The following is a 144,179-nucleotide window of genomic DNA, read 5'->3' as shown; positions in this document are numbered from 1 at the left end:
CAACATGACAAAGGATCTTTATTTTGCCTTTGTCCCTTACAGGCTGCCATATTAGCCATATTGATTTCCCCCCACTGTCAAACTCAACTGTCTCACAGTGTTGTCTTTTTAGCCTCTAATGCTTTTGTTTATCCTCAAACGCAACAGAGGCACATGTGAAACCGACAAAAAGTAGATGAAACAATACCCAAACCGAGCAGAGAGGACTGTAAGAGAGAGACGCTGGAAAAGTTGAAAGCAGAGTTGGTCAATTAAAACAGACTCCTCCGGCTTTGAGCCTTTGGTCAACTATAAGCTCATACGCTGTTTTCTTAAGTCATCTGCTGCCAGTGAAATCCTGTTTACTGTGTAACAACCAGCGTGGATGTCAACCGCGGCGTATACGGCATACACCTGAGATCACAGACCTGCTGCTTTATGGCAAGACAAACACCCACATTACACACTCGCACACACCGCAGTACACAGGAAACACACCACAACAGCACAGATATAAGCATATAAGGGGGGAAGAAAGTGTGTGTGTGCCTCTGTGTGTGAGTGGTTACTTGACTGCTCCTGTATAATTATCAGGGAAGTCTCCTGATGTGGAACCTTTGCTGTTCTCACAATGAACCCATTTACCGCTGCAAACCATCAAACACCTGCCAAACACACACACGCACACACACACACACAGGCTGATGGTTTACATATACCAGCATGCACACACACACACTAACATGAGGCCTAGAGAAACGTATATACACACACACACTCGCACACAAACCATTTCAAACGAATGCAGGGAAATAAACAGAGACGAGAGCACACAACCCCTTCACCCCTCTGGGAATTTTACTATTCCGCACTTCTCTGCTTCTCTCATCCCTCTCTCTCTCTCTCTCTCTCTCACACACACACACACACATACACACACTCACTCTCTCTCTCTCTCTTCGTCTCTTCCTCTGCTCCTTTGTCTCCCTGATTATGCAGTCGATCCCAGGGTGCGCTACTCACTGAGATCATCCACCTGTCAATCTGAAGCACACACACACACACACACACTCTTTTTTTTTGCACACACCATTCCACCAGTGATATTGATACAGAGGAAATATTAATGACTTCACTCACCTGCAATACACTGTTGTATCTTACACTTCCAAACCAGGCCATGCAATTCATCAAGACACAGTTCTGGAAACTTCCACTCAAAAAAAAAAAAGAAGGTGAAATAACACTGAATGCTTTGTCCCTGAACACACACACACACATATGCACACAGGCATGTCGGAAAGCGTTACATCAAGTGGTAAAAATTCAAGATGGCGTGTAATTTTAGAACATCTTTAACACGTGTCATGCTGTTTTCTCAGCGCTTTGGCATATGTATGTCTTTTTATTAGAATTCTGGATGGTGCAATCACAGGTTGTTGTGGCAGGTACATAATTTAAGTGTAAAAGTCATTACATGTAAGGAAAACACTGAGGCAGGGAGGATGGATAGGGACAAGGATGAACATAAGCTATGAATATATCATGGAAATATCTTCTTGGTCAAAGCTTTTGAATGCATATTGGATATCATATGCATATTTAAATACTATATTGTATTTTGCAGCATGTCTACACTTAACCTATAGAATCTTATTGTAAGAGTAAGTAGCTACATCCTGTGCATCCTCACACCAGGAGTATCAGTCAATATCTAACAAATAATGTAAGCAAAACAGCGGCGTCTGTTCACACATTGTTGGTACTGAATTTTAAAGCATATTTGAACCAGTATAGGGTTTTGATAGATGATACTGAGTCTAAAAGATTACAGTGAAGGATAAGGCTACTATTCTTGATATTGTCAACACATCTCACTAAAAGACCAAAACCAGCAAGCCTCAATTCTTCTTGTGTCTTCTGTCTGTGCCTTTAAGCCCAATGGTTCCTTCTGAAAATGTAGCTCTTTAAAAAGGGGTCATGAATAGATAATTGAAGTTCTTAAAAAGGCAAAATAGTGCCCTAAAGTACACGTTGCATTTAAAATGGCAACATTTTGCAGCAAAATCAACTAATTCCAATGGAATTCCTGCAATCAGTGGGTTTGTTTGCAAATCCATTCAAATTTTTGGAGTCAAGTTCAACTTTGGTGAACTTTAACACAGAAATTTGCATTGTTGACAGTGCTTTTTTGACAGTGCTGACCTTTGAGCAAAAGGGGAGCTGAAAAGTCAGAAATAGAGGAAACTATTGTAGCTTATTACTGTGTTGCATCATCCACATTTATTTAACCTTCTCTGTCAGCAAATACACTGCTCGGCGATAGGGGCATAGTTTGCAGACAGTTGTGAGACAAAGGTCAATGGTGCAAACATGTCTTTTAAATATATTCCTACAATAACTCTTTATTGAATTAAATGATGTTACACCCTGGGAACAAAATGCCTGGGGGAGTAAACGGCTCAGCACAAGACATTAGAAAATAGCTGGGACAGATATTGTGACTGACAACTGCTAACATGTTCCCTGCTGGTCAGTGTGCTATCAGATAGCTTGCCAGCTACAGAAGGTCACCAACCAACCCAAGAGTGGTACCTATCATCTTCAACAAGCCCCAAACAAATACTAGGCAAAGATAAACTTTTATTGTGCTACTTAAAACTGGGCAATGTAGTTTTCAACTGAAGTTAAGCAGTGCATTTGTTGGTGACTTTTTTCTGCCATAAATTTTGTGCTCTGTGGCACCATGATAGTGGATTTGGAATTGACTACAATGTCTATATGTTTATGGTAATGAACCCAGTAAAACAGTGTGGTTCACTGATGTGCTTTTAATAGTTTTTGGACAACAATGGACCTCAGAAAAATACCAAAATAATATATCAGACTCTGGCTACACAGACAATACTTGTTAGTAGGATCAATGCATTATTGGTGTTGGTCTTTTCATGGGATTTGTTGAGAATATCACCATACTTATCCTTTAAATCGATAGATAGTCAGTATTTTCTCCAAAAGAAGCTTCTGAAGCAGCATTTAGACCATCAGGAGGCACAAAACTCATCTAATGAAGCTGCTGACAGCTCCTTAACCCAAACTGAGTATTTAATATAAAGGCTCCTCTTATACCACCACACTGGAATGAGAAAGCATAACTGTCCTTCATCTTCCTCACCAGGTAGCCTGTCTTTGTGTCAGTAACACAACACTAGATAGATAGATAGATAGATAATGATCTTGTCTCCATAGCTCATTTTATTTCTCAGCCTCACTCCATCACTCTCTCTGAGATCCTGGGCCTTAGCCTCGTGTGCTCTGATGGTAGAGGTTACCATGGCAACGGAGTGGTCTTGTGGCCCTGGATGTACGCACGCACACACACACACACACACACACTCTCTCTCTCTCTTCCTCTCTCCCTCGATCTCCCTCGATCTCTTCATGCATACATATTCGGAGCTACAGGTGCCCCCAAAAGTATCATCCTTCCTGATTTTGATTGACACACTCGAGGGGCGGCGGATCACAATTAGTGATGCGGCTAATTTCCCACAATGCCCTGCAGCCACTGGGCACCCACTGCGCCCACAGCCAGCTCATCAATATTCATGAGCCATCTGATGAATATGTAAATGGTAAAGCGGCAGTGTCCAGGTGAACAACAGCAGCCCACCAATCAGAGCCCGCGGTACACACTCGACATCCAGGGGTGGGAGATGTGGCAGGAAATGGCATAAAAGGGAAGTCAGTAATTTTAAAGATAACTAATTAATAAAAGCTTGATCATAAACACTGATCTAAATTAAGACTAACCTCAACACCACAGATTAAACCAAATCCTAGGCTTAATTTAGTGGATTTTAAACCAAAAGTCTGCTTTAATCTGTTAACCCTCATATCAGCCTCCCTTTTTTGTAATTCTAATTCTTCATTTAACTCTAATATCTACTTCAAAGAGGATAATTCCAACCTTACATTTAACCCTAATATTATCCTCATACATCATAACAAAACCTGAATAGACATAAATCCATGGATTATACATTTAACTTGAACCTTAATCCTAATCTCAGTTTTATGGATTATATACCCAATTTAACTTTAATCCCATGGATTATAAAATGTATCGTAACACTACTTCTAATCTTGAGGTGCAGATCTAATTTAATCTTAATCTCTACCTCAACCATAATCACAATCTCATGAAAAATAATCCTCATTCAAACCTCATGGTTCATAAACCGTATTTTAACGTTAAACCTACAGTAGTTTTAACCTTGTTATGAACCATATGTATATATCTATGATACTAATTTCAATATAATAAACCAACAAAACCCAAAATAAAACATTATTGACTTCATTCTGTCACTAAGCAGGATATGTTAATAGCATATATGATGAGATTTGGTGAACAGATCAGCCTTAATCCAAGACACAAGTGATGAGATTTTGTAGATGATCTTGATCTGGGATTTTAATTTTGTTGTTTAGCTAAAACAATGAGATAGTGAGTTGATTTAAAGTCCTCAGGGGGTTGTTTGCAGTCACAATGTCAAAGTCACTCTAATGAACCAAGGTGACAAGAATGACATCTGTGGGTGTAATATGTTTTTTTTTTTATTTTAGCTTCTAGTTTGTTAAAACCAACCTCTCCTTAATTGTTGGAGGTTTAGCTCAAACATATTTAAGTATAATATAGAAGTAATATAATAATATAATAAGTAAATCTATCCTACTAACCCTGCTACACTGTGTGTCTTGTTATTACAGTATTATTTGAAAGTCTTCTCTTGTGTTTTGAGTGGTTCAAACATATAGTCACACACACACAAACACACACATATGAAGCCACAATGGGAGCTGCTTTGCCGCAGATGTGGGAGAAAAACCAAAGCGGACAGATCAGAGCAGAGATATAATCAACCCTGAGTTCTGAGGAAAAAGCATTTCGCTCCTTCCTTCCAGTCCTCCTTTACCTCCTCTCATCTCCATACTATCTTTCACCACCACCACCACCACCACCCCCTCTTCCAACCGCCCCTGTGTGGAGCTCAGAGCGGCGGCTGGTGATGCTGGAACAAACAGACCCAGTTCAGGGTTTGAATAGACAAACCGGTAGCTGACATCGCTCAGGACCCACAGCACACAAACTCCGAGATGGGGCTCACGTCGAGGCAGTGCTCCGGTGCAGAGTTCAGCTAAACCAGAAGGTTTACTGCTAGGTGTGTGCATGTGTGTGAGTGTGTATGAGTGTGTGTGTGTGTGTAGGTGTTATTGAGAAGCATGGCTTTCCCCAGAGAGATCCTCCATTAATTGTGAAGTGAAGGAGCCTGAGGGCGACACCAGGGACCTCCATTAAACACAGACAGGCAACTGACAACCTCTCTCTCTCTCCCTCTCTCCCCACTTTCTTTTCCTCTCACCTCTCATCCCCTCCCTCATTTATCCTCTAAAATTCAAATTCACATTCAAATTTAAACAAGGTTCATTGCCATGAAAGGAGCAGCCTAATGTTGGCAAAGCAATAACAACACACAAAAGAAAATAGTTTTGTTGATTCTGGGAGGCTGCAAACAAGGAATGCATCACCTAAATGTAGCATGCATGCATAAAAGATCAGATTTTTGCAAATTTCAAGCAGGAATTACCCTTGTTAAACAGCTTTTGTTGTGCAGGAATCTAATTCTGTTTTTGTCTGATTCCATTGGTTGAGGTCGACTCAGGTTTTTAATTTCCTCCGCCACACACACACAAACACCTCAGACTTCTCAACTCGAGATGCTCTGCCCCAATTATACTTTTAAAACATCTGACTGTTCTTTAACTGGTTTTTTATTGCTCATATTTGGCTCGTTCCACACTGCGGCTGATAAGCCTCAGTGGATATAAACTTTGGCACCTCAGAAGCAAGTTGAAACTTACTAATGGTGTTGCTTCTGTCCTTGGAGCCTGCCCATACTATGGGTGCTTTTTGTAGCCAGGCTGTAAGTCCCTTATGAACTTATTTCCAGAGCAGGGTAATTATTGCAGGTACAACGCCTCAGGATGAGTACCTGATTCCCGACAGGATCTGTCTGGACTCTGAATAAGCGCATTTTGAGATCTTCTCCAAAGTGCCAGTCAGCAACTAGATCTCCTCCACCACAGGAAGCTCTGTTTTCTTGTCCCCTGGCGAATCTCCAGCTTCTAAAAGTGCGATCCCTTCTCTGAATATAGAAATACTTTAAAAATGGTCCCCAATTATCTGTCATTGTTCTCATTTGTATCCTCTTTCAGCTCTTTTTCACCCCTCAGCGATGTGTGTGCATGCGTGTGTGTGTGTGTGTGTGTGTGTGTGTGAGAGAGAGAGAGAGAGGGAGAGAGAGAGCGAGCAGTAAGGGTCACCGGCCACTAGAGGGAGCACCAGTAGTGTGAAAAAGTCTCACATATGTCAGTCCTCACTCACCCCCACCAACTTTGACCATCACACACACACACACACACACACACACACACACACACACACACACACACACACACACAGTATATGGACATACTGCTGTAGGCAAATACCAATGAACCTAATGGAGTCCACCTTAACTCTGATTATCAATGACTTTGCAGGGTGAAGCACTGATGTGCATTTTATGCGCGTGCACAAATACACCCAAGCACATGCACTCACTCGCACACACACATATACACATACGCTATAGCAGATGTTAAGGATTAGTGTGTGTGTATGGGTGTGTGTGTGCGTAGCCTCAGGCACTGTTCAACAATGCATTATTCCTGAGTGCACCAGTTAAGAGGGGCACTCCGTCTCCATGGCAACCACCCCGGCTCTGATGTAAACATGGGGGTAGTTGAACGTCAGCCCCAATAAAGTGGAAGATTTGCCCCCCAGATTACAGACAATAAAAGACAAAGATAAGATGCCGAAGTGTTACAAATGTCACAGTATCTTTTAAAAGAAGTGTGAGGATCCGCTGTGTGAGGGCAGTCTGGGTAAAATGAAGGTCAAGTGGATAGTTTTTTTTTGTTTTTTTTTTTAAAGATATTGCTGTATTGATCACACCATGAATAAATCCTTCTCCTCATTTTCATCTAAACCCAGCTCGGCTCAAATGATGGACACAGACTCCTCAGAATGAAGCTGGGAGCAATTTTGGTGATATGAAGGTCAAATAAACTGCTTCTGACAGATAAACACATCCCTTCTTCCTTTATTCCTAGCCTGGTTCACTGAGAAGTTTCTTCATAGCATTCTGAAAATCTTGGATGTAAAAACCCCCAACAAAGCCACTTACTTCCTTGTTTAACATCTTAGGGAACCCTGCTTTGTTACACAATACAGATGGCTGCCAACTTTTGCCAGCCTGCAGAGAGAATGGTGGATTTCTGGAGAGATTAGTATAATCACTGAAGTCCCACTGGGGCTAAATATAGGTCGACCAGAAGCGGAGAATCTAAGCTAAGTGAGGGGTAGGTGCTGGTGGCCACCGGCAACATTTTGAGGCAACGTTGCAGGGCAACTGTGACCAGCAGTGTGTTTTTCATTAAACTTCAGTTCCTCAGAGCCCACTACTCAGCAGTAATCATAGTATTTATTGACCTGTTACATACACAAACAAAAAAGTCCCTTCATTAGCAGGTTTAACACAATGTGATGGATGAAAGCCATAATTTGTAACACTCAGTCAAAGCATCAGTTGAGTTACTTCTCAGAGATTTAGAAGATGAATGTGCCGTCTTGAAGTATAAAACCATCTTCTTGTAGAAGAAGACTGGCATGAATTCTCTTTTTTTTTATTATATTGTGCTATCTGTTCATGTTAGCCTACACTGACTTGTACATTCATATGGTATATCATGATATAATATTTGTTTATTGCATGATTTGTATTGAATGGTATAATTTTGTGTCATACAATTTTGTCACACCATCCTATAGCAATATATTGAATCATATAGTTTTTGGGGCTCATGACCCCCAAAGATGGTAACAAGAGACGAGTAGATGTTATTTCATTTAATGGGTTGGAAGCAGAAAAAAATGTAGAGACCCACTGATGTTTGACACTGTTAAGTATCTTTCCATATTACGCCATAATATAGAGTGTTATATTGAACAACACAATTCTCTATCATACTGTGTTGTATTGTATTGTATCATAGTTTATCATACAGTACAAGGTCATAAACAGTGTTGGGAGGTTATGTCTTAAGTATTACTGTTCTGTTTTACTGAAATAGGAGACTTTAACTTGCCCTTTGGTGCGTGTGACTGTGAACGACCGACTGTTCGTGGTAGCTCTGTGATAGTGAACACAACCTCTTGTCCAATGTGTGCTGGGAGAGACTCCACAAGCAGAGTAGGAGATGATTCAGTTATTATGTTACTTCTACTAATGATGCAAATTTAAAAAACAGGTCTGACACATTCTCATGGCCAAAAAAACATTTTTCAAATGACAAAAGCAGTTTATATTTATTAATCCAACTAACACTCATTCACTGCGTTACTGATAACCTGATCTGTTTGTAGATACAATAAAAGTATGTAGAAAGTAATGTAACTTATTATTGCTCAACTTGAGCAATTAGCAAGAAAATGTAACTATTTTTAAATTTAGGAATAAGTAAAGAATAAATGATTACATTTTACACTGATGTCAGGGCAGTTTCAGCTAAATGAAGCTGTGTCTACTAGTAAACTCTTCATCACAGTTTTCATGTCTATGCTGATTTTCATGTGACAGATTGCCACTGAGGCATGAAGAAGTAGAATTATATTTTATATTTTAAGAAAAGAGAAGATTATAGAAAGGTCTGAAGAGAATTTGGGCCTCAGAAACATGTTTTTTTCCTTTGATAATTATCTTGTGACCTCAGATTGCACTTTCCATCCATGCTGAGACCCTTAGTCTTTAAAGCTGTGTCTGCACAGGGTGGAATTTGAAAAAAAAAAAAAAAAAATCCAGCAGTAATCTGGATTACTTTCCACAATATATTTGCAGTATCATGGAAAAACTATTTTCTTTCATTTCACCCTGTCATCAACAGTTTATGATGCAAGTTTCTGCAGTTCCCCGGGAAACAAACAGACGAGTGTAAAGTCAAACCAGCCAAAGCCAGCATGTCATGTCCACCACCTCATCCAGGCAGAGGCATTATTGTCTGGAAGCCACACAAGCAGAAAAGTAGGGGCGACGGGGGTTATAATGTGTGTTTATAACTGTGTGTGTGGATCCTAAACTCTCTCTCCATTGGAATGGGTTCTAGTGTGTGTGTGTGTGTGTGTGTGTGTGTCTGACAGCTCAGATGAGGACTGGCTGCAGGCAGCTGCTTTGCTCGAGGCCACATTCAGTTCCGTCGCGCTGCATTAGTCCCCAACCAACCTGTCACCCCTAGCAAGAGAGTGATAGCACGCAGCACACACACACACACACATACACACACACCACTAAACACATTTACACACATTCAGCACCGGTTTCCCATGTGTTCACGAGCACAAAGCGGCACATAACACACTGACATATGCAAGCGCAACGCAAAGATTATGCTCACTTTGTCTGGTGTTGTTCGTACACGTCGGCATGGCGGCGGCTTCCTGTCCGTGCTAATATGAAGCTGTTTATCAGTTTGGGCGGAGAAAGCGTTAATCAGTGTGACTTTCAACTTAGTTGAAGTGCACTACATGTATGTGTGTGCGTATTTGTGTGTGCGCGCGGTCCGTCAGTGCTGATATGCAAGTGAGGGGGACTAACCGGAGTTGAGTGGAGTCTTTTGTAGCGCAGGCAAGGCCCTCAGGCACAGCCCCAGACCTAGCCCCCCCCCCCCACCACCACCACCACCACCACCACCAACACCACCCACACACACATAGACAAGCACACACACACACACCACATGCATATGCCCTCGGCCGTCGTGCTGTAGATGTGATGTGACAACTACAGTGGGGCAGACTTTCCCACCATCGCCCTGCCTTTTCCACGGGATGTGACCGCGGATGGTGTGTATGTGAGTGTGTGTGAGTGTGTGTGTGTGTGCAGCGGTGGTGGTATGGTGGGGTTAGTTGAGAGGTGTCATAATGAGGCTTGGTTTGGTGGGACAGATGTTGGGATTCGGAGGGCATTGGTTGAGACAAGGAAGTGATATTAGTACTAGAATCTCTCTCTCTCTCTCTGTCTTTCAGCCTGTCTGCTTTCTTGTGTTTTTCTGTCTCTATCACTGTCTTCTCTCTCTCTCTCTCTCTCTCTCTCTCTCTCTCTCTCTCTCTCTCTCTTTCTGGTATGATTTCCTGTGCCCGGAGCCACTGACAGAGGCAATTCTTCTCCACTCTGCTGCAATGGTGCATCTCTGATTAACTTTTAATGACTTCACTATAACAGCCAGACACACACATGGAGGCCAGCGCTGGCTGGAGATGCAGTGTAGCGATGAAATGAATCAACCAAGAAGTTTGCAGCACTTTGGCTCAGATGGGCTAATCGCCTGTAATGGAAGCGATACTTCGGAGCAATCAGATAGGATGGAGAGATACAGCCTGGTGAAATGCAGGAGAACTTTTTTTTTTTTTCCTAGTGGAGGGCAAAATTGCTCAAGGAGTTGCCTCAGTGTAAATACTGTGATCATATCTAATCTCTGATAGATTTTAAACCTTCGTTTTATTGCTCATTTCCAATAAAGTTGATTTAAATTTATGTTACATTTTAGCAGAGCTGTAGGCTTGAGACTTGAGTCAGACATAAAGAGGCACAACATCAATTTTACATCTCAAAGTCAATTTACTAGTCACAGCGAGTACTACACAGCCTGTGGAAACAGTTATATGGCTTCTGTGGCTCTGAGGGAGCTTTGTCAAGTCTGAGATAATTACTCAAGGGAGACTTTACTTTGACTTGTCCCAAATGACTCGAGACTAACTTGGATTTGTCTCAAATGACGTCAGACTTGACTTGAGACCTATCGTGAAAGCCTCATCACTCATCCTTAGGGAGTCTTGACTTATTACGTATTTACTTTGACTTGGTACATGACTTGAGACTTATCTCAAATGACTTGAGGCTGGAATTGAAATTGATCTTATAACTTGAGATTAGATTTGGACTTACCTCAAATGAATCAAGACTTTACCACGAATCATGGACATGACACACTCACAACTTGACTTGGACATGTCTTGAATTACTTGAGACTTATTCTGACAGACTCAAGACTTGACTTGGACCCATTCTTAGGGAGCCTTGACTTGATATTAATTTTGACAGACTTGGGACTTGTCTCAAATGAATCAATACTTTACTGTGGACTTGACATACTTAAAACATAACTTGGACTTGTCTTGAAAAACCTGAGACTTAAGACTTACTTTGACTGACTTGGGACTTGACTTGGACGAGTCCTTAGGGACTCAACACTTGACTTGAGATGTACTTGACTTGGACTTGTCTTGAATTACTTGGGATTTGACTTGAAAATTTTCTCAAGCACCTCAAGATTTTACTTGAACTTGTCTTGAAAGACTTGAGAGTTGACTTGAAACTTGATAGATTTGAGACCTTACGGTACTTGGACTTGCCTCGAAAGACTCAGCATTGATGCATTCAGGCACCCTTACTAAATTATCTAAATGTACAAGTGGACAAAGCTTTAATTACAAGCAATCAAACAGTTTACACACTTTTCCTGCAACTATAGCACAGTCATGTGAGAAAAAGGCAGAGACAGAAAGGAGAGCAGATTGAGAGAGTGGGAGGAAATGTCAAGAGCAAGCAGAGTGAGAAGTAAAAATCAGTCAGTGGGAAAAGGAAGCACTACAGTACATCACCACAAAACCTGCCAAGTGCTTCAGCACAGTAACAAATGGATGTTGAAGACACCACTGGTGGTGCCAAGAGTGACCCACTTCCTGCCCACTAGTTTAGAGACACTTTTCTCACTCTTACAGTTAACCAAACGTTTTAAGTCATATAAGTGTTTTATTTATACTTGTATCATTTGTGCATTTTGGAATAAAACAGCCTGATATATTTTGTGGTTGGAGATCCTTTTTCCTTCAGGAAATCGTACATTTCTAGCGATGTACTTCAAAAATGAATCTTGGTTTTGCACATTACTGTAACACATGTAGTCACTAAGTCATTTTGATGTAATAGAATGATGCCGATTTTAAAAAAGGTCAAAAAGAAAAAGATTACTGTATGTTTCTTTTAGCTTGTTCCTGGTGATTGTGGTGATTGTGGATGGTGGCAGGACAGACATGTAGGTCAGAAATGGTTCAAACTCTATTAACATTATGGCCTCCACCTCTCAAGGAATTAACATCATATTTCCATATTTCCATATCACATCTTTTTTTTTTTTTTGCAGTTTATGTCTTTTTTATTTTCTACTCCAATACACTGTACGCACAGGTATTAAACACTACTATACTATATATACTACTGCTATATATATATATATATTATATATATATATATGTATATTTATATGTGCACTCAGCAAAAGCCGGGACACTTAGCAGCCAAACATTTCTCCGCCCTCTATTTCGGTGTTTAGCGTCTTCAGGTTAGGCTAACCCATTGTTGCTAACTTTGGGGCTAACCCTGTTCACTTTTCCAGCAGTTGGGGAAACAACAGACGTGACTTCTCTTGGTCTTGACAAGCTGCAGCATTTATTAACTGACACACTGTACTCTGTACTGTACATTTACTGCCAGATTGACAACTTCCGGCTAACCTTTTCCTCTTCTCCGCTTTTCTGCTGCTCATTCTCTCATTCAACCAGTCACTCAACCGCTACGCATACATATTACACACTGTCCTATTCCTTAAAAAAAGATACACAACCAAGAGCACACAGAGGTTGATTCATGTTTCAGAACAGCACTGCACGAAGGCTCCCAAATGCTATTGATTTCCGAATGAATGGATATTTGGTGTTATTTTTGGCATTAAAAAATATTTTTTTGGCCTGTTGGGGGTTCTCTTTGGTCTGGCAACCCGCCAGGCCTGTACAATTATAGGGGAAACACTGTGAGTGACACATTTTGTTTTTTATGAGTTTTAGAAATCATGATCAAAAGTAAACTTTGTTCAAAATAAAAACACTAAATCTGTCTTATCAATCATTGAATAATGCCATCTACTTTGTCTCTACTCTGTTCTGCTCATACTACGTCAAGTGTCCACATGCATTCAAAGAAACCACATCTGCGTTTTCTCCTTGAGGCGGAACATAAAAATAACATAACCATAAACCCCACATAAAAGAATAAAACAATACAATAAAACCAGTACAACAACATTGCATGGACTGCCATTAAGATAAAAATGTCCTTATGAAGTCTGGTGTTTCTGTCCTCTTTCCCTGCGTATACCTGCTGAATAGGCATTGTTGTCAGGGTATTGATGAGTTCAGCCATTTTGTTTTTTCTCCAGGCAGAACTCTCTCTTTCATGTTTCTGATCAGAACGAAGGAAAACAGTTATGAATTAAACATGCGAGCGTAATACCTCTGCCAAATCCATACCTTACTGCACAACTGTGTGTGTGTGTGTAAACTGATAGTTTCCAACAATGCTTTTTGAAGTCCATTTTTATGATTCTCCTCTCTGCCTCATCTGGATCCTCTTTATGCTGCTCTGTCGACTTTAATAACTTAAGTCTTATTTTCTGTAACTCACCAACTGCTAACACTAACAGGTTGTGTAAATATAAGAGGCTTGTTTCATGTAACAGGTTGTTTTTAATACTGTCTCTTGAAAACATACCAGGCATTTTTGGAACCACAATTTCAGAAATATTGATTAAAATAAATATAGATCATAATGGATTTCATGATGGTTTCATGCTCTGCTGTCCAACTCAACAATTTTGATGAACGCTCTTCTGATGGATGTTCATTTTTAACCTTTGGGAACAGTATGAGTAACAAAATAATTACTGTGATGCTGTCATGAACCACTTTGGTTGGTAGTTCTTTAAATAGTGGGATTATTTTCACAGTTCAGGTGTTCAATAGTAATATGCAGGAGGTCATTAAACAAGGCTAAAAGTCTACAGCCATGCTTGCGGCTCTGTGAAACAGTACTGAAGCACAGCAGTGCTTTGAGCTAAATGCTAAGATCAGAATGCTAATATGCTCACAATGACAATGCTGCAAGCTGATGGTTAGCAGATAATGTTCACCATGTTCATTATCTCGAGGTCCATTTATACTGTATTATATTGTGCTGCCTGAAATGAAAGTTGACAGTTGTGAGAAAAGTAAGGTGAAGTCTTTGGTCATCAATCTAAAACGATGCTCCTACATCGTACTGTGAGACTCGTCCACCAACGACTAATTTGGAGCTTAGATAGATAGAACTGTATTAAGCAGGAGGTCATTGTTTGCGCACCAAGTGACATCTTGGGCCACCTCAATGCAGTACTGGGTTTCATCATTGTTGGAGATGAGGCCTACAGTGGTTGTCATCTGCATATTTGATTGATTTCACAGAACCATCCATGGATGTAGAGTGGGTGGTGTACAGTGAGAAGAGCCAGGGGGAGAGAACAGAGGTTATTAACCTTCACCCTCTGTGGCCTGTCCAACAGGAAGCTCCGAATCCAGTAGCATATGGCTGGGTCAGTGTTCACGTCCAAGAGTATAGAGTTTAAATGGGTTGATAGAATTAAAGGCAGAACTGAAGTCTATGAACAGGATGTGTGAGTAGGTGTTTGGTGATTCCAGGTGTTGTAGGGCGTAGTGGGTGCATCCTTGGTAAGCAAATTGATACGGATCCATCAGTAGGGAGGTGCAGGATTTCAAGTAAGACAGAATGATGTGCTCAAACGCTTTCATGGCCGCAGATGTTTGTTTGAAACACTGAGGGACTGTACATTGGCTTAGAGAGGTGTTAAATATGTTGGAAAACACTGGGGCCAATTGAGCTGCACAGAGGCTCAGCAGAGCAGGACTGATCCTGTCTGGCCCTGCTGCTTTCCTAATGTTCATCTTCTTGAACGTAGCTCTTACCTCATCCTTCTGGATGCAGAAGGGTGGCATCTGAGTGGGAGTAGGGGGGATGGCTGGTGGAATAGGATTGTCAAACCTTGCCTAAAACTCATTTAAGGTTAGGGTCATTATCTGGAGGGGAGCAGGAGTGTTTTTTGTAATCTGTCATGTCCTTAAGACTTTTCTATATTGATCTGGTGTGACTGGATGAGAACTGTTGCTTAGTTGGACTTCACTTTTCTTATTGCAGCACACAACTTATATTTGGCTGCTATGTATTGATCCCTGTCTCCATTTTTGTATGCACAGCTCTTTCGTTGTGTAGGAGGTGTAATTCTTTGGAGAACCAGGGTTTTTTATTACCATAGAATGTCATTGTTTTGATAGGGTTGTACATTTTCTTGCAGAACTTCATATGATGTCACTGTGTCAGTGAGTTCATTGAGGGAGTCTCAAACTACGCTAAATATATTCCAATCAGTGCATTTGAAGCACCCCCGTAGTGTTTCAATGGCATCCATGGACCAGGACCTGATAGATTTGGATGTTTTCTTGATAGTTTTATGCTTTTGTCTGTGTTTCAGTATGAGGAGTAACACAGCGTGATCAGATTTCCCCAGCGGAGTCCTCGGGAATGAGGGTAAGCATCCAGAATCGAGATGTAAAAGTGATACAATGTTTTGTTTTCTCTGCTACGGCAAGTAACTTGTTGCTTGTAGTTGGGAAGTTGGAGGGACAGGTTCATATGGTTAAAATGAACACAATGACAGATGTGTCAGGGTTGGAGTTTTTAACAGAGGAGATATGTTATAGAGTTTGCTAATGGCTGTATTAGTGTTCGCTTGTGGTGGAACATAAACGCTAACTAATACAACTGAAGCAAATTCTCTTGAGAGGTTATATGGTCTGCATTTCAAACTGATGAATTCAAGATCAGGAGAGCATTAGTGATGAAGGATGTCGAGTTGTTACACTAGCACTGATTGACCATAAGACAAATAGCCCCACCTTTTGATCTGTGGGATAGTTTGACTGACCTGTTGGCTCAGAAGATAGTGAAGCTGGGGGGATTACCGACTGATCAGGAACCAACTGATCCAGCCATGTCTCGGTACAACAGAAGGCTGAGCTATCTGAGCTGTGTGGCCTCTGTCAGTTTGTATTAAAAGCAAAATCCATTTTATTTCTGATGGATTGCACGTTGGATAAAATCAGTGCCGGTAGTGGGGGCTGTCTCCTGAACCTGGAGAGCACCCCAGTTCTTCTGTCTCCCTGTGCGAGGTGTGGAGATCCAATGTCATTTACATCCAATATATCCTCTGCAATGTTGACAGATAGTCCCAATTGCCAAATGTGGCGACCAAAGACAGCCTGAGGTAAAATTCTGATGGTGTCAGAAATTTAAAACCAAATTCTTGCAATGTGACTGCTGCTATGACCCACGTCTACAGACAAACCAATCAGAATACATGAAATGACACAGAACACACTGGTCGGCATGACATTTTGTGAGTGCGACTTTTGAATAAAGTTTACATGAACAATTAAGGTCTGTAACAAATTTCATGACAATCCATCTTGTATTTTTGAGACATTTTGCTCAAAACCACGAATGTGAACCTCATGGTGGTGCTAAAATTAAAATCCAGGGATCACTAAAGTCAGTGGCATTCATTATCTTGGAACCATGAATGTCTGTCCAAAATTTCATGGTAATCTATCAAATAGTTGTTGAGATATTTCAGTCTTCAGATAGAAGCTGTGAACAAATACAGGTGTCATCACATTATTCATTTACTGTCGTATTTACAATTTTCAACATTGCCACACAACACATGAACACATCATGGCTTTCCATCAATTTTTAAAAGGATGGTATATTCAATAGGTCTCTATAGTGCGAAGTGACATATTGCACACACTGCTTTTCTTTGACCAGTCAAATAAGTCAATCCTTCCTCTTTCTGTTTCACATCTCCGATAATGAGAATGATCATCTGTCACTTCCACACACATATTCTGACTCATCCAAGGCCACCCTTCCCACTGGTTATGCTGAGTTTGTGTGTGTCCTTGTGTGTGAGAGGTTACACTGATATTGCAGGTTAGTGAAAACCTGCAGTGAAACAAGCTTCACCCTGCTGCTAAGCCATCACATTTTATTAGTCTGGCTTCTTAATGGACAGGTTTATTGTCACATGATGGTTTGACAGCTGCCTCAGAGGATATTTTCCTCATTCTTTGTAGAAAATTTGAATGCTGAAAGGGTTTGAACATGAAAAAATCCCCAGAGATATTCAAAACTAGAAAACTTTTGAACATTTTTTGGCTTGAATGCTAAAACAGTGCTGTAAAATAAGATAATTTGGTAGTTGTAGAAAGAAGAGAGAAAAACACCAGCCTTTCAAAGCACATATGATACATAACTTCGTTTCTGTGTATGTGTTTTGTCCATAATGTCCATGTGTTTCTAGGTGTGTGTGTGTGTGTGTATGGTTGAGTGCTATGCTGTGTTGCATCTCCCCGTTGTGGAGATGGAAGGCGACATGGCGGGCTGCTCTCTGTCAGAGGAAGGCGAGTGTTAATATTTAACTGAGGGAGGCTCTATTTAGAGCCTGCCGCCTCTCCTTCTCCCTGGTGGACAGCACAACGCCGATCCCGACCGGCGCCGTTATGGAGGAAAGCTGTAGGAGGCAGCCGCACGTCACTAAGTCTCCCTGACAGAATCAGTTTGCAGATGAGCTTTAAAACGCGTCGCACTGTTTTCCATGCCTGCATGTTTGTGTATGTGTGTGTGTGTGTGTGTGTGTGTGTGTGTCTCTGCCTCCTGACAATCTCTAATTTAAGAGTTTCTCTCCTCAGAGAGACTTGCATGGCATCCCAGCATGCTTTGCACCTGAACTCGCAGGCCCGTCGCAGGGCATTCAGGTACAGCAGTGCTCCCCGAAAGTGCAAAGCCCACGGATTGAAACATTTATTCATCACAACAACAGTTGTTGCTTTAACCGGAGTTGACCTCAAGTTTCTTATCTGTGTTTCAGCACTTTTCTTCAACATCTGGACTGTTTAGGGATTACCTGTCTGTGAAGCAGTTTCTCCTTAAAGTTTCCATTGGTGAAGTTCAAGGCTTTTTTTTTCCTTTTTTGCCAGTTGATCCATGAATATTACTGCCCAGTTGTTCTTCATACAGACCTGTGAAGGCCGCTGTGAAGATTTCCAGGATTCAGACCGCAGACACACTTATGTGCACTCTTTCTTTTTATGCATTTGTAGGGGGGTTTTATAAGAGCTATGATCAATACGGTGGCCCAAAAGGACAAAGCACACAAAAGAGTGAAAGCACAAACTTTAAGGGGGACATGTTGCAAATCAAGAAATGCTACAAAACTGAAATGTGTTTTTCTAAATGTTTGTGCTCTCACTTTTGTACGTGTTTTGGTGTTTATAGCATTTCTGGATTTGGAGTGAGGTTCCCTTAATGTTTGTGCTTTCACTTGTTCTTAGGGGCCACCGTAGATCAGTATGGTTGATATGCAATTACAAAAGTTCTTGTTGAGTTTTGCATGGCACAAATTTCTGCAGGTTTATTAACAATTAAAGAAAGGTTGTGATGAGAAACAGAAATTTAAATTCATTCTACAGAATTGACAGCAGATAAAAGCTAAGAAAGAACATATCCAGAGGAATGTACTCCGGACTCTTTGAACACATTGGACCGGCTCCTGCATATCCAAACTCCTCACGCTCTCCCTACAGGTGAGCCCCAGCATGCTGCAAAGGAAACTCGTGTCTGTGATCTTAACCTTTTGGTATCTAATCTACAGCATAGTTTGTCTTCACAGCAATGGTCTAGTTACAGTTCTTTAGTGTCCAATGTCATTCCATCTCTTTTTAATTTCCTAAGCCATTAATTAAAAGACTCATACTGCATATACTTTAGGGTTTAATACACTTTTCTAAGATCAGCATTGTATTTTCATGAGTAGCAGATGTCAGAATACTTTTTCTCAGTTGTAACTGATCCCCAATATTTGACTTCTTCTCTGAGCTGGCTGTTCTTAGGACAAATCCCTCTAAATCCCCTAAAAATGTATTAATGAATTACCCCTTTTGTAGTTCTCCTTCACTTGCAGAATGTACCGAGAAGGCAGTCCCAGTCTGATTGTGTAAGTAGCTGCATCTTAAGTGAGTCAGACTCTGATTTCAGCCAAAATTAAACAGATGTAGCGAAATCTGGCCCCGAGTGTTCAGGTCAGCAAATGTAAGAGTTTTCATTAACTTCAAGTTGAATCTTTATTGTGTTGGAGCAATCAGACATGCAGCAAAAATATGATTTAAATGGAAATGCTACAGACTTTCCCGTTAGTTATTACTGATTAGATAAATATTCACTCACTGTGCATTGGCTAATGGTTTTAATGTGTCATTGCTGCTGGATAGAAACATGTAATCTCTAAAAAAAAAAAAAGTAAACAGCCTTACTTTTTATTCAATAACATTTTTAGATTTGTGTAATATAAGAGAAAATCATATAAACCTGTAATTTAAGAATGACACCAGATTTGGTGTTAAGGATCACGACAAGACCAACATGTTTTACAGTTAAAACTCCACTTTTTGCTTTACTCTCTTCTAGATGATTTCTCTTATTGTTTTGCTAGTTTTCCAAGTTTTTAAAATGGTTGGAGAAAACATAAATTTCAGTGCCTCTGCTGGTCTGTTTAACCCTTACATACTAATATAATATAATAAAAGCCCTTAAACTGGTCAATTTCATGCTCATCTCTTACTGTCACTTATCATTTTAACATCTTGTCACTTATCAATGTGTGGTAATGGTAAATACAGAAGCCAGGAAAACAGTGGATTAATCCTTTAAGTCTCAGATCAATCTTTCTGCAGGAATGTTTCCAAACTATGGAATGCTGGGAAGTTGAGGGTGGGTAGGAAGTGCCCTCTCTTGACCTTTAACCTCCAGGGTGAGACCTTTTGTCACTTTTTGTTACAAACCTTTTGTGCTCAACAAAGGCCTCTTCTCAGCTTGAGGAGTCTCCAGCTTCCGTGTCTGCTGACACCTCCCTCCCCTGCTTCCCTCTTTTTGTGTTCAGAGTACTTGTGTGAGTATGGATGTAAAGTGCGAGTGAGTGTGTTCACATTTTGTATCTTGAAGTGTCCTTGAGCAAATGTCTTTAGAGACCTTACCTCCCCATTTTACAGTAAATTCTCAAATAAAGGCTCTAATATGTGCTGGTATAAAATAATAGCCAAACAACGACCTAATGATCGAACAAATGAAAACCTGGAGAAGATGCAGGTATGAAATGTATTGTACTAGAATGCCTTGCAGAGATTACTAAGCATTAATTCCATCATTACAACAACACAGTCATTCTCATTGTCCTGTTGCTCTCAGTTTCTCTTTTTATCAGAAACACTGAGATCAGTCACAGTCAGTCGTAATTTATTTCTCCATGTAAAACTACTGTTAATGAAACACAACACTTCCTGCAGATGTTATACAATAAAAACAGGGACACATTTATTTCGTCTGATTGAACTGATTTAAGGCTTGTAATGTGAAACAGTTGAAGGAAGTGTTAAACAGCAAACTAACAGAGCAGAAAATAGAAAGTCTACTCTTTAAAATATGTTTTCAAAATCCTGGTGGACGAGTGATTTGAGACCCTGACCATGTGATCGCTGCATTTCATCCTTCTTCTCCTTCCTTCCTGTCATATCTCTACTGTTGCCATCTAAAAACAAGAGCAAAAACACCTGAAAAAAATACAAAAAACACAATATATGATCAAAAAATATCATTTAAAATATAGAAAATGGGAAATTAGAAATGAAGGCTTGCTTCCACTCTGTTTTTCTCTTCAGTTGAGATAAATAAGGTACCTGCTGGTATTTGTGAATTGATGGTGTAACCCTGTATCAAGTCTTATAGTAGATGTATATTTTGGTATTTGTGTAGTCACTTATCCTAAAATCTCCATACATTCTTAAATGTCTCCTCTCGCCTCTGTTAATGCAACTTCTACATGAGCTCCACTAATATTTATCACGTTCTAATGTCAGTCTGACCAGTGAAGACATACCACAGTCTACTGGTTACAGAGGCAGCAGCTACCAGAGATCCGAATAATAAATTAAGAATAAACCTTGCTGAACTTCTGTAATATTAAAGGCTAACTCCGGCAAATTTAATTAGCAGATACAAATAAAGCATTTCAAATGTGTGTATGCATGAGAGTGTGTGTGTGCGTGATCTGATGGGATCAATAGTCGTTTGGGAGGCCCAGTTGGCAGCTGCTGAGAGCAGGAAACAGGTGCAGACATGGCTGCTTGATGTACAAGGCGACTGAAATGAGATGAAACCACTTGACCCCCAGAAGAACCAATTAATTACACAAAATCTCCTGCAACAGTGAAACTCCTAACAGCTCGACTGTGGCAGATCAGCGAGGAATGCCCGGAGACCCGTGCCCACCCCACCCCCCCCACACCCCTCAAAACGTTTCCACATATCTGTTAGAGTAAAGAGAAAGCTGATAAAGTTCACTGAGGAACCAAAAGAGTTGAAATGTTTGCTGCCTGGCAATTAGAGGCATTTTCCAATGAGGCATGAAATGTTGCACAAACAGAGTGAGAGAGAGAAGAACCAGAGGTAGAGAGAGATAAACAGCGAATGTGTGTGTGAGAGAGGGAGCCGCAGATTGACAGTTACTGGGAGGATTTTCAACAGGCCTCTTCCTGAGAGTATTGTGAGCAGCAGCTGAGATGTTAGGCATGCTAATGCTACTGCTAATTATGCAACCATGTGAAACTGGCCAGAAACACACGAACACACAAACACACACAGCAGCAGCACCTCAGAGACACACACACACACACACACTGGCTGAACTAAATACAACAGAGAAATTTCCATTTTTACATCATTACCATCTAAAACTCATTACTGCTGTGTATAAAAGTACAATGACAAATATATTACCTCTGACAATGCAATGACAATGTTTTGTCATGGACAAACCAAGGAACAAGTTAGTAGCTTCTGGCACACACCCAATAGCGCCACCATGTGGTAGTTTTTAAAGCACTTATCTGAACTTCTTAACTGTGAGGTGCCGAAATTCTTTTTGTTGTTGTTGTTGTTGTTGATGCTGTTTTTGGATTCTTTCATCCCTTTCAGACCAACTCCATCGTCAGACAAGATGTTGTACTGATTTTGTTGGCAATGTTTTTAAAGTTCTGACTTTCTACAATATCTGTTCATAGCAAAAATAGTGCGATTAAAGTTAGAGGAGGTTGTGATTATGATATAAACTATAGTTAAGGTTTGGCTGCCAATTTGCTATATTTTCCTTATTGTCAACAAATCTGTTGTGCAGAGCCAAAGCGACAATGAACTGATCCTACTTACAAGTGTGTGTAGCCAAAGCCTGATATATCTTATTCTTCTATGCCGTAGACCTCTGTTGTTTTCCAAAAACTATTAAAAACACATCAGTGAGCCACACTGTTGCACTGGCTGACATGTTCCTTCACCCTGAAGATTACTGTCATGTTAGTTTGCTGAGAAAGACTAAACAAAGACTAAACAGTGATCACATTTTCAGTCTCCAGAGAGTAGTCCTGTGTAAGGCGGACGCTACTGCACCATTCCATTTACAGAGTTTTGCTACCTTGTTGTGCTACATATCACAACCTCCTAACTTTGTACTACATTGGAAATTTCTCAAAGAACTTCACTACAAAGTTACATAAAATGCTCACTTCATGCATTGGTGTGTTTTGCAACAACTTTTATGTAATTCCAAACAAATTTACATGACAGATTCAGATTACTCAGTGGGTCATGAGTCTGACTCACTTTGTTTCACTTGTACAGTTTATCCTTCTTCAAAGCTTTTAAATTCCCACACAGAATTTTAGTATTCTCAAATCATCTGCATGATTGTATAACTCGTATTTTTGATGGAATGCTTTAGCATCATTTGGTATAAATGATCTTTAAATACTTTTTTCTCCTTAATATAATTACATTTTAGGGGAAATAATAGTTATTCTGGAATGAAACACAAATAAATGATGTTATATAACCTGAAATATAAGCTTCAGTTCCAGCCTTAAAAACTGTTTAAACCCTCAAGTGTGTCATTCAGCTGTAGGTGCGTTCAGCAGAGAGGAGGGGGTGGAGGAGGATGTTTGAGGTGTATAGGTATCAGGTGGCCTTCTCTTCTGAAGCACGAGACTCAAATTTTGAACGCTGCCCTAATTGAGTGCCCCTCCCTCGGCCGGCGTGGTCCTATGTCCCCCCTCTCGGGGCCCGGGGGGCCGGTGTGGCTGTCTGGGGGGGCCTGACCCCAAAACCCTGCCTGAGGCAGTGACTGCCACCAGCCTGAACCCTCCCTAACCCCCCCAACTATCTCTCTCCCCTCTCCGGCTTTCTTTCTCTGATGCTTTGCTCCTCTCTGTGCAATTGGCTCTGAGCTACAGACTTCTTTTGTCTGTCCTCATTAGAATACTGATCCTGTACACACACACACACACACACACACACACACACACACACACACTCATACACACAATCATTTTTCACTAATTGCAGTATCATTAGTCTTTCCATTGCTAGCCAGATGGTAAACAAAGGAATCTGAAAATTAAAAAGAGAAAATGGGAATCATTTCACACATCCACTTATTCAAAATCAACTCACTGATGTGTTTTAATAGTTCTTTGACAACAATGAAGCTTTATGGCACAGAGGAATGAGCTTTATAAGGCCATGGCTACACAGACTAAACATGTTAGTCCAATCAGTTTTGGTCTTTTCATGGAATCTGTTGACAGTAAGATAAATATACCAAACTTATCCTTTAACATCTCTCAGCACATTTATAACTCTACATGTGTGGATGCAAGTCTTGAGAAAGTACAGAGTCATGATGACAGCAGTGCAGTGATATACTGTAGAAGAAAAAAAAATCATAACTTCAAGCATGTGTCTTTGTAACCAAAGTAATTCATTCTAGACTACAACAAACTGAAACAGTTCAGATTTTGAACAGAACACAAAAACAGATTTAAACAGATTTGGTCTTCACTAGCACACAGGAAGTGATGCATTTTAAGTTCCTGGCATATTTTGAATTAATGGACAAAAAACTGTGCAGTTCCCATGAGTACTGACAGCCACCATGACCGAACAAACTCGTTAAAAACAGAAAATCCAGTAGAAGAGACATTAATATTGTGATTTTGAATCTGCTTCCTTTGATTGCCAGTGTTTCTTATTACAGCCTTTTGTTTTTCTTTGTTTGTTATTATCACACATTCTGCTTCTGAACTGTTCTTAAATTCTTGTCCTCCCTCTCTCTGTTTTTGTGTCTCCCTGCTGTAGGGAATCCAGGTGGAAACTGGTGCTTGTAAAGAGAGAATAAGTAATATAGACACGTCCATTCTCTAACTGCAGCAGCACTAGCTTTGTTGAGTTCCCTCTATATTCCCCCCCCCACTATCCAGATTACTGTAATGTCTATCTCTCTGTATGGTCAGGACTCCTCAGGTCCAGACATGAGACTCACACCAGCAGAAGGTTGGCTCATGCGTCCTCACCTCATCTCGCCCCATGACTCAAGCATTCATTCAACATAGAAAATGGTGTATATGCATTCATAAACACACAAAGATGTTTGACAAACAAAATCTGCATACTTTTCTCGTTCAATTGTCTGTCTGGTAATCTGGATCTATTGATTTTTTTCAGAAAAAGGAAATAAATAAAAAATACAAATATTGAATGTACTTTTACTGAAAATTTTAAATCTGAGGACATTTAAGGAAACTTGGTGTCAGCATTTTGGATACAGTGAAGAAAATAGGATAATATGGTTAAATAATTTAGCTTATTTTATTGGAAATGTATCTTTATTTGGTCATGATAGTGGAGATACAGACAGGAAATGCAGGGACAGGGGAGAGGTCATGTTAAAGAGGTCATATTATGCCCCTTTGTTTAATATTGTCATTTTAATGGTCTATTTACAAACATTTGCATGGTTTTATGGTCAAAAGGCACCTAGTTACAGCTGTGCAAGCCATGGATGCAGCCCCTCTTTCTTAGTCAGCCTGAAACGGGCTGTATTGTGTATCTCTTCTGATTGGCTGACTGTTTTCTGAGTGACACACGTCCAGGCCAATGACAGGTAACGGGTTTTAGCGCACAGGGAGCAGTAGAGAGGAGAGAAACTAGTGCGACCGTACGATAAATGACAGCAAAACGCATTAGAGACTCTCACAATGAGCTGAAATGAAATGAGTGCACATAAATTAGGTAAATAACATAAATGTCTTGTTTCTTTCAGAATTTGTGGGCTGCCCTTCCAAGGCAATGGTAGGGGACCCGCTAAGCGTATAGTTGTGACATCAAAACCTTACAGAAGTCCAAATGGCTCGTTTAAAGGCACAGTTTCTGAATATGAGCTGTGTGCATTTCTCTGTGGACCAAACATTCTGATACTTTCACCGTATTTATATAGCACCTAGACCTGCTTTATAATCAAAAGAGAAATGGAAATGTCCCCTTTAATGTTGGTTTGAGAAACTTTATGAAAAATGTGTCCAGACACAAAGAATATGAGCCTGCCTGCACAATAACAATTTGATGAGAAAATTGATGAGAATTGTTGGAAAAGTTATATTTCATACAAAGTGTGTTTTTGTTTAAGAGTAAACTGAACTAATACTCAATATATGACTTATCAACAAACAGCAGATCTGTAGGATGTTGTTTTATGTCTCTGAAACAAGCATGTTGTTCAAGCTTTGTTGGCTGTGACAGGTGCTTTATATACAAAAGATATTTCATACACATTCATGTATGCACAGGCCTTAGCAACACAGGGAAAAACATAATCAATAATGATGCAATCAGAGATTATTGTGGCCCACCAGTTAAATATCTGAAATCAGTAGTTATGGGTACAGACAGCGTTGCCTCTTTCAGACACAAGCAGAGAGAAATCACAGTTAACACTGTGCAAACAAGCCGGTCCCTTCAAATCGCTCTCCTCCACCCACTAGCAGCTGTCCATCATTTTGATTGGCAACTCAGAGGAGGGCTCTGATGGGCAGATGAGAGCAAGAAGCCGATCTCTGCCTCAGAGGCAACAGCGGCAGTCCTATGTTCTCCTGCCCACCTCCAACCACCTCCTCCTGCTCTCCTGCCCGCCTCCTGCAGGCCCTCCCCCCTCCTCAGCCTGCAGCCAATAAAAAGTAGACATTGTCTCATGGAGGAAATGTGTTGTTTACAGGAACCAGAGTGGTCTCTCTGTCTGTCAGGCTATTGTTAAAACATCAAGGAAAGACAAGAAAGCACGACATACATAAACTTGTCACCAAGAGCAACTGCTGCATTTAAGAGCATCTCTCCGACATCTGTAGAGCTCTGAGAAACTTCACTAAACATTCTTGCACAGAGAGACTTCATGCTGCTGGTGCACCTCCTTCTCTAGGCCGGCTTATACCTGTAGATTCTTGTTTTTCACCTGCATCATACTCTCCAGAGGTGACCTCAATCTGCAGGACCACCCTCATCTCTCTTTTTATGGACCCTCACCTCGCTCTTCAGGCCCACCACGGTCTCCAGGACCACCTCAGGCTTCCTTTTATGGCCCCATATTTCACTCTACAGCACACCACAGCTTGCTCCCCAGGTTGACCTTGTTCTCCAGGCCCACCTCGTTCTCCAGGCTCCCCGCGACCACTTGGTTTTCTAGCCGCCTCTGCAGGCCCTCACTCCACAGGCCTTCACTAGTCTCCAGGCTCCTCATGCCCACAGCTAGAGTCTCTTTGATGTTGCCCTCCTGGCAGACAACACAGGGGCTGGTGGACAGATTGGTGTGTGTGTGTGTGTGTGTGAGAGTAAAGTGCACACATACACGCACAAACACAGCAAAGAAATAAAAAAAATCACACGTGCACAGCAGCTATAAGATGATGGAGCTTCATTGGTGTGTATGTAAGTGCGTGTGTGTAAACCATACTGGAATACGTTCTTTTCTTGTTCACACACACAAACACAAAAAAGGCAAACATGAAAAGGACTGCGTGATGAGCGGCTGACAGCTGCTCGACTGGCTCAGCTTGGTCTGGCCACAGTGGGCGGGGCCTCGAGTGAAGATTGACACATGTCACCACCAATAAGACTCCAACCCCTCAACTGTCAAACTGCAGCAAACTGGCTGGCAGCCTCTGGGACGATTGGAACAACAAAAAAGTGAAACATAATCAAAAGGTTTTGAGAAGAACAATTACAAACAGAACAGATTTGACACAGACATGTTTGAGAACTATTTACAAAATGAAAGATAAAAATAGTGAAGAACATTTAAGTAAAATAAAGAAATGTTTTCACCAAAGGCTGATTTATTTCTCATAGTACTGTAAGTATACTGTATGCTTGATTTTGCAGCAGTTTTTCTCAAAAATTATGATACAGTTGCAATGTTTTATGTGCTCTTTTTGTGGTAAAATTGCGAGGACTGGGAAAAATTTCAATCAAAGGAAAATAATGTGATTTTTTAAAAACTACTACCAATGACGAATATTAAAAAAAAGCATACTGCATATAACAGAAACAACTATATTTCAGTGCTCATTTTAAATTTATTTTATGAACTTGAGAACCATGAGCTCAAAGTTATATATAAAAAAAAATACTGTACTTGAGTTCCATTTATATCATTGCTGAATATGCACTGCAATGACGTAATTTACCACAACATGAAATGCAGCAATTGGTCCATATCACAAGCTGGTTTGTTGGTTTGGCCATTTCATTCAGAAAAGTGGCAGTAATTTAGTAAAATTGCAAGATATCTTGAATTTGTGTTAATTATTGCGATCGCAAAATCACAATTTCCTGGAGGGACTTTACAGTCCATTGATGTCATGTGACCTATAGATTACCATAGATGCCAAATACACAAATCAACGTTATCATGTTTTTTGCAAATACTTTTTACAAAATAAAGAAGTTTACAAGATAAATATGAAATACCATAAATAGACTGTAAACAAGTAGACTGTAAAAAATATGGATGTAGTCACCATGATGTATTGTTTGTGGACTGCTGTTTTGAAGCTTTGAGTTAAGCTATTTGACATCGCCATCTTGGATTTGACCTTTGCAATCTTAGATTTTTGGAGCCAGAAGTGACCCTATTTGGATGAGAGGGTGGAGCTGACCCTTGTGCTAGCTGCTAGCTAGCTGTGATATTGCTAATGCTAATGCTAATTTTCACTAGTGAAAAACAGGTCTAAAACCATTCAATCAAAATGTACTTACTGGAAAAACTGAACATCCGACTCCTTAGAGGGTCTTTTATTACAACCAAACACTGAACAAGACTTTTTTAGGTGACCAAAATGTTACAATTAACTTTCATGAGCTGAAAACACACTGTGAAATAGCGGTAGCTACGCCTATGCTCTGTGACTCTGGGGATATGCTATAGTTACATTAATTACATTAGTAATCAATGTTGTCGCCGTAGTAGCGACTTGTCAATCACAAGGTAGCCATGCCCTAAAGCATATACAGCTTTATCGTCTATTTTACTTTTAATGAGAAAGTGTTTACTTTCTCAAAGACTTCAATACAATTGGACTTCTTTTTGCAGCCATTGGAGTCACCCCCTGCTGGCCGTTAGTAAGAATGCAGGTTTAAGTCACCTCTGCATTGGCTTCACTTTTCAGACCAAGTTGCTGAATAAGGAAGTGACGTCCTAACTGAAGACCTGTCTTGATGACAGGATTGACAGATTACATTTTCATTTTCATTTTAACCCCAAAAGAGCGTGGTGACATGTAAATGTAAATGTAATAGACTGGGGGCACTGTTTTGCTTATTGCATTTGAATATTGTCCACTGTATAGCAGGTTCAGTCTCTGAAAATGAAATGTCAAATGCTGTTTTCATTGTAATTTTCAGATTGTTAGAAAATTGCATTTTCATTTTAATTGTGACTTAAATAATTCTTGCACAACTGGAAAATTGGGCTCAATTGTTTATATTGTATTTCAATTTTCAAATTCTATTTAACATTTGAATATTGTCACCTGTACAGCTGGTTAAGTCTTTGAAAATGAAACGTCAATGCTGTTTTCATTTTCATTTTCACTTGTTAGAAAATTGCATTTTAACATTAATTGTGACTTAAAATCTTAAAAATTATTTTATTTTAACTTTCAAATTTGAATTAATATTTGAATATTGTCCACTGTACAGTGGGGTACGACTTTGAAAATTAAACGTCAAACAGCTTTTCCATTTTCATTTTAATATTGTCATACAATGCTCATGTGAGTGTGTGAAAATGAAAATGCAAATTGGATTATTGCATTTTCATTTTATTTTTTACTCAAATAACACATACACATATGGAAAATGTTAATGCTATTGTGGAATTACACTTTCATTTTCAAGTTTACATTATCATTTTAATTAAGTCTCCTGTGGGCTTCCGTACACTTAGGTTGAGCTAAGATAATTAATATGACCGCTCTGTCTTTTGGGGTTCAGCAGCCAAACTTCTAACAATAAAAAACACTGAAGAACACTCCCTGAAAATGCTCTCTTGTGCCTGCCATGTGCTTGCTAGGTTTATGACAATTTAATGTTCGCAAAAATTAAACATAGTTGCTAATTGGGTAACCAGATGCACGAATGTAATTCTATTCTCTCAGTATGATGTTACTGACCTTTTGGTTTGATTCCACAAAGGAGGATGAACGTGACTTCTGTCCCTCCATTACTGCCTTTAGATCTTATAGTGGCCTACTTTTGTTCTTGGTTTTGACTCCAAAAGGCATCAAAATTTACAGTATTCTACTGTATTTAGAAAGAACGGTACCTTCTGTCAGAATTTCTCTGTATTTTTACAGCAGTTTATTACAGTATACAGACACCAAACCACACATTGAGGTGACTAGTCAACAAGATGCACCTGGTGCAGTTGACAAAACTCGGAAAAGGAAAAAGTGGAATTTCACAATGTGAGCATGAGGAAAATAATGACAAAATAAACAAAAGACTTCCAAAAGGTTACTCTATGATGTGAAAACTTTCCACCTAAATAGATTCAGAAATGGCAATTTATTAAATCTTTTTGTTATCTAAGTTTGTTGGTGGTTTCAGTGAACTTCTTTCTCCAGTGAAATATTTCAGGAAATTCAGAATTTGGGAGTTAATCTTATTTCTCACCTAAGGTGCCCACATAATTTAGCCTGTGTGGACAGGGCTAATGGTCTCTAACCTGCCAAAGAACCTGTTAAAACTTTGTAAAAGAATCCTGCAGTGGTGGGATGACTCTAAGCTAATCTTCTGTAGTTCAATGGGAAAATTAGCATTGCAAATGATCACCGATGAACTGACCATTATCAGTGGAAAACCATGATTGCATTGGGGTTGCTGGCCTCATCCCCTCACTGCGGGGTGAACTTGGGGCTCTGCTGCACACGCATTGACACTCAGTGGTGAAACTTAATGTGCTCTCTATATGAATTAAAGCCAGAAGTCAGAACAATTAAGTGTCAGTTTTCTTCCACTGTCTTGTGAGAGACACATCAGCTCTTAAAAGAAACATTTTGCTCCAGTTATTGCTCTTCAAGGGGATCACGCTTTTTATAGAACTATAGGAATTCACTTACTTCTCCCTCAAGGGGTACTACTTAAATGTCATTTTTGTCAAGCAGATTATGACAAACTTTAGACTTCTTATTCAATATCGCATGTCACAGCCCATCAACCTTGATGTTGAGAGCAACATTAGACACTCTATAATGATCAAATGTTGTTTTGATTTGAAATGAGACAACAATGAGGCACCGTCAGAAGAGGATTCACTCACTATAGCTTGCGGTTGTAGCTGGATGTACGGCCTATGGCTGGCAGGCTGCTGCTAGCGCTCTGCCAGGCAGATGAGAGCCGGGTTAATGTTGGGATTTGTTCCCTAAAGCTCCAACACAGAGGAAATACTGATCAGCTCTGCCGTCAGCCTCAAGACCTGCTAATCGCTAATCAGCACTTACACAGCCTCTGTCTGACTCATACACACATACACACGCACACACATACAGGGTTGAGTAGTGACACAAATCACATCATGGCATTTTGTGTGTGTTTGTGTGCAAAGCTAAAATATATGTCTGGAACTTTTTAATTTTTCACTTTGTCTGCTCTGCACTTTTGTGTCTTGAATACAGAAACTAAGAGCAATTGAAATACACTTTTTCAATCACTTTACTCCAATCTCAATCTTATTATCCAGTTGTTTATCAGGAGAACCAAATTCTCAGGTAAATCTGGAGTCTTTTTTTTTACCCAGCTTAAACACAATAACCAGAAGCAACAGCATCCCAAACTATTTCAAAGCTGGAACTTGTTACCAACACACATCAAAAACAGCTACACAAGAAGTTTCACATTGCAAGTGGAATATAATATAGGCAACATGGTCAAGGGCGGAGGTTTTTTTTTTTGTTTGTTTGTTTTGTTTTTTTCTTTTTTTTGTTTTTTGCTTTTCTTTTTTTTTACTATTATCCACGTTTTAATTTTGAACTTATGCAGTGTTGCAAATTCTAAAATGCTCATGTCATATCTTTCTATCAGCTGCACTGGAGCAAATAACAGGTTTTCCTGAAAGTACACAGCTGTGCCAGAGATAAAAGTAAGCAAAAGAATTATGGAATTTGTCTTCATTCAACAAATGCACTATATATTCATCAGTACTAATTGAATATTTTTACATATTGCAACATTTCAATTACCACATTAGTTTTACCATATAATGTATATTTACTTTTACATGTAGTTTACACAAAACTAGATAACATGTGACTAACAACTAACTTATACAGATAGATCATTTTAAATTGAAGGTGCTGATACAATAGATATGTGGACTATTATTCAGTTTCTTTACATGTAACAATTTGGAAATCTTTAAGCTTAGAAACCTCCATAACTGCCACAGTTTCCTCCCTGAAAACAAAGAACATTTTTGAGTAAATAAATACACCTATTCATTCATACTTGAATTTGATTAAATATCTTGAGTGACATTTTTAGGATGAGGCAGCCCACAGTGTCATTGATCAACTTGCATGCTGACTGGAATGTATCTGATTTGTAATAAAAAGGACAACATGCAGCCTCAGTATTAGTTGGTCCACCTGGTAACTCCCTGTCATTAATTCAACATCTCAATCACATCCAATATCCACAGCTGATTTCACTCTCCAGCACTCCTCTCAAAACCACTATGATCAAAATCCCACCTCAGCCATTTTAACCTCCTCCACCATGCGCAGGTACTTCCTGTCTGTCCCACCCCCACCACCCCCTCCTCCACCCGCAGATTGGACCAGTCATAGGAGTAATATATTGTTCTGGGCTGGGCTGGCCTCTCCACAGGAACATTGGATTCTGTTTGAAGTCGTGATCCGGCATGGCCGACTCACCTGCAAGATCAATACGCCGGGTTCAAAGCTGCCGGCTTCACAGAGAACACACTCTTATTAATTTATAGAAACTTCTAGAAACTTTGTCTGAAGGGAAAAACCTCCAACTCTGTGTGGTGGAGAGACAGGGGGAATTATTAATATACCTGGAGAGAGAAAGAGAGACAGGGAGAAAGAGAGAGGAGAGAGACCGACCAACCATCTTCCAACACGTTATATGAATATTTAAATGAGTTACTGTTTGATGTGGATTGATCATACAAAAAGTGTGTGTGTGAGTGTGTCGGGAGGAGACAGATGGATAAGGAAGATGGTTAAAAGACTCATTAGATCAAGAACACGTGTGTGTGTGTGTGAGTGTGTCTGCATGTGTGTTTAACTCATTAAGGCAGTCTATTTGAGTTTTCCTTTGTTGTCAGATTTGATGATTTGGGGGAAATTTCCAGCCTTGGATTCAAAGCATTCCTGTTCGGCACTCCAAGCCCGCGGCATCAGGAATGAAACACTCGGCATTTATATTTAATGATATCAATTTATCAACAGGAACAATCTCAGGATGTTGGCTCAGATTTGATTCCATGTTCCCCTGTTTTACCTGAGGGACACATGCACACGTTTTCTCATTGCTGTGCCATTTCCACACGCCTCTGTTTCTCTCACATCTGCGCGCTGATAATAACCAACAACTTCCTGACAGTGCAGTTCAGTCTGTGTCTCACTTCCTTACACTTACTGCACAAACACTGAGACGGTGGTGCTGAGAGTACAGTGAGGTTTCGGGAGGAGTTTTTACATTTTGTAAGAAGATGTGAAACAAATCAAGCAGGTTCAAAAAGTGATGACTGGACTCCTACATGAAGGCGTCTCTCATGAAAGGAAAAGCAGTAGGCCTAATGACCTGCGATGGAATAACAGGCGTGTACAGCTTTATTTTGCAGAATGGAGTCTTAAAACAGGCATCAACTTGTGTGGAAAACAATTGATCATTGATTATAGAGGCAGTTGGATGCCCAACTTTTTATTTTGGTAGTTTCACCTTTATTGGACAGCTGATCATATAAAGACAGAATGAAAAAAGGGGAGAAAGAGGAGAGTATGACATGCAACAAGGTTTCCCAGCTGGAATCAAACCAGGGTCACTGCAGTTACATATGATACACATCTTAACCGCTCAGCCACCAGGACACACCAAGTCTCACCACTCACCTTTTAAAATGATCAAAACTCTAAAAACATCAATACTTTGCTTTGTGCATTTGTGTTCTGTGATTCTTAAATTTTACAATAGAAATGACATGACAGTAACAAAGCTGTAGTCGTAGCAAAATCAGCAAACAATGTTGGTAGAAATAGTGGTAGAATCGGTATCAATACTGTAGTGGGGTCGAATTTGATCAAAACTGAAAGCATTATTAAATTTGATTATCAAATCTTAATCCTTCCGCATCTCTGATCAAATCTATTTAGGTTTTGCTTTCAACAATTTCCTCTTTAACTTTTATTTAACCATGTCAGTTTGGAAACCTCATTTCCAAGCTAGACCTGGCCAAGACAGCAGCATCAAATACTGCCAGCAAACCAACACAAAATCTTTTCACAACCTAAAATGAGCCTAAAGAAAGCTTAGAACAGATACAATTAACAAAGCAGTCATTTGCTACAGAATTTGATAGAATCAGAGTGAGGTACAAATGTACCTTTTTGTTTTTTAAAGCAATCCGTAAACAGGAAGTTTACCTTTATCAAATGTATTCTCCTGTTTCTAACAGCTATCAGACCAGATCATCTACAGAAGATGGATAGTGGCGAAAAAAAGTTCCAGGAAAAAAAGATTCCATATTTTGGAAAATACCACAGTATCGCATCATCTTCTGTTGGTGTAAAATGGTTCAGTATGTTCATTTATTGTATACAAACTGCAAAAACTCTTTAAAAGGCTTTATAAATAACAACTTTTCAAATAAAAAATGTATAATCTAAAAATCTTTCTTTAGTCCATATTTTTAACACACCCTATTGCTACTAAAAAAATGATACACGTTTATCAGATTCATTGACACTTGCAACCTGAATCAAACCAGATCCAGAAGAAACCACCTGTCAGAACCTGAACACAGTTAGACATTGAATTCAAATATTATAGTGAGAATAAAACATAAACCTTGTTATCTCAAATATTTCACTCTTACATCAAGACTGAATGAAGTTTCTGAAGGCATCAAGCAGTATAGTTTTGAGACTCTGAAGCTGTTTTGAACTGATGTTAGAACATTTGTCCACTACTTTAAACTATTCTGTGTGAAAATGTTTGCTGGATCCTGCGACGACTGATCTGATTCTCTTGATTCAGGTTCCTAAAGGTGAATTAAAATTCCTGATCTGGAGAACCTCAAAGTCAAAGCATGCCATATTAATCACTGAGTGTCTGGACCTTCCTCCTCCTCTTCATCGTCCTCGTCTTTCTGCTTTAATGTGTTAGTCGAGAACTTCTAGAAATTGTGTGTGTGAGTGTGTGTGTGTGTGTGTGTAAAAGCTCCTCCATCGTCGAAACCAACCCAATTCAACTGGAGTGGCTTAAAATGTGTATGTGAAAGGGAGACGTTGAAGAGGTAGATATTGCATGGCTGTATGTGTTTGTGTGTGTGTGTGTGTGTGTGTGTGTTTGGACAGAAAGTCCAGTGTGCAGGCCGTTGCAGTGAACTCTGGGGAAGGCAGAGAGAATCATAAGTCAGTCTATAGAGAGCGAGGGCTTTCCCTTTCAACTAGAGCTCCCCTGGACTCTGCACACAAAAACACACACACAAACACAGACATGTACGTACATCCATGCACAGACAAGCAAAAACACACACATACTGAAAGAGGCACAAAAACACACACACACTCACACAAGGGACACGAAGACGTGGAAGCCCACATACACACACAGACAACACGGGATATCGCTACACATGGTTACACACACACACATACACACACACATAGAAGCATGTACTTATACGCTCCTACTCACACACTCTCTCTCTCTTTTTGTGTCTCTCAGTAGTTCCTCAGTGTTTCATCTGACAGCTTATTCCCAGTGTGGCTCCACTCTGTATTCACCCCCGGTCCCCTCAGCACAGACACCCTGTGAACACACACTCCCAGGTGGAGAAGGAGAGGCGGGGGGGAAAGGTGACCTCGGTCCACACACACACACACACACACACACTTAAAATGTCTTACATGTCTGCCATGACGACAAGCTGTCTCCATGATGCATGAGAGTGAAACAGACAAGTACAGTAAGAAAAATAAAAATTGCATCCAGCATCGAGTAAATGAATGATTGTGTCTTTTTTCTCTTGAAAAACCTTTTACATAACTGCTATGATATGATATAGATGATTTGAGTTTCATCTCAAAGATTTTGGCAGCCTTGAAAGTGTGAGGAAAAAACAACTAAAAAGGAGAGTTAAAATAAAAATAGAAATACATGAAAATTGTACTTCCTCCGAATATGTTGTAACTGTCCCTATAAAACTTCTAAACAAAATGTGAAAACAACTGTATTTAAAGCCATTTTTCGTGGGTTTATCTTTGTTTTATGACCTTTATGGTAAGGTGCATGCAGGTTGTTATAGTTTCAGTGCAGTCCTTATTCAAAAAATAACACAAAGTCAAAACCAAGCAGCAACTATCACGGCTTGGGGCTGAAGTCAGTGTGGAAGTACCTTAAAGTGTGATGCTGACAGCCGCTCGATGCTCCAACTGACTCCCGTTCAAAAAGCATCAACTTCTGTCTAGAATTACTAACTCAATCCTTTTTTTCAACGAGTTATTATAGTATCAGTCGCTAAATTCAGGCCCTCTAATAAGTGTGCTGGTGGTCATTTTGGAAACTATTGCTCTGTTGATAAGATTTGAAGACTTATAGTAGCTTTGGTGTCTGCTGTGTGGGTGTTGATTGACAGCTGTGATTGACAGTCCGCTCACCTGCTGCTCTCCCCGGCTCCGGGACTCGCACTGAGTCAGACTATTGTCGCAATATTTCCGTAATATTATTTTTACAATACCTGCCCTGTTAGTAAAATTTAGCTGAAGTAGCTAACATTAGCCCAAGTGTGCACCACTCGATGTTATCCGTAAGCTAGCATTCACTTCGGTCCAAAGTAGTGAGGCGTGTCTCCAGAGCGTGAAAGGCAACACCCAGCAATCCTTATTTGTAAGGTCCTGGCTCCAAACGGAAAAGATGGTGCTGATTATAAGCTGCAACTCTGGGATTCAAACTGGCTCCAATGCAAACCGATGAGTGACGTCACATCTCACTACGTCCATCTTCATATACAGTCTATGATCAGAACATAGGGATAGGCCTCTAAAAGCAAAAACTCACATACATATCATATTTCAATTGTGCTGTTTTTAAGTGCAAATAATCCTTAGTTTCTTATTCCTTGAGAGGTGAACCAAACCTTTCTATGAATAACAACTTTTGGAGGAAACCCAAAGAATCCAAAAGTGTCCTAAAGCTTCTAGAGAAGAACTTTGTTTTGTTCTTGCAAACCAGTTCGTCCTTGCACTTGGGTCCATGGGCTGAATTTGTTTTGTTTTTTTTCTGCGAGAGCTATCAGAACTTTGCCCTTATGCATTTTGTAGGAGTATCTACTTTTAGAAATTAAATCTTGCACTCGTTGAAGTCTGGGGCATCACCCTAGGGAAATAAGTAAATCACATTCAATCAGTCTCATAATCAAGAATTACTTTTCTCTGATACACTGACCTCTGTCTTCTGCTTCCAAAGAATACAATAGACCACTTCTTGCTGATAAATGAGGACATTTATTTATAGCTAAATGTCTAAAGAATCCATGATGAAGAAAATAAATAAAGGAATAAAAGATCTTAAATGGTGAGATAAACCTTAACTCACTGGGCAACAGTGAAGAACAGTGGAGTATGTGACTCAGAGGTATCGCTGGGCCGGTAGTCCGGTCTGTTGATTCCTTGTGATCTTGTGGCTGAATGTCAAATAAAATTAATCTGGCTATATTAACTTCTTTAGTTAGGATTGAATAATTCGGTTGGCTGGATGAAAAAAAAAAGAAAATACTATAAAAACCATAAAGCTTAGATGAACAAAAATATAAAACGAGAAAAGGAAACAATTCTTCAGTTGATACTGAGGTACACTGAGGCTTGTTTAAAAAGTTCAATTGTGCGCATGCTTTGGGAGCGAAACAGAAGGAAGATAAAGGAGATGTTTAAAAATGGAGAGAAAATAAAAACAGTGTTTCCTGAGCTCAGGTTGGAGGACCAGTCTGAAGGGGAAGTCCCGTCAGGCGCTTTTATCAACTAGCCAAAACAGGCAGAGTTTTAGACATTGAGAAGATGTTTTGCAACCTCTAATCTATATTAATTCTTTAATATCCCAACAGACAACATGGTTTGAAACTAACATAGCAGCTTTTCCTTCTGTGCCTAAGATGGCAGATCATCATTTCTGAATCAATCCAATTGTTTTATGTGCAAAAAGTCACATAATTCAACACACTACGGTCAAATAATCATGATTTTGAACATAACATTGAATGGTGATTATATAAGACATTCAGAAACACATGGCTAACAGTAGCTCTTGTTTTTTGTGACTGACCAGCATGTTAAGATGATGCACAGAGGTAGACAGTAAATTGATTACACAATAAAAAGAAAAAGAAAAAATGCAGTCTTACACACATGATATTTGCATACTTCGTTGTTACAGCCATTTCTGTCCTCAGTCCATACAATCTCTTTGATCTTTTGATCTGTCTGCACCAGCAGGGGTCCAGCCTTGTGCTGCATTTGTGTGTGTAAGTGCGTGTTTGTGTGTGATCTCCAACTAAAATAACCACAGGAGTCATTTAGTGTCTTTTGCATCCTGTTGTTAATTTCGTTTTCTCGCCGGCCCATCCGTCTTTTCTGAGAGACAGAGTTTGGTCTGGCCAGTGTCCCTTGTCACCGCCACTGGACGAGATGAGAGATGAAAGAGACAGTTCTGCAGACCCAAAAGTCTGGAAAACACTCACCTCCCTCTTAAGGGAATTCAAAGAGGGGTTGTCCAGTGGAATTCAAAAACAAGCAAGGCTGTCCTCCCTACAATTTTGAGAACCATCCTGCAGTTTATGTAAGTTTGGAGTGTATAAACTGACCTGAGTGCTACTGAGCAAAGTCACATTTCTTGTCTTTCTTTTTATGGATGGATGATGAGTCATCGTACTGCGCTCCAGCAACTGAAAGTTTTAAGAGATTGATGCATCTGTTGGCTGTGTTGGCATCATAATGTATGTGGGAGACATCATGTTAACATGAGTAGTTTGGGTCTCTACTTTTAAAAAGATATTTTTTAAAGTTAATTGTGTGTGGAGGTGGAGTCCTAAATGAAAAAAGCTGCTCTTTGTATTTGAGTAAAAATATGAGCATTTCTCCCGGATTTTTTGTCTTCTTAGAGTAGGAAACCATCTGAAGCAGCATTCAGGCGAATAAAACTCTTCACTGTGACTCAGCTGGAAAGACTGGCACCTGTTGATGACACATGAGAGTCATCCCGGTCATTTTACATCAGTTTTTGGTGCGACACGTGGTAATTTTAACGTCTCTTGAGCCCAGGCTGATGCAGTGGCCTTCTTGTCGCTTTTCTGTGTCATTGGAAATGTAACAGTCCTCTTACACATGGCTGGTTCATCTGAAAATATAAAAGCTCATACACATTACTCAGGCTTTGGTTAATAAATTCCCCAAATTATGGCAACCATTCCTGGACTATTATAAATACTACAGGAAATCTAACTAAATGTCTGTAACTGATAACCACAATCTTGTAGAATGTGTGTTTCTGTGTGTTGGCCAGTCCCCCAAGGGATGGGGTGGGTGGGATACAGGAACTTGGAGATTTGAAATTAGATGTAAATGTTTGAAAAACCCAAAAAAAAAAAAACCCAAAACATTTCAATAACTAGAAGAGTGCACTCAGTAGAGTGCAGATCTCTGCCAGGTGTGTGTGGGGGCAGGTATAGTAGTGTAATGGCATTATAACCGAGCATCCTACTAGGGTCACCTAACTGTATAAACTTAAAAAAACAGGATAAGTCCAAACTTCTCAATGTAAACATTATTATTTATTTAGGACATTTTATTGTAACATACCACACAAAATAAAACCCCTCCCTGCCTCCCTCTCCCCTCCCAAACAAAGAGGAGTTGAATCTCACTCAGTTGTCCCCTCTGGCTCCCTTACAGTCAAGAAGGCAGTGAAGCTAACAAAAACGGGGATTTATTCATCTCGTATCATGCCTAACTTTAGTGGATCATAAAATATCAGGTATGGAATTAATCTGCAGATGCTCCAGTTCAAGATGAGACCAAATATTTCTATGGATGTCAGTTTTTGAACCACGACGAAGGCCAAAATGTGGCCTGCAACAGAGCTGCCTAGCCTCTTAAGACTAGCCGATTGCCGGAAATCCTTTTAGCTGCAGTTGTTGATCACTTGCAGCCCCTACTGGCCAGTTAAGAGGAGTCAGCAGTCAATTGCGGTGTAAATCACATTATAAAATAGGTTTTTCAACAATTGTGAATCACGGCAACCATGAGAGGTCCTGAAGCATACAGTCGTAAATATGCATAAAAATATTAAGTTGATGTGTCCAATATGTATGTATGCAAGATTCGCTGCAACAGATACATGAACACACACACACGACCAAACATGTGATCTCCTCCAGGATTACACCTGGTGGAGATGATAATATATGAAACGATATGTAATAAATCTTTATTATTACTGCAGATGAATAGGCTAGTTGGCTAGCTTGGTTAACCCCAGAAGAAGATCCCTATGCTGTTAGCTACTGTAGCTAATTCAGAGAGCTACTTTCTGTGTTTACATTCAGTTAGACAAAGAGAAAAGCCTTTCAAATGATTTATGTGAAATAGTTTTTTGTTTTGGAAAGCTTTAGGTAGCTTGTGCTGCTTGTACCAACTTTTTTGCTGGAGCCTCAGTTTCCTGAATCTCCAGAGCGGCGATGGAGAGTGCAAAGTTAGTGTGACCCATGCAGACCGGCCACAATTATGAGAGTAAGAGGAGGCTGAAAATTGCTTTAATTTCCCTTTAAACTCATTCATCATATCTAGAATACCTATTGCTTCAGAGAGAGACAACACTGATCTGATCTACAGTATCAGTCTGTTAGTACAGCAACAAAAATGAACTTTTCTCATGTTTTGGTGGAAATAAAACCATTCAATGCTGAGAGCATTCAACTGAAATAATTCCATACCAAGCCAATCCTTAACTTTCTCATTCCTCCTCCTTCCTCTCTCTCTCTCTCTCTCTCTCGCTCTCTCTCTCTCTCTTTCTCTCTCTCTCCATGTCTTCCTCTCTCTCTCTCTCCTGGAGGTTTCCCCTGCAGCACTTTGGAAAGAAATCCAGCGTCAGGCAAACCGCCTGCATCCCTTGAGAGTGGGTGACATTCACAACCTGTGTGTGTGTGTGTGTGTGTGTGTGTGTGTGTGTGTGTGTGTGTGTGTGTGCATATACAGTATATGTGTACACACACACACATATGACTATGTGTATGTGTGCATGAATGTGTGTGTTTGAGAGATTGAGAGAGCTGTGGCTAGCCCTAAACCATCAGCCTAGCGGCACTACAGTAATAACCACAGGAATCAGTCACTACCACAGGCAATGAGTGTGTGTGTGTGTGTGTGTATAATGTAGTGTGTGTGTTTGCATGTGTGTTCATGAGTGTATTGATCTACTTGTGTGTGTGCATTTGTATCCTCTCTTCCTGTATTTTGTATAATTTCCACCATTGTGCAAAAGAATGCTTGTGTTTCCGTACATGCAAAAATGTGTGTGTGTCTGCGTGTGTGTGTGTGTCTGCGCGCGCGCGCGTGTGTGTGTGTGTGTGTGTGTGTGTGTGTTTGTGTGTGTCTGTATGATTTATAGGCCTGTAGTCCAATCACGGCTCAGTTCTTGAACCCTACATCTGTCAATCCAACCTCGACAGTGATTGGTCGAAAGGTCTAAAGCCATCGGACAAGGCAAGGTCACCACGGATGGATGGATGGATGGATAGATAGATAGATAGATAGATAGATAGATAGATAGATAGAGTACATCTGCATACAAGATAATTTGCTTCTAACTATATGCAGAGAATGTGAATTATATCATTTTCAAAAAAGAGGAATGATAAAATGAACCTGCTCTCTATTTCTCCCTCTCTTTATAATGCTCCCTCTCTCTCTCTCTCTCTCTCTCTCTCTCTCTCTCTCTCTCTCTCTCTCTCTCTCTCTCTCTCTCTCTCGTTGCTGCAGGGTTGATTGGAGGTTTTGTCACGCCTGCTTTGACAGGCCGGGCAGAGCTCAGGTCCCAACGGTTTGGCAATTATCCTCTAACCCAGCAGCCTACTACTGCACAAATGCACACGTACACACACACACACATACATGGCCTGCATGTCAATACGTCAGAGATGGGGAGACAGGCTGTCTGTGTTTTCCATCTCCTTCTCTTTCACCCTCTCCACATCTGTCTCTCTCGCTCCTTCTCTCTCTTGCCATCTTGCTCGCTCTCTCTCTCTCTCTCTCTCATTAGCCGGATGCGTTCTTAGAGGGGAGGAAGGTGTGAAACTCTTAACATTCCACTCTAATATACAGTCCATCTTAAGCCATCCAGGGCCTGAACTCACACACACATGCACACACACTTATACACACACACACACACCGTAATCCTGGGAGATCAGAAGGGCTCCTCTTCCTCTTGCTAAGTAGCGTTGGACCCGTCTGCAGACTCGCTGACAGTCTCTCCAGCTTAGCAAATGTACAGCAGCTTGTCAAGCACAGGAAGTAGCTTAGGCTCTGGAATTAACTTAAACATGTGCTTTAGAAACATGGAGGAAGCTACAGCGTCCAGCTTCATGCTAAAGCTGCAATGAAACGTATAACTTTATTTCAAATGGTAACGAATCAATAAGATACTCTGCACATGGCTGGTCTTTGTCTGTCTGTGATCCTACAGCTCTGTCCCACTTCCTTGCAACACAGTAGTAATACAGTATGAGTATGTGCTATTGTATGTATTAATGTTGGTTATGATGTATTGTTTATGTAATGATTTGTACAAATAGGATGTCAAGTGCATGCATGGGACATTGCTGCCCATTTTAAATTTGAAAACAACCCAATTAAAGTCAAAAAAATCCCAGCTGGACCTATAATCCCTATTATAATAAAATCTAGAAAATCAAATCTGCACTGTGTCAGATTTAGCTGAAAAATGTAAGGTTTAATTGTTGAGATCTGGGAACGCAGCACCAAAGAAGTCTTGTTGTGTACAACTTGTCCTCTATCATCTGTGTGCTCATGCTTCTTCCCCAATCATTACACTATATTACATTCATTTGGAAGACCTACAATAAATGCATCCAATGCACATAGGAGCAAAACGTGTTCAGTAGTACAGTGTAAGTGCTTAGAGATTTTGTTTTTTTTTTTAAAGAAGTGAGACATAAGTAAGAGCAGTAGTAGCAAGAGTTGTTCAGTTGTTATCTGAAATGTAGGATTTTTAGCCCCTAGCAGAAGATGGGTAGAGGCTCTGCTGTCTGTCTGTCTGTCTGTCCCAGTCAGACATGATTGTAGGGAGGTTGCAGTGTTCCCAGATTTCAGCAGTTGATTAAGTGATTGCAAAGTTATCATAACTGATGGATATGAAAGCCAAAACTATGAAAATAAGACCCAAGTTGTCATAAAGCAGATATTTACTTTAATCATTGGCAAGTTCAGCTAACAAGATGTTCTAGTAGTAAATACTATACATTTACACCACACTTAAAAATTTAGCAATTTTATAATGCATGCTGGCATTTTTAGTAAACCAGAGTGAACACACCATATAGTCAAAAACAGAATCAATATATGCAATTGGGATTGATGCTGAGACAATTAGTCATTTTATCAACAAAAAATAAACTGATAAATTCAAGTAATTTTTTCCAAAAATAAATAATTTCTCCAAAAGTCTCCACCTTCTCCTGTGTGCTGGTTTGCAGGTTTTCTTAGTCTCATATCATCATGAACTGAATTCTTGGAGGTTTTAAAACTGCTTAACAGACAAAATAAACATTTTGAAGACAGCATCTTGGGATGTCTGGTATGATTGGACAATTAATAAAAAAAAAAAAGAATCAAGAATGAAACACACCACTGACCACACTCACGGAAAAAATGATGCACTCCAAAACATTTCCACTGCGCTGATGTGTTGGTTGTGGCAGTGTATTGTAGAGGCTAGCAGCCCAAACAGCAGAAAGCTGTAATAAATGAAACAAAGGGCTGAGCAGCAGTACAGAGTTGACTTCAGGTCACATGTTCGGTACTTGCCAGTTTGCTGGGCTTTCCATGTAGCGAGCTAGCGGTGCTGGATTATCCCACAGAGTTCATCAGACAGCTCATCAAGATGAGTGACAAGTGTAGTGGTGGTGACTGAGGGGATGAATTTACAGCAGGGACAGCAGGTGAATGTTATTAGCTAGCTGGGGGGGATAGAGCAGCAGCAGGGGTGTACTGAAAGGCCAGGACTGACATACTGCAGACAGGAATGTATAGTGGAGAGTAAACTCGATGCCAGTTAATTCTTTGGAGACACAGTTTTATTTTACAGAACAGTTCACCAACTGTTTTGAAGGTAATTCATTCACTAGATTCTGAGAGATTGTTCTCTCTTTCCTGTGGTTTTATACTGACTTGTGTCTGTTTACAAATTTGGAAGGTTTATCCAACCCAATCGCCAGAACAAAACGTTGGCATTGAACGTCTCTGAAACGTTTAATATCTATGTTTCAACACGTTTAATACGTTGCATATTAACATTTCAACAATGTGTATCATAGCAACATTTCTACAAATCGCAGCATATTAGCATTTCTATCCTTGAATAATGATGTTTTATGGTGTGACAACGCTGGGATTAAGGTCTAGTTAGGTTTAGGCACAAAGACCACTTGGTTAGGGTTAGGGAAAGATCATGGTTTGGGTTAAAATAAATAAAAAATAAAATAATAGGAAAGTCAGCTCATATACACTAAAAACACCTGGTTTTCTCGCCAGAAAAACGGCTGCAAATGTCCCACCTGCTTTTGTCGATTGAAATGGGAAGCGGGCATTGGTTTTGAGGTGGTCTTGAACCGTGCTCTCTGCTGATTTCCAACTCTCTGTGCCAAGAAACTTACTAACCATCCACCAACCCCTCCTCCTCCGAATAGGAAAGTCAGCTCATATAGATCGCATGTGACCTACGTCACTTTAGAAATGTTGAGATGATATGTTTTGTTGAAATGTTACTATGCTATGTATTACACGTGTTGAAATGTAGATATTCAACGTTTCTGTGGTTTGCAGAAACGTACAATGCCAACGTTTTACTCTGGCGACCAGGCTGGTTTATCTCAGTCTCCTAGTCAAACATCAAGACAGCATGGACTGAAACTGTAGACATTTTCAAACCTGTGGTTAGTTTTCTGTGGTCGGAATCAGTGGGTGAGTTGGTAAGCTTGTTGCATTTTCCCGTTAGTTCACTTTCTTTACACACACAAAATGCATCACTAAAGGTTATATGATGACATTCACTCAGCTCATTGCTTAGTTATGTTAGAAGTTGGGTCAGATTGAGGTGGTATTAAGTTCCCACCACAAACAAACTGCTCCAGAGGTGTTTTGGTCTACACCCGAGTATGATTATGTTCAGATCTGTCCAAATGAACTGCACCAACAGGGAAAACAAACTAGGAGCAGGCTTGAAAATGCCCTAAAGACATTTCAACACTTGTCCACAAGGCCTTTTCATTTCTGAAAAAATGTTTTTTTACCATGATTTCACATTAGAGTTGTTGACAGTCGATACAGTTATACGACTAAGGAAGCCTTTTTGGATTTGGTGGTAAAAAGTCTTCAAGTCAGCTTCAGTCCAGTGGATTCATCCTTTCTGTCTTGACTTTTTGACAGTTTAATTTAGCAGAGTGGAAATATTTGTCTCATGTCTAGAGTTTAATATAAAATGTAAATATAAAATAATCTTGTTTTATAAAACTATAAAAACATCTCACAACCCAAAAGGAAAACAGACCTAGTTTCAACTGCTATAATTTAAGTTTTGTTTTGAAATAATGCTACATTATTAGTACATTATTGAAACATGAGGAAATAATCCATGTTATGTCATGTGAGCAATAATTTTGCATCATATCAAGAAACCCCTGAATTCTACAATTGTTTTCACAGCCAGTTCTGAATAGGTTACATCAGTGGTTCCCAAACTGGGGGCTGTGACCCCTAAAGGTGTCACAAGATAAATCTGAGGGGTCACAAGATGATTAATGGGATAGGAGAGAATCAGAAACATATTCTTCCACACGAAATAATGTTTTTTTTTCAGACTTCTTTCTAATAACTTATTTTTTCTTCTGAAATAATGGAATTCACATCAGTTTGTGTACATTTCCATGACTGGACTCCTGGACACACTCACCTTTTAACTTCTTTAATCAAGTTGTTCATGTTCCTTTCCTTTTCCTGTTTTACAGCTTGGCACCATCGCCGCTTCTTGCTCAGCGCCCTGGGCGGTGTAATCGTCAAATCCATCAACACACTTGCCTCACATCAGATCAGCACGGCGCTCTTTGAAGGAGATGGACGCTGTAGCTTTATCAAACAGACAAAGCAGTGATCTTCCCTTCCGGCGTAAAACAACTACATACACCTTACACTGTAAGGTGTGTGCAGATGTTTTACATCTCCCTAGTTGTTTTGCTGTAAGGCTTACAGCAACAAACGTCTGTGTGTGTGTGTGTGTGTTAGTGTGAGTGTGTGTGGGTATGGAAGCAGAACAAGTAGATGGGTGTAATTTCATAGGTGTGTGTGCTTGTGTGTGTGTTCGTGTGTGTGTGTGTGTAGGCGGACCTTGCCTCAAGCTAAAGTCATTGAACAGTTAAGGAGTTCCTGCTACACTTCAGGCTAAAGCTGAAATGCAACCGTCTGACCACGCGTGAAATTACTACCCTTTCATGAGTGCAAAGCGCACACACACACATACCGACACACACACACACACACACACACACACAAAATTATACCTGGACCTTCCCACATGTATACTGTATGTACAGTATCTGCACACCTGTAATAGACAAGCAAACAAACACACACACACGTGATAAGAGAGTGTGCAGAAAGCATGTCATGGCTGTTAGTGGCAACATGGCATGGTGACATGGAAGTGTCTTAGAAGTGCTAATAGCCCTGCCATCCTCTCTCTCTCTCTCTCTCTCTCTGTGTGTGTGTGTGTGTGTGAGGGTGTGTGTTTGGTTTCAAGTCATTTTTGAACTGTACTGACGGAATATCTTTATTTATAGTACAATGCACTTTTCAAAACAACACTTACAAGATGCCTCATAACAAGCAAATAACAAAAAAACTACATCCGACTGAATGTATGGCACTGATACATTTTTGCACAATAGTTCTTTATTTTATATTTTTAGTATCTTCTTGTTATCTTTGCACAGTAGGAAATATTTCATAGCCATTGTCTTGTATAATGTGTATGTGACAAATCAAAAAAACGTATATCTATTTTCTTATCTAACAAAAACGCAAATTGAGATAATAAGGAACAAACATTAAAAAACAACTTAGAGAAGAACCTTAAGTCATGCAAAATGCATTAGAATAAACAAATAGCTACAGTATTTACAGCTGGTGCACAAAGTCAACTATGGGAATCACTGGAGGATTATTGGGATTGATTTACACCTGATTTGTCCAGTTGAAGGGAAATCTCTGAAGATCAATGCGTTACTTTAATGAGCTCTGTTACACTTTCTATCCATTTACAGAAATGTGTTGTTACAGTTATTATTAGTTATGAAGAGTTAAAGGAATATTGTTTTTTTATAACTTTTTTTGGTTGTGATAACATTGTTCTAAGTAATTTATATCTCAAATATAAAACTCAAGTTGTGATAAACCACAGATTTACTTTAACTATGTGATAATAACTGGTGTCATGCAGGAAATAAGAGGACCTGAAGTCACATACTGCACATACAGTATACACACATACTGCAGTTAAACCCTCCACACCCACACAGGTGTCCTCATTTATTCTGGCTGATGAGATTTCAGCTTCAGCTCAGGTTAATTATGTGAGATCACCAAATTACATGTTCCAATGTAATCAATACGGCCTATAGTACTGTGAAAATGTTCTTAGTGAGATTTTAAGATGGACATTAACCTTTAAGCTAAAAGAAATCCAAATAAACATAACATAACAATAATAAAGGTGTAATGGTCCCACACAAACAAGAACCAACTGTACAAACTCACACAGTGCTGAGAAGTCATCAGGAAGGGGTTAGTAAATATGCATAAGTGAAAACACCTGTGTACAGTAAGTGTAAGTCTACCACAAGTATGTAAACAATAAGGGCTAATGGGCCGTCCATGTTATGTAAGGTTTACAACTGCTGCACAAAAGTGAAAATCTTCAAAATGGGTTCAGATTTCAAACATTTTCTGTCTTAGGTTATGAAGTTCTTTGAAGGTTATGAAGTAAACTCTCTCTAAAGTAAACAAAAGCAGCTTGGTTTGACAGCACCAAGAATTCATCTCTTCAAGTCTTCAGAAAGTTGTTTGTGGTTGATTCATGTCACAGCAGTTCTATAGATATCTCTTCTTTCATGGTTAATTTACTTGTGTATAGTGAATATACTTGCAAAACAAACCTCCAGTCGCTTAATGACTATAGGTTTCCCATTAGTTCAGCTGCTAACTGATTTTAAACATTCAATAACACTCAGTCTGTCAATTGACACTAAAAACATTTCAGCTTACTTAGACTGAAAACTCGATACAGATTCCACTCATGGTTTCTATACACAACCTGTTTATCTATCTGTCAATCAATCTATCAACCTGTGCTAGGCATCTCTCTCTCTCTCTTTCTCTCTCTCTCTTACACACACACACATACACACAAACACACGCAGCCCTGTGTTGGTTCAGTAGGGTAATATGGTCTCAAGCCTTGCACCAGGCGGTGTGTCACAGTGCATTATCCCAATTTCAGATCACAGAGAGCATCATTTAGACACACACATACAGTACATTCTGCTTACACACACACACACACACACACTGAGCCATCACAGCAGTCGTCAGTTAGATTTGGTTCTTTTAAAGCGGAGCAGAAGTGTGGTAATGTCACAGCCTTGGGCGACAGACTACTAGCACCCTGACACCCATATTACTCCTTCCTTCTCCTCCTCCTCCTCCTCCTCCTCCTCCCCTACAGCTCACCCCACCCTCCTCTCTCCAGCCCGCCCGCCCACCACCAACACCACCTTCCACTTCCTCGCGGTGAACGCACTGAAACACACACACACATGCAGACTGTCACGGCATATCTAGCTCTAAAACTCCTTCTAGGTCTCTGTGTTTTTAATATCTCCATCTCAAATCAAGTGTGCTGTTTCTAGAGGAGCTCTGTGCTCTGCAGCTCAGAGAGAGAGAGAGAGAGAGAGAGAGAGGCTAAGATAGGTGCATTTAACATTTTATTGAGATTTTTTTTCTACCAGTTTTGAGAGATTATCATCTACACTTGAGCTGTTTTCATGTCTTTAGTGCGCAGAATCATAGCAGATGCCCTTATATTTGCTCGCTGTGTCTTTTTACATTGTATGATTGATTACTTTGGGTTCATTAGGTCAATAGTAATTCATCTTGATGTACAAAAATTGTCCAAAAAGTGACTCTATGTTAAGTTACAGTAGCATAAGGTTTTGTTTTTTTTTACACTGCATGTCTGTCACAAGGTTGTGTTTTAACTATGAGCACTCTCTACAAAAAGCTGTGTAATGTAACCACAAATTGGTTCCCTGGTGTCACACTGCAGCCGAGTCCTTTACAGTCAAGTTGAGTCAATTTATTTATGCAATTTAAATGTTGACCAAAGTGCTTCACAAAGAAATTACAGTTAGATAAAAACACAGACGTAATAATGAGGATCATGGGGAAAATTAATAAAATTGTAGAATAAAATAAAGCCAGGTAAAAACAAAAACTACAACTAAATGATTTATTCTGATTTGTCATTTCACTCACTTCCTCTCTATTGACCTTCATCTTTAACTTCAGTTTCTTCCACTGGATGTTGACAGTCAGATATTAAATCAGCCAGACTACTCATAAGATTACAGCAACAGTAAAAAAAATATATTTCTACAATCATATTGTGTCATTATTTCTCTGCAACTGTGGTAGAATTTCAATTTTTTGTCATTTTTTTTGGCCATCATTTCTATTTGTAATGATAACATTGTCCTTGCCAGGTTAATTGCTGAGATCTTTTACTGAGTCTGACAGAGAAAAAAAACACAAGCAGTCAAATGATCATAAAGATTTTTTGAGAAACTCCAGGTTTTTAGCCAAAAATTATTTAGAAGAGAAAATGAAGGCGAACAGTAAAATTATTACCCAAACTCTTTGTTGTAAACGTCTATCACAGCTTACCAACAGACTTCCTGGTACTTGTAGTTTATTTCCTGGTGCGATGAGGGATTATTACCAACATTTCATGTCAGTTTTAACCTCCAAATAAAGTGGTTAAGATAATCTGGCTATTTGATCAGGCTGCTCATGTTTCTTGCACGTTCTAACCTTATTCTAGAAATATTGTTATGTCCCAGATCCCATAAATTAGTCTGATGAGCATTATGTTATCATAACTGATGGAAATGGTGAGCAAAACTGTGGAAATAGATTGTTATTAACTGGAATTATCGGTTCAGATGCACTGAGTAAAAATAGCAGTTGTGGTAAGACTTGCTCACCAGCTGATGGACTGTGAATCACTGCTTCAACTACAGAGTTTTTCACCGAAAGTGGGGCTTAATCTGTGGTCAATGATGCAACGTTAGCATAACAGGAAGTGTATGTTAGCAGTAATGTTAGTTTTAAAGCTTATGTTGAGCTCCAATATCAGCCAAATATGTGGCACTAAGCTGCTTTTCACTTGTCTCCTTACCTCTGCCTCCACAAATGAGGCAATTTGGGAAATGTGATTTTAGCGCTCTGACACCGGTCAGAGCAAAACAGGAACTCTTGTGTCTCTGAACTGTGTTTACAAATCTGTGGATATGACATATCGACTGAGAGATTTATTCAGTTCAAACAACCTTGGCACTTCCAGTGGATTTTCCTCGGGTCCCTGGTCTGTCTAGTCATCGGTCACACTCCAGCTCAAGGACGGTGTGGGAAAACATTTGGGAGGAAAAGAAAAGACTGTTTCCAAATATGCGTGTGTGTTCATGTGCATGAGAGTTTTTTTATGGGTGAGGATGTCTGTGGTTGTGTTTTGTTGTCCAACTGCAGCAAGGTGTGTGTGTGTTTGTCTAGAAGTGTGCATGGAAACTTTTGTGTGTCCGTGTGTGTGTTAGATATGTGATAGCATGTTGGTGTGCATGCATGTATATTAGTTGATTTGCAAGTGTAGCTATGTGTGTGTGTGTGTGTGTGTGTGTGTGTGTGTGTGTGTGTGTGTGTGTAAGTGTGTGTGTGTGAGAGATAGACCATGGCCTGAGGTCATATCTGCGTCAGGCGGCTGCTAGAGCTCAGTGCCGGAGCATGATCCCCTACGCTTTTAATTAGACACATTAACATACACACACACATACAGTGCACACAGAAAGAAACCAACACACACACCCACACACACACACTTCACTTTCTCACTTCATCCTCTCTCTCTCTCTTCCTCTCTCTGCCTCCCACAATAGGCCTGTTGCATGACCCGAGGCTATGCCGACCACACCACATTAAAACCTGGACTAATCAACCTCATACTCTCATGGACACTTACCCACACACACACACACACACACAAGCCCACCCACATGTGAGTGCACACAAGTCGCACACACCCTCAGACACACACACACACAGCTTGTTAATTCTCCAAACAGAACATGAAAACAGAGTCACGGTGGTTACAGTCTGATTAAATGTGGTGACTGTGGCGAGGAGTAAATTAAACCTTGAATACGACCAAATAAACAACAGGACCGACTCGGTTTGGGAATAAAGAAGGTTGCAGGAATGATTCAATATGTCCCCTTAAGCTTTTTAACTGTACATCGTACACTTGTCAAGAGAAAAAAAAAAAAAAATTCCTGCCTGTGGTCAAATTGAACCAATCACCCACTGAGTAAAAGTATAATCATGGTGGTAAAAGTATTGCAAAATAATACCACCGTGCTCGACTGCAGGTGGAAGCAAACAGAAAAGATAAACTATACATTTTAGATACATACATACATACATTTTAGACTGTATATTAGAGATTTATAACAGTAGCCGACCTTTGAGGGAAACTACTGCTACATACTATTCTTTTTCATTCTGCTTGATGTGAATGATTTACTCATTATATAGAAAAACTCTGTCCATGCACATATTTTAAGTACTTCAGGCCAAAGTTAAACCAGAAAGGTGGCCTGAAAAATCTCATTTCTGTTTACAACAGACAGATTAAGTAAGAAGTTTGCCTGCTTTTTCCTCTTATACAAGTGAGAGTATTTGTTTACAACCTGTAAGATTGTGTGCTTGTGTTCCTCACTCTGATGGATTCTGTTGGTGCCTGAAATGTTATTTTAATGGAGGATAGGAATCACATGGGAAATCTTCAAAGTAAGACCCAGGCTGCCAGAAGAATGTACATTGTCTTTAGGGTTAACAGACTGTAAAAGGGGAATTTTTTATTCTTTTCACTTCTTTGGTATATCCTCAGACCTCATCACCTTTCACATCTGGCCACAGATACAGGACTCTAAAATGTAGGAGAACCCTCCAGAATACCTCATTGAACTTATGTGTATGCGCACGTGTATGAGACGATATATATAGAATGTGTATGTACATATATGACCTCGTGTCCATTGTATGTATTGCAGGTATCTGTATTTTATTCATGTGAGACAAGAGCATGTGCAGGCTTTGAAAACAAATTTCTCCAGTGGGAAAAACTGACTACCTTTCTATCTCGATACATATGAGACAACATACTGATTTGAAGGATACAGATTTTTGAAGGCTCACATCAGTTTGTGCATCACAGCTGATACTGTAGTTTGTTTGTTTGGCTATTTATCTGCTAAACCGTTAAAAAAAAACAAAAGTATTTTATTCTTGTCATAATGTGCATCATCATTTTTAAACCATAGCACCCTAAAATCACACTGAAACATTTCACATTTGGAAATTACATGTGTGTCTTAAAAACCCCACGTGATAAAAGACAAAAAGATTTTTAAAAAAAAGATCATTTCCCATGTGAACTGAAACTGAAGTTCATGCTCTCACACCACGTTCAAATCTGTCCAGGTTCAGGTCTTTCCATGGATTTGACAAATAACAGAATGAAGCATTTCAGACAAACTGGATCTATATCTGATTTTAAATTAAAAGTCATCATCAGCTCAATATCTTGATCTAACCCCGGGTCAATGTCTTTACTTGAGGATTTAACAGACAAAATATAGATAGATGCACTTGACTGTTGGGAGGTATCAATACCGGAACCTCCCTCATTTGCATGTTGTTTTTCTGCACACCAACAGACAACCTGCATTAACTGAATGTCGGATATTTGGTATCATGTGACCTCTGAAGTTCACCTCTCAAATGAATAGAAAAAAATGAAGAAGCAATCAGTAACCCACAGAAACCTTTTTCAAATCAGCGGACTTGCCTTGCTTCGTTGAAAATCAGAAGCTTTCCACCGGCTGGTTGCTTGAGGTGTGGACGTAACAGTAGCCTCGGGGTGCATAGCCAGGGATCCTTGAGGCTGCCATAAGGAAGTATTGTGAGTAATAGAGGCATGCACTGGCCACTAACCTGCAGCTAAATACACCGGGAGGCACACACACACTGTATAGACTCAGCGTCTTTGATCCATAAACACATAGACACACACACACAGGCTCCTGATAAATCTGCATATCGACAAAACAATTAAATAATATTGCACTTGTTTCTCCATCACACATATTCGCATAATTACTCACAGACAGGAAAATATGAGAATACACACTCATTACCTCCACATGTATAGTCCATGTATCCCTGTGAGACAAGACCACATGTTGATTAAAAGTAGATGACTTACATTTTCTTTAAAGAAATATACTTAAATTGGCCCAAATATCAGGCAACCTTGAATATAAGATGACTGAATCTCCCCCTCCCCCTTTTTTTTTTTGAAACAACTGTTTTTGAAAATAAGAAATATTTTATCAGACTAGTCTCCGTCTGGAAATTTTCTCTGAAATACTATTTGTCCAAGGATAAAAAAAACCCTCATCCTTGAAGCATTATTCTCTCAAAAGTTAAACTTTAAAGGCGAAACAATTCCCTTAAAGCAATATATATATCGCATATAAACCTAAAGTAGCTTTTCAAGTGTGGTTTGCCACTCTGTTTGTGCTTGCACACTCACCTGTCAAGCTGTTGGAGTTGGTTAAAATTATTGTCTCTGTCTCTTGAGCTCCTCTTCATGACACTCTGTGATATTAACTCTTGTCTGTTTGACAGATGATTCGGTCCGTTTCTGCAGTGAAGACGTTGTAAGGTAAGTGTTCCAGCCGTTTTCACTGTTAGGAAAGAAATGTGTTACATGAGCCATCAGAAAAAAAGCCCCCTTTTTCAAATGTAATATCCACAAAACATATTGTCTAGTATTCCATCCAATGTAGTGACTTTGTGTGGCTGTCTATTAATATGGCAAAAAAAACTAACAGGTGGAGGAAAATGCTGTTTTTTATTAGAACTGTTTTTATTATTATCATTATTCCTGTCAGGTTTGATTGCAGTCTACTAACATTTTTAAAAATGTCTTTCCAACCTTGCCCTGTTGGACGCCAACCTCATGATGTCACAGCATCCTTAAGTCACTTAGAAAAAATGTATCACAATTGATATGAATGATGACCAAAACTAAATAAATACTTCTTCTACAAGGTTTGTTAAAATGGGACGACAAATAACTTCCTTGTGTATGTAGTGAAACCTAATATCTTAATCAAAACACTGCTGGGCATATATATGTAATGGGGTCACATGCACAATAGACTCTTGTCTATATAATTACACAAAATCTGTCAAATTATATGATTTAAAAGCCTCCTTTCTTCTTCTATGGTCCTCGTTTTGCCCCCTTCACCTCTCGCCTTTGTACAATGTTCTTTTGGGAGAGGTCGTTGTTGATGATCATAATCCATCCCATTGTTTCTCATAGATTACTGTGTATAATTTTTGTTCCCAGTAGTGTTATAATGTCTGTCTCCACCAAGTGGTAACTACCACAGTTGGAAACTGAAGCCAATGCAGAAGTCCCTGACTTACCTGCTGCTCTCCTCGGCTCCAGGACTCACAGTGAGTTGAACTTTTGTCTCAATATTTAACTAAGTTTAATGTTACTTGAGTATGATACCTGACCTGTTAGCACACTTTAAAGAAGCTAATGTTACACCAAGTATGCACCACTCTGATTCCAAGGTAGTGGGGCGTGAAAGGTAGTGGGGCGTGTTTCCAGAGCGTGAAAGGCAACAGCCTGCACTTATTTGGAAGCTCCTGGCTCCAAATGGAAAAGATGGTGCCGACCGTAAGCAGCAACTCAGAGCTTCAAGCCGGCTCCAATGCAAAGCAATGGGTGACATCACACCTCGCTACGCCCATCTTTATATACAGTCTGTGGTCTCCACCTGTCAGCATATAGATTTCAGCATACTGGCCCTTAAAAACAGTTGTCTTTAAGTTGAGTGTTGTTAGCTTAAAGTAGCTAATTCTCATTTTTTCTGTATATTTGTTTATTTGTGTAGAAGCTAGAGCAGCTAGTATTATTGACATGGAGGTTCTGCTTTATCATTTGTCAGAATCTTCATGTATAATCACATACATCCATATTAGCTGTGGTACTTCTGAGTTTTGTGTTTTTTACTGAGCAGTTCATTTTACACACTATATACAAAAACAAACTCTAAGTCAGGCTATAGTGAGGTGACTGATGGTAAAAAATAAATTTAAAAAAAAAGCTATGAAAGATTTTTGTTTGGACTTCATGATATTTTTGGTTAAAGTTATGCGCTTGCAGCTGTGTAAACATAGACAGTACAAACACACACATACGTGATGGGGCAGTAGGCAATCGGACATGAAGGGTAGAAAAAGCTCGATGGTTTACGCTCCGAGCACCTCTCACCTGGAAAACTAATGATTATTGACTTCCCTCTAGCGAGCGTTGGGGACGTTCGCCTCAGGCCCTCGACCTGCTCCCCCGCGTTCCCTCAACACACAAACACCAATACACACACACACACACACGCCCACATGCCCACATAAGCTACAGAACTACAGTTGACACCAGACACATGCAGCCTCAGAGGCAGAAGGCATCGGCCATTTAGCGTCGCTCTAACGGAAACCACGCACACACACATTTAACATTGAGAGGCAGGGGTTAGCGAGGAGAGGAGCGGGGGGGTCAAAGAAGAGTTAGAGAGTGGGGAGAGGGGGGGGAGCTTTGTTGTCTGTCTTTTTTTTTTTTACCCCCAGTAGCTGCAGCATTGCCTGGGGGGCTTCAGCCCTGCCACTCCCCGCCAGAGGAGAGAGGCTGTCACTATGCGTCTGTGTCATTGTGTGTGTGTGTTTATGTGAATGTGCATATCAGCATTGTACATGTGTCTGTGCTTTTCCATTCGTGTGTGTTTCAGTGTGCAAGTGTGTATTTATGTTTTAGTGTATAAGAGTGTGTGTGTGTGTGTGTGTGTGTGTGTGTGTGTGTGTGTGTGTGTGTCACTCCCGCTCTGTGTCAGCTGCTTAAAGCTGCCAGGCCACATTGTGTCCTCTCTCTCTCTCTCTCTCTCTCTCTCTCTCTCAGTTTCCCTCTCTCCCTCGCCTGGCTCTGATTGGTCAGTTTGTTGGTTTCCGGTGGTAACCGAGGCGTTAATAAGCCAAGAAGGAGGAGAGAGCAGCAGTGTAGCAGTTAACAGTGTTTTAACAGGAACTTCTCTCAACTGTTTCAAGAATTGTCTAAAGTGGATTTTTTTTAGATTTCTGCAGATCCTTGAGGCAATTCAAAGAGTGGCCCTGCTCAATATGAGCAATAGTAGTAGTAACTATAGTCATAATTTATTGCAGGAATAATTTGGGAAATATATTTATTTGCTTTCTAGCTGAGATTTGATGAGACGAATGATACCACTCTCATGTCTGTGCAAGTATGGAGTTGGAGCAGGGACGCAATTAGCTTAGTTTAGCATAAAGACTAAAGCAGGTGAGAACAGCTAGCCTGGCTCTGTCCAGAGGTAAAAAAGTATATAACTAGCACCTCTAAAGCTCAGAACAGCTGGGTGTAGTGGCCTCCTGGACTCTTGTTGTTGCACAAACAGACTTCAGCAATGTTGAACAGAAGTGCCGTTGTTGGTCAAGGAAATGTTACACCCCTTAACTCCCTCTAAAATCACAAATTTTCATTTTTACATTTACGTTTTGTATGGATTAAATAAACAAATGAATTCGATTTAGAAGTGCTGGTTGGTGTATCTTTTAAATTTTGGACAGAGACAGGCTAGCTTTTCCCTCCTGCTTCCAGTCTTTATGCTAAGCTAAGCTAATTGCCTCACAGCTCTAGCTCTAGACATGATGATGATATCAATCTTCTCAGAAAGAAAGAAAGAGAATAAGCATATTACCCAAAATGCTGACGTATTCTTTTAAGAAAAAAATGCCAAATATTCTGTGGTTGCAGCTTTTCAAATGTGAAAATTAGCAACTTTTCTCTGTTTTATATCAGTGTATATTTAATGTATTTGTGTTTTGAACTGTTGATTTGATAACACAAACAATAAGAGAGGCGAGACATTGGGCTCCGTGAACTTGCCATGGGCATTTTCACTACTTTCTGTTGTTTTTGTTGAGATCAAAGCAAGTCTGTGTATTTTTCGATGAGCAACTGCAACCATGGCATTTTAATTACACTAAAACATATTGTAAAGGTGTCTTCATACAGAATGCAAAGCTAATTTTTGCCTCACCTCATTCACGCTGGACCGTTGGACCATGTTTATTCACCCCAAACAACCAAAATACCAACTGTACATTAGCCATGAGCTAGCTAGCAACAGCTACTCTAGCTGCATATAAGGTCAATTCATCAGACCCACTGGAACCAACAAATTGTGCAACCTCGCCTCTGCCACTTTTCGCTCGTCGATATTGACGTGTCGATAGCAGCTGACAAGGACGCAGAGATATTTACATCACAGTGTCAATAAGGAATGGCCACTGCGTGTGTTTCCCCATAAATATCCTTCTTCGCCCTCATATAAATAACTTCCAACCCCTGAACTCTAGTTGGTGTCTCTGTTGCTAGCTAGCTTACAGCTAATGTACATTTACATGTCTCAGCAATATCTATCTAGAGTTTTTGCAATAGTAGCTACATTGGTCACCATAAGCTACAGGTCATATCAGACGTAAACCTCTGTGTGTGTTGAATTGTGCCAGGGTGTGTTTTAATGAATTCATATTGCTTTTCATTTGTAAAAGAAAGAATGTTTTATTTCTATTTAGTCTCACTTTAAATAATTAATCAGTTAATTGGAAAAATAATTAACAGAATTATCAACAATGAAAGTAATCATCGGTTGCAGCCTTAATCGAGTTCTCTTTTTCCAATTAGGGAAGGTGTGAAGATACCACTACTATCTGCACATGTACAGTACAGCCAGTTCTCCAAGTCAATAATAATTCAACACAAATGCACCGATATGCAAACTGAGGCTCTATGTGTTTATTTGGAGATTTGTATTTGGAGACATGAAAACATGAGAGAGCCTCTGCTCGGTTTGGACAGCTTGAATTAAAAATATCAGCAGACTGACAGACACTGGCCTGTTTTTATTGTCAGTAAAAGTATCAGTTGACTGATGTGAGGTTGCGGTTCTGTGTCTGCTGCCGTCTGTCTGGGATGTCTGGCTGGATTCAAAACGTCTGTGCAACGTGAGGAGGTTTCCCACAACTGACAGATGTGTTAAAGCCGAATCGCCCCCCCGAAACCCAGCCGCGTCACCTCCGACACGCCGCTGTCAGCTTCCCCCTGACAAGCTCTGGATGTGAAATGTCTCTCTTGCTTAACTCAAAAGAAAGCAGCAGTTTCTTAAGCATTTAAAAATGTTTTAGTTGCTAAAGTAATTAAGAGTACTGAAATTTCAACAACTCTCATATTTTGTTTCCAGCTGGAAGAATAATATATTTGATATGGTGTGTTATCAAAGAAGAAATGAAAATTGGGTCGATTTAATGAGACTGTTTTACCCAAAACATTCTCATGATACAATTTTAGATCCTTACAGCATTTGACTTGAAACTAGACAAACATTAATGACTCATTGCAACTCCAAACAGCATAATAAAAAACTTTCACACCCTTTAAATACATGTAAACCCAGCATTACACAGAGAATCATGCATACAGTTTTACTATTAAAAACACCTTCAGGTCAGTATATCAAAATATACTGTAGGGTAGTAATGGACAGATGCTGAGTGAATGTGCATCTCCACCCTCCAAATACTTATTATTTTAATGATGATAACAGTGATGAAATGATCTGTGAGTGATCGGATGTATCTTACATTTCAAAGAGGATTCAAGGGCATAGATGTGATGACAAGATGCGTCATAGAACTCTAATAATTTTTGCATTGCGGACCAACAGGGATCCATGATACACTATCTGTCATTGTTCTTCACCTGTGTTGCATTTGCATTCGTTCACAACTTATCTTAGGTTTTGTCTCGGTGTAGATGTCACAGATATTTTCATGTTTGACTGTGAGAGGAGAGACAGCAGTGGGAACAATAGTTTAGAGGACAACAAGGGCAATGTCATAAATATATTGCATGTATTTCTGTTATTTGGGTTTTGAGCTGTTGGTTGGACAAAACAAGTAATTATAGAGCTGTGACCTTGAGCTAGGGGTACTTACATGTCCATGTTCACATTCAAAACATGAACATGAACACCACTGTTAGGTTTACAACTATTAACTATTATTACTGTTAACTATTACTGACTACTTAACATAAGCGTATGTTTGTATTTTTCTTTAGTGTCAAATGACCTCTTTCTGTTCCAATCCTTGTACTGCAGCTGACTGTCCATCAAGACACAAAGAGGGATTTTTTTTTTACTAAAAAGACCTATCAACTATCAACTTTATTTGACTAACTCAGACTGCTGAAGCCTCATATAATCTTCAAGTAAACTTTTATTTTGCTCAGAACTAGGACTGTGGATTTCGTACCCCATCACTTACATCGTAAACCCATTATGAAGAAATTTCAGAATGTCAGTATGATTACAGCAAGCAAAACCTGTTTCAATGTTCATATGAGCACCTGACTGTTCTAAGACAGGCTTGAAAATTGTGAACCTGTCCTTTAAGTACTACAATGTACTACATTATGTTAAATGCAGTAGGTTTTGACATATGCTAATGCTGCTAATGTCTAGATTGCTGACAAAATATTAGTCACAGAACAAAATAATTTCACATCCTATTCATGTCTGCACATCCTGTCAACAAATGTGACATTATCCTTGTCACTGATTTACCAGCCTACCAATGAACAGAGTAGAGAGGTGAGAATAAAGGGACATGTGGAAAGACAGGGCAGACTTTTAACTCTTTTAATTCTGCTGGAGGAAGCTGGTTAACCCTTAAGTGTTTTGCCCTGAGGACATCCATGAAAACTTAATCGACCCCACCTGGGACGGGCACCAATGACTGCACATGTATGTGTGTGTGTGTGCGTGCGTGCATGGAAAGGTTGCGAGCTGTGGTCAGTGAGGTATGCAGGTCTATGTCTTATTGATGAGTGGCTGGCGGTGGATGGGCGGAGTCTGTGGTGAGGTGGCAGCACCACAGAAGAAGAAGAAAAGAGCGAATCAGGAGATGAAGGCATCCGGAGGACCATATGCACCCGTTCAGATCGGTTAGCATGCCCAAAGGCATGAGAGCTTTAATCTGAATATGCCAACTTTGTACTGCATGCAAAACCGCCATAGTAGCTGCAGGTCAATGCGGTCTGTTCTGGTTTTCTGTGTGTCTGTGTGTGTGTGTGTGTGTGTGTGTGTGTGTGTGTGTGTGTGTGTGTGTGTCTGTGTGTGTGTGTCCCTGCAACAATGAGTGTGCCTGTCTGCAGACATTGATACATTCGGTGTCTGATGGTCTGCTGCTCATCAATAGCATTGATCACATCCTATCTTATCTATTCTGTATGGTAATGTATTGAAGCTAATGAGACACACACACACATACACACACACACACACACACACACACATACACACACACACACATCCAGAGCTCATCCCACCTGAGAGGTAATTTCTTTCTCTTGCTGAGAGGCACCAGAACAAAACATTCATTTATTATTCAGAAATATATTATTCATCTATTCAATTAGCTACTGTTCTCCTCAGCCAACCTAAAGAATCAATGTGGGCAATGGATATGATATGCACAGTCCATCGTCTGACATGCACACACACACGCACACACAGGGAGAGGTCAGTTAGACTGTGATCAGAATTCGTAATGGACTCTCCAACCGAAAACCACAGAAGAAAACTAACAGGCCAACAGCGACACTGATTCTTACACACACACACACACGCTAACAAACAGATACACATGAAGACGACACAGACAAGACATACAAAGAGGAGGAAAAGGTCAGACTGTGTAACTGATGAACCACAAGGACATTTCAGGAAGAGTTTCAGTATTTTTAATGTTTGTAATCTGTAGGTTATTTTCACTGTCGATTATTTTCTTGATTAATCATTTTGTCTATAGAATGTCAGCTAATATAAAATGCCATCACTACTTCCCAGAGGCCATAGTGACGTCCGAAACCTAGAGACACACACATTACAGAAGAACCAAGAAAAACAGAAAATATTGCCATTTGAGAAGCTGTAATGATTGAATTTATGTTTTTTAAAAATGACTGAGACGATGAATCAATCATCAAATTTAGTCAATAAATCTTCTCAGCTCTTGTCTGATGCGATTTTAGAGAATTTCTAAACTGCAAAGAATAAAATTCTGTTTTGGTATGATCACGGTAAAATTTAACAAGATATTTGCTATCGACATCTTCAGCCCCGAAAAATACTGAATTCACGATCAGACTTCCACAACACATGTCAGCCAAACATCGGCTACGTTACAAGCTTTCAGAAAGAGAGTGTGGTTTTAGTGTCTTAATAAAAAGATGATACAATGTTTCTCACACTGCCTGCAATTGTAGAAAGACAGAGGAAAAAAATGAAGTGTATTGATCTGAGCAATTACCCTCTTCAACTCTGTCGTTTGTACATCGTACTCCTACACTGTGCATTGTAAATAACAAGTAGAAAGTCAAGAGGTTGTGATATGTAACACTGTAAACAGAACCACGTCTGGGGACTGAAAACGTGATCGCTCTTATTAGTCTTTGGAGCTTTTTCTTAACAAATAGGAATAAGATACATCAGGCTTTGGATACACACATAATACTTGTGAGTAGATCAATTCACTGTTAGTTCGGCTCTACACATGAGATTTGTTGACAATAGATAAATACAGAAAATCGCCATGCTCTCTTGTATCACTCCAAAATTTAGAACATGAAAACAGCAGCTCAAAAGACAAAATGTAAGTAATATGAAATTATAGGAACTTCACATATGCTGTAGGTGACATAATAAGTTGCTGTTTTGAACCAACAGGGACAAGGCCTACTTTCACTGTTTACATAGTGAAATGAAGGCTCAGCGGATGAATATGTAGTCGAAAAGCTGTACCAAAATTAAACCTATACTGAGCTAATTTCATTTTTATACCGCAGCCAATGATCTATCAGGGACACATGAATGGATTTCTCAGACAACGAACGTAACAGTAGAACCATCTCCTAAAAACTGTATTTATTTGAGTTGATTCATTAACCAACAACTTTTAGAGCACAAACTGTTCATCAAAGACACACGCCCCCCACACTGTGACACTGACCTGTGTGTCAGCGTGTAACAGATGTCAGCCTCCACATCACTTTGGCATAAAGCCTTGACAAAGCAGAGTCGTTTCCGATAGGAATTAGCCAGAGGTTATATCCCCATTCGTCATATTTATCAAAAGAAAAAGAATCATCCATTTAATATCGTGCATTGCTCAGAGCCACCCATCATCAGACTAGATAATGTTGAAGAGATAAAGAAAGAGATGGGGAGTGACAGACAGAAAGAGAGAGATTGGAGATAGAAGAGAATAAAGAGAGAAAAGTGTATGTGTTCTTGTGTGTGAGCGTGCACAGCAGTAAGTACGCCTCTGATAGAGACATTGGGCCATTTTTTGTCCCTCCTCGGAGGGGATAATTATCTTTTGCATATTCATATATGCAAACACAACATGAATAATTTCCCTCTCCACCTTCCTCTCGCTCTCTCTAAAGGTTACCTCATTAATTACAGCCCAACAATTAGCAGGAAATATTTTTATAATTAATTATTTGGTGTTTCTTTGGCGCCAGTGTTCGTGCATAACTTACAGCGGGGTCAGAGCCCAGGACAGCTGTTGAGGGTGTCTGTAGCGAATGGCGTGCCCATGCTAATGCGATATATGTTTGTCGTGTGCAAGTGTGTGTGCCGAGAGAGAGAGAGAGAGAGAGTGAGAGTTGGGTGTATTACAAAATAAAAACACATCAGCATACTCGCCATCAAGGCAGAAGCAAACATGCTCACACAAATACAAGCAAATCAACGTGCATGTCAAGACAAAAACATGTGCACACACAGACCAAACACCCTCTCTTTCTCCCTCGTACTCACACACACACACACACGCAAACACACACACATACACACAGCGGTCTGAGTGTTGGTTGTTGCCTGTGGGCCTGTGGTCTTTGAACTGCCTCTCAGACTCCAGTCTGTCCAAATTCACTATGAGAGATCCCGCTCTCTGCCTGCCTAAACTACTGCAACTCAAACACACACAAAGAAAGAAACACATGCACACACATACCCAAAGACAGGCAGAAAGGCAAACACTTGTACTGACACACACGCACACACACACACACACACATACACTGATGGAAAATACACTTCAAATCGCTGCACCTTAGCTTCTGCCTGTAGAAGTTCTTAGAAAGTTGGTCTTGGTTTTTACCTGAAGTCTTGTAGAAATAAAACATTCAACATTCTCACCAAAAACACCAGATAAGAAATTATTTAAAAGATCATTCACAAACCAGACATAAACTGGGGATTGCTTATAGCACCATAAAACGTTCAACTATTGTAAACACCTAAAGAAGCAATCACACCAATATGCTTCTTTTTTCCCCCTCAAAAAGGAACATTTTATGGTCATACTCTAGAGCTCCATATGTATCCAAATAACATTTCAGGCACCTGGCCTTCATCAAAATGAGATAATAAACTGAAGTAATATGATGTTTTCTGTTTTTCTACACTGTTTTTATGTTTTTTTTCACTTTCTCATTTTCACTACTTCCTTGGTGAGCGTTATTCCATTATGTGGACTTTGCCTTTGCTTTGTCTAGTTGAAAGAAAAAACTAACTACAGAGAATTTATAGTAATAAAAGAAACACTAAGATTATCTACAAATTTCAAAAACATTATTCAAGGTTTTCTCCATTCTGGCTTTGTAAATGTGACAAAGAGTCACACAACTAGATGTTGTTCACTGCATTAGTTGGAGCCTCTTCAGTGGTGTTGGTCATCGTGGCCGCTCTCCCCAGAAAACTAGAGATGCAAACTGGGAGGTGTAAAAGTAACTTTCATTTCCTGCATAGGCAATGTTATGTAACTGGTAGCTGGAGTACTTTCAATGCTTGGATAGGACAGTCTACAGGTTGAATCATTAATAAAAATAAAGGAAATGTTTAAAAAACAGTTTTGTCCAAAAATATCTGGTTCTATGAGTAAGAACAAAAGTCAACTAGGACTCCACTCAAGGACCATTCCAATAAAAAAACATCCAATCACAGAGTTTAAAATTCTATTGAAGCTAAGATTACGCTTTGCAATAAACTAATATTATACAGTATTAATTAGATACATTTAAAATACAGTCAAACACAAAGATTGTCTCTGAAAAACCTTGGCTGTGTCTGAAATCACTCCCCTGCTCACTCATTCACTACTCCCTCTATGACACTCTAGTTTACTCAGTAGTGAGCAGCAAGTTGAGATTTAGACACTCAATAATCATCATTTTATTCCATCACTGACAGGTGTAGAGTTGCACAATGCTACTTTTCACATCTATAAATGTGATGCATTGCAATATGGGATTGTTTGGAGAAAGTAGTGCACATGCAATGAGCACTACTTTGCCATGACACTGAAATTGGGACACCCAAATAAAATGGTGGTCAGTAAATATAGTGTAGTGTAGTGTCATAGAGAGGGGTGAGACATGATATTGCTTTAATACATATATTTCCAAAGCTATTCGATCATCAGACAAGCACTTGTATACTGGTATACTGGCCCCCTAACCAGGAATTAAGAAACTCCTTTTTTCACTGAATGTAATTTATTTTCAGGAGGCCTGTAAAACACATAAAATTGCAATGCAACCATACAGACCACATGTTGAGACACTACGGGAAGCTGTTGTTTTTTTCATTATCATCGTTGATATATTGAGTCAACAGGTGTTTAGTGTGATGAAAGCTCCAGTTCTGCTCACAGAATTGAATGCAAAGTGAACAATATGACATGATACAGTACGAAAGGCTATAATACTTTACTGTCACATTTCCCTTCTCTCGCGTGAAGGCCTGGCATCTTCTCACTTTGAGGCTGTTTACACTTGGCTTTAAAATGCGTTTCGGTGATCCGAGACATATCACTGTTCACGCCTGTGTCTATCATGTGTCTCCAAGGTGTCCAGCTGACCACTTGTGTGCAGATTTCCTTGCTGCCTATGTCACTTCCGCTAGAAGGTCAAATGGCTCCGCGCACAGTTATTATGTCAGACAAGCACCAGATTTCTTTAGCACAGGCTAGCTAAGAAAACAGAAATGTTTCAAGAACTGTATACATGTATGGGCTATTCCAACTGTTGACACTGGCAGGACAAAGTCATTTGGTATTGGCGCGCTGTCACCAAAACAAACGCCACATCCTGCATTGATGACTTATTTTCCTGTTACGTCCTTGTTGGGGATGCATCAGGATGCATTAGCACTCACACTACAAAAGAAATGTGGTCAAATGCGTCCCAGACCACCTCAGCAAGTGGTTTAAGTGATCAGATCACAATGCATCTTGGTGGTTGTTTACACTTGTATTTAGTGCTGTCCACTTGTGATCCGATTGCCCAAGACGCATTTTAAAACCAAGTGTAAACAGGGTCTTTGATCCAGAGTCTCTCCTCCGCTGGTGAGGAAAGAGTCTGGATGTGACTGCGCCGCTGTACGCGTGTGTGTAGTTCATCTCCTGCCTTTAAAGAAGCTTGTTTCAGCACCGAGCGATCTGTCCTGTTCGCTTTCTCCTGAAGACTAATTTACTCACATTGCCTCTCATGTCGGCGCCAGTCTTACACCGCAGCAAAGGAGTTGTTGACTTCTACTGATGCAGGAAGGTGTGCATATGTATACTCATCAGTGCTAGTGTGTGTATTTGTGTGTGTGTGTGTGTGTGTGTTTGAAAGAGATAAATGGAGACAGGGATGACACGTGGGCGTTTGAAGAGTGAAAGGAAACATTCTCCCGCTCTCTCCTCCCATTAAATATATTTGTACATTTCATCGCCAATAAAAACAGCAAATCAATCTCATCCAGCACTCTTCAGAGGGCCCTTTGAAGTCTTCTTAGTAAATGACCTCCCACTTTCCCTATCAACTGCAACCCCACACCCCCGAAAAAAAGACTAGTGCAATATTTATCTCACTTCACAAAATTTTCAAGTTTTTTTCTTTCTTTTTTTTTTTAAGGAAAATCCTTGAAATTTTCATCAAAAGCATTCTAATCAGGCACTCCTCAGGTCAGCTAATGAGTTGGCAGGAGTGGGGCCCTCGCCAGGCGGTTCTCTTCAAAGGGCTAGCTCATTAGCGTTAGCGGCTCTGATTATGATACTCTCACATGCTCCCCTCACACACAGATTCATGCACACACACACACACTTGCTCGCTCACTGGCGCTCTCTCCTGCTTTCACACACACACAGACATAGAGAAAGAGAGAGCTGTCATTAGCCCAGTTAGCATGATTAGCATCATTAGCAGCCAAGGTCAGTGTTTGAAGCCAGAGACAGACGTGCGACCTCCATCTTTCTTCAACCAGCCGCTCAAAATGTCTCCTGGCTACTTCAACAGCTATAAAGTTACATCGCTACTGTTAGGCCAGAGGAATGAGAGAGGAGAGAAATGGAGAAAAGAAAGGATGGAGAAAGAAGAGAGATGAGGACAAAAGAAAACCGAAACAATGTAGCTTGTTGAAAGAAAAAATAACAAATTTACGCTTTGCCCTCTCTGCCCTTTAGCTTTCCAGGATTTTAGAAGCGAGTGTTTCCCACCATTTTTCTTCCCCGGCAACGAGAGAACAGAGTTCACATGTGATTTGCCACAACTCCACTGAGAATTAATTAAAAAAGATGAAAAAAAAGATGTCACCCCTCTGTGGATTATTCAGCCTCCCATTTACCTCTTGATAACATCACGTCTCGGTCTATGTGGTGACTCTTTGGGGGAGTTTTTCATGTTTGCTGACATTCATTGGACCGTCATGGTTAAAGCATGATTAATGTGAATAACTGAGTAACTTTCAACTCATGTATCAAATCTGTAGTGCTGGTTCTCAGGTCTGAGTTACATTTGAGACAATAGTTACATTTCCATTGATTTGTTGCACAATCTTTAATCAAATTTCTGAGATTTCAGTGCATGCATGTGCACCAAGAGTATAATATATTCAAGAGGATGTGACAAGATTAACTGAGCACCAGTAACTCTGATACGTTATGGCATTTTGTTGCTGCCTTCCACCTAAAAAATCATCTGTGTTTCCTCATTTTTTAAATGAATTAATTTCCATGTTCACCCTGTGGTGTTTACATTAGCAGCTATGGTGATAGAAAGGGGAGTGACTTGCAATAAGACCCTGTCTGGACTCAAACCAGATTACTAACAGGGCTAACATAACCTAACTGATCAGTCCCAAAAGCCCAGGTTTACTGCATATCAGTGAGGTCTACTAAAATGTATTTATTACAAATTTATTAAAAATGTACTATTTGACAATATCAATATGAAAGGTCCTCCATCCTCCATATTGTGGTCCTGGTCTTGAAGAGAGACTTTGTGTCAAAATGTAGTTTAAAACTTTAATTATTTTAGTTTATACAGTATTCATTTGTTTGTAAAGTTGGATTTTATCAAATTGCATAAGAGTACTGTTAGGCTGCAACCGACTATTATTTTTTTTTAATAGTCAATTGATTGTTTAGTGTATTAAATGTCAAAAAATGCAGATCATTATTTCCTGAAGCCCAGGTTAAAATATTCACATCATTAGTTTTTTTTCTGACCAACAGTCAAAAACCCAAAGATGTTGAATTAACTATCGAGGAAAACTGGAAAAACTAGCAAATATTCACTTTTGAAAGGAGCTGATATCAGAGAATTCTTTGCATTTTATGCTTAAAAAAATAAACAATTACTCAATTATAAAAATTACCAATTAATTTTCTGTTAATTGACTAATCAACCAATTATTTCAGCTGTAGTGTACTACCATATGTATTGGGGTGAATAGGGGCCCAACAACAAACTTTTCTTCAGGGACCCACAGGAGGTTAATCCAGCCATGCCACTGACACCTTCATTTATATTATTATTATTTTATGGGCTCTCTTGTAGGGTGGTTGCATGTACTGATGAGTGGCAGCATGACATGAATGCTGCTCAATACTGTCTGAACCAGAAGTTCCCAACTTTTTTTGACTGCTCATCACAGGTTTGTGGCCTTAGTGTGGACAGGAAGGATTTTCAGAGGTTCCCAAACAGGTGAAAATATCCAGTATTTCACATTATGAAAAAGAGAAAATTAAAGAAAAGTCAGAAAATAATATATAACATAATTTATGTAATAGTTGTTTCCCTGTCGTCTCTTTAATCATCTTGTGACCCCTCAGATTTATTTCACCCTTTCTGCTACTGCTCTAAAGCAGAAGCAGGTCCTGTAATGTCAAGGTGGATTAACAAATGTGTTTCCATCAGCCTTGATAGCATCTTCTCTTTTTTGCTATGCCCTCTTTTCCATCTCAGCCAATCATATGAATGTTTTTGCACATTTTTTTCTCTTCATTTTCCCCCCAAACTTTTTATGTCACCTTTTGGTAGGTCAGTCCATATATTTGTATCTCAACAAACACTGGATGGAAAACCATGAATTTTGCTACACTGTTCATGTCCCTCTCAAGATGAATCAGAATTGCTTTGGTGATCCCTCAACTGTTCATCTAGCGACACCGTCAGGTCAAAATTTCAATTTGTCCAATACTTTAATTCATGACCAAATTCCCTCTTATTTAATGGCATTCTCTGTTTTGTGCTAATAGGCAAATGTTAGCATGCTAATGTTGCACACTGCAGCACTGTGTCAATGTTCAGCCTCACAGTGAGCCTAACATGGACTCTTAGTCATGTTAATGAACAAATTGAGAGTGGACAAAATCTGGGTAACATACCTGGTGAAACCAGATTAACCAGATATTATTTTTACTCTTTTGTAATGTGTAACTGTTGTCTTATCCTGTTGATAAAACTACGCTGCCCTCTTGGCCAGGTCTCTCTTGAAAACTTTTTACCTGGTTGAATAAAAGAAAAACAGAAATTACACATCTCACCACTGACATTCTGGTAATATTTAGCCCAAAGAGGACGCCCCACTTACTGGTCAAAACATGATGACATAGTATTCACTTACTGGCCCAGGAGGTGGAGTACATCCCTCATGAAGAATCACATACAGCCTTGATATTTATTAGTTTACATTTAGAAAAGAAAGATTTTTTAAAGATGTTTCTTCTGCAGACAAAGTAACCGCAGCAGTATAAACCCATCTTAGCTGTTCTAAAGCAAAGTGTCTCCTGGCTTAGTGCTGGATTAATAAATGGATATCAGAATGAAGTGATGGTGTTCGTTTAAAGAACCAAGCTTGAAACTAAAATTACTATTAGCGGAGACTTTTCTTTTTCTCCACCAGCCTCCCTCTTGTTTCTCGTTATCCGTCCGTTCCCCTCCTCCTTCCTCACTTGTTCTCTGTGGTCAGTGTGTGACAGAGGCCCCAGGCTGACTAATGGCTGTGGGCGAGATGTCTGGGAGATGGATGTGCCCCTCTAATTCACTGGTGGTGGACACACTGGATTTAACTCTGACTGACTGTGGATGTGTTTGAAAAACTGTGTAAATGTGTTTGAAAGCTGGAAACAGAGAGAGAGAGAATGAGTGCTACTGTGTGCACGCATGCATGTACATGTGTGTGTGTTCCCAGAGTGAGCCTATTGAAAAGCCTCTCTCCAGTCTATCAGATTAGCTCCATTAGTGGATTAGCCGGATTAGCCGGATTAGCGGGTTAATTGGAGTCTGCTGCTGCGTTGGTGCGCGGAGGCTAATGACGGCTAACGCTAGTTAATCACACACACAGCCGCGTTAGCCAGCTACTGCCACGTCTGGCAACATGGCACACACATCGGGGAAACCAGCACACACCAGCTTCCCATGAGGATTAGGAACAAGACATGTTTGGACCACACATCTCTTGTTAATCTCATGTTAATAATAGCATACTTTTTTGCAGGGTTATCTATTTTTCATTGACTGCTGTTGTGTATGTGTGTCTTTTGACATGTTCAAGACAAACACAAGGCGCTAAAGGCAGGATCACAACAGGACAGGAATCAACGAGCAGTGGGTATTCACATGTGACAGAAGTAAAAGGGTTGCAGGTTTGAAATTAGGAACAGGCTGGAAAATCAAAATGTATCCCTCCCTCCAACAACTATAATATACACTTGTGCAAGACACATGGTTCCTGTGGCTCTCATTGAGCACATTTACACCGGCATGCAGACAAAATAAGTTTCCCAAACACCATAATTCATAAAGAAGTCCATCTTAAAATTCACCTAAATTCTTGACAATAGTGCATGTGACAGTATAATCTCAAATTTAGGGTGTGATTAACTCCTACCCAAACAAGATGAATGATATAATAGAGGACAACACTTTTCCTTTTAATCCATCATTAACACCATATGGCTCCAGACTCCTTTATAATTTCTTCATAGAACAATAAGCTGTTCTCCAATTTTTAGGACAATTTTTTTGGCATTTTGATCCCTGACTGAAATTGAACCAGGGATGTGTAATTATGTTTGTCAAAATTTTTCAAGTCTTTCTTAAAGCAATAGTCAGGTGCTCAAATGAACATTGAAAGAGGTTTTGCTCGCTGTAATCATCCCTCATGTTCACTAAAAGATCACTTCTCAATGCTTTTACAATGTAAGTGATGGGGGATGAAATCCACAGTCCTTGTATAAGTTAGTATAAAAGTTGTCTGAAGCTAATAGTGAGGCTTCGGCAGTCTGAATTAGTCAAATAATGTGGATATCTTCCAAAGTTTCTGCCTTTTAAGTATAAAATTCACTTTTTGCGTTTCCCTGCTAAGCTGCGGTGGAAGGATTGTAACAAAAAGAGGGAATTTTCCACTGAAAAGACAAAAAAAGTGAAAGATATTGGCCTGATTGAATAATTTAAACAACTGAAGCTTCATATGAGCTTCACATAAACTTTTAAATCCATTTTTGGATGGAAGGAGGGTTGAGGAGTTTGTTCCCCATCGCTTACATTGAAAACACATTAAGAATGGATCTCTCGATGGCCAGTATGAACAGAAGGAGTGATTACCTTTCAGTGCTCATATGGGCACCTGACTACTGTTTTAAGACTGTAGTCAGTCTGTCCTTTAGTGGTGACCTCTAGGTCACCAGGATGTCCCAATAAGACGGTGTCTGAACTGAAAAACCTTGCAGCACAGTCAACAATATCCATCACCACCAGTGCGCTGCATGAATTCATTTTCAGAGAATATACTACAACATGCTATCGCCATGGGCATGGCTTGAACTCATTTGCTTTACAACACTGTCTGCTTCCATCCTGCCTCAAATGGCCCCCTGCTTATTGTTTATTTTATCATAGACAACAAATCCAAATATAAATATGAATGCATGCATAGTTCAGCAGTGTTTGAAACAGCATGTGGCCACGGAAGAGTGAAACCTTTTGAAACAAATACAAATTAATATTTACATTCATGGGGCAGGCTAAAAATCTGATCTGGTCCAGTCACAGTGGTTCACCTCAAACATGAGAAAATTATATATTTATTGACAGAATATATAATATTGATTGATTCTCAGGCAACACTCTGCACTTTCACACAAATATGCATGTTATTTCATTTTGTTGGAGGGAGTGTTTGTAATAGTTGTACGAGTAATTGCAATATTCTGAGTAACAGTGGAGAGTTTTAGCAGTAAAGCAGTAAAAACTTTGGTATTAAAAGTAAAACAGTATCCATGAATTCTTTCCAGGTGCTGGATAGCAATCACATATTATGATTATAGACCATAGACGTTAAGTTTTATGTGATATTTTTGTATTATTATGTGCTAATTTTCAATATGTTATGATGAAAGATGGAAACTTTCTGCACACTGCTGTTTCATTCCCAATAAGTCTTTTTACTTTATGTGGACATGACTGACATTGTTTCAGCAGCTTCAGGTGTTCTTCAGGTGTTGTCAGAATGTCATCAGTAATCGTAAAAATGTTTATATCTGCACGCAATATTGGCTAATCCAAAAATATCAGCATCACATCAAACATCAAAAACACTTTTTAGTCCGTCATCTTAATTCAGACCGTGTCCTGGTGAAATTTTAACAAAGTCATCCACATGTGAAATGCAGTCCAGACCTGAGCTCGACTGGATCAACACCGGGGGGCGGATGTGTAAACAAAACCCAAATCAACCCCAATCACCGCCGCTGCAGAAATGAAAAGAAAGAGCTGATCGGTCAAAGCGGCGGTACGTGTTATGTTGCTGGTAGGATGTGGTGTTGGGAGCTGAGTGAGTGCGGTGTTATTGATGCAGTAGCCAATGAGGTCTGACACATGGCTTCAGGACAGGAAACGCCAGGGGTTATGGGTAAAATGGGTGTTAGCGAGAGCGTGCAGAAAACCAGAAGCACACCCACACCTATGCACACCGCTCGCACGCAAAGACATTAGAAGCAGGAATGTGGGCGAGCACGGACACACACACACACACACACACACACACAGACTTTCCATATATTCTGTGGGCACCTCGGCCTCATTAAGGGGAAGTGAAGGGCTCCCTGCTCATCTTTTAAAGATAAAACAAAGTGCTGTGATGTCATAGCTCATCAGCCTTCGCCAAGGAGACGAGAAGCACTTTAGCAGAAAGAGCAGAGTGTGTGATCGCCTGAATGCACAGACCTCCCTCTGACACTCTCTCTCTCTTGCGCTCTTTCTAACACACACACACACAAGTATACACACACAATCGTGGCGGCAGTGGATGGTGAATGAGGGATGCATGTTGGTTTGGGGCTAAACATGATATCTCCTTTCCCCAGGGCCAGCCAATCAGAACAGCCTGCCAGGGAAAAACAGCAAAAGCACTCAAGACCGGACCAGAAGAAAACACACACACACAAACACAAACACACACTCATAAACACAGACATACACTAATAGTCACAGAAACCTACAAAACACACACTCCTGTGCTCCCTGCATGCACAAAAACTCCCTCCGAGCAACCATCCAACCAGACAAAGAAATGCTCCGGCAGACACACACTCAAAGTGCTGGTTGAATGCGTTACGACATTATAGCAGGTCTTCATCATTATCATTATGACGTTCACCAATAGCCCAAATATCAGCGCTACATATGCAGAGCTACAGCAGCTATCAGCAGTACAAGCAAGTACAAAGCCGAGCCTCGTCTTCACCGCCAATGTTCTTAGAGTTGCACCAGTGCCTGCAGGGGGTGGGACCTTAGGGTGGGAGCTAGGGGGTATGGGGCACAGGAAGTAAGTACCTGGGGGGCAGCAGTCAGGGGAAGTGCCTAGAGGTCCAGGGCCCAGGGAAGACAGAGTCACCGCTATCGGCTCTGTTAAAGGGGGGAAGGATCGGGGCTAAGTGTTTCAAGGGGAAGTGTAATAGTAGAGGAAATGTTGTTAGGAGGATGAAACCATGAACACTAAGTTGGCATAAAGAAGAAAAAAAGATGACAGAGAGCCATAAATAGAAATACAGCTGAGTGTTGGTGATATACTGTATCAGTGTCACTTTTTCTCACCAGGCATTTCTTTGTATTTATTATATCTGTGTGGACATCGGTCGATATATACTGAAACTAAACTTTAAATGATAGTATACCATGCATAAACACACACTAATAATAACTGGGTTAAAATTTTACCCAGTTTCAGTAAATATAGCATCCATACAACACTGGGTTAACTTTAGCAAGCTGTTATTTTTTGACCCACACAACAAGCTTTAGCTAAAAACTGTAACAAATTTATTGTTTTTTGTACAAAAGGATGTGCATATGACACTCAAAAAACACACAAGTTATAACATGCTGTGACATGTACGTTTAAAAAGAGTAGAGTAGATTATAACAAGCTTTAGTTTGGGTTAAGAACCCAACAGTAAAATAAAAAATAACACTAAAACTGGTTCTGTAGTTTTAGTGTTAAGACAAGACAAAACAACCTCTTGTCTTGAGTGGTTTTCAGGGTAACATTAACCCAGTATTGTGTTGGTGCTATATTGATCCAAACTGAGTAAAATTTTAACGCAGGGATTTTTAGTGTGCAGCTAAACGCTCAAAGATATTTTCCACCACTTCACACTGCATGTTTAATTGTTTCCTGATCAATATTAGGCCAATTTTCTTGTACATACAGTACCTGAAGGAACTGCCTGGTCCAAGAATCCCAAATCTATAGTGGCCCACAAGGGACAGAAGTAACATTCAACTCATTGTAAATTTTGAACAGATTGAAAATGATATTTTTGTCATCACAAGATCAGGATGGTCAGAACAGGTTAAGCAAAAACAATGATACAGTATTCCCTATTGTTTTAAGCTCATAGGAGATACATTGGAAACAACAGAGAATGTGTTTGCTGAATGTTCTTGTATTCAACTAATTATTTTCATCATCATTTTTTCTATTCTATTTCTTTTTCTTTTCTTTCTTTTCTCTTTTATTTTCTATTTTATTGATTGGCTGATTAAGTGTTTAGTCTATCAAAAAGTAGTGAAAAATGACCAAAGATTTTGAATTTTCAGTGATATAAAGCTAAGAGTTATTATCAAGACTGTCAATTACTTTTTAGTTGATCACATAATCAATTCATCATTTCAGCAGTAAAGACACATTCAGTTTATTTAAAGTTTTATTTATTAATACCATGTATAAAAACTTCACAGAATAGAATATGAGACATCAGTGCTGCATTCACAAGTGTAGACACAACATGTACAGCACGACTCCTCTTACATTAAAGGATTGGTCTTAAAGCAACAGTCAGGTGCCCATATGAACACTGAAATAGGTTTTTCTTGCCATAATCATTCCTCCTGTTCATACTGACCATTAGAAGATCTCCTCTAAATCTGCTTCCAATTTAAGTGATGGGGGGCAAAACAGTCCTAGTTTTGAGCAAAAACGTGTTTAGAAGTTTATCTGAAGATGATATGAGGCTTCAGTTGCCTGAGTTTGTCAGATAAAGTGGATATCTACCACAGTTAGTCTTTTTATTTTTTATTAAACTACAAATTCACATTTTTCTGTCGATCAACTACCTGATTAATCATCTAAGCGCTTCTTTACTATCCATTCTCAATATGTCATACAAAAGGTGTTTTTTGCTTGTACCTGTGTGTACACCTTGTATTCTCACACACATACCTTCCAATGGAGTGTATACCATCACTGTCAAGCTGTTTATGGTAGAAATCCTGCACAACAAAAAGCGGAGTGCAAACAACAGAAAGCAGAGTTTGACAGTAACAAGTCAAACCAAAAGTTGCAGCTTTGCTCTCTGCTGTGTGACTTTTTTTTTTGAACCTCCCATATGTGTAAACTCATAGACACCCTGAAAACTGCCCTGTGATGAAACGTCGCCTGTCACACACACCAGAGAGAAGACTCGCTCCTTCATGGTCTAGTTATGCAATGAGAGGGCCAGAGCTATGGTATGGAGCTCAAGCTACTTGGCCAGACTGGGAAAATGATCAAATTGTAACCACATGAGTCTGGGAAAGTGCAGATATGTGAATCTATGGGCGGCATCCGAGTCAAATCATCAAACCACAGCTCAGGTGTTGCTCGCTGACAGAGGATTAGAGAGAAGAGACTCTCGGGTTTGTCTGAGAAGTCGACTCCGGCGTTCTTCGGTTTGCCTGTGGGTCTCACTTGGTTGTTGACCCCTAGATCTTGACAAGAGTTTTCTCTCACTTTCTATTACATCATGTCAGCATGCGAAGATGCGAAGGAGCAAAAAAAATAAAGTTTCAGAGCATCAACAGAAAAATATCAGATAGATTTTCCTTTTTTTTTCTCCCTGCACAGAATCTTTTTACAACAATTACCGATAATTAGTCCCCACATCAAAAATAAAATGAATAAAACAGCAGTGACCCAAGAGAACATGGGGAACGAGGTGAGGAATGGGGGGTGGTGGGGGGTGGGGGGGTTGAGGTGAGGGTATTTTGGTGATGGCAGGGTCATTATAGGGTGTAGAACAGTGTGGAAGAGGGGGCACCAGGGTAGGGAGGAGGGACGGTGTGGGGGTGATGGTTGAGGGGATTTGCGAGGGTTGATGGCTGGGTGTGATGAAGGGGGGAGGTGGAGGAGGGTGCAGCTTGGAGGCTGGTGTGCGGTGGGGGTGAGGGTTGGTGGTGGTGGTGGGGGGGGTATCAGTGGGGAATGGTGTCAGCTGCAGAGGCAGCAGGGAAAGCCGACATCTTAATAAAACAGCCTCGGGCTAAATCCCATTAAAGGCCTCAGAGCCTGTTACCACTGCTGGCCAGGTAGCACACACACACATAACACACATTACACACTACACATAAACACACACACACACACATCATATATTTGTGCCTGCGCGTACACACACTCTCTCTCACACACACACACACACACAAGAATATATTATATATGGATCCATGTGTCCGTCTCTCTGTCTGTCCATGTGTGGGGGTCTTTCTTTGTGCTCGCTTTGTGTATGTGTGTGTGTGTGTGTGGTTTCGCCATCTGACCATCATGCAATTATACCCTCCGAATTGCACAATGCTGCACACACGAACCACCAAACGTACCTATTGTTGTTGAAGGTGCAGAGTTCATTCACAAGCCAATACACTCAGTGTGAACCGGTGGCGTCAGCTTCGTTTTGACGCATCGTTTTGCCTCCGTATTCGCTTCCGACACCTCTCCTCTCATATGGCCAAGCTCACCGCTAGAAGAAATGTCGTGGCTGCAGCCATGGTTTCTTGGCTATATCACTATAGACTAAGCAACAAATATGATACAGATGACACAGGCTTAAAAACACAAGAAATGTGTCATTATATGAGTAGCTCATGACACAAGCTGAGATCCTAACATCATGTTAGTCTACCTAAACATTGAATATATGCTGTAAATCACTTCTACAGACTCAGTTGGTGCAGCAGTGCAGCCTAGCAGTATCTGGGAAGTCTCAGTCGATCCCTGCAGCAGCCATGTTCTGTCAAAGTGTCCTTGAACGCCTACCAGTTCACTCATTATAAATGGCTCTGGGAAACAGCATCAGTCAAATGACTAAAATGTAAAAAGTGAGACAGTTGGGAAAAGGGACAGGTAGTTGGATGAAAACTAGGATTTAAAATGTCAGAGGTGTAAAAGGACATCCTTGTGATTCTTTCAAATGTAACGTTTTAATTTCCCTCTGTTGATGGAGAGGTCTGATCAACACCCAGAGGTCATCTTTTAGGTCACACTTTTTCTTTCCCACTTTCTTGTCCTAAACAGGCCGACGGGAGCCTCCACCCTTCACCACCCCGTTCTACAGTTCCCCCTGGTGGATGCAGATCAGACCTGTCTGTCTTCAAGGGACAAGTGAGACATAAAGGCAACTTGAAGAGGAGTTACAAAAGGGTAAGCTCTAGTTGGAGGTATCTTTTGACATCCCTATCCATGTTTAGTACAATATATAGTTAAAATATGGGAGATTCTGTCCTTTACAAAGAGATCTCAAAGCTCAAAAATCTTTTTTTTTTTTGCCCTCTATTTCATCATCATCTCCTCATCATGACTGACACAAGTGTATTTGGCAATATTAATATTGGAGAAATCAGACAAAAGAAAGGAAAGAGGAGGTTCGTACAAGTAATGTGAGTTCATGTTACACACCAGTGCTTTGAGAGATGGAAAAACATATTTCTGCAACACAAAATGTTTTTCCTTCCTGGACTTTTTTGTGATTTTTTTTTCTGTAAAATATTGGATAGTTTCACCTCTTAAGCCTTTAAAATTCTTTAAAATGAAACAATTCCAGAAGGAAGAAAACACTCACAGCTGGTATGCATATGCAACTCGTGACTTTAAAAGGTTCGCTTTTGTACTCTGCACACCTGCATACAGCTGTCTTCAGCTACACTACTGAGTACAACACTGAAATGGGAAGTCATATTTTTAAAGAGGACAGTAGTATCTTTTATGCACGGCAGAGAAATCTTCACCGGTGCAGATTAGCTCTGGAGGAGATTTGTCAATGATGGCAATTTCTCCCTGGAGCACTACAGACGCTCGTATGATGAAGAGTATATAAACTGTCCTCTGAGTTTTTATCTGCACATACACTCTCTGATTCTGGGCTGGGATCCAAATACACTGGCCCAAATAAAACATGCTCACACACACACACACACATACACACACACAAAGTAGGGGGAGATCAATATGAAAGAGGAATCTATATGTCCCAAAGTTGAAGTTCAGCCTCTGTCTGACAGAACACACAAGTTCCTGTTGTAGTAAACTATTGTTTTGACAGGATGTCACTTCAGTTCTGTGGAGTGTGTGTGAGAGCGCCGAGCGCCGCGCGCCTCCTCTTTATCTCAGGCCTAAGGCTACTGTCACTGAGCCGGGGGGAGAGTGGGAGACCGAGGCAGACAGACAGAGGGAGAGAGAGAGAGAGAGAGGCAGGGAAGGAGAGAGAGCGAGGCAGGGAAATAGGGAGGAAAAAGGGAGAGATAATTCACTTGTCAGCTGCCTGATGAAATGCCATTTTAACTGAAGCTGCTAATAGGAGCATTACGGGGGTTCAGCAAGCCTGAGACAACTTGCTGATAGTGAAGTCTGTGTGTGAGTGCATCTGTATGTGTGTGTGTGTGTGTGTGTGTGTGTGTGTAATGCCAATACATCCACACTTTTTTCTTCTCTTTCTATAAAATCTCTTGCTGCCAATAGTCAAATATATCATATCTCTGACTCCATGCTGACTGGGTCAATGAAGATTTTTTGTTTTCTTTCTCCACCCAGTCATGCAACCGGCTGCAACCAACCCAGTTACTAATTACTCCACAAGACTCTCACTTGTCAATGCTCATGTTAAATCAAAGGGTTAAAGAAAACTTCACAGCTTCATCTAATTGGAGTGTGAGCCTCTCAGCATGCTGTAGTCAAACTTTTTACTTTTTTTTTTACCTTTTAAAAGTTTTAGAGGATAGATTTACACCAGGTGAACATATTAAATGGTTAAACACTGAGTCATAATTCAAGTTGTGAGACTCTTTACATAACGGTAAGAAAAACATGCTTAAATTTGAGATTAAGTAGTGTGAGTGGAGGTAGGTCTACCTTCTGATTTAAATGACAAAAAGTTTTTAGAAAATATACAGAATTTAAAAGTTTCTAAGTAAAATACCCACATAAAGACTGGCTTTGCACATTTTTGTGACATATGGTTTGAAAATGATGACACTATGTTTATATAGCAGGTTAAAGATATTCATTGAGGCTGAACTCCTTATAAGTTAAACATCATCAAATATTGCAGTTCATCTGTCTCATGAATACAAAAAACACGACAAAAGTACAACGTTTGTATAAATAATGAAAGAGCAGAAGAATATTTTCTGGGTCAATCTGTGTTTTTTTTAGTTGTATTTTCGGCTAAAACACATTAAAATCTGCTTTCTCTCTCACTAAAACGCACAATTCGGAGTCTAAAGAGGCAGGCTTTACAAACAAACACCTTGGATAAAGTGTGTTTAAGTGAGCTTGTCCTCCACTACATCCCTTCTTAATTACATCATTTGAGTTTGAAGTAGACTTTATACTGTAGTTCTTAATGTTGTAATATTTTAAACACAATCTCAATTTTCTGCGCAAAAAAAAAAGCGTTATCAATATTAACGTGGCATTTCACTAAAATAAGGAATTTCTCGACATAAATCATTTTTGTAAAACAAGTTCTGTATTTGTTGTTCTTCCCTCTGATGCTCATTCTTCATGTGTACTTTGGCTCTTTTCCCAGACAGTCTTGATGGCGCATTAGATTTCATGCAGATACAGTGGGAAGCTTATATGCAGCATCATCACAGCAACCAGTTATACTGTCCACCAGCATTACCGTTTTTCAAAGGAACATCTAAGACACACACACACACACCCATGCACACGCTCGCTCACACAGAGAAAGGGTTAAGAGAGCCCTGAGGCCAAGTGATTTACGCAAGAATGGGCTGAATAGTTACTGTCTCTTTCTGCATGTACGCGTGCAAATGTGTGTGTGTGTGTGTGTGTGTGTGTGGGCACTCAAGTACTTAAATACTTCACCACAATACAGCAATACTCCTTTCCAGCCACATTTAAGAGATAGATTGAAAAGACCTTTTGTCAGACTAAAATAACACACACATACAGACAGATGCATTAACACAGGCCTACTGTGTCTACTGGGTTAAACGGATAATGTAATGCACAGACATATGGTGCACACATTAAGAGCTGACCTTCAAGGCATTGTTGCCAAGCTTATAAATAACAAATCAATTATATTTTCAGAAAACAATCAATTTATGCTTTTTCTTTTAAATGAATCTGTATCATTTAAATAAATTTGATCTTCTTTTGTGATTCCTAGTATGACTGTCTGCCTTAAAGATACGTCTCAGTAAGTTTCCTCTGGGTTTTCCAACACAATATATATTTGATTGTAGCATCATGAGCAAAAATCAACCATTTTCTGATAAAAACGATCAATTTTTTTTGCCCAAAGACCTATCCTCATGTAACCAACAAGAGTGTAATACCACTAACTACACAGAACTCATATTGAGCTCCTAAAGATATCGACTTGGTGCTATAAGCTGAGTAAATGGCAACTTCTGACAAATTAAAACACAATATCCAGATGATACAGACGAGCAGAGAGAGTCAGTCAGTTTGCTTTGGTTGGGTTCAGTGTGTAAAGAGCCTGAATGCCATCTAGTGGCTGCAGCAGGAGGCTGTGCTGCTCCCGTGGGTTGACTGCAGCAGCAGCAGCTGCAGGATCATAGATCACAAACAGAGTAACTTCCATGTCAACAGCACCCCCTGCAGGGGGAACCTCACACTCCTTTATCATGCAGAAGATCACTTGTATTGGTTCAGTTTGACTTGTCCATGATTGGAAATGTTTATTTTTTTTAAAAACAGGTTACAGGTTACATTGTTGTTGCACTCAGCAAACCTTGCAGGTGTGTTTGATGGTTGTGTGGAAAGTTAAATTACTACCTGCTGTAAAATCTAAAAAAAAACAACTTCATTATCAATTTATTACTTTCATCAAGTTTTTCTTTTTTTTTGAGTCAGCAGCAGACAAATAGTGCATCCACTGAGCATGAGTCTGATACTCTTTCAACTGTAAATTGTAAATAAACAACAACAATATGCTCATTTTTACAGCTGACATATGTTAAAGTGTTCAGCACTCAGGTCGCAACCAGGAAATGAATATATAAAGCTACATGTGTGAGGCAAAGCAGCTGGAGGGGACTGGTTCCTCCATGACACTGACACTGCTAAGCGGTTTCCTGCAAATTATTATTATTAATATTATTTTTGCCTTCGGTTTGGTTTCATTTCTCTTTCCTAAAATTTCGTGTTGATTAAGTGTGACCTTCTGTAGTTGGTATTCATTGTTTGTCAGTTAGATATTGCTGCTCGGGATGAAGCTTCCTGTGGGCACAAGGGAAAAAAAATATTTATAATTATACCTAAATATGAAAAAGTTACTGTACCAACAGTCTAAGGATGGAGGCTGTCGTGCCGTACGCATTGTGAAGCCCTTTGAGGCCAAGTTGTGATTTGAGATTTTGGGCTAGCTTAATAAAATTGACTTTACTTGACTGTAGAAGCTTTCATAAAGTGGATACATGTTTTGACGTCTACTAAAGAGACAGAAACAAAGTAAACTTTATCTATAAACTGACTTTTATGGAAATCGGGTCTCATCACCTGTCAACTCCTTTCCTTTATCAGTATTTCCAATAGAAATCATAATAGAATGATAGAAAAGAATATAGTAGAAATACAGTTGTGTGGTATCTCCAGCCATATTAATGTCCCAGTGGCCATCAACATTCAGCTGGTGAAGCGAAAACAGGGACATTGGATGGGCCTTCAGTGGCTGACTGAGGAGGAGCAGGGGACCATGGAGACTGACATGTGCACACACACACACACACACACTCTCAAAATTGTGTGAGTTTGTGTGAATGTGCATTCTCTCAAGGTGTGTGTGTGTGTGTGGAGCTGTGGATCCCCTAATTTAGCCTCTAGAGAGCTGAGACGTCGGGGTGTCAATCTCACTGCGCCGCTTTTTTCCCCACTTAACTTTTTAACCGAGTTTCCTCCTCTTTGCAATCCTCTGTATTTATAGCTGCCAAGCCTGGAGCAGCCACGTATGTCTCTATGTGTGTGTGTGTGTGTGTGTGTGTCTGCGGTATTTACCAACATTAAACTCTTTGTGCTCTCTGTTTGTGCGTGTGTGTATGTGTGTGTGTGTATAGCTGCACAGCTGTTGATATTGTGGGGTTAGGGGTTTGGTATTTCAGTCAATTTCCACCGAGACGAAGATGAAGCGCAAAGCGAGAGAGACAGAGGAAGTGAGGAAATCGCTGGAGGAAAAAAAAGAGAGAGCAGAGGAAGAAAGAGAAGGAGGTGAAAGGGATGAGGAAGGAGGGATGCTGGTGGTGGTGGTGGTGGTGGTGGTGGTGGTGGTGGTGGAGGGGTTTGAAGGGGGTAGAGGGATGGATGGAGGGATGAGGCAGACTTCTGGCCGGGTGAGCTGCTCTGAGACTAATTAAGGTGAGGGCAGTGGCAGAGACAAGGTAATGATGAAGAAAAGGATTTACTCCCTCCATCCCTCCGTCTAAGACACACACCACCACCTCTCTACCCGTCACTCAGCCCCTCACTTCCCTTCCTTCACCCCCCCCCCCTTCTTCTCATCCCTCATCCCCTGTCCATCCCCCCCTTTGCATTCCTCCTTGTCCTCCTATACTTCTCTTTCCCGTCTTGAACCAGTTTATATGACAACACACGATTGCATTTAGTGTCACTAAATAGTAGACTACATCAATCTGGCTATGAGCATCAGATGTGATAAGATGGAGGAGGACAGGAAGTGTCACTTGTGTGATTTGGATGAGGTTGAGAATGATGGTTGTTTTCTGCAGTCAGTTTGATCTTAGAGTAAAGCTTTTCCTGAAAATGTCTGCTGGACCTCCGGCTCTGGTTGATGTGACAGATGAATGTAGATTACAGAACATGTTTAGTTACAAGGTGTTCTCAGTTTTTGTCGGACGTAGGAGAGCGTTGTATGTTTGACTTGTTAAGTTATATCTGATGAAATGTGTTTGACACATGTGTATACGCTACCATTTTTCTTTTTGTTCTGTTCTTCTTGCCTCTGTAGGTAATGTAAGTCTTGTAAGCCCATGAGGGCTGGGCACCTTCGGGTGTTTGACACTTGAATAAAATAATCAGAAAAAAGAGAGTTGTGAAATGCCAAAAAAAAAAAAAGTGAGAGAATTTGTTCAATATGTTCAATATGTGTACGAGTACAGGCACTAAATGACATGAAGAACACAGGAAAGACTATTCTGGAAAAGTCCTTCCTTCCTTTTTTTCTGAGTATTTCTACTGACCCGTTTGGGAATCCCTTTTCACTGTTTTCCATGGATACCTGAATAAAATATTCATTCATTTATTCATTATTTGAAAGAATTATCAACTAGTTTGATTAATCAAAAGCAGCACTGAAAGTGTTGCATTTGTTCTGTCAGCCAGTCTAGAGGCTGTCACTCCAAACATCAGACTCGTTGTTTTAGATGGAAATATTCATAATTGTCAGACTAAAAAGAGATGGAAAAACTTCAAAAAGTCTAAATATTTTCATTGTATATCTCTTAATTTAAAGGTGTTTTCATTCTCTCAGTAACCAAATTTCCCAAGAGGTAAAACTTGTGTTCAGTAGTTGTTAAAATAGGCACTTTCTCTTAGAAATGATTTTTTATTACCTGTTAGATTTTTTTTGATTTTGCTAGACATTATGAATTAATCCAGCAATATTCAGTACATGTTGAAACAATGGTTCTTTGTGTTTTCTAGACTATTTTCTCCGTCTTTACAGTCTTATACTGCAGAACTGTTCATCTTTGTTTCCCTCCAATACACTCTACAGTACTACCACTGTCAGCTGAGAAATTCATATCTTACAAATGTCAACTTTTTTGAAGAACCTGAGAGAAACTGGTTTTGACCACCAAGCAGTTTTCTCAGCTTACAGGTTGATTTTTGTAAGAGCTTCATAAAACAAAGGGGGCTATATTTTTCTCAGTCAATAGGTTATTTTCACATCCCAACAAAAACATGTCAAGTATATATTGTCTGTAGTTTACTGCATGTCTTTTAACTTATGTTAAATTAGTGGTTATGAAGACAGTTTTATTTAAAATGAAATATCTGACATTTGGAGACAAAATGACACATGGTTTTAGAAGTTAATTGTAGGCAGTAGAGAGAAAATAATAACACTAAACTACAGGTGTGTTGAATTTAATAAACCATGTTTTGCAACAGATCTCATCAACCTGTAAGGTTTATTTACTTGCATTGCACTTCGGCACCTTGAGGCCATTTGACCTGAAAAAGCTTTGGGTAATTAAAAAAGAATAGCATACTTTCTTTGTTCTTCACATTTAAACGTTTTAGAAGAAGAATATTCCTGTTCCTCTTTCATTTAGGAACATTATGTATTAAAAATGTACTGTAGCACAATTATTTTTGTCTGTTTGCATTTTTTTTTCTTTTGACATGTTATATATTCTAATTTAACACATATTAAATCACCTCAAAACTGGACAGATTCTGTTTATTCTCACTTATCTCTCCACACAATTATCATTATTTTTATTTCTTTGAAAACTATTTTTTTAGCAAAATTATCTAAATATAATTACTGTTATAGATTTATTTCAAATCTGTTGCAAATAAATATTTAATACAAATATTTCACATACTGTATTTAGTGATTTTACAAAGAGATTTTTTAAGAAACTTTTTTCAGATTGCAGATCCTAATATTTAAGCTGCTCTACTGCATGTGCAGGTTAAATATTCAAACAAAAATTAAAGGCTGAAGAGGAAAATATTAGAAATATATGTATACAGATAAGTTAAAAAAAACTTAGAATAAAATAGAAAAATGTAGACTTGCAGTTAAAGAAACATAAATACAAATAAGTGAGAACTATGTAAACACTGCAACATTTTTTTTTAATTTAAAGATATTTGTTCTGTATGTATGTGCAGTAAGTATGTCTATGTACAGAGGTCAGCACAGTGCACATGCTCAGTGCAGGAATACACAGGTGACTGACAGTCTTCATGGTGGTTGTTTTCCATTTGACGCCCTTTTCCGGTCACAGCAGCTCACTAATCTTGCTGCTGTGTTTGCACATTGCTGTATTTCGCCCACAGATATGGAAGTTTTTTCTTATTAGCCATGTTTTCAAAGTCTTTTTGGGTGGTTGTAATCTGTGGGTAGTATATGTCTCTGATGTCTTGGCACAGTCGGCAGGTGGTTAAAAAGTGCAGCTCAGTTTCCACCTCCCGCTGTGTGCAGTGGCTGCACGGTCTGTCTTCTCTGGGGAGCCAGGTCTGCCTGTGGCGGCCTCTCTCCACAGCGAGGCTGTGCTCACCGAGTCTGTACATAGTCAAGGATTTCCTTAGTTTTGGATTGTTCACAGTGGTCAGGTGATCTAACACTGAGTATCCTCTGTTTAGGGCCAAATAGCGTTCCAGTTTGCTCTGGTTTTTGGTTGATTCTTTCCAATGTGTCAAATAGTTTTCTTTTTCTTTTCTTATAATTTGGTTTTAGTCAATTTGGTTTAGTCAGTTTCTTATAATTTGGTTTTAGTTAATGAGGTTTCTGTCTGGGGGCTCTGCTTGTGTTTGTGAACAGAGTCCCAGACCCAGCCAGCTGAGGGAGCTTCTCTCTAGGGTCTCTCTGTAGGTGAAGGTTTTGTTATGGAGCATGTCAGGGTCACTTTCTTTTAGGTGATTATATAATTTAAATGCTCTGTCTTTCATTTTTATAACTAGTGGTATTGTCCTAATTCTACTCTGCGTGTATTATTTGGAGTTTGCTGTTGGATGCAGAGAATGAATTTGCAGAATTCTGCATGCAAAGTCTCAATTTGGTGTTTGTCCCATTTTGTAAAATCTGGGTTGGCAAGTGGACCCCACACCTCACAACCATAAAAGGAAATAGGTTCTATAACGGAGTCCAATATTTTAAGCCAGATTTTAAATTGGGATGTCCAACTTGATGTTCCTTTTGATGGCGTAAAAAAATCCTTCTTACCTTGTCTCTCAGGTCGTTCACAGCTTTGTTGAAGTTACTTGTGGTGCTGTTGTTTAGGCCGAGGTTGATATTGTTTTTTTCTATGTTCTAGAGCAATGATATCTAGAGAGAATTTATATTTGTGGTTTTGGAGGCTGGGTCTTTTTTGGAATATCATACTTTTTGTCTTGATTAGATTCACTGTCAAGGCCCAGGTCTGGGAGAATTGATGCAGAAGATCAAGGTGCTGTTGTAGCTTCTGTAGTTGGAGACAGGAGCACCACATCATCTGCAAACAGTAGACATTTGACTTCTGTGTCTGCTAGGCTGATGCCAGGTGCTGCAGACTGTTCTAGTGCCTTCACCAGTTCATTGATGTATATATTGAAGAGGGTCAGACTCAAGCTGCATCCTTGTCTGACCCCCTGGCTTTGGGGAAAGAAGTCTGCGTGTTTTTTGCCAATCTTGACAGCGTACTTGTTGTTTGTGTACATTGAGCTAATGATGTCATAGGTTTTTCCCCCAACACCACTTTCTAACAGTTTATACAGCAAACCCTCATGCCAAACTGAATCAAAGGCTTTTTTGAAACCAACAAAGCAGGAGAATGATTTGCTTTTGTTTTTGTTTATTTGGTTGTCAATTAGGGTGTTGAGGGTGGAGATATGGTCTGAGGTATGATAATTTGGTAAAAAAGCCAATAACCACCATCCCATGGTGTTTATTGGGGTCAAACTTGTCTCCACTTTTGTGGAGCGGCGTTATCAGTCCTTGGTTCCAAATACTGGTGAAGATCTCACAGCCAAGGAGGATGTTGAAGATATTTAGTAAAGCCAGTTGGTATTTGAGGTCTGTGGATTTTATCATTTCATTTAGGATGCCATCAACACCACAGGCCTTCTTGGTTGGTCAAGTGATTTTATTTAGTCTTTTATCTCTATCTTTGTCTTTTATGGTTGACTTTAAACTTTGTAGTTTATCTTGTATGTGTTTTTGCTGTTTATTCTTTTCTATTGGACCAAAGAGATTAGAGAAGTGATTTACCTATACATCTCTATTTTAGATGGGTGGGTCCTCATGTTTCTGTTTGTTGTGTTGTTGTGTTCCAGTTTTCACAGAAATAGTTTTTTTTATGGATTCTTCAATAACATGTAGCTGGTTTCTAACCTGTTGGTCCCTTTTTTTCCTCACTGTATTTTTATACTGTTTTAATGTTTCACAATAGTGAAGAAGTATGTTCTGGTTTTCTGGATCTCTATGTTTTTTGTTTGATAAGTTCCTTAATTGCTTTCTGAGATTTTTACATCCATCGTCAAACCATTTGGCATTTCTATTTGAGGCCTTTAGGTTTTATAAAGAGGCTGAAATGCCAAATATATTATTATATTATTAAGGTTTGCTACTGCCCTGTTTACACCTTCGCTGTTGAATTGAGAGGTTTTTTCCAGAAACTGGGAAAGTGATTAGACTTGTTGCTTAAAAGCATTCCGGTAGGTTTTCACACTACCTTCCTTCCAGTTGTAGCTTTCTTTAAGAGTCTGTAGTTTAGTTGGCTTTGATACTTCATGATTGCGTGTTAGTGGGCTGACAGTCTCTGAGAGACACCAGACTGAGGTCAATGATGGAGAAATCAACTGTACTGTTACCCAGAGACACTGTAGGTGTACCTGCCGTAGGAGTCCCCTCGAAGCCTACTGTTGACTATGTACAGGCCCAGCGAACAACAGAGCTGTGACTCATGTTTGTTGTTACTTACTTCGTAGTTTTGAAGATGGGATGTTTCCACCTCCTAGTAGGTGTTTGTGTCCCTCTGTGCTGATTGTATCAGCTTCTCATCTTTTCCTAGCATTGAGGTCCCCATAGACTACAATGTGGCCATGAGACTGGAAATGGTTAATCTGCTCCTCCAGGATAGAGAACATGTTGTCTTTAAAATATGGGGATTTGATTGGGGGGATGTAGGTAGCACACAGTAGGATGTTTTTCTCGGTCTAGGTAAGTTCCTTATTTATTTCTAACCAGATGTAAAAAGCTCCTGTTTTAATTAACTTAATGGAGTGGGTTAGTTCTGATTTGTACCATATTAACATGCCTCCCAAGTCTCTTCCCTGTTTGATCCCTGTTAGCTCAGTGGACTACCAGCTCTCTGTAGTTTACAGGACAGCCAGTGGTACCATCTCTTCTGTACATGTCTCCTGTAGGACAATGATGTCTGTGTTTGTAATTTCCTTGGTGAAGTCGGGGTTTCTGCTCTTAATTCCAAAGGCAGTCAACCTCAGACCTTGTATATTCCAGGATGAAATAGTGAGATATTTGTATTCCATGGTTTATGGGATTATTCTTCCAGTGGTTTTAGGCCTGGACCATGATTGCATAGAGCTCGCTGAGCATCTGGTGTATGCTCAGGTCACAACATAGGTCACAGCAGGCTGGGGCTCTGCCAGGTGTAGGGTTGGGGCTTGCTCTGCTCACAGCCTGTGTATATGTGTTGTATGGGGTTGGCAGGAGGGGGATGGTCCTGGACTCTCTCTCTTTCTGTCATGCAGGTGTGTGTTTGCTCGCTCCTACCAGCTGTGCTCCTCCATTGGTTTTTCTCTTCATTATTCTTCCACTTTTGCTCCTCAGGCATCTTTCTGTGGGCAAACAGGAAACTAAGGCAGCTTGTCATGAGGCCTCCTGTTCCAATCCCGCCAACTGTGTTCCTGTCAACCGACGGCAACGCTTCCCTTTTCCAAACGTTCACTTCCACCCACACGTATCCTACATCTGCTTCTCGCTGTGTTTTGGCGTCTTCTTGTTGCAAATTTGCATACAGTTTGCAGAAACACAGTCTTATCCTTCTGTACATCCTCTCCTGGTGTCTGTGTCTGTCACAGATGAAAGGTGAAATGTCTCCTCTCTTTAGTTTGATTGCTTCACATGATCAAATACTCAAAGAAAAAGTTTGACGTCAAACATTTTAAGCATTTTTAATTAATGTTGTTTTACCTGCACTAAACTAAAGGTCTTAATGTTAGGTATATAATACTATCTCAACAAAATACATTTTTTGCTAGTAAAAAACACAAAAATAAATCTCTTTGGCATCAGGCCTGATAGCAGCAGAACTGAACTTCCATGAACTTTTTGGTCAGATATCACTTGTCAGCGTACTCTAGTATCCCCATGCAATGCCCCAAGCAAAGCTGCAGAAGTCTCTCTCAGTTCACCTCCTTCCATAGAAGCTGCTACATTCGTTTCTATGTTAAGTCTGAAATCAGTATTATAAGTCTGCTGGTACTCAGTACTGTAATCTTCTGTGAAGTTCAAAGGAAGCAGAATGTGAGCAGAAGGTCAGGGTTTTAAATCTCAAGAAAAAGTGGATGAAAAATTGATCTTATTATTAAATTAATAATTTTAATATTACTTCCCTTGCCTTTGAGCAAGACATTACAAATAGGGACTTGGAGTCTTTGAGGAGATCCTAATTTACTATTCCAAAAAAATAAATTAACAAAATGTGTCCAGACACCAAGACTTTAGATTAACATGCTTGAAGGTTTTTTATGTAATCTTTCCAAATTATATCCTCAATCTCATTTTCTTGTTTTGTGTAATGATCCTGTTTATTTCAATTTTGTATTTCTTTTCTATCTTTTATATTTCCTGTTATTTAAGACTTATTTAAGGCTTTTACTGATCTTTTCTTAATCTTCTGATTTTGTGTTGTTGTTGTTTTACTCTCATTTGTTTCTTTATGCGTTTGGATTTATCAAACTGTCTACTGCTTAGAAAAACCCCCCCATAGATACAAGTTTCAAATGAAATAATGAAAACACTCCTGCCACTGCCAGTATGTGTTATGGTGACTACAGGCTTGCTTAGACAATCATGTTAACACTCAGCAGAACAGAACAGTAGCAAGAACAGAAGAACAAGCTCGTGGGGGGAGAGAGAGAGAGAGAGAGAGAGAGAGAGAGCAGTACAGTGCTTAATGAACAAACGTCTGAGGAGCACACTTAGTGTTTCATGTTTAATGAAACATGTTGTCATTTTACTATTATAACACTAATACAGGTTCAGGTTTACAGAGTATGTTGATATTTGACATTGAAGCTCTGTCCCTGAAGCACACCAAGCTTAGGACAGCAGAGATTGGGGAGTGACGAGAGTAAACTTCACCCAAAAAATCTCTTATGTCTCAAATCATCTTATGAAGTGTTCTGTAGTATTGATAAGCAGCAGATATAGTTGGACATATAGATAGATATAACTATAAAAGCAAAAAACACTGTTTTGGGTGTGTCAAGTTTGAATATGCCACTTATCTGAAAATGGGGCAAGTTCACATACTGTAGTGGATGCTTGTTTAAAGACATTGAGAGCAGTGTCAGATTTTAATGAGGCTGTCAAGTGAACATAGAGAACAATGCAGTTAAAAAACAATCCTGCTCTTTGTTTTTTCTGTATTTGTGCCACTCAGATTGCATATAGTCAGATCCTTTGGGCTGAAACAAAAAAATAATATTTAAGTTGTCTTGTGCAAACATGTAATCAGCTTTTAGGTTACTTTGATGTGAAATTCAACTGGAAATCAGGCTGACTCTGCAGAGTATTCTTTTCAAATTTGATGTAATTGTGTATGTTTCTTGCAAGAAAATCTATACCATCTCAGTACATTTCAATAAGATGTTTGATATTTTCTGCTTCATAGTGCATAGGGCACAGTGTGGAATACTGCATCACTAATAGATAGCTTTTACTTCCTGGGGTTTCAATGAAAATATAAATCCCCCTCGCTTTACAACACTGGATGGTACACTTGCATGCATTCTTTTTCCTCGCTGATTTTCCTGAGGAAGTCAGTGAAATAACTAGACAGGAAAGAACAGCTTCTAAAAAAGTGCATCCTCTGTACTTTCACATATAATGATGGGAGGGAGCAGCATGAAGATGGCATGTTTGATCACTGAACACATCACATAAAGAAGAAAAACACCTCAGGAGAACTTTGGTGTCGGTTGTTCCTACAGACATCCTCTGTACACTCCTATAACCCAGCAAACTGTGTAAAAAATGTGCAAGAATGCAGAAAATAACACTTGAGTACTCTTTCAGTTGCAGATGAGCTAAAATAATACATTATACAATGATTCGGAGAGATTGTGATAACAGGTTCTAGCATTGACAAAGTGTAATATATATATCTATCACACCAAATGTTACCATTAAATATCAGTAACCCATGATATCTGACTTACAGTAACCAGGTTGTTTTGCAGCAATTTCAGGTGATCATCATATAGAAGTTAGAAATTGTCATGTTTAACAATACGAAGATGGATTTGCGGTTGTATGTGCATTTTGACTGCATATTTAAACCCTTTGCTTTCACTGACCTACCTGGCCAGTCACCACAAAACTCCAGATAAGTGTGGGTGAATTTTGGGGAAATTATTATAAAATTATGCACAAGGCATCTAAAATATTTCCAGTGTATGGATATAAAAAAACATGGAGTCTCTCTATTGAATATTTCACTCAATATAAACATGTAAAATCAATTAAGTTATTGGAATTGGATCAAGAATATACAGTATTTGACACTGTCAGAGTGGAGTTGATTTTTCCAAACCTAAGGCTACTTAAGGGGGAAAAATGGGGGTAAAAAAGTCAAGAGTTTAATTGATGCACCTTTTGACTTGCAGACCTGTAGTCTTAGTCTGATCAAAAACTTTGTTCAACAAAATGTTCTGATTGTCAGCTTCATACAGTGTGCAGGACCTTCTATATTGTTTTTCCAGCAGTGCCTGCTCTGATGCACCTGTCTCTCAAGACTTATACGCAAGCTTGCAGAAGGACAACTTTTTAAAGAGCTTTTTGCTGAACTTTTTTACACTGTCTTCTCTTCCTATGGACATTGGAAAAATAAACCTTGTTAATTTATGCATCACCTGTCAGCAAACCTGAAACTATTATAAAAGTTTTAAATAGATTTTAATGGGTTTTAATGGTTTATATGGGACTCTATAAGGTTTTAAATTGATTCAGGGTGGATTAGATAAGTATGTTTCATGGTTCTATAGATTTTACAAGTGATCAGTACATGATCAAATTAAATAATGCAAATTGAACTGTGTACTGAATCACCAGTGACACTGACTGCATCAGTATGTTTGTGCATCGGAGCCATTCTCACTAGTGAGTGAAAGTGCCCTGGTCAGCTCTGCTGTGATGCACAGTATGTTACTTACAGGTTAAAAGCCAACTAAAAGACACCAAAAGCAACAGAAACAATTAAAAGCTGTAGCAAAAGAAGTTAATAAACCTTTATATAAATAGTGTTTCTGCACAGACTTAGTTTTGTACTGAGCTGAACAAAACAGTTTGAACCAGCAAGCATACATAGAATCTAAGACTGAACTAAAGACATCCAGACCAGCCCCTTAATATCAAATCATTATGAACGGTGATGTAATCACTTAGCTTCAGAAGATAAAGAAATGTTAATCATTTGCATGGTGGCATCTCATTCATCTTGACTCTGAACAGGGACTCTTATGTCACAAGGTATTGCGCATCATTTAATGGCCCGATACAGTATTTTTGTATCATATTCTGTACACAGAACTGCCAAACTCCAGAAAACTTCCTTAAAGGACCTTAATGAGTCATGCATGGTCAGCAATCTGTCACGTCAGCTCCGTAATGCTGTCTGGTTCCGTGGTGACGGACATTTTCAGCGATGCAGGGACTTTCTCCATCATTTTTCAGTTTGTTTCACCTGATGATGGAATTTAAAATCACTGTCTAGGTGGTTGAAGCATGAAGTATGAGAATAGACAGAATACCCCACAAACTGTCTGATGAAGGGAAACACACACGCAAACACCGGAGTTTTCATCTTTATCTCAACTCTAACCTTCTAACTAAAATTTACCAAAAACAGAGACCAGACAAAAAGCTCATTTTGCAAAAATATCCTCATTGCAAGGATCAAAAACCTGAACAGGATAGAAGCACAAGGACACACACATCTAGAAATCAGGCCATGTTTCAGTAACTCCCCAAAATCTGTTGGGAACACCCTCTTCATGAGAGGAGGGGGTAAAAAACAAGCCCTTGACAAATGGAGTTTTTGTCTGCAAAAATGGCGAGACGACAACCTTTGACCCCCGTTTAGATTTCAACTCCTAAGAGGCGGGGCACCGGCACACAGTGGGCGCTCTCATTGGACAAGGTCATTGGACATTTCAGCCCTGTGGGGGGGACGGGGACGTGATTGGAGGGCGAGCCGTATGCAGAGCGCAGGATGCACGGCGAGAACAAGAGACACCGACACAGCATGAGACACATACATACAGAGAGAGAGAAGGAGGCTGAGATGAGAGAGAGAGATGGATGGATGGAGGGAGGGAGAGACGAGGAGGATGGTGTGTGCGTGTGTGTGTGTGTGCGTGTGTGTGTGTGTGTGCAACAGAAAAGCCCGGATAGCAGTGCGTCAAGAGTGCTGTCAGTCACTCATCCATCCAGCTGGCTAATTGGCTCCTTACCCTCTCCTCTGTCTCTCTTTCTCTCTCCCTCTCTCACTCTCTCTCTCTCTCCCTCCCTCCCTCCATCCCTCCCTCCCTCGCTTGCCCTCTCTCTCTCCCTCCATCAGGCGTTGCTCCTAACTGCGCGCCGGAGGCCAAAATGCAGATGAGCTCTGCCTCGCGTCAGGGGGAGCTTCTGCTCTGCTTAATTATCTGAGTGTGTGTGTGTGTGTGTGTGTATGTGTGTGTGTATGTGTGTGTGTGTGTGTAAGAGAGAGAGAGAGAGTTAGCTTATCAGCTTACCGGCCCACACACACACACACACACACACACACACACTGTTCGTGCTGCTGCTGCTGTTGCTGTTGCTGCTATGCTAAACAGCAAGGCATCCTGGGAATTGCAGTGACAGCTCATTTTGGTTTTTTCGCAGTCTATGTATGAAAGCTGCTGAGAGACAACCCCCACCCCCCCCTCCTCCCCTTCCCTTACAACACACACACATACACACATTGACATATACACACACACAAAACCCTCTCTCTTTCCCCAGTGCTCATGGGAACAGGTCCGGGGCCTGTCACTAACCCTCCCTCCCCACCACCCCCCACCACCAGCACTCCACCCTCCCCTCATCGCCGCGGTGACAGGGCTTGTTGACAAACGCCAGCAGTCATCAGGGCACCATGGGAAATCTTCTGCCACCATTTTGTCAGCAGAATGACAGAAGTTGTTAATGTCTCGCCTCTCACCCTGACACGAGACGCCGGGGCTGACAGACTCTGACACGCGCCATACACACACAAACACACACACACACACACACACACACTCAAATACACACTCAAATACACACTCACACATAAACATACTCCTTGACACGCACACACACACACACACACTGCGGTGCGCAGCTGTACACTGACACAAATGTCACGCTCGATACAGACACAAACACACACATGCTCGCACATACACACACACACACACTAACATGCTGCACACACACCATTCATGTCCACATTTTGTGCCCCCCATCCTTCACTCTCCCCCCATCTCACTCAACTAAATCAGTCAGTGTATGTTAGAGTGTGTGTGTGTGTTGTCTGACAACTAGATGTGTATGGATGTTTAGTGTGTATGACTAGGGAGTGTTAATGAGGATATGTCTATGAGTGTGTACGGCTCCTAATGAGTTGTACTCTAGTGTGTGTGTGTGTATGTGTGTGAGTGTGGGTGTGAGAAAACAGTGTCTCAGCTCTCGTTATGGATGCGGCGTATGCATCTGATACAGTCTATGGTCTGATCAATAACATTTACAATCCCGACAGGAGATCGAGCGTGGCAGACAACCCTAACTGACCGTTATGAGAACATGATGAACTCCGGACAGAGCGCATACACACACACACTCACACAAACACACACACACACACACACAGATACATATGGCCAGCTTCTCTGGACAGCCAATTACCGTTCCTCATAATCCACTTGCTCCACACACAGCCCCTGCCATCCACCTGTGTACAGTCGGTGTACAACCGACAGACGTCGAGATGTATTTGTGAGTGTGTGTGTGTGTGTGTGTGTGTGTGTGTGTGTGTGGGTTGCTGAGGATGCCAAAGTTCCATCCAGAATCCACAAAGATTCACCGTCTTAAGCACACAGGCCCCTGATCAGATCAACATGGGTAGTTTACCACATTTCGCTGCGCTAGCTGCCCTGTAAGGAACTGAACTATCTATTTAATGTCTCAGGTTTTTATTGAGTCCCACCTGTAGGGACATACGCTGTAGAATTTGTTGAGGATGGAGGAAGGTGTTTATATATTGTGCTTCATATCAGCTCGTGTGGAAAGCAACAGTAGAAACGTAAAAATGTGGCCACTTTCAGTGTATGGACAGAATGGACAATTACAAAATATCAAGAATATTTTCATTTTGGTGCTAAGTTTACACAGGGTTTTCAGTATCAGTTCAACATTAAAATTTTTGTTGGTTAGAAAAGGCAAATGATTTTCCACCCCGTGAACTTTGACTCACTGTGAGCTTTTAAACTTTTGAGTTGAGCCAATTAAATATAACATATACCAGACCAGGTGTACTCAAGAATTCATGTCACAAGCAATGGAATATAAGGAACGTAGTTATACGCACATCACATGTAGATGCAAAGTAACTGACACATACATTTAATGTCACTAATATCAGTCTGATAAGATTTTGTTCTAGCGTTTCTAGTGAGTTTGCTTGTCGTTGACTTGATCTCCAATTCATTGGCTATACTGTAAAACTACAATTGCAATAGTCATTCATGTGTTGCGTGAGTGTAATTACAGTGAATTACAGTAAAGCTCATCTTTCTGAGGACCCCTAGAGAGCCTCTCAACATGAGCACATAGATAAACAAAGACAAAGATAAATATATCTTTTACTAATTTGGAAAATCTTTTGATACAATATAAATTGTATTGAAAAAAAAACATTACTTTTAATACAAATTAATGTCTAACATAAGCAAATTATAAACACATACACCTAGTATATTTACAGATAAAAAAAAATCATCTCACAACTATTACACTATTAAACCAGAATAAGCAGCTTAACAGCAGGGATGGTGGTTGGGTTGTCTTATTTCTCACACTTACTCTGATCATAGGTGCTTTATTACACATTTCTATGCTCTCCAAAGGTGTGAAAATATCCACATCTCAGACAGCGAGCACTGGACATTGGAACAGTTACCATAACAATTGAATGTGTAATATAAACTAAGGTAGGACACCCCCATAAGTTTAAGGGACTCTGGCTTTTAGTTTATTTGGTGTCGGGCTATTATCAAGGTATCACTAATGTTGTAACCTAGAAATAACAACAAAAAAAAAAGTTTAATCAAAGAAGGCTTTGAGGAAACTTGCATGTCATCTACTAATCAATGCATCTCAACTGCATTTGTAATGTGGTCCACATGAAATAAAATACAGAAATGCACAACTCAGATTTGAGATATTGGATAATAACAATGACTCAATCAAAGATACTCACAAGTCTGATCTGTGTATAATGAGCTGCATCACATCAAACATTTATTATCAGTAGCCTGCAACCACTTTAAAATCATCTGTCATCAAGGTGCATACCACCTTCTACTTCAAAATGTTTTTCGGAGATCAATACATATAAAACATTTAAACTAATGTTGCAGGTATCTCCCTGGGCCAACAAATAGTAAACGAAACTAACTAGTTTTCTCAAAGCTCTTTAGAGCCCTCCAGCCTTACTGTTGAGTTAGTCAACAAAAAGTGAGTCTTTTTTCATTGTGTGAGCTCGTCTGGTTCAAGGCTCCTACGTGATGATCATATGAGCCAGACTATCAATAGACTACAGTTCTGACTAGTGAAATCATATAAGCTTATTTAATACTATACACTCACACACACACACAGGTTGAGCTCTGACACTTCTGCAGTGTATTGAAATTCAAACACACACTCACACTCACATTGGCAGGGCTCTGACACTTGCACCGTAGACACCAAAACTTTTAACAATGCACACACCCACTCACACATATTCTGACACTTGTACAGTAAGATGGTTATATGGAAACCCCACATACACACAGAGAAAGAGATAAGATCTTATCACCAAATTAAGCTCAAATGTAGCCTAGTTATAACCTAAGTGTTTAAGTACATTTTTACACATCACTAACTTAAAACTACCAACCAACTGACTAAACTTACTAACCAAATGTTGCCTTGCTAATATCTGAGCTGTTAAATAGGCTAAGTAAGCCATAAAAGAGGTCACATGGAATATGGTCGACATATCTAACCTGAGACTTTACATTTCACACAAAAACCACAATATACCTCAAATTATAAAACATTATGCCAGTAACGTTGGACTAAATGACCAAATAATGTTAATTAGTTTAGCATTGTATGAATACTACTAAATCTAAAATGCACATATTTCTGCTGGTATGCAGATATAAATAAAACAAAGTCACACTTGCATTCACAAAGGATTGACAATTAAAGGATGGGCCCACAAGATTTCAAACCTGTCTTAAAGGTGCAGTGTGTAGATTTTAGTGGCATCTAGCAGAACAGACTTGGCAGAAATGGAATATAATCTTCAAGTATTTTTTCATGAGTGTTATTAAAGTAATTCAATATAGGCATGCTAGCATTTGATTGGTTGAAAGGGAGGGAGACTATCTGAAGGCTCATGTCACATGCAAACATCAAGCTTACTGCCAGACACTGAGGAGGCGAGAACTGATCAGTGAGCTGACAACAGTAATCAGGGCTGTCAGTCCATACCTCAAGCATGGACAAAAATTTTGTCTTTCTCCCTTAAACTTACCCCCTTTCCTCTATTGCCTGCACTGCACAGCACACATAATGTAATTTTGTCCATGCCAACACATTTTGTACTTTATAGATATCATGCCAGATCGCACCAAAAAAGAGAACGGATATCAGGACTTTTTCACCACACAAATAATAGGTAGTAAACTAGCCAGTAGCCACCTTGATCTAAAATGAAAACCTGTTAGCTACCAAATGTCACCAGCCTTTCCACTGTGGAACTGATGTTAGTTAACAATGTTAGCCTGCGTTAACTAGCAAGCTAACCCTGGCTTCTGTCATCTGTAAGCTAGCAGTCAGGTTTCTAGCAGGAGTAAACATAAAATGGGTGGATATATCAAAATATGATTTGAATTTCAGTCAAGGAATCCCATGAAAATGTCACCATTAATGAATTATTTTGTATGCGGGAAACACAGCAGCAGACTAGACACATAGAGCAGGCTGATGAGGAAACAGGTTTATCTTCAGGGTTTTAGGTGAGGTCCTAATTATGAATTATAGTTTGCAATAACAGGGAGGCATCAGCGTTAAAGTTGGTCTTAGGATGTTCAGCAAATATAACCTTCTAAAGTCAACATGTTTGATCATGAGTTTATTTGGTTTCATAAGATCCTATTCACTCAGTATTTAAAAGTGCCCTCAAAGATAAATGGGACCCCAAGTTTAACCACGTTTGTACGTATCTTATTCATTGATGCATCATTTCATTACACATAGGAAACTCAGAAATCAAGTAAAGATGCTGTAGGGCAGGTTGAGGGAGAAGCAGCTGACTCACTGTGAGCTTTTAAACTTTTGAGTTGAGCCAATTAAACATAACATATAGCAGGTGTACTCAAGAATTCATATCACACACACTAGAATATAAGGAGCGTAATTATATGCAGCTTCAGGGCTTCAGGTGAGGTCTTTTAATGATACTGTGATTAAACATATGCTATTATGGATTAATTGTAAATTACCAATTTACATGTAATGTAACCATAATCTGCCTATTTTGATGTTAACTTAGTTCTAAGTTAGTATAACACAGTTATTGTTGATTTGTTCTCTCTTTAGGCGACAGTCAGTGTGAATTAAGATGATCCTGAAGCAAGTCAGTGCAGCAGTGACATGGACATGAGGCATAAACATTACCAGCCTAATCCAAAATTCATAGAAGTACAGCAACTTCCAAACAAAATGTTGCAGTTTCAGGTGAACTGGTACAACCAGTATCCATGGCTTCATTATAGTCCAACACTGAAAAACGTTCATTGTTTTGAGTGTGTCAAAGCATACATCATTAAAAAGACCACTTTGGAAAAAAAGAATGACCCTTCCTTCTGCACAAAGGGTTTCAATAATTGGAAGGAAGCTTTAGTTGCCATCGAGCCAGAAAAGCACACCATCATGCAGTTACAAACAATGCACAGGAGCAAACTCCAGTTCACACACAAATATCAAGTGCATGGGCTAAAACACAGGAAGAGGTGAAGCGCTGTCTGGAGGAAATAGTGGGTGTTGTAAGGCAGGGAGTAGCATTTCGAGGATATGAGGCAAATGAAGGGATTTTGTACCACCTTGTGAAGTTACTTGCAAATGATGACCCATGGTTATGTCAGTGCCAAATGAATACTTAACTTTGCTTGGTAACACAGTTGTCGGAGGCATTGCAGCAACAATCAGGTTCTCACCAGTCGATCACTTTTCAGTCATAACGGATGGCACTCAAGGTATACTGGGAAAAGAGGAAATTTCTATGTTTTAGATATATGGACCAAGACCTGGTGCCACAGGAAGTCTTTGTGGGATTGTATGAGGTACCAGGGGCAACTGGTGAGCAGATAGCCAAACTAGCTACGATGTGCTCTTGAGATTGAATATTCCATTTTCAGGCTTACGAGGTCAGACGTATGATGGCGCTGCTAATATGGCAGGGAAGTGTTCAGGGGCACAGGCAGTGTTTAAAAGAGAACAGCCATTGGCTCCGTATGTGCACTGTGGTGCACATTGTGTAATAATGTGCTTGCAGTGCCTCTCCCCTAGTATGTGATGCATTACAGTGAGTCCATGAACTTGGAACTGTTAGCAACCAATCAAGATAATTCAGGGGGTTATTGACTGGACAGGCAATATCAGAGGGGCACACCAAAACAGTGAAACCTCTGTGTCCGACTAGGTGGACAGTGTGTGGACAAGCTGTTGATACAGTTCTTAGTCAGTATGAGGCTGTGTTGTCCAGTTTGGAGGAAATGGCCTCAGTTGATTCTGACTCTGGCACAAGAGCCACTGTCTCCTAGATCACTTCCAGAAGGGAAAGACTGTTCTTGGACTGCTGGTAGCATCAGAGGTGTTGCAGTACCAAACAACTGAAGGCATGCAGGCTGCTATTGGGTATGTTAGCTCAACTCTTGATGAGGAAAAGTTTGAAGAAATGTTTGAGAAGGCAGTGTCAATGACAGACTCCCTGGGTATTGAGCCAATTCAAATCCCTCACCAAAGAAATCTCCCCCCAAAAGAGGCACTGGTAGTGCTAGTCAGCATAAGCCAAAAACACCAGAGGAATACTATAGGAAAGAAAGACTTGGTTAAGATCTACCATGTCTCAGCACTGCCTTAATAATGTAGTTGTATGCCATGTACATCAAGAGGCCCTTGACCAAGTAGAAGATCTTAAAGATATTTGCCAACAGTATGTATCTGTGAATGACCGACATAGGCATCTGTTTGGATTGTTTAATGTATACAGATCTTATATGTTAATAAACCCTTCGCTTGTTAGCATTAAACAGTCCTCTATTTTTTTTTTTTTTTTATTATTTTTTTGCAGTGATCACACATCATTGGTTTTGCATTAGTATACAGCCTGGAGGGGTTGTTTTGTTCCTACCAATGATGAGACCAAACCTAGGAGGGATGATTACACCGAGGAAAGCCTCTGTCAGTGTTCATTTAGGACTTTTAGGATTTAGGATATAATTTAAGAGAAGACTTAGTGAAAGATACAAACTTATTGATGGATTTACAGTTATCTGGTCCAGTTAAACATTCTGTCTACTAGTAACCGCTCAGTTCCATAGCAGTTTAGCGGACATTGTTCAAAGCAAATATTGACAAGTAATAGCTATAGGCTATTGACTCCCCAAATGCTCTTGTTGGAGCTTTAACTGTCAGTACTCTTTGTCATAATTCTTTTGTAAATGTTGATTTTTATTTAGTTTTTCTTTGTTTGTTTGCTTCTAGCCAAGCTAGCCATGTACAAGCTGTCTAGGTCTGCAACTAACATTTATTTTCATTATCAATTAATCTGTTGATTATTTTCTCAATTAATCGATTAATTGTTTGGTCTATAAAATTTCAGAAAATGGTGAAAAATGATGTTAACCATTCCCAAAGCCCAAGATGACATCCTCAAATGTCTTCTTTTGTCCACAACCCAAAGATATTCAGTTTACTATCATAGAAGACTAAAGAAACCAGAAAATATTTGCATTTCAGAAGCTGGAAACAAAGAGCTTCACACATATTGTAAAAACATGACAGTGATAAGGTGGCAATTAAGAAAGCAAATATTTCCCAAAAGTTGAACTATTGCTTTATTTATTTATTGCATCTGCAATGTAGACAGTTAACCTATACTTTTGTAAATCTAATACCTTATGACTGTAATTCATTTTTACAGTACCTTTAGTATCTCTATTTTGTGTCTGTGATCACAATAATTGAATTTGTTGTGTTTTATCCAAAGCTGTTTTACAGTTTTACAATTGCTTCCAGTAAAGACTTCAAAGGCTAACTGGTCTTCAACCTTTATTGGAGCTCACTGCATAGCTGTGCACCTACATGCAAGGGAAGGCAGGATGTGAAGTGAAGTTCTTGATTGGGCCTTTAACTCATTAGAAGAGAATCCATATTTTTTTAATATTTGTAAATATATTCAAAAAATTGGGGAAATTATAAATAAGTGTTACAACTGACCCTGAACTGCCCCAAAAAGCAAATTATTCCATCATTTTGCACATGCGTGTATACACACAGATCTGTGAAGGAAAGTAACTAAGTACATTTACTGAAGTACTGTAATTAAGTAAAATTGTGAGGTACTAATTTTCCATTTTATGCTACTTCATACTTGCACTCCACCACATTTCTTTCTACTCCACTACATTTATTTGACAGGTTTAGTTACTTTTCAGATGAAGATTTACTTTTACTTGAGTAAAGGACCTGAATACATCTTCCACCACTGACACATATACACATATACATACAGACATCCGAGGTTTGTACAGTGCACTGAATGAAACTTGTTTTAACACACACACACACGCACACACTGTGCGCGCGGAGCAGGTGGAGAAAAGCGCGAGTCAAGTGCAGCTTTCAGCAGGTGCCGCCCCGCGTGAGCCGGCTAGGACGAGATGAAAGAGCCCGCGACACACCGACTCTCTCACCGACTCCCCCCACCACCGCCTCCCCGCGCGCTCGGTGAGGTAGATTTGTAGTGACAGCAGCGGGTGCATTCGCCAGTCATTCCCCATAAAAGGTTCCGTCTGATCAAAGCCCCGCTGAGGCAGGGAGGCGGCCCGCTATGTCGGCGTGTGTCTGCGTGTCTCCGGTGTCTCGCAGTGCTGAGGCGGTTTTGAAGCTTTAAAAACACAAAACCCTCTCTGTCTCTCTCCCTGCTATTTACATTTGAGCTCCGTTTTGCCTTGGCAGTAAAACATTGGTTTTATTCCCTCCGCCTGTAGCCCGTGTGACAGGCTCGGCTGCATTAATCAAGTCTTGCCGCTCAGAGTCAAGGATTTCTTAAACTGGAAGAATTTAATCTTTAAATACATTTTAAACGGAAGTGTCTGACTGAAGTTATGTTAACAAGCCCCCAACCTGAGGTGTGTGTGTGTGTGTGTGTGTGTGTGTGTGTGTGTTCCCCGGTGAGTGCTGAGGGGGGATCGTACACACCAAACCAGAAAAGAGGCAATGTGTTTATATAAATGTACCCATCCGCAGTCAATTAGACAAACACTTAACGCGGGTGTAAAAGTTCGGTTTATGAACACCCAGATATCAGGACGACACCGCTGCAACCTCAACTTTTAAGTCACCTGCCAGTCATATTCCCAATTTTCCATATTCATGTTTTAAATCACCAGGAACCCCCCCCCCCCCCCCCCTCCCTCTTCTTCTTTTTTTTTTTTTTTTACCTCCTCATTAACATCTGTCGACTCGTCAGAAGCAGACAGCAATTTTCACCATCAATTAAGTGCAGTGGAATCCAAAGTCAGTCTAGATGTGCTGACACACATCTTGGTACAAGGCCTGGATACAAATAAATGCAAAGATAAAATCTGGCAATTCAAGTTCTGAAATCTGTTAAGAGTATAGCCTACACCCCCCTCTCCCAAAAATCTGTCCCACAAAGCTTTCTATACATTGATCTTTTTTTTTGATTTCTTACTTCACTCTCCCTGCTGAATAAAACATGACCCAGCATCACTGCTTGAAGTGATCATTTCAAAAAGTGTAGATAAAATGCATTAAACTACTGGCAAAAACAGTCACTGAGCTGCGTATTTTTATATGCAGTGGATGAAAGTAACAAAGTACTTTAAACTACTCTACTCAAGTAAAATTATCTGCATGAATAAATGTAAATGTCTTTGAATTGCTTCTTCTGTCTATCAGTCCAAAACCCAAAATGTTTTCATTTTAAACTTATAGTTGATTAAGTAAAACAAGCAAATAATCACATTTGAGAAGCTGGAACCAGTGAATTTCTGACACTTTTTCTTCAAAATGATGATTCATCAGTTATCAAAATTGTGACAGATTAAATTGCTATTAATCCACTTATCAATTAATTGGCCAATCATTTCAGTTCTACAAAACACAGTTATCCAGAAATTTTGCAGTATTTACAAAGTGAAGAAACTGGATTGGTGTGTAGGTGAGAGAAGTACAACTATTATAAGAATCCAAGCAAAATGGAACAAACAAACACAGAAATACGTTACAGTGTGGTCGTCATCACAACGTTTAATTTCAACAGTTTGTAAGAAAAAAATATTACAGCGTTTATAAACATCAGCATCACTGTAGCTGGTCTGAGTGCTTAATCTTTGCTATGTTACATTAGACTCAAAACGGCATCATGACGCGCTCCAAAGTCTATAAAATCAAATGCGGCATCCTTCAACATTATTCTGCTATAAATTAACAGCCTCTATGCAAAGTTGAATTTACGCAAAGTTCCTCACACACACACACACACAGTCACATTCTGAATCCGACTCCTGTCTGATCAAGGCAAAGTGGTGCTAGTATGTACACTCTGTTGTCTGGATGTTAGTCACTTGTGTAGCCGTCACGATGAAGCTGAAGATCAGGTTACAAATGATAATGCACGTGTTTTAGTGGGGGTAGGCCTCGATCACCATGGCATGACCCTGGAAAACACAAGATTACAAGCATGTCAGGAAAACTAATCAATAGAATGGAAAGATAAATTTGATCAGTTAAATCATCTAAATTAATAAAGATGAACGACAGCGTTATTAAACATTCTTTTTGAAATACAAATAAGCTGCAACAGAAAATTGCAATTTGGAAATTTTTTAGTGTCAAATAGTCTAGATACTCTATGTGTTATGTGGTGCACACCGTAGAAACATTCTGCATTACAATAAAATCTACATTTCCAAAAGTTTTAATATTACCGGCAGTGGAACCAAACAGTGTAACACTTTAAATTGTGAAGTGTAACTTTAATGAAGGGGGGGAAAAAGTTATAATTCTACAGTTTCGTGTTTATCGGTCACCTGTCCTCCAGCAGCACAAGCCGCCACCAGTCCGTACTGTCCTCCCTCCTTCTTCAGACGGTGCGCAACTGTGGTTACCAGCCTGCAGCCTGTGGCTCCGAATGGGTGACCCAAAGACAGAGAGCCTCCCCACAGGTTGAACTTCTCCATGGGAGGAGTCCCCACCTAAACACACACACACACACGGTCAGGACTGAATATTTCTTTGTTGGTTATCAAAACTTCTCTTAGACTGAAATAGAATATAAAAACAAAACATAGGCATGAACTCAAGGCAAGATATTAATGGTTCCCTAAAACCATTAACATGAAACTAAGTGCTGCTTTGCTCTTTAATAACTATTAGTTTTTAGATACAGAATATCAACAGCTTCATCCTTTAAAGTGCACTGTAAATTTCGTTGTAATATCAACACAAACTAACAAAACAAGGTCTAAATTCTTTCACAACTATCATTTACAGAGATTTTGTATCATCAGACTGTCATATCAACATGATTCCAGCTAGATATGAATTTTTTTCATAATTATTGTGCATGAGACGGCTAACATTTGAATATGCAGTATGGTATGGATCTCCTCTGACAAAAAGCCAACAGCTGCAGCTGTCTTTACCTTTGATTTCCTGCCCATATACGTCTGGGCGAACCAATCTGAGTCCATAGCCTTCAGATTTGCCATTATCTGGCCCTGGAAGACACAAAAAAATATATATATCCGCATGTTACCATAGATACCAGACTGAAAAGACATTGATTTCTACTGATTCAAAAGTACTAAGTAGTGCAGGATGTGAAGCAAACCAATCAAATCTTACTCCACCTCTCCTCAAACATTGATGTCCATGAATAATGCAGGCCACAATTGGATTAAGGCAGACACAGAAATGGGATCAATAACTCTGGTTCGGTTATTTGAAAAATGCATATCTATAAACTTAAAATATATAATAGATTGACAGGATAGTAATAGATTAATCCAAACACACACTCAAAACTTTTTCCCAGATGTGTTGTGATAACTTACTGCGAATGCCTCGTGGAACTCAAAGACGTCAATGTCACTCATGCTCAACCCGGCACGTTCCAGGACTTTGGGTGTACCGTATGTTGGCCTGAAAGAGTCAAATAGAGTAGGAAAATTCATATTGAGTCACCAGAAATAAAATTAAAATAAACTTTTTCCCCTCCAACTCTCTTGTTTTCAAATGAACAATTCTGCCCAAATATCAGTTAACTACACACATGGTCAACTATCACGGTTCCATCTCAGCTCTTTCCTTAATAACTAGATGCTTAGGTTCTCTAGATTTGTCTCTGACAGACATATTCTGCTACTTTCTTTACATTTTAATATAAATATATATGAACAGTAATATATGAACTGATCAACTGATGATCAACTAGTGCAGAGATAAGAAACTGAGGGACTTACCCCAAAAGCAGCTGATCTTTGGGGTCCTGAGACACGTAGACAAAGTCTCTGCCAGGATGAAACATAACATGATCAGCACATCAACTGAAATAACATCATCAGGGAAATTGAGGCTGCTCTTCCAAACAGAGAGGAGTGCAGTTACCTGAGGTAGGCTTTAGGCTTGTAACCCATAGCCAAGGCTTTCTCTTCGGACATGATGAGCACAGCAGAGGCACCGTCAGTCTGAGAACACACATGAACAAGCAGTTTACAGTCAGGGCAATGCATGAGTGGTGACAGTGTGAGCTAAATCAATTGTTAATGGAAAAAAACACAAGATTGAGGGGAGGATAGTGTGGGAAGGACCATCAATAGTCCCAGAAATTCACCAGACTGTTAAAGCTAATGAACGAATCAAACCCAAACTAGCTAGCTTAACTGACAAGATCTGCCATCCTCAATCATGATTTAACAGTGTTTGGCTTGGGCCACTGGCTGGCTAGAGTTGAAGTGAGGTTTACACACACACACACACGCTGTTTTAAACCAGTAAAGAGTAATTAAGAGCACTGAAAGTGCTGTAGGGCCTGGTGTGTGTGTGTGTGTTTGTGTTTGTGTGTTTACCAGGAAGGAGGAGTTGGCGGCAGTCACTGTGCCGTGAGGTTTAATGAAGGCTGGTTTCAGTTTGGCCATCTGCTCCATGGAGGACGGGCGGATGCCGTTGTCCTTGGAAACAATATCACGACCTAGGAAAGACAAAAATGAATCAAAAAAATCAAGACAAAATTATGTTTTTTATGAAGAAAAACTTAAACTTCAAAACATGGCAGCAGTAAACATGTCGCAACTGCAATCAATCACCTCAATCCATATATATGAGATTCAAGCCTGTTTTATACAATGTAATAATAATGATTTGTATTGTCTGTAGCCTTTTCTTGCAAAAAAAAAGTTACAATACTGGCATGCAGTATAATGCCAAATGTTTTCATCTTGAGTCAAAATCCCATCAGTTGTATCTGAGGTGTTATGATTGCTGCATAATCAGGCAAACTGACAGAGCTTATCAGTATCAAAATGTACTTAAATGACGGGTTTGATGAGTAATGTCCTGTATTTCTGGTTACAAGGTGTTAAGCAATGTTTACCTGGCACTTTGAAGGAGATGACATCCTCCAGCAGCCCTGCGTCCTGGGCCTTTTTGGCCAGACCGTGTGATCGCAGAGCAAACTCATCCTGCTCCACTCTGGAGACCCCGAATGCAGCTGCTAGACGGTCAGCACTGTGGCCCATTGTTTCAGCTGTAGAGAACTCAGCCACAGCAGGAAGCTACAAACACAAAATACAAAGGTTACAATAGGGGATACTATACTGTACTTCAGATAAAACAGAAGTACTTTGATTTGATTTCTGATGTTTCAAGAGGCATTCCCATAAATTTAGAATCAAACCATTCAAGTACATCTGATAACAAAACTGATAGTGGTGCAACTCTCATAGAGCTTATGTGAATATATACCTCTGGGGAGAGGTGCGCCAGCCGGATGCTGCCAATCAAACTGAGCCTCTGGCCAAAGGTCTTTGCCTTGTTGAGGGACAACATGGTCTTCCTCATCTTGCGGCTGTGACGGATAGGAACATCGGACATGAACTCCACTCCCCCTGCCACAACGGCATCACACTGGCCTGCAGCAATCAGACCAACAGCTAGAGAGAAGGAAAGAGGAGAAAAAGACAAAGAAAAGGTCAAACGGGGAGGGAGGCAGCCAAAAAGAAAAGAAAAAAACCAAAGGGGAGATTGGCTACTGTATTTTTTTTCCTGTGCATCCTTAAATGTAGGTGTCTGTCTGTAATGACAAAAAGACACATCTGATCATGGTCTCCTGCTGTGATTCCCTTCATTATTTTACACCAGCAGACATTTCATCAAGAATCAGCACTTCTTTCATTGTCATAAGATATCTGTATTGTCTTAAGCTTTGCTTTTGTTTGTCAGGATTCAAATAGTGCGTTACTTCACTACACAGCAGTAAACAATACATAACTAAACAAATGAACAATACCATCATACAATGTCACTCTTTTTGCAGCTTCAGTGTGGGACTACATAAGCCTGGTGATAGGTTTGTTAAATCATAACACAATATGTTTATATCAGGATACAAGTCCAATTAAAGCTGCAAGCAGTGTTGGTCGGGACCTCGCACTCTGGCCCGTCAGGATCAGATCATTTTTGCTTTTTAAAAATGAGGGATATTTATTACAAGTGAGGTGTGCTACTATTTTGAAAGATTGATTGGCAGGATGAGAATTTTCTGCAGGGTGAGACATGTCTGTCTTGCTCACACCTGTGTCATCAAAATCATGCAAGTTTTGGGCCCATTCACTTGAATTTCAATTAGTAAATTGAGAGTGTGAGCGAACCCAAACCTTTTTGAACATTTACTGCTTCCACATAGTTTTAGACACAGACTTCATTTGAACTTTAAATGAGTCACGAGACTTTAACCTACAAATCTTGAATTTACATGTGTTTTCTATCTTTTACCGTCTTTGAGATATTAGAGTGTGAGTTGTAAAGTCTTTTCTTGCTCCTCCTGTGATTTTATAATGAGTGTGTATTGCAGAATGTTTCACAGCACTGAGGGAGTGACATCACCAGGAGCAGTCAGAGATGAGGATTTTAGAGTACACTTCTTGTGAAATCTCATAAATCCCATGACTTTGGCCAAATCTTACATTAGAAATCATTTTTTTGTTTGAAATTTCGTGGCGAATCCATTGATACAGGTTTGAAAGTGGTCAGACTTATGGTTTAGATGTCAGAAGCCTCTGTTTGACACAAAGTTCATGCCCATATATTGCCTCCCCATTGGTTTACATTGTAAGGCGTGATGTGGCACTGCAACTTTCAGGGCTTATAAAATCCAAACCATTCGAGTTATTACAAAGTTTTTAACAACTTTTTTTCAGCACAGTGTCATAAGTCATGTATCAAAGTTTGTTGAAGTCCCGTAATAATAAAGAAAGAAAGAAACAAACAAACAAACACACACACGAAAAACAATAGGGTCCTCACCCTTAGGCGAAGACTACTGTTTTACAGTAGTCCTCTGCCTTCTGGGCTCGGTCCCTAATTAAAGTAAATAATTTATAATATTATATAAATAACTATAATCATTGCCCAGCCCAAAATATACACGTCACAAGGGGGTGAGGCTCGGGTGTGGAGATTTCAAACACCACAAAGTCAAAAGGAAGATGGAAAAGGATCATCCTCACTGACATACCTGAGGTCATAGCTTGGTTGGAGGAGATGCAGGCCATGGTGACGGTGTGAGCTGGGATCTTGTCAGAGAAGCCTGCACCCAGTGCTGCCTGAAATCACAGTCAAACGACAAGGAGATACACAATTGTGATATTAGTTGATGAATCGATTGTTCGATTGAAAGAAAGTTAATCAGCAACTTTGATATTTTCAAGCAAAAATGCCAAAAAATATGCAAAAAAATAGACAGTAAACTGTAAATCCTTGGGTTTTGGAGTGTTGGTCTGAGAAAACAAGACATTTGAATACATTCCCTTGAGCTGTGTGCAGTGCTAGTGTGTAAGATCAAGGCTTAAAGAGAGTATACATATGAAACATATTCAAGGTGTGTGAAGGTCCAGATACTACAAACATTTTGGGGTGTACGTGTGTATGTGTGTGTGTGTGTGAGTGTGTGTGTTGATACCTCTCTTGCTACATTGCTTGTCTTGACCTCCTGAATGACTGTTCCATAGATGATGTAGTCTACGGCGTCTTTGGGAAGAGCTGTCTTGTGCAGCAGACCCCTACAGAAATCCAAACAGTTTTTAAGTCACGGCAGCACTAAAAAACAAACAAACTCATGCATAAAGTGTCTTGTGAAAAGACTGAAAGGAGGAAGAGAAAAACAACATCCTGAATAGATTTATTATATTTATTACAGAGCAGTAAAAGTGAAACTCTTGTTTTCAACAATTACAAGGGATCTTTTATTATGCAAGGTGTTTAATGCCACTGATCCTTGAAGGTTTCACTGGTTGTCTTTATAAAAAGTGTCATAATGGACTTTATAGTGTTATAACAGTTAACGCAACAAACACCACAGGACATAAATACACTTACTGTAGAGCTGCTCTGGCCAAGTCATGGGGCATTAGGTCAGCATACCTGTAAACACACAGCAGTAAAGTTTCACCTTCAAGCCACTGAGATCATCTCTCACTAAAAGTCACTGGACTACAAGTTGTAGTTTTGAGCAGCTTTCTTGTCAAAGTATAAGGATCATAATCTTATGCTTCCTTCAGGCTATAGCCAGCAAACTTATAAGTAAAGAGTAGAGACGTACGTGGTTCCAGACAGTAGGAAAGGGGTTCGGACTCCTTCGACCAGTACTATGTTCTTCAGACCAGGTCGGGCCAGAGTCTTCTTGCTCTTTGTCTGAACTGAAAAAAATAAATAAATAACAGGTTCACAGATTTTGATAGTTGAGAGTTGACCTGAGGGATCCACGTGAGCATACAAGACTGGAAGCAGATTTATTTTAGGTGCATGTAAATGAAATCAGTTAGAGTAATGACTTACCCTGAGCCTGCAGCTGTGCTGACGTACTGAGAGAGCGCGCAGCTGAAACACACACACAGAGAAAGATGTCCCTCATCATCCTCCATTTAAAATCTTTTAAAACACGTCAACCCTTCAAACTTAAGCAGGCACCAACGTCTCACCTGATTAACAGTAATACACATTATATACATTACACTGTCAAGAGCACAAAACAATGTTTTAGCAGCTTGAATTCATAAAGCAGATGTCTGTATCAATTATACAACTTGGTTCAATCACCAAGTGACAACAGGGGCAGACAAATGATCAAAGTGTTGGCCATATATCATATCTGTATTATTATTAATATAAATGTTCATAATGATATGTTGAAAAGAAAAGTATATATTGCGTTTCTGGCTTCCTGTAACATTTTTTATTATTCCTGTGATGTAATGTGAAGCCTTGATAACTGTTTAAGGTGTAGATGACTCACCAAACTGCACTGCCCAGGCAGGGCTGACTGGGCAGCTACGCATCGAGGTCAGCAGCATGGAAGCCATTATGTTCTACAAAGAAAGAAATTGTAATTGTGACTGCAAAGTCATCACCATAGCTCTGAAAACAGCTAATGAAAACATTTCCATATGCTAAAAAATGTACTTATTTCCACTTTGTCTTCTTTTGCTCAAACAGTTAGCAGTCTGATGATTTCCAGAAAAATTACACTGAATGTGTGACAGCTTTCAAAATCTTCTGAGATCCCTTGACCACTTCAGGTAATTCTAAGCTTTCTTTGTCTGAATTGGCATTGACATTTTTATTCAATAATTCTGCATTGTTTGTGCTGTAATATTCTTTTATTTTCTGTAGAGCACTTTGTATTGCCCTGGGTATGAAATGACCTATATAAATAAAGCTGCCTTGCATAGTTCTATAGGCAAATCGTCAACTGTATCAACCTGAAGGAATGAATCACACTAGACATTAAAACACAGCATGAGTCTGTGTTTCTAATTACCTAACTCTGACCTATGACTATGCAGATTATGTGGTTTAATGTGACAATATGTGTTAGAAAATGTTAGCTTATTTACAGGAAGTTTGAACACACCCCAGCATAGAGAGAACAACAGCTAGTGTAGAGAGAGCTAACTCCATGAACAACTGTGCAAATTAAATGTTAATTTGCCTATCAGTGCAGTAATTTCATCTTTAACAATGTGTTGTATTTAAAAAGCTTGTTATATTATCCATTGTGCCAGATCTTCATCTGAAAAGTAACTAAAGCTGTCAAATAAATGTAGTGGAGTAGAAAGTACAATATTTCCCTCTGAAACGTCGTGGAGTGGAAGTATAAAATAGCATCAAATGGAAATACTCGAGTAAAGCATAAGTACCTCAAAATTATACTTAAATACAGTACTTGAGTAAATGTACTTAGCCTACTTACTTTCCACCACTGAACCTAAAACACCTCTAACGATGCGTTGAGGTCCTATTCTGTTCCGCATTTGCTCTTATTGAATATAAATTGTGTTGACTTTAACACAGCAGAATGAAAGATAATTTGACCAGCTTTAATAATGTTTCCTCTTATATGTTTTATTATGTGGGATAATATGACATATCATTGACGGGTGACCCAGCCCAACCCCCTATCTATCCCCGCTTTGACCCTTCACCTAGATTCCTCTCCTGGAGAATGACAGAGGCAGAAACCCGTAACCTCCAGACTCAAACAGGGTCACAACTGCCTACAGGTCGATTAAATATTTGACTATATAAAGTTAAGTTCACACCAATTAGTAAAATACATTTATGACACAATTTTAATAGAAAAACAATGAAGCTGAAGGTTAGCCTCAAGCTAATAGCGCTAACTAACGTTACTTGCATAAGTTTCCAGGGCGTTTTTGTATCTAGCCCGCTATTCCCAAGATGAACAAACATATTTGCAGGCTTTTTCCCTTTAACAGACTCATTATCAGGAGTGATAACCGAGGTGAATCTTACCTGTATTTGAGTTGTGTGTATATCGACGCTGCTCCCCAGTCAAACGCTTGGGCAGACTCTCCGTCAGCGCTTCTGAACTACAAAACCTAAAGACCTACCAAGATAGTAGCTGACCAAAAATATGCCATAACGGACACATTGACAACCAATAAAAAGCCACGTACCTGCTCGTGTTTTAGAGCTCTTTTAATTATAGTTTATTATACCGACATCGCAAAACATCACCTTTACATCAAATGATATATAATGATTTCAATAATTTAATATTTTAGGCGACGGCGATACAACAGCGTGTTGTGGGGTCCTTATTAGACAACTTTTAGGCCTCCAACCAACAGCCTGAACGTTTTTGTAGGTATGTAGGGTGCAGTTTGGAGATGGCAGTTTGACAGGTCTGCAGCCTGCAGATACCCTTTATTGTCAGGTGTGTTTTATGAAATTAATAATTTAAGGTCTGTTTTATTGAAGACAATTCCCACGTTTCCAGTAGGTTTGGTTTTTAACTTTGGTAGGGACATTTTTTTAGTTGGGCCAAAATAGTTATAGCTCTCTTTTCTCTTTCATATATTCCATATGCACACATAAGCACAACTGCAAACATGTTTACTTTACTGAATATGTATTTGCTGACTTGTCTGAAACCGAACTTGTAACATGTTGAATTTGTCTGATTGCTACAGTTTGTTTTATTGTTGGAAATCTGAGACCAAAATTAATATTTAAAACTGACATTTCATACAGTATAAAATGTATAATGACCTGCAGGTAGTGTTCTACTCTGTTTGAACCAACTATCTGCTGTAAGGTTTTCAAACCTCACCTGAGATCCTGCAGATCTGTGCTTCTTTCAGTTTATTGATTGATATCTTTAAATCATCTCAGAAACTTCTACTTGTATTATTTATCATTCAACTCCCAAACTTATGGTTAGATATTTCACTGTGACATCAGCTTACCTGTGTGTGTGTGTGTGTGTGTGTGTCTGTGTGTGTGTGTGTGTGTGTTTCTGAAAAAATCAGTTGGACAAGCTGTGGCACATTTACCTTTCTTTAAAATAATGTTCATGTTTAATGACACGTGCAATAATAACTCTGCTCCTGATCCACTCATGGAAAAAACAAACAAACAAAAAAAAAACTACCAGATGACCCGAGAGGTCATTATTATTATTATTGTTATTATTTGTGTGTGCGTGTGTGTTTGATTTGGTGTTCATTTTAATTGTTGTATTTCTGTACTTTTAAACTTTTCTTTTAAATGATTTTATCATGTCAATCAATTGCTTTCATGCTGATTTTAAGCACCTTGAACTGCCATTGTGAATGAAAAGTACTATACAAATAAAATCGACTTGACTTGATGGAAAAGGAGGGTGGCATTAAATGGTTAATATTTCTCCCATTATTTAAAAAATAGGTTTGGTGTTTGGATTGATTCCAGAACAATTTTGTTAGCTAAGCTCAGTTGTCACTGACACTTTGGTTCTTCTTTAAAAAAAACCTATATTCGCTTTGGGAGGCATCTTCTCCCACAGTAATAGAGTTGTTTAATTAAATGACATGTCTAAACAAATATCAAAAATTAGCTAATAACACCAATGCCTGAAATTTAAATATAATATCAACTGATATTACTTATGTCCAGTGAAGTCATTTTCAACTCTGTGAGGTTTAAACAATGAATACTAACCGCTTCAAATGAACCCACTTTTTGCATAAAACACACAAACCTTTTCAACTCTGAAGATATATATCTGCACAGTTTCTTCCATGATACTGTCTGTCTCTCCGTTTCATTGATAAAAACCAAGGTGAACTTTCACCTAGATTGTGGCAACAATACTTAGCAAAGTCACTTGGTGGCAGTATAATCCCCAGACGTTAATGTGCAAAGCTGCTTTAACATGAGTAAAGCACTTTTACAATACTTCTAGGGACATAGAAAAAAACATATTCTACCCTAAAATGTCTGTGTCTCTTGATAGTCAAGGCAGCATTAAATTTCCATACATAAATTAAGTTAATATTATAGGCTGCCACTCTTTTGATACCAGAATAGTAACTTTTTGTGTGTTTACTTGCTGTGTGTCACTATTGCTGGTTTCTGATTGGCTGTAAAAACTCAAATTTAGCACATTAGCAGCAGTGGAAGAAGTATTCAGACCCTGTATTTATGTAAAAGTACCAATACAGCAATGTAAAAATACTCCATTACAAATAAAAGTCCTTTATAAAAAATTCTACTCAAGTAAAAGTAATACTCAAGTAAAGTACAAGTACCTCAAAATTTTCCTTAAATACAGTACTTGACTACTTACAACCACTGCACATTAGACAGAAGATACAACTTTATGATAAAGGTTGTACTACCCACAGTGGAAATGTCCTTTTTGCCAAGGTCAGCAACACTTCCATACAATCTGAATTTCTTCTTGTAACACTCACTCACAACACTCTGGTACTAATATGTATGCTGTGTATCTGTATCTATGTATACACTGCCTGGCTGGAGTAGAGCTGTGTTAACACTCTGCCACTCTGTGATGTGATCCCAAAAGTAGATCAAGGGTCACACCTGCCTCTGCCTCATGTGATGACAATCTGGGTCATAGTTAATGTTGCTGTGTTGCTCTGTGTCTTAGGTCATGTGAGCAGGTGTCTCTCAATGTCTTCATCACTGGCAGGTAAATATCAGCTCACTAATGGGGCCAGACTGATGATTTTTGGAAAAATACCAAGGTAATGTGAAATATTTTATTAAAAGTCAGATATTATCAAGTTGATGTGTTCCTTCTCTGATATGAAGGTTTCTCCCAGACCAGGAGGTGAATTATGCTGTCATAAAATGGCCAAAAACAAAGTTTAATTATTTTGTTTTCCCTCTGTCACATTAAATATGACCATCAAAGCACTGACTTAAAATGTAAGATTTTAGACTAAATTTGTGTGCTAATGTTCTCCAAGGACAGGTGTTAAACTAGCAGACATTTGAATAATACAATACTGGTAGCCCCATATCTGACGGTCTCTCATCTATTTCACTGTTTCCTCCATCAAGCTCAAACACACGTCAGCTACGAGCTCAAGGACGATGTGGCAGTTGTACGATTCAACGATCCAACATCCCAGGTGCTTGTGTGTGTGTTCTGTGTGGGTGTTTGTTTATGGACGAGAGTATGAGGCAGTACATGCGTGTCAGAGAGAGATTATATTTGTGACAGTCTTGACGACCTGTCTCAGTCTCACACTGACAGATGTGACATGATTAATCGGAGCATGTGTGTTTGTGTATATGCAGGTGAACGCGCTGTCGGTGCAGATGCAGTCTGAGCTGATGAAGGTGATGGGTGAGATCTGGTCCAACGGCTCTGTGAAAAGTGCCGTTCTCCGTCTCCAGCAAGCCCAGCTGCTTTATCACTGGCGTGGATATCAAGTAGGCTTTTTAAGACTTTAACAAGGATTTCCCTGCACTTGTATATGGTTTGAACTAGAGTGAAAAGGTTCATTTTGTTGCATTTTCACACTTTTCTAACAGCAAGCAATGATGATCTAGTCATGTAAGAGCAGTGACAAGGTAACCCATCTCTCTTTGGAAGGTCAGCAGATGTTCAAGAAGATCGAGAACTCTCCCATTCCCATTGTTGTAGCCATCAATGGCTCTGCCTGGGTGGAGTTGTTGAGGTACAAGGGTGTCTGTGTGTGTGACAGGTGTGAAAAATGCTGCTTGTGTGGACTAAAATGTGACTAATTCTTTGACTTCTCTGTAGTTTGCGATATTCTGCCAGTACTGAGTTACCACCAAAAGCCGAAAAACAATCCTGGGTGCAGCAGAGGTCATGCTAGGACTTGTGCCTGGAGCAGATGGCACTCAGAGACTGCCTAAAATGGTATAAATACACACACTCATATTAATCAGTAATTACTAATGGCTTGAAAGCACCGCCACAGTGTTGTGCTAGTGGCTACTGAGTTACACAAGAGTATTTTAAGGTCAAGTGTCTCACTCAGGAGCACATTAGCTCACAATATCTGCAATCCCCTTGTCCTGTGTGTGTGTGTGTGTGTACGTGTGTGTGTGTGTAGGTGGGTCTCCCCGGAGCATTTGACATGATGCTGACAGGCAGGAACATCAGGGCTGATAAAGCTAAGAAGATAGGTCTAGTGCACCAGCTTGTGGACCCTCTGGGTATGTTCTACGTGTGACATTTGTAGATTGCTTTGCTCACTAAGAAACATAGTATTGTTTTCCTGCTGTGATCTTCTGTGATTTGCTCCTCTAGACAAGGGTGGGAGAGGATTAAACTTTATTAAGAAGCTCAAAATTGTGAATTAACTGATGTAACTGATGCAAATTTTGCTTCTTATGTTCCAAAAAACATACATCCGTTGTTGTGGCAGGGACAAAATGTATACACCGCCGCTATGTTTTCAATGGTTAGTTTGTCCTTTGTGAAGGTTTACTCCAGGTCCTGGTTTGAGGCCTGAGGAGGAGAGGACTGTTGAGGAGGTGGCAGTAGGCGTGGCCAAAGGAATCGCAGACTAGAAGGTCTAGTTACAAAGGAGAAGGGTCTTTATGTCTCACAAGAAGCTTGACAGCAAGCTTCGGTTTTTCCTGTCAGCTGTGCAATGCTGCTTGATGAAGCTGGCATTGATGTATCATTACATGTAGCAGAGGTAATGTTCTCCATTGGGCTGCAACTAATAATTATTTTTTCATAATTGATTAATCTGCTGATTATTCTCTCAATTAAGTGTTTTATCTATGAAATGTCAAAAAACGGGGGAAAAATGCTTGTTATAATTTCCCAGACCCAAAGAAGACATCTTCAAATGTCTTGTTTTGTCCGACTAAGAGACCAAAACCCAAAGATATTAGGTTTACTATCATGTATCACACATGAAAGCATTAAATCATCATATTTTGAGATTTTGCTCAAGAAATGGCTAAACTTATTATGAGATTATTAAAATAGTTGCCTATTAATTTTCTCTTGATGGACTAATTGTTGAAGATCTAGTAGTCTGACTGTTGTTTACAGTGTGAGGCCCCTGTAGTTCAGTTCACTTGGAGCCCCTATGAACTCATATAAGACTGTTGGGGATAAAATTGAGATAATAAATCAGAGGATTTGTTTGTTGTCACTCTTTTTTTCTTAGTTCCGTTTTTTTCTTTTGTTTTCTCCTTACTTTGGGATGTTGGGAAAATGAGGTGGAGTGGTATAATGAATAAAGAGTATTAAAAAAATGATCTCACTCTTAAAAAAAAAAGATCATGTGTGTCTGTTGCAGCTCATCAGACTCTCACATCCAGTACCTGCCGATGTCTTGCTTTATAAACAAGGCAGTTCTATGTCTCCAGGAGTGAGTACTGACAAACCCAGCAGAGGGAGACACTGGAACAGTGTTCGGACTTGACTTCCCTGCTTGGGCGGTATGTCTCTTAGTTAAACACACACATCCTGAACCATGTTTTAAATGGAAATTTTCCAATACTGGTAGATTTTCACTGCTAAGTGCCAATTTGGTAGATTACCAGTGATCATTTCAATCAAAATGTAATCCTTAAATCTTGTGTTATTGCAGCCCTTTGTATCTTGGACCCCCATCCATCAGGTCCATTCAGGTTTGTGGACTTGATCGGGGTGGAACGTCTCGTCAGCATCACGATGCATTTCGAGAAAGTTTATGGAAACCAGTTCACACCCTGCCAGCAGCTGCTAGACCACACCAAAGACCCCAGTAAGAAGTTTTATACATGATCCAACATCCCTTTTCTAAAATGACCCTCAGGGCTGAAACTGAGTAACTCATGTCAGGTCAAGTGTCCACAAGGCTGGTGTGAAAACGGGAATGATGGAAATGTAACCAGAACCCAGTGGTTCTGGGTACAAGGAACTGCAGCATAATTTATCTAAAACCCAAAGTATATGACATTTGTTAGAGAAATGCACAATTTAGTGGCCTTCAACTTGTGGCCTTTACATTGTTTGAGTGTTTGTTTTTACGGTATGCATAATTAATGCTGTTAAACAGTGACTTTGCCTAAGGTATTTTGTTTTTTTTACAGGTGAGAGTGGGTTTAGGATAGTTTAATGATCTGAAACACTAACTTTATAGCAGGTCTCCTTTTGGTTATGGTATTACTGGGGGGAGGGTATGTACAGAGGCAAGAGGGAAGTCAGCTAATTTGTTGAAAATCTCAGTGTAACTCAGGTGATACAATTTAAAACGTGTTTGAAGTATGACCTTAACACGGTGACATACCTGGTTCTTGTGCTCTTGGTTTCCTCTAACAGAAACCAGCCTCCTCCCCATATAAAGACTCTCCTGTCAAACTGAATGTGGCTTGAATGAAGAGGAGGGAATGCACTGTTTTTTTTTTCTTTTTTGTATTTACCTGTATACAACTCTTCTTGTACATACCGCTATTTAATGCATGGACAAATTTTGATTATAAAGGATTATTACTAAAGGATAGTCAGGTTCCCAAATGAACATCAACATGTTTTTCTTGCTGTAATCATTCCTCCTGTTCATACTGACCATTAGAATATCCCTTCATAATGCACTTGCAATGTAAGTGATGGGGGCCAAAATCCACAGTCCTCCTTCTGTGCAAAAATGGATTCAAAAGTTTATCTGAAGCTAATATGAAGCTTCAGTGTCCAAATGAGTCAAATCAAGTAGACATCTTTCAACGTTACAGTCTTTTTAGTGCCAAAGTTCCTCTTTTTGTTACTAAACTTCCACCACAGCTCAATAGGGAAACACTGTCCGAGGAAACACAAAGAGGGAATTTATACTCCTGTTCTTTGTTCTCTTTCTTATCTATTCATGAATCTACAGTCAGAAGATTGTGATTCACCTTGTAGCTTGTTGGTTCAGTTCCAAGCTTTCAATTGTTCATACCAATTTTTTAAAATGTTTTTATGAAGGATGATTTACCTCCGAAACCACAACCACTGCAGTTACAGTGGTATGTTTCAATTTTACTTGTAGATAGTTATAGATACCTGAAATAAGATTCAAAGTTCATTAACTCTGGGTCTGCCTGTCATATCGTGTCCATGTATACTGACAGCGTTGTCCTTATGACTATTCGTGGCTATATATCAGTTTGTACTGCCCATGTCTCCGGTAACTGACCGAACTAGGATTTTATTTTCATTTTCTTTGAATGCAGTAATAACTGTAGTCCTGCATCTGGCCTGCAATAAACCTGCAATAAATCCTCCCTAATTCCTGCCTCCCTGCATGTCGTCACAATTCCAGCTCCCCACAACCACCAGGGAAAACAAAACAGGATAACTTGATTTTCAGAGGTCATTTAGTGTCTATTTATTGTGTTTTCTCTTATTTATTTCTTCATGGCTCTTCTTACAGTGGTCTTGCAGTTACATGATGACAGCGTACATCAGTGCTATGTGGGTGTGGTAGACCGAGGAGAAGCTGAAATGTCGAGAGGGGTCATGAACTTTCTGAAATGCTTTATCAGAAACTCAACATCAGCCTTTCGTCTGGCTGCTTTTTTATCAAATTTGGGGAATATAATGGAATTTAAAGACGTATGTCAGACATTATGCAAGAACAGCAGTGTGTATGGCAAAAAGAGAATCACAAAAATTAATAAACCAGTTTACTTTGACATTTACAGCATAAATTGTATTTTCACAGTTATCTGGCTAACGTTGACATTCCTGCTTCTTGAAATAACCCTCCTTGTATAACTTTTTGTAACAGAAGTCATATAACATTATATCATCACCACCCGAATGAAGGTATGGTTTGTATTGTATTATATGTAGAATTCATAGAGCAGGCCCTCATTTAACTTGGATAGCAGTATGCAGCTGTATTCAACACTTGACATGACACATTTCCCCTCAGGGAAATTATTTTCTTGATTGGTCAATTAATAATTTGGTCAATGAAATTTAAAAAAATTGTGACAAATGCCAATCATAATTCCCTAGAGGCCAAGATGACATCTTCAAATTTCTTGCACAGTTGTAAACCAAAAGATATTAAATTTAGTATCATAGAGGACTAAGAAAACTGATTTTCTGGCATTTTTGCTTAAAATTTACATATGAATTGATTATCAAAATTGTTGCCAATTAATTTTCTGTCGATCAACTGTCAACTAATAGTTTCAGTTCTAGAAAAATGCAAACAAGAATAATGGAACAGATAAGAATGGTTAACACATCAGTTATACCGCCACAAATTTAGAGAATTATATAACTCACTTTGGAAGTTCCTTTTTGTTATTTAATGACTGGACAATCACAACAGTTGTTTAATATCACATGCAACATTAACAACCCTCCAACAGTTTAGATTGGGCACTATGGACCTCTCATAATATTTTTGACAAATTTTGCTGTTTTTTTTTAACTGGACCCAGTACTCCTGTCTCGTGGTGCTCGGTGATGACATGAAAAAATGGATTTCTGTGTCAACATACAATTAAGCATAATTTCATTTATTATTACGCATGACTAAATCAAGCATCTCAAACAAGTGATCTGAGGTACATTTTAAGAACTCTATTTTTGAGGCAGCACATCTGTGTGTCTGACTACAGACTGAATGACATCTTGTGTTACAATTAAAGGGGATGTTAATAAAAATGTGTCACTGTCCCAAAACACAAAAAGCTGTAAATGCAGTGATGGTTCAGTGAATCATTAACTCAGGCATTACTTCATTGTATGCTAAGGTTTCTGACTTTCTGCATTGTTCTTTTCTTTTTTTTCTTTTTTCTTGTTATCAATTTGTTGTTTATACCAATTACAGGCCACAAAAGCTCAACAGGACAAATGAAGAAGACTGTGCAAGAGACTTGTGTAGAGGACAGGTTCAGTGATACATTTATGTTGTTACATCTCCTACTGTACTGGCAACCAATGAAGGCTGTGAATTCCTTTATGTCCCTCTTATATTGCAAAAACTCTCCTTAAAGAGTTGAACCATGTCTGTCTAAAGTTGTTGAGTTGAAATTTTTATATTGTAAAAATATTTTTACGTCAAATGAAGGCAAGTTTTGTACTCATTTCATATTTTAAACTGGATTTTTTAGCAATCAAAGGACCACAGCATGGAGGCTGTGTAGTAGTGTAGTAGTGCTGGAAATCTTTCTGTTGTCTTGTAGCATGAGAAGTGTTGTGGTTGACTCACCCCCAGTGACACATTAAAACAGGTCACCTTGTAGCCATTTGTTAGTAAACTAGTCCCAGTCTGTGATTCAGACAGGAAATATTCAGTCAGTCTGTCAGAGACTCCTGGCATGGGAACCAGTTAAGTGTCAGTTCCATAGTTTGGCCACAGGGAGGCGTGGTTTCCCACAGCAAAGTCTCAGCTTCAGTCATTGGGGCTCAGCAGCCAATTGGTCACAGTGGAAGGCACATTCAGTATGGCTCAGTAGCCAACAGGCACATTATCAGGACAGTGTGTGTGTGTGTGCTGTATGTGTGTGTGTGTGTGTTTGTTAGATCTTGGGCCTCCATCCCTGTATGAACTGTGTGATCTTGGTGACATGGAGTCGGCTCAGGTGGAAGTCATGTGACAGGATGTCCTCAGTCAGCTGCACCAGGAGGCTGCCGTCAATTCGCTCCCTCTGGAACACGGACACCGCTGCTTCTGATAGGCCGATGAACCGCAGACAGGCCGACACTTCCTCCAATGACAGCGCAGACAGATCAGCAGGAGGCCGCCAGGTGGGGTCAGTGGGAGGGGCCAACCCTTCAGTCACTCCTGTGGATGTCCCGCCCCCCTCTGCACCTCTGGAGGAATCTGTCGTGGGATTGGCAGTGGGCTCAGGTGAGGGGCAAGGCGATTGGCGGTTGAAAGGGTTCAAAGCCCCGAAAGGAGCGAAGCGACTCTGCGGGGGTGGCGGCCTCAGTCGAGGCCCAGAGGTGAAGGAATCCACCCATGGCTCTGCCCAGGTGGCCTGCGCTGGCTGAGGATTGGCTGCGTTGTCTGCAGGGAGGGCAGAGACCGGCTCAGGGCTGGCAGGGTTCGGGGCGGGGCAGTCAGCCCAGGAGCACGGGTAACAGTAGAGAGAAGCATCTGGTGAGGGCGAGCAGCTGGGACAGAGTAGGAGAGAGTGACATTAGTGTCTAGCATCGGTCAGCAAGACTCAAAATACCAAAACATGTCATGTGAAAACTTCTAATGATCATACTGGGGAGCATTCTATAGTTTTGTATCACAGTTTAAGAGATCGATCCCTTGAAACCATTTATTTAGTAGTATGCAGGCCAAAAGCCACTGAAGGATGGAGGGCGTTACATACTGAATAGATTCTATAATCCTTTCAGCTTAATTTGCTTAATTTTGTTGTAAGGTGAAAGTTTTATAGTTATAAATAATCATTTCAATCACATCTAAATGATTATAATTCAATATGGAACAGGTCCTAACATGTTAAAACATAGTCATTAAAGTACAGTTGATACAACAGTTATATGTCATATGACTAAGAAATGTTCACTTTCATGCAAACCTCTTTCTAGCACTTTAAAGTCCCCTTCCACTCAAAATGTGTTTTTCTTCTTGTTCCTTCAGTTGGTTGTTTGAGCTTCACTGTACAGAATGATGTATGTACAGAGTTTGACACTAGAAGACTGTTTTCACATTAATCTACTGAAGGGGGAGAGTTACTCTGTGCTCACCTTAATTCTCAGTTTAACATATGCATGGGTTAGGGTAAGGGTGATTTGTGACATCAAAACTAGTTTTGAGCCAATCGTGGTCCAGCATGCAACTTACACAGTGTGTGATTAGGAAAGTAGGAGATCTTGTGTCCAGCACAAACTTTTAAAATGAAAAATATTTGCATATTCATATATTCTGGAATTTTTAATGAGGGTAAAGGACTAGATGTAATTTTAAGGATTTTAACGAGGTAATTGTCCTTTTTTTGTGGAAAAAACATATTAGACACAAATGATTATTCAAAGTACAGTATTTTTATGGATCCTCAACATGTCTGGAGGGGATCTTTAAGGACTTCATTTCCATTTTGGCTTAAAAGCTGAAGTGTTACATTGCTTAGAAATTATGGAAACATCTTCACTTCTGTGACAACTGGGCAAATTCTATCTGCTGAAGAAGATCTCAGCTACTAAATGAAGATGAAGATGAACTTTGAAACTCCAATTTAGTGTACATGTCTCAACATCTTTTGACCTGTAAATCACCAAATCAGTGCTTACTGGGTTTGGTTACATAATACGGTTTTCAGAATGTTTATTTTTGTCTCTATACTGAAACTTCAAAAAAACAACTAATAATATTAAAGATAAACATATTCATGCATCATTGTTTGTAATCTGATCAAAACTTGAAGCAAATTAGGTCTTTCTATAGGAAAATAGGTGTGTGTTGATAATTTATACAATTAATCAATTGAACTGTTCCATACTTTAAAAAAGTAGCTGAAATGGAAAATAACTCTCTCTTAAAGGTTCTATATATAGCATTTTCCATATTTATTGTGAAATTTATACTGCTATCTTGATCTATGCTGTCTTTACAACACATGCTATGTTGTTATTGCCAGCCTAATTATTCTAATTATTTTGTACTGAGTTAGTTGCAGCCTTTCAAATATCAGATTAGAAAACACTGGAAGCTTTAGCTCCATTTGGGGTGCAAGAACATGAAACCTCTCCCTCAATCCTCCCTCAGTAATTTTGCTAATGTCACAATGATTTGTTGGTTAAAAAGTCTGATGTGTCGCGTGGTTTGAGTCATACTGTACCTGTCCTGCAGTCCGGAAGAGTAGAAGGAGAGGTTGGGTCTGGGGGAGGTGGAGGTTTTGGGGAAGCGAGGAGGGACAGGAGGGCTGGGGGCTGGGCTGGAGATGGAGCCTCCTTTAGAACACCGAGGGGGGACCGGAGGGGCGATCAAGTAGCGACACTCCTCTCTCACCTACACACACACACACACACACAACACAGAAATGACAGCCATAACAGCAAAAAAAAAGTTAACTCCTAAAACTTCTCAGGAGGTTTTATGGGAATATTTGTGTGTAAGTGTGTGTGTGTGTGCGTGTGCCTGCTTGTCTCTATGTTCTGGTTGGTAAATGTCACACTTGGTGACCTTTAAACCTCAAACAAACCCCCCCTCCCCACACACACACACACATGCACACACAAGCTGACTTGGCAGGCTAAATATCAGGGAATGAAGAACACTGTGTGTGACAGGGTATAATCCAGCAGCATTGCAGACATCAACACCCACACAGCCTCTCTATACCGCTGCTAGCTGCCATCACTTTGAAAAAAAAAAAAGTTAATTAAAGAAAACAAGCCTGATAATTTCACCCTTACAAACACAGACTCCTTGTACACCATCATATGAACACTGATGTTATGGGGAAACTCTGAAATGTGAATGTTTCAGGAACTATGAAAAGCAGCCTTGTTTTCAGTTTAACACACCATTTTCTGGCTTGAAAGAATTTGGTTTGAAGATGTTTTGATAAATCCAAGCATTAGTCATCCTAAAGGAACATTAGACATAAGAGTCATGGTTTTCCCTTAACAGAAACAATATGCAAAAAGAGAATGAGATTTTACAAGGAGTAAATCAGGTAGAAAGAAAACTAGCCTCAACTATCTTATAATAAAGAAATCTTAATACCACAGCATAAAAATACTCCACTACAAGTAAAAGTCCTTCATTCAAAATCCTACTAAAGTAAAAGTTCAGAGGTATTATCAGCAAAATGTACTTTAAGTATTAAAGTAAGTACTTGTAATGCAATAAAACATCCCCTGTGACTGATATACGATTATATGTGACAGTGTTAGATTGTTAATACTGATGCATGAATGTGTAAGCAGCATTTTACTGTTGTAGCTGCTTGAGGTGCAGCAAGTTTGAACTGGTCCCTCCAAAAGGTCACAGGATAAGTCTGAGGGGTTGTGAGATGAATCATGGAAGACAAAACAAGTGAAAAACTAAGCTCTGATACACAAATTCATGTTCATTTTTTAGACTACTTTTTAACTTCTCTTTGCTTTTTTGTGAAATAATATATTTAGGATTTGACCTTTTTTGAGCCTTAAATGGCTATTTAAATAAAACCATCTGAGAAGTTACAGTGAGTGGACTGCTGACAGCTCACAGACATCTGAAACATGATGAGGGGAGGTAGACACTGCTTTTTTTTAAGGGGTCACAAGCCAAAGTGATTGGGAACAGTTAGAGCTGCAACTAATGATTATTTTCATTACTAATTAATCTGTTGATTATTTGCTCAATTAATCGATTAGTTGTTTAGATAAAATGTCAGAAAATGGTAAAAAAACAAAAATGTCAACCACTGTTATCCAAAGCCCAAGGTGAAGTCCTCAAATGTCTAGTTTTGTCCACAGACACAAAAGATATTCGGTTTACTACCACAGAAGATTAAAGAAAGAAAAAATATTTATATTTGAGAAGTTGGAATCAGAAAATTTGGAATTTCTTTTCTTAAAAAATAACTCAAAAAGATTAATCAATTATCAAAATAGTGGGCAGTTATTTTAATAATTGGGGACTAATCGATTAATCAACTAATCGTTGCAGTTATAGGAACAATGCATTGTATTTTATTTTTATTTTAAGCTTATCATATGTTGTGTCTGCAAAATCTTAATCTGTAGCTGTAAAATAAATTTACTGGATGTGAAAAGTGTAATATTTCCCATTGAAATGTAGTGGAGTACAAGTTTGAAGTTGCATGAAATGGAAATACTCAAGTGAAGTACAAATACCTTTAAATTTGTACAGTACTTGAGTAAAAGTACTTTTTCCACTGCAATATTACACACTAGCAATTAACCTTATCTTGTACATGAAAACTTATGCATTTGCGGTTCTAAACTCTCTGGTAGATTTATCCTAGAGAAAATATGTTATTGTACTGTCAGGAAGTCATGTATTTTACGCTTCCAGTACATTTTCATTCAAAAGATTATGATGGTTAGCACATTTAGCAAGGGCAGCTGATTTAACAAAAGGCGCACAGCATTGCTCTAACTAACTAACTCTCATCTAAAATGTAGAAGCTATTTTAAATTGTTTAATACTATTAATTTAAGTAGTCTAGATCAAGATTAAATTGGTGCAAATTCCTGACCTCAAAGCCAAAGCCCCCCCTCTTTTAAAGAACACCTTCAGCTTTTTGAGAAAGAAAACCCTGATGAGAAAACTGCAGAACAAACCCCCTTAATGAGAAAGACTATGAATTACAGAAAATAGCAAAACAGAGGCTAGACAGGAGGGGGGCAGGGCTTCAGCTCACTAGTAACCATCTCTATACTAGTTTTGTCATAAAACCCTTACAGCCACTGAAAAAGAGTAGTTTTGCTTGTTTTGTCTGACCAACACTCCTAAAGAGATTTGGTTTACTGTCAAATAAGACAAAAAGAAGCTGCAAATTTTCACATCTGAGAAGCTGGAATAGGGGAATGTTTGGCTTTTTTTTTTGAAAATTGACTTGAATTATTCGATTATCAAATTGAGCACCAAGTGGCTAATCAACAGAATGGTTTCCAGCTTCTCAAATGTATGTGCTATTTATCTGTTTTACACAATTATTCGGACAAAGCAAGCTATTTATCATATTTATGGTTTCTGAGAACTTGCGATGGGCTTTTTTTCACTTTTTTTCTGATATTTAATCAAAATGTAAAAGTTATTTAAATTTAAAAAAAAATGACTGACTGAATCAATAATACAAAAAGGAATCATGGCTCTAAACTCCATTAGTTCCTATAATACATGCAAGGAATAAGTGGCACTGCCCCACCTGGACTAATATGGGATGAGATGACATTAGCACTTATAGTCATTACGGCTGGTGCTGTGTTCACGTCATTTGGGATTAATAGGAAAGATTTCGAGTTAACAACATGTAAGCATTCATCAAGATGTTTACAGAGTTGGTCGAGTGAGGATAAAAATATTGTACATTGACAATATAACACCATATCCATCTAATTTGGGTTTAATTACATTGAACAATAGTCTTTGGCTGATGTGAGGCATCCATATTTGTTTTGCTTTCAGGCACTTGGTACTTTTATTATTAGGTGCTGAGTCTGATATATCAGAGCTTTCAGAAAAATCCAAGTTTCCCAGTCATAATTATGACTTGGATGTTGACTTGAAAGCTATTTACAAGTCGATACCTCTGACATGACATGAACATCAGTGGACCAAAGAAAGAGTGTCGCCTACAGAAACTGCAGAAATGTTGTCATGTGTTGTGTATATATGGCAGCCTTTCCAGGAAGTCAATGTGCGTGTGTGTGTGTGTGTGTGTGTGTGTGTGTGTGTGGTCAGTGAGGTTTAAAAGCTGTAATGTATGAATAATTGAAGCCTGGCCTCCTCACTTTTAACAACCGGATGCTGCCTTGGACAGAAGAATGAGAGACAGTGATATGAAAAGAAAGACAGAAGGAGGGGAGAGAAACTCACAGCATCAGATTTTGGAGGTACAGGTGGCGGGGTAGACACTCTTGTCACCACGGTACCAAGAGAACCGTCCAATGAGGAGGACGAATGAAAGGAGATGAGGTTTGGCTCCTTTCCTAAGCCCTCTGCGTTCTGATTGGTCCAAAGTTCCTCATAAGGGATCTCCTCACTGGTCCTCATTTCAGCCTCAGTCCACTCAGGAGTCATATACTCCCTCTCCTCACCTGGCCCCTCCCCCATTCGGTCTCCGAGAGAGTCCCTGCAGCGCTGTGATAGGCTGTCCGAAACCCCGCCCCCATACCCGCACATCGACAGCCTCTGCAGCGCCGGCGCCAAAGAGTCCTGACCCGACACACACACACGAGAACGCCGCGGGCTCACACACTCCTCCGTCATACACTCCAGCTCTGGCCGGGTCTCCCGAACAGCACGAGAGTAGGCATCCGGGTCGAACGCATGTCGCAGTAGCAGGCTCTCCAGTGCTGCCGTGTGGACGGAGGCCTCAGCCACGTTGAAGCGGGGCATGCAACGCAGCAGCAGGAAGTGGGAGGGGGAGACTTCCTGTCTGCGAAGTACCATGCAGAGCACCACTGTCTTGCTGACGATGTTGAGCAGTTTGTAGCGGTGGCCCTCTCGTACCGCATGGCGGTCGTAGGGGTTTCGCGGTGGCCGTGACGGCACAGACACGTTGACAGGGAGGCGAACCCTCTCGATGATGCTGCGCACCGTATGCTCTCCTCCCAGCATGCCCTGCTCCAAAGGGGAGCGTGTGCAAAAGCGTCCACGGCAGGCAAAGGGCAGGCTGACGCTCTGATTGGTGCGATGGTTCATACAGACCAGGCAGGGAGTTTTACCTGAGGAGGAAGAGACAGCAAGAGGTCAAAGAGTTACCAGTTATCCTTAAGTTATCATCCCATGCAGTCCTGCCAGCGATGTCACATTTCCTTTTTCTAATTTTTTAATGAATGTCTGGAGGGTTGAAGTCCTAACATCAAAGATGGGCTTGCAGCTTCTATCACTCAGTGCAAACTCTCATGTGGTCCTGGGGTTTAATATCCATATTCTAATATACTGCAAGTGAGTATTCTTTTTATGAGGAGTTGAACCCTTCCTGATTTTAAAAAGGAGAAAGTTAAACCACTATTAATTTGTTGGCACTTGAAAAATTAGTTTCCTTTTTCTTCTCTTACCTTTATCCCCTTTATTTACAATGACCTTTATCATCTTTTCCAACTTCTTAGATTTCTCTGCTGTTTAAAATAATGTTCAGCCCTCTCTGCCCGTTCTAATAGCATGACACTCCACTAGCTTCAGTTTATCAGTCTGGTGATCTTTAATCTGTGACAATCTCGGGCTTGTGGGAAATGGTGTTTGTTAAATGCTGCTGAAAATAGAAATGTTAAATAAACAAGCAAATTGCGTTTCCTTCAAAAATGTAAACATCTCTGTATGGAACCAGCATGAAATACTGTTGGGTACGTTTATGTTGTAGCACTTGATTTTTTTTAGCAATTTGCATTATTACAAAATTTTGAATTAGGGTTCCTTATTTCTGAAACAGAACTCAGAAAATCCTCTTTAACTCTCTATAGCCACTGAAATAGGACTTCATAAATATCAAAGAGCTCAACACACTGAGTTTGGCCTTATGGCACAGTGAGACCAAAATTCACTTTCCATTCATGTGTATGTGAAACGGGGCTTCCGATCATGAATTGACCCGCCTCATTCACTCTGGACAGAGTTCAATCAGACTGAACTTTGACCCCCCTTTGAAATCGAGAGGCTCATTTGAGAGAGGGGGTGGGATTGACCACTCATTCAGGAAAATATTGTTTGTTTATAACTGCATGGCGAAATTTAAAAAAAAAACAAAACAGCAAAGACCAAGATGCTACTATGGCGGGATGCTATTATACACTGTATAACTCAATCACAACTTTGTGGGCTGTTGTTGTTAGGCTACTAGTTGTGCGAGCTCCTGTAGTTTATGTTTATGTAGTTCATGTAGTTTATCATGCTATTTCTTGTCCTACCCACCCAACCCCCGTTGCTTTTGACCACAAACTGTGAGTAAATTTCACCAGGTGGATTTTGGTGTAACGGCAGCTTTACTTACTTCGGGGAGTCTTCCCCAAGCGTCTCAAGAGCGCGCTCAGTCCCGTCTTTTCCTTAGATGGCGTGGCACACAGAAGCTCTGCCTTCCCCATGAGTGACAGCTCATCTCCAGCCTGCAGAGTGAAGCTGTAGGGCTCACTGTCCTCGCTGAACTCCCCTGATACCACCTGCAGCGTACACATGCATGGATTTGAATTGGAATTGGAAACGCGCCATGTGTGCATCTATGCAGAAGTGAAAGAGGGCGAACCTTGACGCTGAAAGTGATCGTCTCCATGACAAAGACCCGGTCAGGGAAGACTCCAGCAACTTCCTCCACACTGGAGAAATACTGGACTGGATCCCTAATGTCCCGGTCTTCATCCAACAGCTTGAACTTTCCTGCAGGGAGGATATAAACAGGACGAAAAGAAGGAGGGAGGAAAAGGAAGGGTGGAATTTATTGGCGGTATGAAGGACAGTGAATAAGTTGCAAGAAGACAAATAAAGTGAAGGGAGCACAGAGGGAAGAAGAAGATGAAGGAAAGGGGAGAGAAGGAGGAGAAGGAAGGAGGGAAAGAGGGGTATGATGGGAAGAGTAGATGAAGAGGAGGAAGGGAAGGAAAGGTAAGGAAAAGGAGAAGAGAAAAGTTGCTTTTGTACTTTACGTCTTTCTTTGACTGCCTACAGTCTTACTTCAAACACACATCCGCAGTAGACACTGTTTGGACGAGAAGAATACAAAGACACCTCCGTGACCTATGACCTGGCACCAGCTCTCGGCCAATCAACAGCCGACGGGGTTGGCATGGCAACCAATAAAGGACCCCCATTCTCACGCAGAGCAGAGACACATCACCATGGAGACACTCACACATACACACACAACTCTCTCCCCCTTTCACTCTTTCTTTCCTTTGCTCATCCCCTCTTCCGTCTGTAAATCTTTCACACTCATGCTCTCCGGATATAGAAACCAGGCAGTGTTGCAGTCCACTGACTGTGTTTGTGTTCTTGAAACTGTAAGTTTTTTGTTTTGTGCCACTTTTTGATGTTGTAAAGAACCATTTCAATTACATTTTCACTTGTGCACACATTATTCTTTAGTCTTATTTACCAGTTACTCGGCCGGCTCTCTGAGTCATTATGGTTGTATTGAACAACTATAACCCTCGAAGGGTCCTCCTTTTTCTCACAGAGTCAAAGTGTTTGTGTGTGTGTGAGGGAAAGAGAGATGAGAAAGTTTTTTTGTCTGGGAGGCAGAGCAGAATACCAAACTCCACCACCATCCTCCTCCTCGCCAGCGCCTCCCTCCCTCCCTCTCTCTAACCCTTCTTTCCCCTCCAACCCCCCACCTACCAATTCAAACAGAGCCCCCAGGATAAAAAGCTTCCACCCACCGAACAATACCAGCAAGTGCTACTTTTCAACACAACCCACCACCCCTTTCCAGAAAAAAAAAAAAAGAAAAAAGTGACAGGCTGAACAGGGGTTTGAAATGAAACAGGGTTTACCACTATACCAAACAAAACTCCAGCTCCATCCTGGAAACCTTTACAAATAAGAGGATTATTCAGCTAGAAACGAGATCTCAAATGTTACCAAATGAGCAGAGATTTGACACCATATTAACAAGTTACTATTAAAATGTTGTTCCTATAAATAAAGACAAAATCTCCACTCGTGTAGCTTTTCCTACACACAAGGCTTTGGCTCCACATTACAAGGCTGGCTGTGGCGCCACTTGCTTCCCTGAAATCCATTCATGACAAGGGATCATTCAGCTTTTCTGTCCTCTACACTTCAGTCATCCTTGCCTCTTACTATACAGAGGAGCAGGAGAGAGAGAGAGAGTGAGAGAGAGGAGGGAGCATCCTGTTGTCCATCCCCAGGGGGAAACCTATATTGCTCTCCTCCGAAGCTTATTTAGACTTCCTGTATGAAGTCATCACACAGACATTAGCTCATCATCAGAGATGATGGCCTCTGATTAAACAACAGCTCACCTGTCATACTTGAAGAGATACAAAGGTAGTCCTAAAAATAGTCATATATTTAAATTGGCTTTGCTGGCTGGCTTTTTCTTGTCTACCAGAATGCTAATGTTAAAATGGTTCACAATTGAAAAGGATGTCAGGTTGATGTAATGCTACACGGCCCAGCAGCAGAAATACACACAACAATTCAGGCTTATCCCAAACTGAAGGCACTCTGTGGCGAACCTTATAAGGCTTTTGCTCAGACCTATTAGACTCCTAAAAAAGTCCCAGCCATGAACATTATAAATCAGCGAGAAAAAAATACAAACAAACACTGGTAATTGTTTGAAAGAAGGAAAAGAAATGACTGATTGAAGGAAATGTTATATGTAAAAAAATAAATAAATGGAGAAGCAAAAACCAAATAAATCGGAAATACTTTTATTTGTGGCTGGGTATCTTTTAAGATGGCAAACTTGGAATGAGAAAGGCTATCAAAAGTTTTCTTTGTGTTAAGCGCATGTGGCCATATATCACTCATCTATCACTCTGACTGTTGTGACGGGGTTATAAAAAGGTTATTATCTGAGATGATGTCCTAATCTGCCTTATCTTAACAGTTCTTGGGGTGAGGCAGGAAAGGAAAAACAATCATGTTCATATAACTTTTGGAGTTCCTGAACTTTTTATCACTTATAATCCCCAGACGATACAGTGATAAAGTGTCTTACAGGTACAATGTGGAGGTTTTCACTACTAGTAGCGCTGTGCACAGTGTATTTGTTATATGGCTAACTGCTTGTAATACTGGCAACACCGGCAGTCAGATGCTTCCCATGTGAAGTGCTGAAATGTCTAAAATGACAATGATCTCAACATACCCCCCTCTGACCCAAATGTTCTTTCATTCTTCTGAAAAGGAGCCTGAGTGGCGGCACTAGTATGAGGTGACATCAGCGCTCCATCAGTGGAGGAAGCAACGGAGAGGAGGCATTAAGATCCAGTTACACAGCGAATAATGTGACTGGTTGGTAGGTTGGAACAATGGGATTGTGGGGATAAGCTCCGGTGAGGTCATACTGACTAGAGTCATTCAGCAGGAAGACGACAACTCAATGGGCAGGAGCCAGGGAAGGTCACATCTACAGCAGCTGGTAGGTTATGTAAAGGTGGGCTGAAGTGAGTGTGTGTGTGGGGTTTATGTACATGTCTATATATTGGGGTCTAAAGTTTAGGTCTTATTTTATGTACTAATATCATTATCTTAAAATTTGACCCTGTCCATGCTGTAAAATAACAATTTGAGTTTTAATATAAGAGTTATTCATCCAATTCACACTTCACACACATTTAGTATTCATTCAATTACAGTTAAGTTATTTTATTTACTCCAACATAAAGTTTTCCCTTTTTGTTTCCCCTTTAGTAGCTTTAAAGGAATAGTTTGATATTTTGGTAAAAGACTTTTTCTCTGTCTCGCCGAGAATTAGATGAGAAGATCGATACTACTCTTGTGTCTGTACGGCAAATATGTAGCTGGACAAAGCAGCCGGTTAGCTTAGCTTAGCATAAAGACTGGAAACAGAGCCTGGATCTGTTAAAGGCTAACAAAATCTGCAAACCAGTACTTCTAAAGCTCACTAATTAACACATTTTACTTGTGTCAAAACAACAATTCACCGTTTTACAGAGGGGTTATGTGCCAGACTTTTTGCTGGCCAGGACCAGTTGCCAGGCAACCATCAAAGACTCCAGGCAGTAACTGGTCAAAGCTGAGAAACAGTCCAACACATAACCCCTGTTAAAGTGGTGAGAGGTTGTATATTTTTACTGAACAGGCGAGCGGTATCAGTCTTCCTATCCACCTCTCACCAAAAAAAACGAAGAACTGTATTTCTTTTAGATTGTTCTTACTACACACCTTCTGACAGTATAGTATATGTATTCTGTAGCAGCTTGTTCAAGCTCTTATTTGAAGCCATAGACAGGCTCACAAGGAAATTAAAGTTACTACAAGGAACTTTTAACTGGTTATGAAACAGTCTCATGATGCCTCTGATGCCTCTATATGACCTATATAAGCGAACCAGACCATCAGTGAGAAGATTGGCGATTTCTATATAATTATTTTAAATGTCTGCCATCGGGTCGGATTCCCTGCAAAATCAGACTAAATGATTTATAGACCAGAAGAGCCTACATGCTACATTACATGTAGCACTGTAGCATGAGGGAGTACTTAGACATTACTAAGATGAGGGGGGAGGGGGACATTTGTCTTCATTTGATATTGTTAAAAGTAAATTTAGACTTGTTGTTGGATTCCCAACTCATTTCAAAAAAGATGAGAGAAAAAGAGAGTGAGAGAGAGAGAGAGCAGCGGTGGTTGAGCGAGCTACAGAGTGAATGAAGAGATTGAGCAGTGGTGTAGTGAGAACAAAGGAGTGACTCTGAGAAATAAAACGTTATTTTCTGATTGTTTCACAGCGGTTACGTTCTAAAGCACAAATAAACACACCCACAACCCCACACAACCTGGTGCCGCATTGCCGGATTTGGTGTGAATGCAGCCTTACATGTAACCTAGACGTATGAATAGTACTAAATCAGAGTTTACTTTGCTTCACCACCATCATATTACAATTATTAATCTTACATAGCCACAAATACATACATTACCTCATCGCTATGCATCCTGCAAACAGCTGTGTCTATAAAAGAAAAATAGTGTTAAAAATAAGTAGCGTCTTTCTTTCACTCCCTTCCAGAACAAATGCACGCACTAGCCAAGATCTTTACGATACGAGGCAATGGTGCTTATGGGAAATGCAGTCTTCAAGCTGGGAAAACGCTACCGCTTTTGTCCACAGCAGCTGCTACAATCAACACAACATGAAAGTTCCTTATAGTAACTTTAACATGAAGAGTTGCTTTTGTGCCTTAAACTGCATGAATTTGATATGGTTCTAAGTATTGGATGGTGGTGGACAGTTTTACACTGAAGCTGGTGAGGAAGAAAAAGCCCTTTTGATGTTTATACTGGAATATTAAAATATAAAAATTCCATATGGCATAATTGCTATCTTTAGAGACCTTGGGATCTTTACTAGATTTTAAAATACACTTAAATTGGTATGAACAATTTCAAGCTACACAGTATGTGTTTTTAATGACTGGCTGTTGTTTGTTCGGGTTTCATCCCAGTGGGGAGACTCCACTGGGATTCAAGGATTCAAAGACTTTATTGTCATATGCAGAAATAAACAAGTAATCAATGCAATGAATTCTTAGTTTGCTATGTCTCTACCTGGTGCCATCAATTACTCTATTTAAAATATATTAGACACTAAGTTTTTGTTTTTTTTAAGTATTTGTAGGCAAATAAATACAGACACCCACACACACATTCATATCCACCCACCAGTCATGTACATCATGTACATGATGAATCACCAAATACTATTAAAGACCACTAAACTTCTATTGTGACTCTATTTTATTGCCCTGTACAGTTATTATTTGCTGTTCCAGTTCCCGTAGTCTATCTGAACTGCACTGAGTCAAATTCTTAGCAGCTTGGTTGACATGGGAATTAAGTATTGAACTTGAACTTTACATTTTATTTTTAGTACAGGGTGACCAACCCTACTCGAGAGCAGTGGTAATTCTAAGACTTGTCTTGCCATTAACCAAATAATCAAATAAAATCAAGTTTTACTGAACAAAAAGAAAGAAAACTGCTTAAATGTCATTGCAGGTTTTTGAAGGAAATATCAACACATCAGATAACATTACTTGCCACTATCAGTATATCAGTTTGATGCTAATCAGTCTACTATATGTTTGTTAGCAGCTTTGTTTGCTAACCCCTGATGAGACATGAATTCCCCACCAAAAATAAACGACTGGAAAATTTTGACCTTGTGATAAAATTGTGTGTTTATTTTCCCTCTAGGGAAAATGGACATTTATGGGGAAATTGATATTTTTAGGTTTAGGATGAAACATTAAGGAATATCTGTAGAAAGCAGTTCCTGTGTGTGTGTGTGTGTGTGAGTGTGTGTGTGTGAGTGAGTGTGCGAGCGCTCACCCTGGTATTGCAGAGGGATGTCTATCTTGGGTCCAATGACGTAGTGTCCTTCCTCTAAGCTGTGGGCCGTCACTGTGGTCCACTGACGACAGGAGTGTAACAGCACCACATCCTCCTCCGACAGACCCTCCACACATTCACCTGGAACACACACACACACACACAAATGGATTAGCCACAAACAAATAGTCTACCTGCCTCAGGGCTGATGAAACAACAGGTTTTTATTTCTAAGGTCACACTAAGTAGCTTAGCAATAGAAAAACACTAAAACACCCCACCACACATACACACAAGCATTCAGGATTCAGTGTCCATAATTACCACCATCAGTGACGGTTCACCACCCCTAACCTACTCATCAGGACCCCGCTATGTAGCTGGCAACCCGCTATTACACAGCCCCCATACACACACACACACACACACATAGCTTTCAGTAGAGCCATCAGCACAACAGCATTGATTTCTGCTGATAGCACAGTGGTACAATTCAATCACACACACACACACACACAGCTCCCTCTCACTCTCTCTCACACTCACAGACTCACACACCGATCACATGGATGGCCGTCCTTTTGGCTGGGTTGCTGATGGATAGCTGTTTCTCTCAAACCTTTTAGTCAAACAAGCATGTTGAAGGATGGCTGAATGCAGGACACACAGGACAGATGATGAGGGATCATAATCAGAAATATAAAAGGTTTCAACATATATGGACCTTGCTTCCTTTTTGGGAGTTTGGACACTTAGGATTCACATTATACTCGTGCTGCTGTGTCACAGATCAGTCCAGTTGGCTGCGCATGTTAAAGTTTTTGCTGTATGTTAAAGGCTCAGTTCACCCGAATCACAAAACATATTTTCCCATGTAGTGTTTTGAATTTGTATCAAAGTTATATGTTGCAAGACTTCTGCTACCACTGGAGCTACTGTATATCCTGTGAAAAGTACAAAAAAAAAATCATCCCCACGGAAGTGCATGCAGTAAATAGATTATCTTGATTGACTGAGGCGATCTTACAACAAAAAAAACCCTCTTGGGGTAATTGTTTTTATGTGATTTGAGTGAACTGACACTGTTTTGCCTAATATGTGAGTGTGTGTTTGTAGTGGTTATTCCGAAAAGAAAGCCCCTAGCACAATCAATTACAGCCCACCCACACACACACACTGCACAACTGAACCACCGTGTTTCCATAAAGATAAAACTGTTCCTCGTCATTGTTAATATGAAATGAAGGGGAAAAAACTTGAACGAAGTGCTGACATCATGGGCTCTTGTGAATAACTAACCACCATCTGGGTTGGCAGGCTGTGCAAACAAGCAGGCATCTGTGGGGTAACTACAGTGCAGTTAATAAACACCTACGGGTGCTCTCTCTCCGCCTATAATGCACACGCGCGCCGTCACAAGTAAGGTGCGTAATTTTCGGGGATCATGATGACACGGGTCGGGTGCGCGCTTTTGTCCACGACTCAAACTTGGAGATTTTCCTCCTCGTCGCTGCTCGTTAGTATTCACCACATTCACCGACAGATTACAGCATTTACATATGAAAAGAATTGAGCAGCACTTCAGCAGCACAACAGACACTTTGTGGCTTTTCGGGCAGCTCTGGACTGGAACAACTTTGGCCATGACACCCATCGCCCGTTCCCAAAGTGAAGACCCCAAATCTGGAGGAGCAGAGATTCACTTTGGCAGTAAAAACATAAAACGCATGAATGGAAAAATGAGCACAAATGTCGGGCTACATGATGACTCTCTTATGCAAGGCAGTCGATTGGTGTTAACTAGGAAAAGTCGATGTCCGAGTATAAACCGTCGCGTCAAGGTAGCCAGATTTAACCAAAATACTAACGGAAGTACTGGTTTCAGAGTAAGAGCGTCAAACGTGCGGCTGGCATCTCTTTTCTCAATTAACTGTCATTTTAAAAATGCTCCTGTAATGTACAAGTTGATACTAATAGTGATTGGACTTCTCTAATGTTTTGTCAGATCAGATCAATGGTGACTTATATATCACATGTGATGAACAGAAGCATCATTTTCTTCTGGCGGGAATGTAACTGATTTATGTGTTAAAATGTGCTGGTGAATATATATTTTCAAAAAAGTAAGGTGCAGCAGGCAGGGCACTGATATGTGATAGAATAGAGTAGTAAACACGGTTACAGTCATGTGATATCTAGTGTAAGTATTTCTGATTTCTGACAGTAAGGTTCATTTTAGTAGAAACTTCATCTGACCAGTATATGCAGTGTAATGCTATTTTAATTCAAAGCAAATCTGAGCTGTATATCCTTATGAAACTTGTCAGCAAAACTTTGAAAGTGGAGCTATGAGAGCAAGGCACATCCCAGACTGAGATATTGGTATTGAGATACTACAGGATTACATGTGAAGGAGCAAAGAACTAATTAATTAACATTTAAAAGTGAAATACAATCTCATAAACAGCAGAGAGACTTGCTCTTTTCTTTAGCAGCCTATTCTTTAGTATAAAACATCACAGACTGGCCATGGTAGTAAATAAAAGTGTACTGTATATGCAGAGTGCGACATTAGAGGATGGGTTCTCAATTTTTCAAGTTTGTGTTAAAACAACAGTCAGGAGCCCAAATGAACACTGAAACAGGTTTTTCTTGCTGTAATCATTCCTCCTGTTCATACTGAACATCAGAAGATCTCCTCATAATGCACTCACAATGTGATGGGGGACAAAATCCACAGTCCTTCTGTGCAAAAATGGATTTAAAAGTTTATCTGAAGCTAATATGAAGCTTCAGTCCAAATGAGTCAAATCAAGTAGATATTTTTTAACGTTATGTCTTTTTAGTGCCAAAGTTCCTCTTTTTGTTACTATACTTCCACCACAGCTCAACAGGGAAACACAAAGAGGGAATTAGATGCTAAAGACTGTAAATGTGTCAGATATCCTCTTGATATGACTAACTCAGACTGCTGAAGCCTCATATAAGCTTCACATCAACTTTTAAATACATTTTTGCACAAAATGACTGTGTGGACGCACTGTGAATTTTGGCCTCCATCACTTACACTTAAACAACCTCTTTCACTGTTCATATGGACGCCTGACTGTTTTTTGAAAAATTGTGACTCTGTCCTTTAAATTCCTGGATTTGTGGGAGTTTATCAGTCACATGGAACCATTAACATGTGAAGATGTTGCCACGTCAAAGTTGGATAACAACTTGTAGATAGCTGGGCAAACGGACAGCCCTGCACTCATTTATCTTTTTATGCTGTATTAACACTTTACATTCATTACATTTTGTATTTATGCTTTACAAATAAACTTGCCTTTAAACTAGCTATTTATCCCCATTAAAATGTGTCTGCCTACATTATAGGGTGGTTTCTGTTTAACTTAGAGAAACGGTTTTTCTAAGTTTATGTGAAGTTACCCTCTAATAAGCCAGTAAAAATGAAACATTCCCACGGTGAATTGTTTTTTCCTTTTGAATAAAAAAAATGTAATAGTAAGGATTTATTTTTGAACGTGTCGACCGGAAGCTTGATAGATTTCTGGCAACCTGACAGTTGAAATACTCCACTGACTCCTCAGTACATTGCTACACTTGTTCCAACGTACCCGCGTCGTTATTCTCACATAAACCCCACAGAAACACACAGCCATCGATAAATGATTTTTTCTTTTTTTTTCCTGAGCGGACGACCTGATTAATCATAATTTCTCATTAATATTATCCCGGTTATCGTAACTCTGGTGGCGCTCTGAGGCGAAGAAGGAGCGTCAGAGTTAGATAACAGTTGTCAAAAGAAGCAAACAGCCCAGAATTGTTTTTAACGACCGTGCCGGTGGTCTGACTCTTACCGTGGGCCAGGCGGACCAGAGTGGGCAGACGGAACTTGCTGACCACCGCGTCCAATGGCAGCGCCAACGGGCTCCAAGTGATCTCCGACAGGCTCGCCGACAACTTCTCCATCCTCCCGGGTCATCACTGTACCGGAGATAATGGTGATGATGATGATGACAATGATGATGGTGGTGATAACGATGAAGAGGAGGAGGAGGAGGGTGATGGAGGTGGTATAATGGCAAAGAGTTTCGCCATGTTTGAATGTAGGAAAGAAGAGGGAGCGCAGTCACAGTCGGTGCGCACGAGCGGTGGGAGGGAGCGCGAGCCCTCTTTCTCTCTCTCTCTCTCTCTCTCTCTCTCTCTCTCTCTCTCTCTCTCTCTCTCTCTCACTCCGTCACTCAGTGAGGTGGAAAGTAACTAAATACATTTACTCAAGTACTGAGTAACTGTGACTTAAGTACAATTTTGAAGTACTAGTAGCTACTTTACTCGAATATTTCCATTTGATGCTACTTTATACTTCCATTCCGCTACATTTCAGAGGGAAATATTGTACTTTTACTCCACTACATTTATCTAGCAGCTTTAGTTACTTTTCATACGAAGATTTGACACAATGCATAATAAAACAAGCTTTTAAAATACAACACATTGTTAAAGATGAAACCAGTGGTTTCCAAACTTTTTGTCTTTTGACGTCTTACAAAAAGCAGTGTGTAGTCGAGTCACATTTCAGATGTCTATGAGTTGTTAACAGCTCCACCAAATAGTGGTTTTTCCCTCTAAACTTCTCACATGCTTTCATTTCAATAAATGCTCAAATGATCCAATATTTCACCAAAATCAAAGATTAGAGTAAAAGTCCAAAAACTGAAAATAGATTTGTGTATCAGAACGTTTTTTCTTCTTCTCTCTCCCATTAATCATCTCACGACCCCTCAGATTTAGCCTATCTGTTGGCCCTTTGGAGGGACCTGACCCCTAGGTTGGGAACCACTGGACTAAACTAGCTAACTGTATATAAAGTAGTTGAAACTAGCTCCACCTCTTGCATTTACAACAGTAACATGCTGCTCTAACACTGATGCTTCCGTATTACAAATCTAATGATGTCATATATAATAATATATCTGAACACCTCTTCCACCACTGGTGTTTGTCCTCCCCTCACATACACACACACCAAATAGCAAAGTCAAACAAAAGATTTTGTGGTTTTTATAATTATACTGTAGAGGAAAAAGTAGATGTCAAGAACTAGCATTCATTCCTTGTAATTTGTGAGTCTCCATCTTCATATTTAATTCACAACATTTAAGAGGCTAATATGTACTTTTTACTCCAGTACATTCATTTCAAAGCTATGGTTAGCCTCCTTGTCACTTTGCGGATTAAGGTTTTATACACAAAATCAACGATGAGTGCTACAACATACAATGCGTTCCTGGTGATTAAAGGACAGGTTCACAATTTTTCAAGCCTGTCTTAAAGCAACAGTCAGGTGCCCAACAGCAAAAGATCCCCTTCAAATGTGCTTTCAATGTAAGTGATGGGGGCCAAAATCTTATATGAGGCTTCAACAGTCTGAGTTAGTCATATCAAGTGGATATCTGCCACATTTACAGTCTTTAGCATCAAATTCCCTCTTTGTGTTTCCTCAGACAGTGTTTCCCTGTTGAGCTGTGGTGGAAGTATAGTAACAAAAAGAGGAACTTTGGCAAAAAGACTGAAACATGAAAGATATCAACTTGTTTTGACTCATTTGGATGCTGAAGCTTCATATTAGCTTCAGATAAACTTTTAAATACATTTTTGCACAGAAGGAGGACTGTGAATTTTGTCCTCCATCACTTACATCGCAAGTGCATTATGAAAGGATCTTCTAATGTTCAGTATGAACAGGAGGAATGATTACAGCAAGAACAGTTTTACATTAGCTCATGCTGGTTACACAATAATGCATCAGTATAAATAATTCAGTAATATGATATATTGTATAACAATATAACACATGGGACATCTTCCTGCATAATGCATAATGAGTTTTGTACTGTTGGTTGAGAGAAAAGAAGACATTTGAGGATTTCACCATGGGCTTTGAAAAAAAGTAATTGACAATTTTCCTTATTTTCTGACATTTTATAGACCAAACAACTAATCAAGGAAATAATTATTAATAAATTAATAAAAGGAAAATAATCGTCAGTTGCAGCCTTTAAGTAAATTTTGCTGGTAATACTACTAATGCACTATTTTCAGATTTGTAATCAGAGTTTATACTCCCAAAGGTGTAATTTTACTGTGTTGTATAATTAATTTTACTGAAATAAAGGAGCTGAATATTACTTACCACTAGGTATACTGTCCTCAAACTTACTTGCAGAAAGTCTCTTTTGACCTAAGGAGCTATGGGGGATTTACTATCTATATTTGGGCATCTGTGACATAAGCTTGGCACCAGAACCAGGAAGCAGCCATGACAGCACCTCCAGACATTTATTTAATGAGGCAGTATTGTGGTTGAAGAAACGCCTACACACCAGACCAGTATCTCAATCCTACCGCAAAAAGAAATCAATTCATCTCAGTGGAGCAACTCTACAAAGAAACTCCTGCATCTGTTGCATCTGTTGCCTGTTGAGGTGGATTTTATGGTTTCAAACTTTAGTCTGCTCTGTTGTTTCTAACTAAACATATAATGTGTTCAAACACGACAACTTGTCCACAAGTTCAGGATATTGAGAGACTTGACTTTGATTTCAAACCCACTGTGCAGGTGTACAGTACTGACACATGTAAATATCAGTTTTATCACCAGCACATGTAGACAGTAGTGATGTTGCTGAAGTGGAATCGGTTTATCCAACTCTTCATCCAGCACTAAACTTCTGCCCTAGGCAGGATTCTGGTCAACTCACTCTCAGTTCAGTGAACCAAACTGTAAACAGAAACTGATTCATTTGATATTGATTCTTGCCAACACAGCAGTTGTGATGCTACAGTGCTTTGTGCCATAATCTAGAGTGACAGTTCAAAAGAATGACATAACTGATGCTAAACTACCATGGTAAATTAACCATTAGGGCCTAACTGTCAATTTTTTTTTAGAGGTACCATGTGGAATTTCTGACCTCTAGTAGCGCTATGGAGCAATTTTTATGAGTGGGTCCCCATTTAATTTATCGTGTGCACGTGCACAAGGGTGAACGTACAAGCAGGTGACGCGATTCATAGTTTCACACTATTCC

The 144,179-nt window shown here is 39.7% G+C and overlaps 2 protein-coding genes and 1 long non-coding RNA gene across 10 annotated transcripts; 1 reads left to right on the top strand and 2 right to left on the bottom strand.

Annotated features, from left to right (window-relative positions):
• Positions 1–54,757: 54,757 nt before the first annotated feature.
• On the top strand, positions 54,758–134,369 carry LOC121882226. Of its 7 annotated transcripts, none has more exons than XR_006092054.1 (12): positions 54,758–55,018; positions 77,869–77,994; positions 112,115–112,197; positions 116,076–116,172; positions 116,492–116,562; positions 116,732–116,866; positions 117,030–117,114; positions 117,201–117,320; positions 117,517–117,619; positions 118,723–118,864; positions 119,017–119,172; positions 133,910–134,369. It is a non-coding gene; the product is annotated as an uncharacterized LOC121882226 (long non-coding RNA). The 7 variants fall into 7 exon arrangements; XR_006092050.1 differs by lacking the exon at positions 133,910–134,369 and adding an exon at positions 119,730–119,999; XR_006092053.1 differs by lacking the exon at positions 133,910–134,369 and adding an exon at positions 117,889–118,107 and having other exon boundaries at positions 119,017–119,999.
• hadhb (hydroxyacyl-CoA dehydrogenase trifunctional multienzyme complex subunit beta) lies at positions 104,621–113,512 on the bottom strand. Its single transcript, XM_042390292.1, has 16 exons — positions 113,435–113,512; positions 111,915–111,987; positions 111,458–111,499; positions 111,222–111,318; positions 110,999–111,043; positions 110,583–110,682; positions 110,139–110,226; positions 108,368–108,555; positions 107,997–108,177; positions 107,473–107,594; positions 107,012–107,091; positions 106,867–106,914; positions 106,459–106,546; positions 106,048–106,122; positions 105,433–105,597; positions 104,621–105,060 (listed from the first exon to the last, which is right to left on the bottom strand). The coding sequence occupies exons 2-16, from the start codon at positions 111,979–111,981 to the stop codon at positions 105,025–105,027; spliced, it is 1,422 nt and encodes a 473-aa protein (XP_042246226.1). The 5' UTR covers positions 111,982–111,987; positions 113,435–113,512; the 3' UTR covers positions 104,621–105,024.
• Positions 121,496–141,215, bottom strand: gareml (GRB2 associated, regulator of MAPK1-like). 2 transcript variants are annotated; one of them, XM_042390289.1, is made up of 7 exons: positions 140,946–141,215; positions 137,080–137,220; positions 131,282–131,412; positions 131,033–131,198; positions 128,917–129,767; positions 125,201–125,370; positions 121,496–123,521 (listed from the first exon to the last, which is right to left on the bottom strand). In XM_042390289.1, the coding sequence occupies exons 1-7, from the start codon at positions 141,055–141,057 to the stop codon at positions 122,924–122,926; spliced, it is 2,169 nt and encodes a 722-aa protein (XP_042246223.1). In that variant the 5' UTR covers positions 141,058–141,215; the 3' UTR covers positions 121,496–122,923. The 2 variants fall into 2 exon arrangements, with proteins under 2 accessions (XP_042246223.1, XP_042246224.1); XM_042390290.1 differs by lacking the exon at positions 140,946–141,215 and adding an exon at positions 138,455–138,500.
• Positions 141,216–144,179: the final 2,964 nt, after the last annotated feature.

The sequence above is a fragment of the Thunnus maccoyii genome, chromosome 17 (genome assembly GCF_910596095.1).
Source record: "Thunnus maccoyii chromosome 17, fThuMac1.1, whole genome shotgun sequence".
In the NCBI taxonomy this organism is placed as follows: Eukaryota; Metazoa; Chordata; class Actinopteri; order Scombriformes; family Scombridae; genus Thunnus; species Thunnus maccoyii.
The sequence above is the reverse complement of the archived record's forward strand: the minus strand, read 5'-3'. Positions and strand labels throughout refer to the sequence as shown.

What these genes read in the sequence shown, in the direction of transcription:
- hadhb (XM_042390292.1), bottom strand. Translation starts at nt 111,981, where the DNA reads ATGGCTTCCATGCTGCTGACCTCGATGCGTAGCTGCCCAGTCAGCCCT. An exon ending in CAAGCAATGTAGCAAGAGAG is followed by an intron (nt 110,227 to 110,582) that starts GTATCAACACAC and finishes CTGTGATTTCAG; the next exon opens with GCAGCACTGGGTGCAGGCTT. An exon ending in CATCTCCTTCAAAGTGCCAG is followed by an intron (nt 107,595 to 107,996) that starts GTAAACATTGCT and finishes TGTCTTTCCTAG; the next exon opens with GTCGTGATATTGTTTCCAAG.
- gareml (XM_042390289.1), bottom strand. Translation starts at nt 141,057, where the DNA reads ATGGAGAAGTTGTCGGCGAGCCTGTCGGAGATCACTTGGAGCCCGTTG. An exon ending in TCTGGTCCGCCTGGCCCACG is followed by an intron (nt 137,221 to 140,945) that starts GTAAGAGTCAGA and finishes TGTGTGTTCCAG; the next exon opens with GTGAATGTGTGGAGGGTCTG. An exon ending in CGATCACTTTCAGCGTCAAG is followed by an intron (nt 131,199 to 131,281) that starts GTTCGCCCTCTT and finishes TGTACGCTGCAG; the next exon opens with GTGGTATCAGGGGAGTTCAG.